At 37.9% G+C, this 144,179-nt stretch overlaps 4 protein-coding genes across 6 annotated transcripts; 2 read left to right on the top strand and 2 right to left on the bottom strand.

Annotated features, from left to right (window-relative positions):
* Nucleotides 1–21,932: 21,932 nt before the first annotated feature.
* On the top strand, nucleotides 21,933–24,908 carry pou3f1 (POU class 3 homeobox 1). The gene has a single exon (XM_014987347.2). It carries the CDS (start codon nucleotides 21,969–21,971, stop codon nucleotides 23,094–23,096), a length of 1,128 nt encoding a protein of 375 aa, XP_014842833.1. The 5' UTR covers nucleotides 21,933–21,968; the 3' UTR covers nucleotides 23,097–24,908.
* Nucleotides 24,909–55,786: 30,878 nt separating this feature from the next.
* On the bottom strand, nucleotides 55,787–58,242 carry utp11 (UTP11 small subunit processome component). The gene is made up of 8 exons (XM_014978347.2): nucleotides 58,029–58,242; nucleotides 57,832–57,893; nucleotides 57,649–57,751; nucleotides 57,436–57,549; nucleotides 56,739–56,832; nucleotides 56,465–56,595; nucleotides 56,148–56,258; nucleotides 55,787–56,064 (listed from the first exon to the last, which is right to left on the bottom strand). Exons 1-8 carry the CDS (start codon nucleotides 58,086–58,088, stop codon nucleotides 55,981–55,983), a joined length of 759 nt encoding a protein of 252 aa, XP_014833833.1. The 5' UTR covers nucleotides 58,089–58,242; the 3' UTR covers nucleotides 55,787–55,980.
* A 9,534-nt stretch (nucleotides 58,243–67,776) lies between these two features.
* On the top strand, nucleotides 67,777–101,847 carry fhl3a (four and a half LIM domains 3a). 3 transcript variants are annotated; one of them, XM_014974462.2, is made up of 6 exons: nucleotides 67,777–68,021; nucleotides 93,990–94,162; nucleotides 95,225–95,405; nucleotides 97,943–98,112; nucleotides 98,231–98,417; nucleotides 99,080–101,847. In XM_014974462.2, the coding sequence occupies exons 2-6, from the start codon at nucleotides 94,007–94,009 to the stop codon at nucleotides 99,229–99,231; spliced, it is 846 nt and encodes a 281-aa protein (XP_014829948.1). In that variant the 5' UTR covers nucleotides 67,777–68,021; nucleotides 93,990–94,006; the 3' UTR covers nucleotides 99,232–101,847. The 3 variants fall into 3 exon arrangements, with proteins under 3 accessions (XP_014829948.1, XP_014829951.1, XP_014829950.1); XM_014974465.2 differs by having other exon boundaries at nucleotides 67,786–68,021; nucleotides 95,225–95,399; XM_014974464.2 differs by lacking the exon at nucleotides 67,777–68,021 and adding an exon at nucleotides 68,038–69,147.
* Nucleotides 101,848–113,608: 11,761 nt separating this feature from the next.
* rspo1 (R-spondin 1) lies at nucleotides 113,609–137,144 on the bottom strand. Its single transcript, XM_088013818.1, has 6 exons — nucleotides 136,644–137,144; nucleotides 131,390–132,075; nucleotides 126,710–126,904; nucleotides 122,901–123,044; nucleotides 121,435–121,659; nucleotides 113,609–115,154 (listed from the first exon to the last, which is right to left on the bottom strand). Exons 2-6 carry the CDS (start codon nucleotides 131,484–131,486, stop codon nucleotides 114,994–114,996), a joined length of 822 nt encoding a protein of 273 aa, XP_087869944.1. The 5' UTR covers nucleotides 131,487–132,075; nucleotides 136,644–137,144; the 3' UTR covers nucleotides 113,609–114,993.
* Between the last annotated feature and the right edge of the window lie 7,035 nt (nucleotides 137,145–144,179).

Raw genomic sequence — 144,179 nt, 5'->3', positions numbered from 1 at the left:
TAAGACAATTTTGAGGTGGCAGATGAAATAAATAGTTGATTTGAGGATGGATAAGTTTTATGGGTGGTGTTCACTGCTGGAAAGGGGGTATGCAAGGATAGGTTGCCATCACAATGGAAAACGGGCCTACAAAGCCAGGAGACAACGGTGGCAAGAGGGGCGAGAGAGTTGGAGGGGCTCAGCTCAAGTGATTAATGGTGAATCTGGGATATAGTGGACCAATGGGAAAACCCATCCTTGTCTCCATTCTCCTTCCTTCTACCCCCTTCCTCCTCCTACCCCATCCTTCTGTCCTCACAACCCCACCTGTGTAACCATTTATAACTGTCTTGGGAGGGGCAGTTCAGACTCACTGATGTGCCCCTTTGTTTCCTTAAAGAAAAAAGCAAGAAATGCATCTACCCAAATTCATTCCTTGAATTACTTTTAGAGAAGGCATAGTTCACATTGATATCTTTAATTAAACAAAGTTACATTATTTTATTTGGATCAACAAACTCTGAAAATATCCCAGATCTTTCTCTTGAACCATTGGTTTGTTATAACAAACCAAGACAATTGAGGCAGTGAGCCAAGGCAAACTCCTGCAACAGATTTTATGTTATTATATAAATTGTTATCCCCTCTCATTGTGACAATTGCAGTTGATTTTGTACATAAGCCCAGGTATTATGCCCTTTTGTAATTTACAGCTCATTTAAAAAATGTAGCTTAATTGTCAACAAGAATGAAAAAATATCAACAAATGACATCAGAAAGGACGTCAACGCTGGAACAAGTCACACACTTCACCACTTCATATCCCCTTGTCTGTTATGATTGTCAGCTTTTTGAGTTTGGGTTTTCTATTTCAAATCTTCCATATGTTTTTGTGTCATTGCAATTTTTTGGTATTGATCTTCATTTGATAGGTGGTGCCTATCTCCATATAACGTTCCTGGCGAGAGGCGGGGTTGCACCAGTACTACTAGTAACAAAACAGTTGATTATGACTATAAACTGTTGTAGTAGTTGACAGTCATATAGTTAAACACAGTCACAGTTGACTATGATTTTGCCACTACTGTGTTTGCAAGTTAGAAGAAAGAACAGTTTGAAGAAATCATTAAAAGTTCAAAATTAATGCCATCTAAACTTCTGTCTAAATCTGTACATAATAAAAAGAAAAAGGACAGTGCTAAGGAGAAGGGAAGTGGGCTAATTGGGTGTCCACACAATTGATAGGAAGTCATTGATTTCAAAGCATGATAACATCCGCACTTCTGTCTATAATTACAAAGGTTAAGACGGCCACTGACTGACATTGGTCATCATGTGAAAAAATCTTTCTGGAAGGAGTAGAGAAGAAATCTTATGTGTCTATCTAAAAATGTGCATGTACAACCGCTACACTTTGCTCACTCTGTCTTTGACTTTGGCATAGAGCTCTGAAATGGCATCAAAGTGGTCCACCAGCTCATCTCAATCCCATCCCTTGGTCCCGTAATCCCCATGTTCCACCTCCAAACCCACGCGCAGCACCTACAATCAAAAAGGAAATTAAATGATTCATTATATCTTCCCTCCTTCTCAACTAAGTAAAAACATAAAAAATAAAAGAAAGGGCTTCAGGAAATCCTTTTACAATGCTTTTACATTCTTCTGTTTCCCTTGATTTGCCCTTTCTAACTGAATAGTACATGATGGCACTTGACGGAGGAGAAGTGGAGGAAGATGACGAAAAAGCAAAAGAGAGAGAGTGAGTGAGAGTGAGGGAGACTAAAATCAAGTGTGACAACATATGAATTTCAAATTTCTGAGGAGACATCAAAGTGCACCATCCGGGTGTCTCCTCGACAAGGACACTTTCTGATTTTTAATTCCATACCCTGATTGTATCGCTGAGGCCCTAACGAAGAACGGAGCAGCAGCGCTGTAGAGTGGCATCAGGCAGTGAGAGATAGACGAGCAAGGGAGAAAGCGGAAGGGGGGGGCAAGGAGAGAGTAAGAGAGATCAGAGGGGGTTAGAAGGAATAGATAGAGATGGAAGAGGAAAGAGAGAAGAAAGGAGAGCCTCATCCAAACACAAGCAGCTGGGCCCTTTGTTGTCGAAGTGATCATAGTTCCTCTTTTATCAGACAGAAAGATGGAGAGAGGAGAAAGGAAAAGAGACACAGAGAGTGAAAGTGATCCACTCCTTTTTCCGCTGGGGTGACAGGGACATGGGTGGAAGGAGGGCAACGTTTTTCACCCTTTGCACAAATCATATCAAGGCTCCTCTTCCAAGGACTCATCGCTATGTGTGCCCTGTGAGAGCAAATACTAAGAAATAAAGCTGGAAGGGCATGTTACCAGTGCACCCTCTTTAACCAGAAACAATTTGCCTGCGTACACCCAGCTGCTCAGTCATGTGCCAGTACAAACTGGTAGACTCTGCTAATCCTCCGTCCTGCTCAGTGCTTTCCCATTTAGACGGCAGATCACCACTGTTGCAGCCTAATTGCCTGGGAGAATCTCAGCAGGAATGTGGCATGCTTCTGGCTTCCACGTTCCTGCCAAAACTCAATGCCAGCACTGCTGAAGCGGGAGCCTTGCCCAATCAGCATCCACGCCAGAGGCCTTATAACCCCAAACGATGCCCCATGATGGGCACTCCCTGCAAAGCCTCACTGGAAACGGATGGGAAACCCCAGGGAAGACGCAGAGAGGTTGCAAAGGTCATGCCGATGGCACATAACTGCTCAAAGGATGATATCAAGTTCTAATATGCAGACACACACCGAAACTCACATTAGGTGCACTTAATTTTTATTTTGACCCCTCTTTTCTTTAATATATGGAAATGATATTGAATATAAATGAGAACACAGTGAATATGTTGGCATCAACCTTTGGTAAAAAGTAACTCAGACAGACAAATGCACACCAGATTTGTCAGGTTTTTATTAGCATAAAATGTCTAAAACCATGTAGGCTGTCATTGTCCTTTTACTGCTACCGACTGTTGCACTGTCAAGTTAAATTCATATAAATATATTGTCGTTTGTAGTTATGAGCTGGAAAATTGTGATAATATTAAAATAGCGTAAACAATTTTGCGCATACTGTATGTTTTGAAAGCGTTGATCTGAGAAAGGAAATTTTGAAAGTCAAATTTTCTCTCTTGAAATGTGCTGTATTCTAGTTTGTGACAGGTTTGGATTCCCAGCAGGCCAGTTTAGCATCAAGTCATGCTGTTGTAATACATGCAGAATCTGTTTGAGGTTTTCTATTGTCTTGATCAAATAAGAAACAGCTTGCCTAAATGCATAATCTGGATGGGAACATATGTTGAGCCAGAATCTGGATGTATAGCTCAGCATTAATGCTGCCTGCACAGATGTGCATGTTAGCCTGCGATGCTCCCTCCTCCCATAATATGACTGCTGCTAACAAGATCATGTATTTCATCGTAGAGGGCTGTGTTTTTTTTTTTTTTTGTTTTTAACAAATGTTTCAAGTGTTGATTTTTTTATTTCAAAGACATAGCGTTTTTAACATGCTTTCTTTATTATCTTGCAACTTCTAGGTGTGAGTTGCATTTGAAACATAATCAATTACGGATTTAATGATGACACTTGACTTAATGTAATGTTTTGATTGTTGATTCTATGTTGCACGACTTTGTGTTTTTGTGTTTGTTATAATGTAAAGCACGTTGAAATGCCTTGTTGCTGAAATGCTCTATACAAATAAAATTTGATTTGATTGATGTAGAGAAAAAGTCTTTGTACTTGTGCAAAAATGTTCTCTACCCATTGTAGTGAGAAAGTGCTGCAGTGTTTCTTCTCAGTGTTCTAGACTGGGGGAAAAATGGACTCTGGTTCTGTTGGAGGTTTATTCATATTAAAAAAGAATTGTTTCTCTCCACTGCTGCTGTGTGCTTGCTTAAGGTATACTACAGTAGAATCAGTCATTAGGTCATATGGTGGCAATTGCCAAAATTTTATCAATATAAAACAGGCACAGCAAATGACTCTGCTAATCTGCCTGCTGTCTAATTTGCTTCATTTCGACAGGAGGCAAATAGATCTGAAATTAACTATATCTTTTTTTTAAAAGAAAAAGATTAAAATGTAATCTGTTCTGACATGCAATTCCACAGCAGACATAAAACTTTTGTTTCAGCCTAATGTAGTAATGTCAGTAATGTTTGGAACATGCTCACTCTAAGTGAGGTGAGATCCAGAGTGATTCTCAGTTTTTTGTAAGTGGTTACAATTGCCAGTTGTTGGCTTAAAAAAGTGACGTTATTACATGTTGATGAAAATCACCAACATGAGACAAAATACAGATAAAGTAGAAGAAGAAGATTCTCGCAGCTATCAGTGTCAATGCTGTACATCTGTACTTAATTTAATTTTTTATCAGTTACATATGCAAAAAGCATATTTCCTCCTGACATATGATATGACTGACCTTCAATATTATAAGTTTGCATTTCACAACACCGAACGCACTAATTGCTTTTATACTCTTACAACACATTTTTAACACTAATATATATTCTTTAAATGTGGCTGTTGGTTGTTTTATTTTTTGCAAAATATGGAAATTGATACGCCAAAATCTGAAGCTATTCATTTCTTTAATGACAATATGATTTTATTACATTTTCAACACTAACATTTTATTAGAAGTGCATTCATGTTGTTGAAAACATCACATAGAGGAATACATGACAAATCTCCAACGTCCAAAATAAATTTTATTGGACACCAAATATTTTTTATGACCTAGGACAGACTTAAAGAGGCAGCAAAACCAGTTTAACCAGAGCAATTAATCACTGTGGCAATCATGTCAGTAGTTTAAGATTTAAGCATAGCCCATCTGGAGTTATGGCCCCTTTCATCCTCACCAGAGAGGAGGCAAAGGTGCCGGCACCCACAGCAACACACCTGGGATTTACAGCAGTTTTACTACTACCTGTCATATTAGACTTGATATTTAAAAAGGATTTGAAATATGTTCTCCAGGTAGGTGTGAGTTTACATGTAAAAATCCTGAAAAAAGTACCTTTTAAATTTTGCTTAGAAATATACTAGACTGAGTACTGAAAACAAAGTTTCTTTCTGAAGTTTGTTAAAGTTTTCAAATCTAGGTTTTTATTGTATAAGTCGAAATGCAGAAATTAAAACTTTTTTTGCTTGTCCAACCATGACACTTTTTTTAACTTCTTCACTTTACAGTGACACATTGCATTGTACAAGTTTTGGAATTTATTAGAAAATATAAAGCAAAGCACTGGGATTCAACAATGGGTTCAGTAAGGAACACAGCAAACATGTGGAAGAGGGTTCTCTGGTTGGATGAAACCAGGATTTAATTTTATCAGGTATGCACAAAAAACATTTTGTGGAAGAAAGCTAGTACTGCACATCAAACCGAGATACCATGGTGCTGAGGGAATACTCTATTTAGCAGGGTCAGCAAAACTGGTCAGTGTTTAGAGGAAATGACTGGAGCTTTATACAAGAAAATATTAGGGAAAAAAAAAAAAACCTATTGAAAGCAGCAAAAACTCTTAAACCCGGACAGAGTTTCTGTCAAGCAGGACAATTACTCTAAACATATAACTGTAGCTATCATGCAGTGGTCCTTTTTCACAGTTATATTGAACTTTATGTTGGTTTAGCATTCAAACTCCCAATAAAATACTCTGACACTGGAGGTTGTAAAGTAACAAAAAGTGAAAAAGTTCAAGGGGCAGGAATACTTTAGAATATTTCTCTATATCGTGCGCTTCTAACAGCTCAGAGAATTGCAGCAGAAGGTCAGGCAAGCCGATGCCATGTGAACCATCTCATCCTAATACACACACTTGCAGGAGCCCCTCCTCAGCCATGGAGTGGGGTGAGCAGTGAAGCAGCTGGGAGACGTGGAGCCACAATGGCCCTTTAGGGCGAGACGGCCCTAATCCATCCCGCGTCCGACAGCGCCGGTGAAAGGAGGCCTGTCAATCATGGCACGGCACCCTCGGGTCTCAGAGATGGGCTTGCTCAGATGTAGGATTTACTGTACCCCCTCTTTTCTGTCTTATTAAAATCTCTTTGCAGACAGACTGTGATACGTGCATGCACGTGGGTACAAACACACCCACAAATGCACACAAACAGCTCAATGCTTCTCGTCTGTCAAAGCTGAATATGTCACGATGATGGTTATCTGCAATTTCATAGTTTGGAGTTATGCATGTTATTTAGAATAAAATATAAACATACAAATGTGAACTGTATTCACAATAAACTCTTTGACATCAAATCTCTACAAATGACACATTCACAACAAAATTTGATTAAATTTTTTTATTTATGTATTTTTTTTTTTTGCTTGATCATTATACAGATAAATCATCCTTTACTTGATTAAATATGTAATGAGAATGTTTTTGATTGATATGAAAAGTTGCACAAAATTATATGCTGATAAGGGAGAAAGTCATGTAGAGGCCAGAAATAGCTCGTGATCATTTTGGGTACATTTCGTTGACGTGTTGTTTCCTCCCTCACAAACACACTAACACAAACTCATAGTCCTAGATGGGAAGGTAACTATAGAGGGGAAAAAATGCAAAAGGCAAATACACATGCACAGATACACACACTCTCACTGACACACACAGAGAAAGAGTAAACACTTATTTAGAGGTGTCAGACACTACATGTAATATCCTCTGGCACAGTGGCTGTTTGGGTGCATGTGTGCGTGTTGCAATGAGCCGTCAGCTGAGCTGAGCTGCATGCTGTCCGTTGCAGTTGGGTGATGGTGATCAAATCTAACAGACAGTGAGGACTGGAGCACACTCGCTGCCTCTGAGACACGGAGGGAGAGAGAGGGAGTGCACCGAGATCGCCTCTGGCCACCATTATCTCTTCAGTGCATGACTGTGTCCATGTGAGTGTGACAGTGTGAAAAATAGTGTTTGTTTACTTGCTGCATGCTTGTGTGTGTGTGTGTGTGTTTGCGTGTTCGCATGTGTGTCAGTGGATGTGACCGAGTGTGTGTTCGTATTTGCTGGTCAGTGTGCTGAAATCCTAATAACTGACTGGGGGATAACTACATGACAAGAAGACACTTCTTCCCATGTAGGCTCCAGAAAGAAAAAAAAAAAAAAAAAAAAAAAAAAAAAAACTTCCTGCCAGGTTTGATGCTGCTTTGCTGCTTAAACTTTGTTTCTTCTTATTCATGTTTTTTGTCATTATTAACATTAAAAAACTTTGAATATATTCTTCTCTTTTGCAAAAGTAAATAAATCAAGACAATAAATCATAAGGACAGTTCATAATTTTTCTAAGGTACAGTCCCGTTAACAGGTGTTAAACAGTTTGCATCACACCTACAGCAGAAGATTCTCCTCGCATCTTCATCTAGTATTAATCCAGAGGATGGCACTAACGGATACTCCTGGAAGACCCAACACAACTAAGTCCTGCTGACCTAAAACTGCTCCATTCTCATGAACATGACCACAGTTTATGTAAAACCTAATTATGAACGTTTAAATCTACGTCATTTTTGAGTTTGGAAGGGTCATGTAAAGAGTTTTTGGTTAAAGTAACTGCCTAGTAGATAAATAAGGCTGCATACTAATAATAAACCACAACAACAGTTCCTCTTATTATACTGCTTTACTTTTTAAATAAAATTTTCCAGCACAGATTTTACCTCTTCCTTTCTGAATGTGTATTTTACTCAAGAAAATCAACACAACAAGCATCACTTTCCACCTCATGCTTTTACTGTTCATGCATTTGTATATACCTATAACACTCCACATCAAAGTAGTGTAAAGAACAGCTAGTGACAGTAACCCTGGAGGCCCAGCCACATGTTGTCAGTCAGCAGTGAGAAAGTTTTGGGGCCTAGGTGAAAATAAGTGGGACAAATTGTGCACTAAGCTCAATGGTCATATTATAATACTCTTAAGTCAATCTGATTATGAATTAATTTCATAACATTGATATCATGTCTCATTTACATTAAATGCACCACCAGGAGCATGTCATGCCAAAAAGCCACCAAGATTACCAACGGCATCGTAATAAGTGAGCTATAGTTTGAAATGAAGCCAATTATGTTGCATTTTCGCTTCAGGGGTCATATAATATCTTCTACTTTGAATAAAGATAGAATGAATTTAAACAACCTGAAACTCACTTTCACTGCTACAAAAACATCTTTCAGTTCTGAAGTTCTAACCCAGAGGGTACAGTTTGGTTGAAATTAGAAACTTTTTCTTAAATTTTAAAATATGTTTCATTTAAAAAAAAAGAAAAAAAAAAGAAAAGTTATGTATTTGTATATTGCTATTATTTCACAAGGTAATTGTGTTTCATAGAAAAAATGGAGACATTTTGAGAATAAAGCACTCCAGTGATGAAAAGGAGACATTTGAACAGCAGTTTTATTTTGAATGATTTCTGTATGATTAATGATGATTTCTAAAATTAAACTACTAAAGGAACAACTTTTGCTCTGGAGGTGTAGATAACCTCTACAAAATTTGTTTCATTTTTTTTTAGTCTGTCTAATTTCGCTTTTACTCAATTTACAACATGTAGATATTTTAGTGTCTAGTGTTTAGTTAACGGCAAATAAAATATTTTTGAGTCTTTTTCTCTGTAACCAAATGGAGAAGAAATTAACTTTTTAACAAAAAGAAGGAAAATAATTTTACGCTAACTACTTATCGTGCAATGCCTGTGATGGGAGGAAAACACTGCCTCAGCACATTGCATTTGTTAATTCTTGCTGCATTTGCAGGGAATTATAACGTGGAGCGCTACAAGTTTGTCATTCATATCTAAAAAGTAAGACCTTCAGTGGACAGATAAAAAGGATAAAACTAATGCTGTGTGTGTAGTTAGTTGATAGCTGGGGCAAAAGGAGAAAAATAGGGAATTTTAACTTGTGAGTTAAATTACAAAGACATACACTTGTAAATCACTTTATTCAGACCGATTTACAATCAAACCCATCAATTTTCAGCTGATTTTTTTCCCGTTTTTTGTTTTTTTGCTATTTCTATTTTGATGTGCTTACCAAGCTTGATATTTATTTTTACTTTTTGAGACATATTTAAGAATATCACATTTATACTTTTTGTCTGGCCAAGAAAGCTATTTGAAAAGAAAAAAAAATCTTTAAAACGGTGATGAGCCTGAGAACAGAAAACAGCCCAGAGCTTTGCTGGCCTGGAGACCCACATCATTTAACATACTGCCAACACCACTCTGCCTCTGCACCCGGAGCACCCCACTCACTCCATCCACACATCAGTCACTGCTCATACTGTGTTTGTGTGTGAGTGAGTATGCGTGTGCGTGTGTGTGTGTGTTTGAGGAAGAAACAGAGATGAATGACCGCCTAATCACTCACACAATGCAGCGAGGCCCCATAATGAAAACCACCGATAAGAAAAATTAACATAAAACCTAAGTAGTACAGGACAAGACAGTGGACATAAATAAAGAAGCCCCATGCACCATAAATCTAAACTATAAACACAAACACTGACAACACACTCATGTAACTGAGAGGCTTCCTCACTCTAGGCTGGGGAAAAAGACCCTGGAGCACATGTGCTCGTATCTGCTTTATCCTCATTTTTACTTTTTGCCTGCTCCCGCAGAGCTGGGTCCTCCGCTCATAGCACGGTGCAGTAAGTTTTAATGGTAAATCAACAAAGGGGCGACATGAAAGAAAGGCTAGCTTTCCAGTTTGCAGGGTGAAGAATTATTCATCAGCACTGTAGTGTTGCACTGCAGGCGAAAATCCTGCAGCAGCGCTCCATTTTAATTGCCAGAAAATGACTGTAAATGATACACAGAGAGAGAAGGAGAAGGGGGCCCAAAAGGAGAGAGAAAGGAAAAAGAGAGCTGGAATCAGAGGTATAAAGAACTGAAAAAAAAAAGAAATCCCCCACTACCAACAGCTGCCCCCCAAAATTGAAGGCCGCGGTGATAAAAAGCTATGTGGCAATCACAGAAGTGGAGTGTCCCCCCACCCTCTCCGGCAGTCTAAAAAAGCGATAGTGAAGGGAGAAAAAGAGGACAGGAGGGCGAGGGGGAGTGCCATCAAAAAAGGAGTGGTGGGATTAGGTCTGAGAGAGAGTTTACTACGCTCTTTTTGTGCGCCGAACCTGCAGGATTAGAGATAACAAATGTTAGCTGAGGAGGAGCACCTGCTGTGAGCTGAGAAGTGGAGGAGGAGAGGGGAGGAGTGGAGAGACGAGCTAACCCGCTAAAACACCAAAATGGGTTTTTGCTGCCCCCCATGCAGAATTAGAGGAAAGAGGGTCAAAGGAAGAAGGGGGGAGAGAGGGAGAAGCAAAGAAGTGGATGGAACGGGTACAAAGTAAATTTGTAATCATCAAACAGATGAAGGAGGGGAGGTATTGTGGAACGGTGGGCACTGAAGATGCTGCTCTGTGGAGCTCAGATCCCACACTGCTCGCAGCAACTCCAACTTTTTCACCTGTAAGGATTTTTATGACTCTGGTTATCAAACTTTATGTAGGAAAAATTAACAGAAACATAATTAATTTCTTACCAACTTCTTGTTTCTCGTTTGTTCCTCTCATTGAGGCCTTACTGCCCTGCTCTTTTTCTCCGCTGTACTTTTTTTTTTTTCTCCTCTCCTCATTGCTTTGGGGAGACGTGGCTAAAATTACAGCTGGGGCCTTGGGACCTCACTGTCTGTTCTCTTCAGTGACCCCAGCCCAGGCAGCACTCAGACTGGTCAATCAACAATTAAAAGCCTGTCTGTAGCCACTAACTCAATTCAGCCACTCAGCTTAGTGGTCTGTTAGAAGCAAGTCTCTCAGACAGAACCGAGACAGCCTTAGAGGCATGGACTACCCTGTTTCTCACACACACACACATACAAAAAGAGTCTTGCTGCTGCGATCACGCCTATGCAACCTTATGTTTGAACCTCTGTAGGGAAGGCATAAAATGAATGCCTTTATTGGGTAAACAGGAGTGGAAACAAATGTGACAACAAGAAGTAGGAGAGATCTACCTTGAGTTCTGGCCTGGATATAAATGCCACAAGCTCTTTCGGTAGTTGATTAGTGCAACAACAAAAAATGTGTTAACTACAATCAAAAGTACTTGACACAAACTAATGCAAGTATGACTGCATTGTCAACTATGAAGCAAAGAATCTGGAAGGCCCATCTGTTTAAATGTAGCAGTTCAAAGATGTAGAGTTTCAAATACGTCGGGCAAAAAGTTGTTGCACAAATAGAAAATGGACCGACTACAGGTCAGTGGATGGGTTTCAAAGGTGCAGCGGTGGAAGCGACATACGCACGGAGGCCTCAGTCCTCAACACAGCCATCACAGGTTTGAGTCCTGGCCCACTGACCTTTGCCCCATGTCTTCTCCATCTCCCATAACCCACTTTTCTGTCAATCTATTGTGAAATAAAGGCCCCTAGAGCCAAAATGGTCTTTAAAAAAAAAATAAAAAATACACCAAATAATTTGTATGTTTATGTTACATTAAGGGTTCTAATCATTTTTCTTAAACTGGCATTGCAAAGATTTAGCTTTTTTGGTAATATTTAAATAATGTAGAGGCTTTGGTGGAAAAAAATGGTTCACCTATGTCAGCTGTTATGGCAAAGGATTTTACATATTCACTCTATATCCTCTATATCTAAACTATTAGATGTAAAGTTCAGGAAATATTCCTCCACAAATCACTGGACACAAAATAAACAAACTCGCCACTCCTTTTCACTCAAACTCAAACAAGTTTTAGCTACTATGGTTATTTATTTGCAGCCTTATGTTTGAACCCCTGGAGAGGATGTTTCGTTTGAGAAGCAGGAGTAGAAGCAGGCACGACAACAGCAGGCAGGAGTGATTTACCTTGAGGTCTGGCATGGACAAAAGGTCACAACCTCTCTTGGTTAGCTGCACCTCAAACTGAGGGTTTAACCCTTCTTAGCCTTCAAAACCGACTTTGACCTTTTCTTGGCGCTGATGTTAAGCAATTTACTGTAGTGGATTGTTGGTCAGTGTGTATGCGTATGTGCGTGTTTGTGTGCGTGTCTTAGTGTGTCTGAGAAATTCAACATTTGACACAGACACACACCCATTAAAGTAAAATGAGCACAAACATATGGGTGCTGGTTCTCACTCTCAGCAGACGCACACTTCACTCACCCCATATGTTTCCTGTTTTGACTGTTTAATCTTTCACACACGGCTTCAAAAAAAAAATAAATAAAAAAAAAAAAAATGAAAATGTAAAATAAAAACAAAAGCCAGAGAATAACTGCAGGGGCTGGTAAATGAAGCATAAAGACCCCGAGTGACCGAGGGGAATTATTTGGCTCCATTAAGCAGGCATTAACATGAATTACTATCTAATTAAAATTAAACAGCTCATTAATAACTTTGCGGTGGGGCCTTAGTGTGGAAGTTCTCCTGAGTGTGTGTGTTTGGAGTGTGTGTGTGTTTGAGAAAGCAAAGCTGTGTTTGAGTAGTGGCCAAGAGAGCAATCGAGTGGAGTAAACCTAAGCGGTCGCCCCAGAGGAAAGTCGGGGCCAAAGAGGGCTACATGTGGAACATGAGTGCACTCAAAAAAGATGTTCCTCTTCAAATAAAGTTAAGTTTAGTCACTGTTTAATTGTGCAGCAGAAAGAACAAGAACTGTTAGGAAAAACTTGCACCACTGTGACTCAGAGGATAAGAACACGAACACGTAAAATCATGACATCAAGCAGATGGAAAACCCGCAGACTACACCTGATAAGATAAGAACGCCAAATTAAATTGAGTGAAGATGAGAACCTACCCAGTTTACATTTGAATATTTGCACACACAGTAACAAACCGGGGCAGTATGTGCAAGATACATTCACTCACTCCTACAGCGTCCGTTTGGGGTTGTGGCCTCCATGCTGGTAAGCAGCTCAGCACTGCGGGGCCTGTCAGGGAGACAAGAAGACAGAAAAAGGTAGTCAGCGTCCTGGACTTTAATGATAAAGGGAGAAGAGAAAAGACACTAAATCCACCTCTTTCCCCTCATTCTTAGCCCTTAAACCTATACGACACCAAGGGGAAAGGCGTCTCGATTGTTTCTGAAGGGAAGGTGACAGCAAAGGGGAATGGCTTTCTAGCCCTTAAATGCTGAGTTTTTCTTAGAAGTACACTTAAAAAATTTAGGAAAAAACACAGGACTTACAGTTACACACACAAAAACAAACATTTTCTGAATTCAGGGGTTTTATCGGCGTAGTGACCACTGTAATGAGTGTACTGGAGTATTGTATATGTTCTCTATCGATGTGGATCATAGTTAATCAGTTTTAAAATACGGAATTTAAGAAAGAAAATTAATAGAAATATTTCTCCTTTTAGCAAATGTAAAACGACTAAAATTTTGTTTGATGCATTCTGATGTATTTCTCCAGTGAAAAACAAATACACTAAATAAATAACATGTTGGCATACATAAGGATATTTGCAGAAGGACTGATCGTGAATATATTTAAAATATCAAAGATCTAAACACATTTTTAAAAACATTACACATGTTTATTTCTTGTTCGGGTAACTTTGGTATTATGTTTTCAAAGTCAGGCTGCATGGGTGGAAAGCCATGTAGGCTGACATCTGCTACAGGACTGATAACTGTTTACATGTGTCCATATTTAGGAATGAACAAAAACTGATCTTGAATTTGCTTTTTGAATAAATGTTAATTGGATATTTTAACCGCTATCAGCTCTCAAGAGCTATAGGTATTTACAGACAGTATCTTATAAGGTATTTATATCCCTTAAACTTTCTCAGTTTTGTCACAACTATAAATTTCCGTTAATGTTATTGTAATTTTCATAAGACAAGACCAACACATAGTCGTGTCGTACTGAGAAATGAACCTCCTCCCTTGTCTGCAATCAGCTTTTCATAATTTGATTTAGATGTGCAATTTACAATTCACATGACAGATTGAACAGTGATCTTTGAGATATTCAAAGTTTGAGATTTATTTTATTATCCAAACTGTGGCTCATAATTCCATATATTTTCTTACACCTGTAGTTCCTTGGTCATTATGAAGCTGTTTGATCACTAATGACATCTTCCAAACATGTGAGGCCTTCACTAACAGCTGTAATTGTACTGAAATTCATATACATGTGGGTTCTATCTATTGTTCGAGTAATTTCTGGTTGGTTGTAAATGATTTTATTCAGTGGTTTCAGTGTAAATGGTAATTAAAACATTTGTGCAAAACATTTTTCAGATTTATCTATCAATAATTTGAACAAAAAACTATGCATTATTATATTTTTGCTCTTCACAATTATGCACTACTTGCATTTATGTGTCACTTAAACTCTCAATGCAGTACAATATATTGTTGTCATTGCATTATGAAAAAGTTCAAGAAGTGAGAACAAGAGGTTGTAAGATGATGAAGTGTATCTGCTATGAAGTGTCTCCAGATAATGCAAGTCAGTTCCACAATGAAATAACTAAATAAATGTATAGTCTACTTTTGTTGATTTATTTTTAAAGTGAGGTTTAATACACATTAAATGTGTAATGCACAACATTTCAAAATATCAAACTTTGATTTTATGTAGAACATTTTAGTTGAGTTGTGGTGAACTTGTTGAGAGTTCCCAAAATAAATTCTGATATGGAACCCACACGGGTATTTGCTGACTCTCTTTGAGTTCATATCGAAATAAAATATACATCATCCAAAACAACTGAACTGGCACCTTTACCTGAACTGATTCTGCTGATCTGGATAAACACATTCTTTATAGTGTGAAATTTGCAAGTTCTGAGCCATAAGTCAGATTTACAAGCTCCAACTTCCTGCACAATGATAGTGGAAACCCATCATCCAAATCCACAAGATCGTCCAGAAGGAAGTACGACAAAGAAATAATGACAGATAGCTCTTGATGATCAAGAATGAATGACAGGGAAGGAAAGAAAGGGAGTTAGAGCCCCAGATGTATGCCGGTGCATGCATCAAGCATATCCCTCCACCTCCTACTCCTCTCCTTCCTTCCCTTGGCCAGGAGCTGTTTACCTCTCTATCAGCAGCGCTCTCTGAAAGCAGGGACCACATCCATATTCACCGGCCTCAAATTCCTCTGCTTATCTCCCCCCCAACCCTTGAAAAACCTCCTCGTGCTCTTCTCTGCACATACATACATACATAAACACGTCTTTATGGAGGCGAGAGGCAAACGCGCCGGGCCAGGAGGGGGTCGGGGATAAGAATCACCTTGAATTCAAATCAGAGGATTGGGGGTCCTCGGTGGGCAGACGAACAGGCAGCAAGGCGCATGGGCTGAAGCTCATACTGGCATGACACAGACAGGTAGACTGAGGCTTTATAGGCTCTGAGTCCAGATGTGTGCGTCTCTGGTAATTCAAAGGATTTGAAATAGGGGCATGTTGTCGTCAGAAGGTGCCTAAAAGTGTGCATCTAAAGTATGGACTTTCAAATTGCATGTCCAAATCTGATTTCTAAATAAGTTCCAGAACAACTAGTGAGAAGGAAATGTTTTCTAATAAATGTGCTCACATCAGTTTGCCAAAGATTGCAAATCTTGAAAAATATGAAATCAACTGGTCAGATCTCAAAGAAAACTGGAGACAGCTATCAACCAAGACAAGTTTGATTAATCCACCTCTTTTTACACCCCATAAGCAAAGAAAATGAAACTTGGAGAATACAATTGTCTGTCTGTGACCATAAGACACTCTTTAGTTTTTTTATTAACTTTGACTTTATCTTTTTCATGCCTCAACAAGCAAGGCATATTTCTTCGGACACCAGAATGAATAAGCAAATTGACCTTAGTGTGCAACAACACTAAAATATTAAAAAAAAAAAAAGAAAAAAAGAAAGAAGTAAAACTCACAGGTTTCCATAAATTTCTCTGACTCTTAGCCTGGTGTCAGGCTAAGCGTCAGACTCCAGGCTGACGCTTAGCCTGTTTTCAATAAGCTGCTTACACCAGCATTCCTACGGAACTGGTTGTGCTTTTTTTTTCTGCAATTCCATCCTGTTTTTCCAAAACAATTTGTATCTGTATGTTACTTCTCATAGTATAGGTCTTACAAAAAATATTCTGTATACAAAATGTAAATCATTTAATAATAAAAATTTTGAGCCAGTTTAGTAGGATATATTTAATTATTTATTGTTTTGGAAAGTTTTTCAAATCTACCTTTTTGAAAATCCACAATATAGAAAAATAACGTCATAATCCAACATGCTGCTGTGAATGTATATTTTTAGTGGCCTTGGCTGGATCTATTTGTAATGACGAAGATTTGTCAAAAGAAGTTATGTTTAAGTTATTGAAGTACATTTTGTAACTAAAGAATAATCCATGTGTGTTATATGCAGGAAGCCATCCTTTTTGTGAAATAAAATCTTTTGATTTATTGACATTAAATTTCCATAGCATTTTAGCAGTGTCACATAGATGTAGTTTTGGTGACATTTTGAGAACTAGCTGACTTCCCACATAGCCTGTGGATACATACTTAAATGTTTGCTAGATACTAGGCCTGTCTTAGTTTGCTTCCTTTCTATTTTGGTATGACTTTTTGCTAACAACATGAATCTATGGGTTCCAGTTTGTGGTTTGTTGACATAACTTACAGATACGTTGTTCTCTTGTTTTTGAAGCAAATTACTTTTTTTCAAGATATTATTTACAGCGTGCCATGGTTCTGTCTCCAAGTCTCTGATGCAGCTGTTGACTGAGGTTCACTTGAGAATGCCGTAATGATAAGGTATCGATGGGATCTGGACTGGCTATTGTTATTGATCACAATCACTGACCTATTGTAAAGTTTTTATGTTATTTAAAAACAATAATTTTAAATAAATTCTAGGTGTTAAAAGGTGAATCCAAAGATCTCCAAAAGCTTTCATCACACAAAAAAACTTTCTGTTTAGGCCACCTCAGAGGTTCCTGACAAATCTAATTGGATTATCTGTTATTCCCAACATGGAGATTCAAATGAAGTGGTCCAAACACTTATGATGGTGGCTGCTTTGAAAAGGAGGAGGGTGGGGGGGAATGGGAGACCACCTGATAAGCTCTGCGAGTACAAGTTGAGGGCTCAAAGAGCGCTCCGGCAGCAGAGACACATGGAGCAGGAGGGGGGAACTCTAGCCCGCTTTCTCTGCGAGCCATGCGTTGTTTTGGGATTGAAGTTGGGAACTCTCTCCTCTACTAATTGCGCACTGGTGGTTTTCATGAATATTCATTCTGGCGTGTTCAGACCCCGCCTAATTAGCCGGGAGATAGAGGAAGAAACTCGCACCTTTTACCACAAGAGAAACACACACCCCCCTTCCTTAGCTGCATTCTCAAGGGGATGCTGGCAGAGTAGCCCAAGTTCATTAGCCAAAAAAGAAAGAGGAAAAAGTTACCTGAAAAGAACAGGACGATTTAGTGTTCAAAATGGATGGCCTACAAGCAGCTTTTTTCTTTTGGCGATTGCATATTTAGTGCCTATTACGCATGTCTGTCAAAAACAGTGAAAACAAAATACAATTATCTGATTGAACGACTTGGTGGATATTATTCCACTGTCTGCAGGAGGTACATCGCATGAATTTTAACATCTAAACACGCTCCTGCTGCTGCCCCAAATGTTCCCCCTGGAAATACGAAAAAGGATTATTGATCTGCAGTGAGGCTGAGTACAAATCAAGGATCCCTTCAGAAAGTTTTGAAAAGGGGTGACCAGATCGGGGGATGGGGGCGGGGGGGCACTTATAATCATGAAGTAGCACACCAAAACTGAAAGTCATACGATAAATTGAGGAGTTTTATTCTGATGTTGCAATGAATCTCTACTACATTCCTAGAACTTGCTGGAGCTCAAGGGGACCAACCAGAGTGCGCCTCTTGGCAGACCCTCAACATACTCTGTTCCCAGGGGGCTATGGTTACCTTTTGTCCTATGGTCTTAGAAAGTCTATCTATATGGTTGTATTTTGGCAGTTTCTGACCAGATGCCTATTTTTCCTTTGAATATCTACTTTAATTCTTTCTTTCTTTTTTTTTAAACGTCTGTTGTATCCAAATGCCAAAAACTAGTTTTATTGATTGGTCTTTCAGCTGTACTGGATTGGAATGAAATGCTTAGACCTGCACAAGACTGTTGTACATATGTTTTCCAAGAATTTTCAATTCCTCCACTGAATGAATCTAATATGAAACCTGGCACTAAAGGGGGCAATTTATTTGAGAAACGTACATCTGTCAGTGGTAAATTTGCTTTTCCTTTTCCTTTCTTTATGCGTAACAGGTTTAAATTTGCTTCTTTGTTTATTATGATTTACTTAAAAAGTGAAAATAATTATGTAAAATCTTGAATTTTTAAAAATAAAATAATCAAAATATGATATCAATAAATAAATAATGTATCTTCTCTAACAAGACGTCTTGCTAGTGCGAGAGATTGTAGCCCCAAAGCCTCCGGCCCCCACCGATCCGACCCCCCTTAGAGACGCCACTGGTCTGAATTAAAAGAGATTTACGCGTCAAAACCGGTTTAAAAGCCGCAATTTCAGAAACTGCATTTTATTTTAAAATTGATTGACACCTTCCAGTGTTATTTTTTATAGTCTATCTGAAAATGTCAGAAAATGCAAAGACAGTTTTAGAAACTCTTCAGACGCTTTTATCGTGTTTTTTTCTCTCTCTGCACATCCCAAAGCAGACGGGAAATGAGAGAGGAACTTCCTGTCTCCTGACAATAACTGCTTTATAATAAGATATAAGTTAAGAGACGATTAAACGCTTTCTAAATTTCCTAAATTACAGAAACTGGAAAATAGTTGCATGCCTAAATGAAATATTGATGCAAAATATATCGAAACTATAATTTGGACATGAAAACGTAACATGCAGTTTGGATTACAAGTCTGAACTCGTTCCGCTTTTCTCATTTTCTGTAACGCATTCCCACATCTGTATCATAGGGAAAACTGGCAAAAAAAGAGTGAAGAATAAATCATAAAATCATGATGTCATATAGATACAAAGAACACTTATTTTTCCTAAAGGAGGTCACTCAACTTCCTCAACACTCATCTCCGCGGTTCACACTCGGATCGCTCTGTAATTTCATCCTTTATTCACTTTTTTTTCCTTTTCAACCCATCATATCGCGCTCATTTGCAGCCGTCTTTTCCCTGAGCGGCCCGTCCCTTCACAGCTGAGTTCTGTGTGATCCCCTTTCATCGGGCGCACCATGGAAACCTTGTGCGTCCTGGCAAAAATGCACCTCAGCGCAACAACAAGGCCGTATTCTTCCCCCTGCAAAAAAGGGCCCAAAGCATCTGGAGCTTTTCTCTTTTCCAGCAGCTCGTCACTGGCATGGCAAAGCACAAGCCTGGGTCTGTGTGACAGAAACCAGCTCTTTTTATAGACTGGAGGAGACAAGAGTGACTGAATGGCAAACGCGTCTTTATTAACTGTGAGCTGCGTGGAGCTGCGGGTCCCTCAGAGCAAGCGACACGCTGGATCTCTCAGGGGGTTTACGCACAGATTCCAAGAAGTTTGCTGTTTGGAATATCTCGAAATATCAATATAATATATTGCTTTCTCATTTAAATAATATTTCCGTACTCTTCTCAAACAACTGATTACATTTTTAAAAGCCTTATTTTATGATTACATCGCAGATAACAGTTTTCCATGAAACCCCCCGTCAATTTTACACATTCAATTAAGCATTTTAATGTGTTTTGCGAGTGTCGCACAGTGATCACTGATTTCTCTCTTTAAAAAAATATTAATTCATACGCCACGAGGTAACAGATTGGATTTACTTATTGATAAATTGCATGACGACGCGTGAAGAGCGTCCCCCACTTATTCCAATAAATATATAAAGGACTCGTGGGCAAAAACCACGCCTTTCCGGAGATGATGACGAGCACCTGTGACCCGGCCAACATTTTGCACACAAACGCACACCCCCTCACACACACTTTCACACATGCACGCTACACTGTTAGCGTAGGAGACAAGGGTACAGCGAGGACGCATCCACAGCAGAAAAAGAGACAACTTACCGTTTAGTCATGAAGCCCCGGATTAAAATGAACACCAGAGCCGAGTAACTCCTGTAAAGAAAAAAAAAAAAAAAAAAAAAGAACAGTCGCATGGGGTTGAGATAAAAACGGGGGGGGGAAAAAAACCCACATTGCTTTTAGGTGAATGATTAAAATGGGACCTTCCCCAAAAAGCAGCTCCTGTTTTAGAAGGAGCGGAACATGCGCCTGATTGCAGAGTTTTGGGCGAATGGAAGGGGAGAGATGTAAGATTTGTTTAAAGCCCCGCATTTCCATTTAAGAACGTGATTGTGTTTGCAAAGATCCCTTTCAATCTTTGCATCCCCACCACCACCACATCCTCCCCCTCCTCTCTCTACCCCTTCAGCGTCTCTGAGGCTGCTTTGCAATTCATAGAATTGGTAATTTGCTATTGGGACAAAACGTGAAGGGAAAAATAATCAGATCAACCGGGTGAGGAAGAGAAGAGTAAGCCAGGAGGAGGAAAAAAAAACAAAACAAGAGATTTATCTCTTTAAGTTGCAATGCTTCAAACGATAAATGATATTTGAAAAACATTACAAGAGTTGAGTAGAACATCTTGTCAGGAATTATGTTGAAATTAAATTAGATTGTCTTGTTATAGATAATGATCACGGGGAAGTAATAATTTCACCTAAATTTAAAAATAAGGTCCTACAATTTGGGGGCACGTGTAGAAAGTTTTAAAGCGGTGGCCGGACGGGAAGGGGATGGAGTAGGGGAGTTGGGGGGGGCACTTATAGTGAGTGGCACACCAAAACTAAAGTCTATAATACAATTTCAAGAGTTTAATTATATTGTTGTCGTATTTTTGGAGAGGTTAGAGTTGCCGTGACATTCAAAACTTGCAGAGACGGAAGGGCAAATAAACATACATTATAAAACCTTATGCTCTATGTTGTTAAATGTACATTGTAACAAATATTTCGCAAATAAGGTTATCAAATTTAATGGGGGCTGGAGCCGAACAATGTGAATACTTCCTGTTTAACATTTCCACCTGCACGCTGCAGAGAGTCAGGGAAAAGAGCCCCAAACAGAGAGCGTGCATCTTGGCCTATCATAACTAAGTGGGTGGTGATGATGAGGTCTTACAACACTGAAAATTACTGGAGACAATACAAATAAATGACAGACGTGGAGGCTTTTGAAACAGAGCAAATGCTCTCAAATTTGTCACACATTTTCTTCTTTCTAAAGCGCTCACAGACGCATCACATCAGCTTATTTGCGCGCCCCTCGTCGTGTGGGAGGCTGCAGAGCTGGAGAGGATCGCGCCTTATAATCTGTTTAAAATGAGGAGCGCTATAATCATCAGTGACCTATTATAAAGGTGCACGTGTGTGTGAGTGTGTGCAGATGTGCATGTGTGTGTGTGATAAAGACAGAGGGGGGGCAACCCTTCAGAAAGATCTCCGTACTCCCCCACGTGGTTATTTGCAAAACAACCGATCTGAACCTGTGGAAACCCAATCAGACCCCGCTGCTGCAGCTCCTGCTCACCTTCTATACCGAGAACATTTAGAAGACACGCAGAGTCTGTGAGCAGGTGCGCACAGAAACTCAAAGAGACATTTCATAAGTAGAACATATGTTTTTTCTCTAACATATGTAACACCGGACCTCCATCCATCGCGCACGCCGTCCTCTGAAAGCGTGCGCCTATTGAGTTTCTCTCCAGTGGGCTTGAGTCGGAGAGGAGCCAATACAAGCCGAGGGGAGGCGTGTCTTCGCTCTTCCCGAAGACCTCCCAGAGCAGGTTGTTGCGTTTTTGGCTCTAAAGCCCGGAGACCTCCGAAGCGCTCGTCAGTTTTCCAAGTTGGAGCCATGGCGACAACAGCTCAGTACATCCCGAGGAATAACTCCTTACCGTCCAACCCGCTCATGCATCCGGATTCGGACAGGATGCACCAAGGGACGACCTATAGAGAAGTGCAAAAAATGATGCACCACGAGTACCTGCAGGGGCTCGCGGCTACCAATACGGGGCATCCGATGAGCCTGACGCACCATCAGTGGCTGCCCACCTCCAACACCGACTGGTCCAGTGGCACCCACATCGGTCAGCAGGAGCACAAAGCCGGCGTTCAGGCGAGCAGGGAGGACTTGACCAGCGGCTTCCACCACAGATCTCACCTGGTGCACCAGCAGACGCAGAGCGCGCACCACGGTTCGTGGGCGCCCGCTACTACGCACCACCTGTCCCCGCTGTCCCCGGCTTCCAACGGCCACCAGTCGCTCGTCTACTCCCAGCCCGGATACACAAACCTCAACGCGATGTTGAGTCCACAGCCGGGCGCCCTGCACCACGGCATGCGGGATCCGCTCCACGACGAGACAGGCAGCCACGATAACCAGATGGAGTCGCCCCAGCAGGCTTTCAGCCACCACCAGGACCACTCGGACGAGGACGCGCCCAGCTCCGACGACCTGGAGCAGTTCGCCAAGCAGTTCAAGCAGCGGCGGATCAAGCTGGGCTTTACGCAGGCGGACGTGGGCTTGGCCTTAGGCACCCTGTACGGAAACGTCTTTTCTCAGACCACTATCTGCAGGTTCGAGGCGCTGCAGCTCAGCTTCAAGAACATGTGCAAACTTAAGCCACTGCTTAACAAGTGGCTGGAGGAGACAGACTCGAACACGGGGAGCCCCACCAATTTGGACAAGATCGCCGCGCAGGGCAGGAAACGAAAGAAGAGGACCTCCATTGAGGTTGGGGTGAAAGGGGCGCTGGAGAACCACTTCTTGAAATGCCCAAAGCCATCCGCTCACGAAATCAGCACTTTAGCTGGCACTCTGCAGCTGGAAAAAGAGGTGGTCCGCGTTTGGTTTTGCAACAGAAGACAAAAAGAGAAAAGAATGACACCGGTGGGGGTCCCGCACCCGAATATGGAGGACGTATATTCCCAGGCAGAGACCCCTCCACTACACCGCACACTACAGAGTCCTGTGCAGTGACTGTTTTCATGAACAATCCGAGCATTTAGAGAGAAAAAAAGGGAAAGGGACAGTGGAGTTTTACAGTATTTAAGTTGAACTTTTGTTCTCCCGAAAGGGAGAGAAAGAGAAAAAAAATAAAACACAAGATCAGTTTTTCCTTTTAGTTTTCGGAGATTAAGTTAATCGGATATAAAAATCAGAAGGGAACATGATAGGGAAACAGAAAAAAAAAATCGCTAAAACTGATTCCATGCGCATTCAAATTGAAGCAAATATCTTTTATTTACCAAAATCAAAGAGAGGAAAAATATATCTAAAGTAAAAGTTGGCTGTACTGAAATGTTAGACTCGATCTCCTCCTCCTGGTGCACCATGAACTCTTGGACATCACTAGAATGAGGTGGTCGTCTGAAAAATGATTAACACTGGAGATAAATGGCTCACACTGAATGAACTTTTTTGTGCTTTTTTTTCAGTCTCAAACTGCTCAACCAGATTTCTGAATATGAGTGCACACTTTCATTATAATATAATTATTTTTCTGTCTTTTTGCAAATACTTTAACTTAAGTGTCTTTACCTGCAAACCGTGTTTTGAATTTTGCTCATCATTTGCTCAACGGAGCAGTTTGTTTTTGTTTATTGTTTGCTGTTTTTCCTGTTTCCTTGATGGTGGATAAGTGTTGGAAAATCGTGAATCAAACATCTGTCAGATACATTTACAGTTAAAGTCCAATGCAACAGAACGTTTAAAGTTCTGAGGGCATGCCTTAAAAATAATAAATAAATAATAATAATAATAAAAAGTTTTCCAACTGATCACGTCGAAATGTGCAAACAGCATCAGACGCTAAAATGTATGTTATGATTTTTTTTTATTCGCATTTTGTTTTTGTTCTTTTTAGAAAATATATTCTTTGCATGGAGCACTTATTTTTTTCCGCTAATATTATTGTTATTATTATTTTATTGTTTGTTTATAAAAGTGTTGTTTCTGTCACCGAAACTGTCTGCTAGTCTGCTAAAACTCAAAACATTTCAAGAAAACATTTGGTCTAACAATAAAACCGAAGAATAACTCAGGTATCTGTAGAATATATCACGCCTGTACATGATTTGCTGTTTGAATCTGATTGCATATCTACCAATTACCTTCGTTCCATAGAAAGACTGTATTATTTTAGATGGCTGTACTGGGAGAAAAAGAAAAAAAAAAAAACGGATTTTTTTTCTTTTAAATCTATTTATTTTGTTCTCTTTCGACTTGTAAGGAAATCTGAAAATCTCATGCGTTGTGTCAGTTCTCAATGTTGGATCAGTAAAAAAATAATGATAATAAAAAATGAAAATAAATAACACAGCAGTGCTTTTCAACACTAATGAGGGATACTTTCTTTTTTTCAAGAAAAAAATAATAATAAAAAGAAACGTTTTAGAGAAAATGTTGCCAGGATTATTTCCGATCTGTAAATATGTCCAATATGTAAACTTGTATTTGTTCTGAGATATTGTTTTTGTTTGTTTTTTCTTTTTCTTTCTTTTTTTTTCTTTCCGGGCAGTTTTGTACACTTACTAATTCCAAGAAGATATTTTAATATGATTTCATTTATGAATCTGACCATTTATATATATAAATATTTATTTCTTAAAAAGTGTTTGGAGCTCTTTTTGTTTGTTTAGCTCTGTCGATGGTTTTGTTGTGGATTTCCTTTTTTTTTTTTTCTTTATGACATTGGTTGTTTGTTGATTGCTAAATGTAGACTGCAAAGTCACATTTATATTTATGTTATAGTAATATTTTATTACTTACATAAAACATATATACAATAAATTGTCTTTTGTCTTCATTTGGATCCAAAACAGTCGCTGTTTTGTTACCGTTTATTGTAGAGCATCAGCAGGCAAACAGGATGAACATGAAGCTGAGGCAGATCAGACTGTGTTTTTTTTCTCTTTTTCTCTTTTTTTTTTCTTTAGGTGCAGTGATTGGTTATGTAACAAAGCATCGTTTGAAAGCAGAAGCTGTGTACATGTGCTGTTTAAGGGATTTGACAACAGTTATTTTACCTCAGGCATTCCCTGCTAACTTCAGTCTGTGACGCTCTTCAAGTCTTTGTGTAAACGCAGAATTAAATTGTGCAATATTAATGCGAAATTATTGTCTTTTTATTGTGGTGCTCTTATGTTGTTATTCTGATTCGTTTAGAAAAGGCCAAGGTAGGCGTTCTTCATTTAGGTTTCTCCCCTCTATAAACTATGAGATGACATGTTTTAGGATTTGAAGGGAAAATTGTGACGACTCTTTGATCTGGCAGAGAAAAATGCCTGGAGGCGCTAAATCAACTAAAGATAAAGAGAGAGAAAAATACACTTAAAGGCCCAAGAGTTGCTAAATGGAAGAAAATGGATTTACAATCTGCAGAATTTTTAGATCTATTACTTAGTAAATCATTTACTTCTATGTTGCAAGAGCGCGATGTTTAAGTCCTAAATTGCTTTCTAATTCAAAATTTTAATTCCATAGTGGATTTGACCAGATGTTGTCATTGTTTTTTCTTCGGGCGATCTTCCCCCCAAACACAGCACCTAATTCTGAATTAAACTGCAGGCCCTTCTTGTTTATTTTTCCTTCCACCACAATTTGGAAAAATTCGTTCAAATACAACACCACGAAAAAACCCGTAAAAATGTGGGAAAACAACGAATAAGCTTGTAAACCACAAGACCTACTTATGTTTTTTTTTTCCCTTTCAAAAAGTTATTGGAGATTTTGCCTCGCGATTCATGTTTTATTATTATTTCGTTGCCAAATTCCAAGCCGAAACCGTGACAAAGAGTTTGCTTGAAGTTTTTCAACAAAGCTTCTTCCACATCCTGGATTTATTTACATGTGAGTTATTTGTCTGTCTATGAAACCGAACTCTGAGTCCGCGAATCTTTTTTTTTTTTTTTTTTTTCGTTCATTTGCTCCAGTACTGTTTGGGTTCAAACCTGGTTTTCTGCGCGTCTTTTGCGCAACTGAAACAACCAGCTGATATTTACTGCGACAACATAAAACGGCAACCTGCATTTTATGTGGCTGTAAAGTGAGTGTCAAAAAGGGATATTTTTTAAGTGACAGATGTAGTCAGTCTGTTGGAGGAAGACACGCTTAGGTGGACATCGATTTGCCAAACAATAACGAGTCAAAAGCACCACCTGCTGGTTAAACTGCGGTTGTTCATCATGGTACCTGGATCTCAGGTTCTCGAAAGATCATATTCCAACCGGAACATCCACACAGATTATTGTGTTTCTGAGTTTCTTTCAGTTACTAATAACGTTAATAAGTAAACTCATTTAGGCAAGGAAGCATAGTTTAATATCAACGTGTTTTTCTGAACAAGCAAACGTATTTAATTTACTCATGACTCCTATTCAATATTTGACTACTGTATTGTCGTGTAATTTTTTTAGACCTTTAATTGTGTTTAATTTTAAATACCATTATTTTAGATAATTAACATTCGCCTCTTTTATATTCTGTATTAACTGTAGTAGTGGAGAATATATTTTTTTAACATTGGAGGAAAAGATAAATGACAAAAAAATAAATAAATAAAAAAAGTTTGGTTTGTCAAACTAAACTTTTAGTTAGCACTTAATGCTTGCACATGATGTCATTGTTGTGCAACAGTGGTAAAACAGTTACTTCAATTAAAATATAAAATCTAGATGAATAAGTAATCAATGAAAAATTCTATAGTGGGTAAAAGCTATCAAAGTACATTTATAATTAAAAAAATCAAAACAGTCTGAAAAACCAAAAGAGACGTGTCTAGATAAAACTTTAAATGGTTCACAGTTATCAGTCAGAATAGCTCCAAAGACACCTCACCACAGGTTGTTACCCAAGTGTTAAAAATAAAATGTGTCCACTTGAGGGTACTGGGAGGTGGATAAGTCAAAATGAAATCAGACAAAGGCAGACAAAGGCTTTAGACCCAGAGTATTTAAAATTTAAAACCCAGTAAATTAACTGTAAAATTAGCCCTAAAAGATACAGGAAGCCAGTGCAGAAATATCAAAATCAGAGTAAGGATGAGACACAGTTCTTAAAATGTCCTTTAATTGAATTGCTGTGGTTGCAGTAGAAGTAATAGAAAATGGTTTACTTAAAAATACCACTATAGGTCCTTTTAATGTTGATTATTACATTACATTAGCATTTCCTCCAAAGCATCTCAAGACTGATGATTGATTTATCTTTTTTGGTCAAACTACAGGATATTTTTTCCTTTCCTTTTTTTATCCATTTCTTGATTGTTTAAAAGATATGATAAAATATGTTGAAAAAGTATTGATGGTTCTTTATCACCAGTAGGCACAACAGTGGAAATCTGTTGTCATCTACAAACCTGGAAGTGTACAGCATTTCTCCTTCTTGCTCACTAATTTGAGCAAGAAGGAATTTCAAACAAGCTTGCATGAAATTTGAAGTATTTTTTTCAGTATTTTTTCAGTTTAAAAAAATTGTCTTAAGCCACCTAAGAACCAATATGAACAAGTAAAAATCCATTGCAAGCCTCTGAATCCAACAGGGTCGACTAAACGGTTAAGCAAAAAGAGTCCACAGTGGACCAGATAAGAGAAGTGGTTGTTGCACACACTAACTGTTATTTTCTCATGATATGCAGTTTTTTTCCCCCTTGCTTTGTGGAGGTACACAAGCTCCATTATACCATTAAATCAATAATACATGAGCAGAACCCATCACAAGACAGCAAAGCTCCCGAAAAATGCAACCCATAAATCACAACCGTCCATCCTCCCCTCTGTTCTCATCCCTGCAGCCTGTTCTCCTGCACTGAAGGGGCCCTCGGCAGCTCTTCGGGAGGAGCTCCAGCTTCAGCAGTGCCCAGACGCATGTGAGCACCAGTGCCTCCTTCATCAGGGAAGTATCGTCGCACACAGAAGAATGTGGATTAGTGATGATTAGCAGGGATTATGGCTGGTTAATGGTGGGAAAATACATTAGGAACCATCGGCTCTGTCAAAGGGGGAGGGGGAATTTTCACTCACACTAGCGGATTTGCATTGATCCACAGCAAATGAATGAGGATTAGCAGCATCAAGCTATCTGCCAACAGATAAATAACATTAAGCGCATTATAAGGCAACGCTTGTTATTAATTACATTACAAACGGCACTACATCGCTGGCAATTATGGAAATAATAGAAACAGCTGAATAACATACTTGGAGGATTCTTGGATTTCTGTTCATCATTGTGTAGAAATGGGTAATGATGCAATAGAGGGCGGTAATAATCAATTCAGAAGAAATATTTCAGCTTTGCAGTTAAATAATTTACCATTGTAATTGTCTGGCACCTTTCTTTCAATTACCTGTGATTTTATACCTGAAAGCGAGCCACATTTATTAGAGTGTACACAGAGTTCAGAATTGACTTTTCGTCTCCAAGACCTCTCTTTTCAAATAACTACAGATGGATTCATCAGATGCTGGTTGTAGTCGAAACAAACTCTCAATCGCACCATTATGGAGCCAACTTTCCAAACAATGAGGCTTTCATAAGCTTGTTTGTTGTTATTGTCTTGTCTCTTAATATGAAAGCTGATAGCAGAAGGCTGCATTTTGTTTAATTTAGAAATACAAATAGTTTTAGAACAATTCTCAGTTTAAAAAAAATCATGATTGATTTTCAATATGTCAAACTTTTAATGTGAACCTGTGTTTTATTCACTGGAACAGTTACATGTTTAAAACGGTTTCATGTCAAAATAGCCTCAATATTTAGTCACAGTAGTTTGTATGGGAAAATTGAAAGACTGATGACACTTTTAGAAGTAACAGCAGTCTTTCTGGCATCTAAAGAATGTGATTTATGAAAAACGATATACCACATTGTAAATGTGGTATAGTTCTCTTGTTATCCCATACCCACTTCCAATTGGTGAGCTACTTTGTTGTGACTTCCTGCAAAAAGCTGTTGTCAGAAACTCAGATGGAACCTCAGAATCCATCAAGAGCAAAACTTAAATACAGGTCAATCTGTGTTTTGTGTTGTCTTTGCAATCCAACAGGTCACCTTCATCTTTTTTCTGTGTAAAGTTCATGCTTATTATAAACTTTAGCTCAGCTTTTAATTCAGCATCTATGTATATGTAGAATCAATTCACAAAAAATATAGTCTTTGGATGTTCATGGGTCTCGGTGAGGTGGAAGTCAACCACCAGCTTCTAAACTGATTAGGAGTTTGTTCTGCTGGCACCAGTCTACAAAGTCTTGTCTGTACTTTGAGTCGTCCTCTCATTTGATGAGGTTGACTATGCAGAGTCATCAGAATACTTCTGTAGAAGGCAGTGTGAGGAGTAGATGGAGAAGTGTGCAGTGTTGACAGTAAAGAGGAAAGGTGTCAGCACAATTCCCTGTGGGCCCCACGTACTGCAGACACGGCCCTGTGTCCTCATAAACTATGGGACGGCCAGTGAGGTACTCCAGCATCCACTGGGACTTGTGGTGTGCACTCCAGACAACTCCAGCTCGTTCCTCAGAAGGCTGGATGGTGCTGAAAACACAGGAGAAATCAAAGATCCTGATCCTCTCAGTGCCTTAAGGGTTCTTGACTGTAAATACAGTTTTTTTTTTTTTTTTCACTTTTGATGTAAAATGATGACTGCTTAAATCGAAAGTTCTGATTGATATTGATAGATTATGACACTGATTTCTAAATAAACATTAAGACAATTTGCATCGCTCCAAAATTGCTACATGTGGTAAGAATTTCTTAAAACTTTCTACCTTCTCTTCATTAATCCTACAGGTAAAAGAACCAGGAGCTTTCTCTCTGCCTCTATTACCACGTCTTCCTCCCACTGAGCTCGACTCTCCTTTTCTTACCATTTATGTAATAAATACTCCTCTCCCACAGTAAGTGGCACCAAAAAGAGCGGACCTGAGATTGGAAAAAAAAAAAAAAGAACGGAATAATGCATTTCTTCATCAAAAATTCCTTCTATTCCTCTACCTCAAGGTTTCCCTCCTCTGAGTCACTTGAAAGGTGGGCAACAATGTGGCCACACAGTGAACACCTAGTTACCATATGAAACACTCCAGCAGTGAAGTGAAGGAGACGGAGAAGGGAGAGGAGAAGTCTTGTGTTATTTATGATACTGGACCGTGTAGCTATATGGGTTCCCCCCTTCATGTTGGCTCAGAGGTATGGCCCCCATATGCAGAGAGTAGTGGTGGGGGTGCAGCTTTAGAAAGCAACTCTCCCCTCCTCACTGTATCTCTTTGCTCCTCACTCAGAGCTTTAAAAGAAGAGAAGTAGCCCGTCTCCTTCTTTCATGGCTTTGAGGGACATTTTATATCGCCTCAGGTGTCTGTCAGTGTGACTAACAGTTCTGAGAGTGGAGAACTAATATCTCAGGAACTTGCCTTCAGGCAGCTGCACATGGATGTTACTGTTGGTGGTCTTACAATGAAAAGAAAGTCATATTTTGAAGACTTTTGGTGCTATGTAATTATTACAAGATCTTTCTGATCAACCTGATTTTTAAACAATGAAAGTGGAAGCTGTAGGATCTCATTTGGACACAATGGGAAACACAAAACACAGAGGGGAAAATCATATTGATACTAAGTATTAATTACAAGGTACTAATGCTTTTATCAGTAATTTCAAATTATTTGGAATGAGGGTGCTGATATGAAATCCCTACCAGATGTCAGTAAGTAGCACAGTCACTCATACAAACAGTCCATAAATTAGTTTTTTTTTTTAAACCTAGCTGACAAAATATGTTTACTTGAAAATTTCAAATAAGTTTGGTGGTACAATATACTTCAAATTAGGTCCACATCATGATGTTTTGACCCTCAAACCTAACTTTTAGGATGGTGTTTTGCTGTCTGATGTGCAGTGCCATTTCTCTTCTAAACATTTTGTGTGCAATGACATTCAAAGAGGTTCATTTTGGTTTTATCTAACTCCCCAAGAGTTTCACTGGCCTGTTCAAATGTTCTACAGCAAGCATTAAATAATCTTCAAAATAGTTTTTTGTTTTCTAGATGTTCATTATTTTGTGGCTGTGTATAACTTTATGTTTTTAAAACTGCACATGTAATGATTTGAAGGACTTAGAGTTCAATATTGTAGTTTTGCTCTGTGTTGGTCTGGGTTCCACTTTGAGCTCTTTGTGCTGTGTGGTTTGTTTTTTATTAAGGTAATCTAGTTTACTCTGTCCACAGTGTGCTATCATTAATCTCCTCCAGTTATACCTGCTTCTGAGTTGCTTTGACTCTTAACTCTTGGTGTTTCGTCATATCTTCTCTCAGATTAACATCGCCACCAGTTGTTTCTCTTTGGGTAAATTAGACTTACATGTTCCTTGTCACACCATTCCGGTATAGATCCCATCTGATTAATTCTCAGATCCTCCTGTTCTGTCTAACACTGGTTTCCTCCAGGTTTTGTTCCCTGCCAGTTCTGTTCAGGATTTAGATGTTTCATGCCATATTTGAGAATCCCTTTTTTGAAGCCATAGGTTTTGACTGCAACAGGTGACATTAACTTGCCCTGAGAGGGTATAGGGCTGTTTTAGCTTTTTGCATTCTGTGTTTTTTTTGTAGTTTCGTTTTTTCATAAATGTAATATTTTTTCTCTATGTCATTCAATTTCTTCATTATGCACCAACTTGATTCGGTGGAAAATGCTCAGTTTTGTGCTTCTTGACAATGGCTGTGAATACTTAGGTAAATGTAATTTTTTGATTTTCTACTTATGATATAAATTTGCAAAAATGTCAAAAACCTTGTTTCACACAATCATATCTGTAGGTAATTTTTAGGAAAGGGACTGATTTAATACAATTTGGAATAAGGCTGTAACATAACAAAATGTGTAAAAAGTGAAGCGCTCTGAACCCATTTCAGATGCACGGTATGTGGTAAAATTCATAACAAAGCCACATTTCAGTATTATCTTTCTTGGACCTTGTGACTGATGTGAAATCATACAGCACAGCTGCAGGGGAGATCTTTCAGACTACTACACAAGGTTGCAAAGTTAATTGTTGTACCAAAAAGGACACGGCAGCCTCATGTAAAAGATTGTCCCTTCTCTTCACCTTCAAATAGGCCTTTTGTCAACTATTGCAAAAGGCGCTGCGATGTCTCTTGACTTCAGTAACAAGGTTTACTGCAGAGAAGAGAAAAAAAGATGCGGCCTCGTCGTAAAGAGACACACACCAGCAAAGAAAAATTAAGGTCAGCTAACCCCAGAGCTCAGAGAGATGTTCAGGGTCTTCCTTCTATCAAATGCATCTGAAAAGAATGAAAAATATACCTATTTAGAAATGCATACCAGTTGAAAAATGTATATATATGTTTTGCATACACGAACCAGCTTGTTGTTTCAAGTAGGGCTTTGGAAAATATAAAAGTGAATTCACATTCCTTACTTTTGTCCTCCGTCCATGTCTCTTTTTTTATGCATGTAAGACTAGACGTTGATGTTCTGAACCTCAGCAAATTGGAGGTAGACAAGAAAAAGATCATAAAAATGATTTCACTGTCCGCGACAGCTGGCTGTGGCCCGTGATGCTCAGTTCAAAGGATGTAGATTGGTGGGTAAATGAGTGCTGCTGCTCAGCCCACACAGTCAACCGAAACAACAACAAAGATAAGAATGATGGGAATAAATAAATAAGGATTTTGGAAGAGAGGGGGGAAAATGAGGCAAGTAGGCGGGGATAGACACAGCGGCGTGATGAAATGAAGGCCTGCCACTGTGCTCAAGGACACCGCATGCCACCATGTAATTAGAAATGTACACAGATGATTTGGATGCAGCGATATGATTAGGCAGATCAGTCCCCAGTCCTGGGCCTAATCAGCTCACTTCTGAGAGTTGCTCCGCTGCTGCTGTTGCTGTGTGTATGTGTGTGTATGTTCAGAAGGGACTTACACACTTATGTTCTCCCTTCACTACAAGTTTAAGGAGGATGTGCCAAAAAAAAAGAAAAAGAAACTCCTCCACAGAGACAGTTTAGGATGCAGATATGAGAATAACACCGAGGGGAAAGAGTGAAAGAAAACATGGATACATTTATTGAAAACCTGTTCTTGGTGATAAATTGCGTAATTTCTATTAAAGGTATTCAGTGTATCCCGTATAACTCATTTACTCTGGCTTAAGACAGTAGGCATAACCTGTGAAGGGGAAGCAAATTATCCATGTTACATGCGGTATTATTCAGTGAGCTTTTCATCTAACACTTCTAAATAAAATCCAGTGCAACAAATTCCACTTGTGAGTAAATTAGCCTTAGTATAAATACATTGGTTCTTCATATGAGCTTTGTAAGAGAATGTCAGATACAGAAGGTCTTTAGCCTCAGCTAATGAGAAAGGAGGCATGGACTTTTTTGACTTTTTAAATGACTGAATCTGATTTTACCATTCACTAATGTTTGGCTGTGTATGTAATGGGCCAGACCGATTGTAAGGGAAGCTATGCTTTGAAGCTTACGGAAAATTGTGAACAACCAGGCACCAGAAATGTGCCCATGCACAAGACACAAGCAAGGAATCACAAGGGGAAACGCAGCTGACAGGAAGGGATGATAGAATAGGTGAAACTCATTACAACATTGAAAGTGTACACATTAAACATGACTGAATTGAGACTGGAAAGGGGCTATATTGGAATGGTTACACACATTCATGACGGGCCCAATCAAAGTCTTGACCTTAATCCCAATGATAATCTGGAGCAAGACTTGGATGTTGTTATTCAATGAGCTCAATATAGATCTTCCAATATTTTCCAATCCTATGTCATATTTTCATTAGTTGTAAATTGAAAATCAGTATAATGAATATAAATAAAGCCTTGAAAAACATCAGTGTGTGTGTAATTAAGATATATAATATGTTTCACTTAGTGAATTAAGTTTCTGAAATAAATCAACTTTTCAATAATATTCCAGCTTATTAGTTGGGTCTCTACATTTAAAACAATCATTTTCCTGCCATCTTGTACTACTTTGCTTTAGTCTGTCACATATAATCCCACTATAACGCAACAGAGATTATGGTGGTAACATGACAAAGTGTCAAAGAGGTCAAGGAGAATATATATGTTTGTAAAGCATTGTTTAACTATTACCCAAGACCCAGAGCTAAAATCAGATGAGCAAAATGAAAAATAAAAATAGCGCTATAATTTTGAACAGGAAACAAAGATGTAGAACATAACAAAAGTAAATGTTTGAGTTTGTTCTTTACAGTCTGATGCTGGGTCAAATTTGGAGTAACTACAGAGTTAACCTTTACAAACAAAAAAACCCCAAACCCCTAACACATATGTGATCCAGAGACAAAGGTGGAGACACACAAAGGAGGTGACGATGCACACAAAGATCCAACTAATGAGCAGAGACCAATTAAAAAGAGCTGCTCTCTCTACCACCCTTTCTCCACCCCGTTCTGCCTGTCCCTCTGTTCCCTCCATCCTTCAGTGGCTTGTTATTGATCACCTTTAACCTCCTCTCTCAGCGGTGTCAAAACTACCATTTAGGCTCATCCCCAGGGCTAATGGAGTGTCGATCACACCCTGCCCCATAAATCATTACAGGGAGGAGGATTTGGGAGGTTTGGTTCGTTTGAACCACAGAGGAAAATTTTGATTTCTACAGGAAAAATTTGGCAGGACCCAGCCTTTCGCCCTGTGGGGTCAGAGGTCATCTGTGGTCCCATGGATTAGCACCCAGGCAACCTTCGCCTCGACCCGGCAAAACTCGATTCCCCCATGGACGCAGAAGTGGTACTCTTTGATTTTTAAATAAGATAAAAGGTCAGTCGTGGTCCTGCCCTGTCTTCACAGCAATCTACTTCTCTCATTGGGATCTATTTTTTACCTTGTTGGCAAAAACCTGAAAGAATGATGAGAAAAGTTTTAGCTGAAGGTAAAGCAATGCATTTTCCTATCACTTCCTAATATTCTCCACCTGGGATGGGGCTTCCCATCACTCTGTTTACTTGCAGCTTCTCTCATGCTAGTCAAATTGGATGAGTGTCCAGAATCAGGAGTTAATAATCAAAGGTCGAAGGCACTTTGTCAGCCTTTGAACCTAGGGCTTGGATTAAAGATCAGGTGTTTTGAGGTTAATAAAAAAAGAGGTGGGGTACAGCACTGTCTACAAGCATTTGCAAACCTTCAAAAAAATTATTAAAAGTATTGAAATAGGATTGTCTATTATTGGAATTAATATTCCTGGTTTGGGTTAGCAGCATCTTGGTGCCTCTCTGTGCCAAACCTCTGATATGTCAATAAAATAAAACAATATTGCCATACTGATATTGTCATGATCCGTGTTTCTGTGTATTTATTTTTAAGGGTTTTCTGTGTTCAGTTTCTGTCCTGTGAGTCTCTGTTGTCTCTGTCTTCCCCGTTGATTGCTTCCCAGGTGTGTCTAGTTACCTGATTACCCTCCCTGTGTATTTAAGTCCACCTGTTGTCTCTGTCTCTTGTCGGGTCCTTGTCAAACATACGTCGTTTGTCTGCCTGCCTGCCTGCCTGCCTGCCATCACAGTAGAACTGTAAAGTCCTGTGTTGGTTTAGCTCTCTTTTTCAGTCCTTCGTTTTTCAGTTGCTACAGGTAATTAGCTGTGTGCTAACTCTCTGTCGTGCTGCCTGTTCTGGACTGTTGAGCTTTATTCATTAAATCTATCATCATCTTTATCACAACCTGGGTCTCTGCGTTTCCCCTCACCACCTCGCAGCCACCACACCTGACAGATATTTTCCACTGTAAACACATGATACCAACTCTGCAACTTTATTAGACGATAGCAGATTTTGGCATCAAACATACACTCCTGATCAAAATCTTAAGACCAGTCAAAAAATTGCAAGAATTTGCATTTTGCACTATTGAATCTTAAGAAGGTTCTAAGTAGAGCTTCACAATGTTAAAGGAAAAAAATCAGTGCAATAGACAAGAACTTTTGAGCAGGGAATTTTCTGAAAACTGTATTTGCACTCAAACATGATTTTTTTCAGCTGATCAAAAGTTTAAGACCATAATCTCTAAAACCCAAAAGCTGTGCAAAAATCTGGATTCCATGTCATTTTCTGTCAAGTCTTTACACTGTCAAGACCTCCTGATGGCAAAAGCAACAAAGCTCACTGACTTTGAACATGGTAGGATTGTGGAGCTGCATAAGCAAGGCCTCTCACAACATGCCATCGCTGCTGAGGTTGGACGCAGTAAGACAGTCATTTTGTATTTTTTAAATGATCCTGAGGGTTATGGAACAAATAAGTCAAGTGGCAGACCCAAAAAAATTTCACCAGCTCTGAGCCACAGGATCCCATTGGCTGTCCGTCAAGACACGAGACGATCCTCTACCCAAATTAAGGCCATTACTGGTGCTGACTGCAGCCCAATAACCATCAGATGGCATCTGCGAAAGAAGGGCTTCAGAAACAAAAATGTCTTCAAAGGCCACGTCTTCTTCAACACCACAAAATTGCCCGTTTGGACTTTGCAAGGGTGCACCAAACTTGGGACATTGAAAGGTGGAATAAAATTGTTTTCTCTGATAAAAAATTTAACCTTGATGGTCCTGATGGCTTCCAACGTTACTGGCATGACAAGGAGATCCCACCTGAGATGTTTTCTACACGGCACAGTGGTGGGGGCGCCATCATGATTTGGGGTGCATTTTCCTTCAATGGAACAATAGGGCTTCAGGTTGTGCAGGGGCGTCAAACAGCAGCTGGCTATGTGGAGATGTTGCAGCGGGCATCCCTCATGACTGAGGGCCCTCGTCTGTGCGGTAATGATTGGGTTTTTCAACAGGACAATGCTGCAGTTCACAATGCCCGCCTGACAAAGGAGTTCTTCCAAGAGAATAACATCACTCTTTTGGACCATCCTGCATGTTCCCCGGATCTAAACCCAATTGAGAACATTTGGGGATGGATGGCAATGGAAGTTTACAAAAATGGACATCAGTTCCAGGCAGTGGATGCCCTTTGTGAAGCCATCTTCAACACTTGGAGCAACGTTCCCACTATCCTCCTGGAAACACTGGCATCAAGCATGCCTAAACGACTGAAGTCATCAACAAGAATGGTGGAGCTACTCATTACTGAGTCCTTTTTTTTTTGACACTTTGATTTCTGTTTTGGGGGGGTTTTCGGGGTTTTTTGAGGTATAGTCTTAAACTTTTGATCAGCTGAAAAAATCATGTTTGAGTGTAAATGCAGTTTTCAATTAATTCCCCGCTCAAAAGTTTTTGTCTTACGCTGATTTCTTCTTTTAACATTGTGAAGCTCTACTTCACAATGTTAAAAGAAGAACCTTCTGAAGATCCAATAGTGCAAAATGTAAATTCTTGCAATTTTTTGACTGGTCTTAAGATTTTGATCAGGAGTGTATTCTGGTCACATCTCCTTAAACATGATTTTGTTTGCTGCCTGAAGGTAAAAATGAAAGGTCTCCATCGATTTTGATATAGGCCCAGTGGTGAGGCCGTGCTGGGGTGTAGATATAGTATGTGTTGTTGTTTGAGGGTTCTGTTTGTGCTTTTCCACTCAAAGCTCTCCTTCTGCCCCAGCCAGCGGGTGTGGGGGCAGAACCCTCCACCATCAAGGGGATTAACTGTAGTGGCACCTCGTTGGTTTGCATGGTCAATGCAATTAAATGGTGCCCCTAGGTCTTTGGTTTGTGACAATATTGCTGATAACTGGAAGAAATTTGAAGGTTTTTCTCTGGTACCATATCTGGTATCATCTCATCTTCATGCAGATGAGATGAAGCAATTTGTCTTGTGTCCAATGAGGGATTTGTAGGTTAACGTTACGAGGATGGTAAATGTTAAAGCAAAATTTGTCATCACAGGACATGTAGGTTTATATGTTCCAGATATTTAAACAGTTCAACGCAAGTCTGGTGGCTTGCTTCAGTCTCCCTCGTACAGCCTGCAGCCTTCAATTAGTGAGTGTTCAAGAAATCATGGTCTTTCACACAAGCCTTTGTTTTTGTCTCTGTCTCCCACTCTCAGTCTCCTCTGTGTTTGAAGTTTGAGAAAAGGCACAACTCACGTTAGTACAGCTCTCTCTGGGGTTTTGGTTGTTCTCTTCACCTCTTTAAGACAGAGTCCACAGAGGCTTTAAACACAGGAGAAAAACACAGGCTGAGTCATGGAGCACAAGTCCTTTCTCAGAAAAGATCTATTTGAACTGTTAGAGTTTCCTATCATCCCAAAGATCTGGTTGTTCCCAAGAAATATTAGGAGTGTTGAGATCAAGGGAACAAAGTGAGGAAAGAATAGAAAGGAAAGTAAGAAACATATATAATAGTGGAAAACAACTTGCAGTGTTTCGCCAAGTATCCATACTTTAGATGTATTCCCCCTTTGTGTGTGTCTGTTTTTATTGATCATTTTCCCTAAGTTTTTCTGCTCAGAAAACTGCATGTTCCAGATTTGTCACACAAATTAGTAGCTTAAGTACCTGAGTTTTATTTCCACCTAATCTGATCCTTCCGTTCTCTGTTGTCCATCACCTGTTATCCTTCCTGTGCTTGTGTTTCGGTCGGTTTGTTTACAGTCAGTTGATCTACAGTTCCTCAAATGGCTCATCCCGATCTTGTACATCTTCTCTCAGTAAATCTTTGCCTGCAACCTTATCTATGACTTTATTGTTGGGGCCTAGTTGGAATTTGGAAGGTCTATAACTGATTGTCTTCAAAGCACAAATAAACTACCATTTCTAACCTTTTTTATTAACATTGTTAAATGTAAACATTTTGTGCCAACTGTGCTTTTCAGTTATGTCAAAGTGCAGCTCCAGGGTCTTTATTGAAGTACTGTTTGTTAATTTTGAATTGTTCTATTGCAGTAAAATTTAGCTAAAACAGTGAAACATTTTGCATTTCTTCAACACAGCCATCCATTGTCTACAAAAACGTGTTCACCCCCAACCGCTAAGCCATTCAGCCCAGCGCTCCAGACACCCAAGTGGTAGGAGGCGTGGAGAGAGGGGCCAGACTGCTAACCATCCATCACATCCTTCTGACCCAGCCCATGGTGTTGAAAAGACCAGTGTTATCACTCACTGCTGACACCGCCATCAATGTTGCCCTTAGAAATGCACATGTGCAAAGACACCAGAGCAGCACATGTACAGCAGCAAGTCCAAAGTATCCTGTCACCTCTACCGCTGCCCTTCATTGAATTCTCATCACCATCCATCTGCCTGTTTCGTTTACAAAAATCTCAGTGTCAACAGTTAGCTTTAACCCAGCCAGATCAAACAGGAACTTGTCTTGTTCTACAATCTCAACGAGTGAACTTGTTACCTCGAGCCCAGCAAAAATGGCAACGCAACGCTCTGTGCTGATCTGAGTTGGAGGCGTCACAATTGCTTCTATTGTCCCGCTGCCTCTCAGCTTTATTACATATGTATGTGTTGATTGCTGCAAGACAACAATGCTGGTGCATGGCATTAAGCAGTAACAATAACAGTGATGCTTGCCGCTCCTACTCAGCATTGGATGTTTATCCAGCAAACCTCTGTGTCGACGCCCAACGCACAAAACTGTGAAATACCAGCCAAAGAGCCAGCTTGGGAATATCATGAATGGGAATTGCATCATTATAAATATTATCATAGCAAAATATGCGTAACTTTACACTTTGTGCTGTTGTAGTTGAAGAAAGATGCAGTCCACAAGCTCTCAGCTGTTCATTTGGCTACTGAGCGTAGACACAAAGTTTTGTCTATAAATTCAGAAACATACATTGTCTGTAGATGTATAAAAAAAAATAATTAAGAAATATGTGAGAAATCTGTCAGCTCAAAGTTCACCTAACCTGCCCACATTACAAAGTCTAAAGATTACACCCAATCCTCCAAAACACTGTGACACACCCAAGGGGGCCTAGCTATGTTCCACACCCACGGTCCCCTCTTGTAGAGAACTCCCCTTTCTTAGATCCCATTCAGACAAAACCACACATAGGCGTATGCAAACAACAGCTATCTCTGATGGCGGTCTGACTCTCTCTGCTGGCATTTAGCAAGAGAGGCTCCCTGCGTGTGCACTTGTAAGAGGCAGTCTGAGCCAGTGCGTTAGAGCATGTTTTGTTTCGTCAAAGCAGTATGCAGCGGAGAACAGTGGCTGAGGTGACAAGACTTGTGGTGCAGATGTCCCAGCAGCGAGTCAAGCCTCATGAATGGCAGTCGTTGTGATGGTGACGGGGAAACGCGTTGGAAGTCGAGCCTACGCACTTCAGTCATTTGAATGGCTGGAATTTAACATGGTCGAAGAGAAAAAAAGCTCATGCGTGCAGATTGGAAACAAAGTGGCCTCTTTATTACTTTTTCTTTGTACTGCTGTCACTGTCACTCCTTCTTCTGTAACTTTGAATCATTCCATCTGTAAAAATGTAGCTGTAATTTTCATCCTGTTTACCCTGTGGGATCATTGTTCCAATTATACAAATTGCAGTATAGTATACTTTTAATGTGCCACAAAAACGTCTACACGGCCAGAAGGATAAATTAATACTTAATTAAACCTTAAATGATGGTGGTAATTGTTTAAAAGACAAAGAGCAGTCAATTGTAACCAAGATGGATAGGAAGTCAAAGTGTAATTGATTTGAAGTGGAAATGTTATGATTGATCTATTGATTAGCTGTCTGGTGCTTCAGCTCATCTTAACAGCCGACATACGACTTTACTCAGGGGACCATGAAATGTTGGGCTGTGAAGCACACAGACACGCCTTTGGTTCATCTATTTACCATGTGACTTTCAGGACTATGAGACAAAGTGAAGACAAGAGGACGATGTCCTATTAAACAGCTGTTCTAGCAGCATAACAGTTGTGTAAGTGGACTAAATGACTAAGTGCAATCCGTTTTGCTTCCTTCAATGGATACATTTTTACCAACTTGCATTCTGTGATCAACTAACTTTGATTGTAGTGTTTTAATCAAGACTGAACCAGGCCATATTTAATTGGATAGTAATGTGACTGTATTTTTATCGCATTGGAATGCATTGGATTGATTTTAACAGCCTCATTAAAGATTCAGCTTTGTTTGATTCACTATGAATGAATTTAATGTTTTTCAGTTGTGATGTTGGGGTAATGTGGAAGAAGAATGTACTGCTCTGGGAGCTAAAAACTGAAAGGATAACATAAATATAACATATTTACATATTTGTACTGTACTGGGAAATGGAAGCAACCCACATTTTATTCCAGTGCTTTTACACACTTGAGCTGCCAATGCACTGACAGCAAGACACTTTCTTGACATTACATGAGAAGGCATTAAGTTTGTCATAAGAAAGGGGAGTCGTACAGCAAAAACTCCTAATCTACAGCTAAAACTACACTCAAATTCAACGGTTCAATCCCTGTTGTTAAATTGTACTGTCAGAGTATCTCTGAGGTAGACAGGCTTTGAAGTTTCATTTTTTTCTTACAAATACAATGTCACACAATTACAAGCAACAACAATAAAATCGTGACTGGTATACTGTAACTAAGTACAGTTGCATTATTTTTCTATAAGCAAGAGACAACAGTGTGGCTAGATATTTCCCTGGAATGCATTTGTTTACAATACTTTCCCAGAGTAAATTATATTTGTTAGTCTGAAAAACAGACCTTGAGGGTGAAAGAACTGTACACCTGTGAAGCAAGGTTGTGCCAAGGCACAGATGTTTGAAAGGACACTAAAAGAACATTTGCACCCTTTAAAATACCAGAGGAACGGTGACCTTTGTCATTTTGAAATGAATTATAGCAGTGTTACAAACAAGCCAAACATCCTTTAAGAGGATAGGAGAAGCTCAATGAAGAACGTGAATTCAGCACTGTACTAACCTGGCCTTTGTATGTTTTGACTATAAATCTTGGCTGAATTAATATCACGGTGACAAAAAAAATATTTTCAAACGTCATGGATTACATAAATATGGAAATTTTTGAAATTGTAAAAAAGAATCCAAATGTAGGCATGTAGACAAATAATGAACATTTTATTAAATACAAGAGGTCCAGAAAACTTAAAGTAAACAGGAAAGAGTGACTGACAGGTTGGCAGACGTGTCTATTAGCTGATATGTAACTGATGTGAGGCGCTGAAAACTGAGAGATGATGACAGAGAAACAAGTTACAAAGCACTTTTAGATAGCAATACATCTAAATGATCCCAAACATTTGGGTTAAAAGTGATATATATTGAGTTTAAAAGTGAAAGATTTCTTAATGTTTTATAACACATTGCGTCTAATTTATTTTAAGCCAAGACTGACGAGCGTAAAACAAGAGAGGAGCGAGCTGGGCTGAAACTCAAGACCGCGCGATTACTTAACATGGTGTCTTCATCATTTGAGCTGTAAGTCAAAATGCTTCAGTGTTCAAACAGTGCATAAATCCAGGATTTTCTTATGTGCATTAGTCATGGTTTTATTGCAGTTTCCATCATATTGATGTTTCAAAAAAAAATAAAAAATACAAATTTAACTCAGCTGCCTCAGTTATTTTGTCAGCAATGCATCAGTAAATCTATCATTTCTGTGTTACAAGCAACTCAGTCACAGGTGCTGCTGTGGTGGCTTTCAAACAAGATAGCATGCTCTCATTGCACTGTTTTAAACAACCGTTTAAGGGCTTTTTTGTTTGCTTATACTAAAGTCTAATTAGTTTGTAATAGTGAAATACATTTCAATTTGATACGTAAAGCATTATGAACTGAACTTCCTTGCAGTTCATGTGTGAAAACAGATCCATATCTGCACTACTTGTTCATTTCTACAGGCCAGATATATTAAAACATTTATTTTAAACTTTTTAAAGGGATAAAAATACACAAAAAGGAATTTACGTTGAAAGGACAGGTTTTCTCACTTGTGGGAACACTCACAACTCAGACAACATAGAAAATGGAGGGGAATGAGTTGCAGATGAATGTTTTTTTTTCTTTTTAACTTCTTCAGGTCAGTCTCAAGCTGGTATCATCAAATTATTTATCTTGCCATTTATATTTGTGCATCTAAAATGGTACATTATCTGGATTTAAACACCACTGCACTGGCATAAGTAAAAGTTCATAAATTTTGCAGTGGCTCTGGTTGATTGTTTGAAATCTTGTTGGGGCTTCTGTGGATGTAATTTATAATGTCCTTATATATTTGACATTGCTAAAGCCTTCAGTCATTGTGAGCATGCTTTTTTGAGCTTAATTTACTCAATGAGTGTCCAGCTCCAGTCTTCAATGGCCAGTGTCCTGCCAGATTTATGTCTGTCTCTTCAATACAGCTGATTCAAATGGTCCAACTACTTATCATGTCAGAATGTTCAGCAGAGGCCTGCTAATGAACCATTGTTTGACTCAGACATGTTGAACCAGGGAAAGAACTAAAACACGCAGCATTGCGGCCCTTGAGGACTGACTTTGGACACCACTGATTTACTCTGTGGTCTTTGCATTGTGTTTATAGTGTCTGATTTTTTTTTTTTTTTTGCAATTTAAGCTTGTCTTCTCTAGTGCTTCTCAGTGGTTGTTGTTGCTGATTGAGTCGGCCCTGGCCTATGCTCACCTGGTTGATCGTTAGCAGATCCTTAATTAGCCCAGAAAGCTGTCTGTCTGTCTGTGAGGCTGTGACTTGACATGAACAGCTCAGCTTTGTGTCTTTTCATGACTACCCTTGGTGAAAAGATTGTTTAGTGTTTCAACAACACCTTGTTTTGTCATCCAACTATTCATATTCTGTTACTGGAGGCAGAGAGAAATAATAGTTTATTTCCCATTTCCCCTGAGATTCAAAGGCTTGTTAGGCTTCTTCATTGCTTAGTGCCAGCAATTTTATGGGTGCTGCTCCTTGAACATTTGTTTGGTTATTGGTGATTTTTTTTTTTCTTGAGAAAGCTACAGACGCCATCAGTTGTTGTCAAAACCTATAACTAAATCCTGGTTAAACCTTTTAAGTTTGGTCAGTTTTATCATCATTTTTTCCACCAGTCAAGCTAAGATTTAACAAAGAAGAATTAATGTTTATTTGCTGATTTATAACCTGATTTAGGAAACTTTGCTCTATTTGGTTTAGGGTATAACTATTTTTATTTTTATTTTTTTTTACATTCATAAAGATGTTATAGATTTTCATTGATATAGCCAAAACTGGTCAGTGGGACTGCAGTTCAGGGGACAGTGCTGAACTTGTTCTTTCCCTGTAACCAAGATTCAAATAAATGTTAACCACTCTTGAAATGTGTGAAAGTGTTTGAGTTTTTGGGTATGTTTGGGTATCCAAAATAGGCCTTTGAATGCCCAGACCTAAATGTTAATCCAATTCAAAAACAAAGATTTCGTGGGAGAATATTATTTTAAAAGTCAGGTCTGTTTAATATGGATCAGTCATATTAGAAAAAAAATAAATAAATAAAATTTAACTGTCAGCTTGACACAATATTTTATGCTGTTTCCTTATGCAATCAGCAGTTCTGTTGTATAATATGATGTGTATAATATGATGTATCAACATCTTCCATTCAAAATACACAAAGCTTTCTTATATGACTGTGACGTGGAGAGCTAGGCTACAGTGAAGTTCTTTATCATGACTGAGGAGCAGATAAATCACATTCACAGAAGAAGAAGAGAGATAGGCAGTAAAATCTGACAAGAGGGACTGAGAAAAGGATTTTTGTTTGAAGCAGGAAGGGGGTATTGTTCACCAGCTGCCAGGGCGTGGGCACCCAGGAACAGATTAGCACCAAGGAAACATTATCTCTCCGGCTAGTTTACGAGACCAAGTCTGCTCCGGCCTGACATAGTTTTACCATCTAGGTATTTTGTTCTGAGTGGCTCTTGTCGTCCATGCGAACAAAGTGAGGACTTGTTAGAAAACCCGGAGGGGCAACTCCATGCTCCACTCCCACCTATTCTCCTCCCCTCTGCCCCCCTGACCAACTGTGAGGCTGCTGGAGTTCAAGCCTGGCCACGTGTTGGTCATTACACTCCCACAATGACCTCGTTGAGCTCAACATTTAGAGTCCCATAAAAAACATTATTGTCCGACTCCTGGGATCATTTGTCCACCACCACAAAGACTGAGCGAAAACCAAAATGTTAACCCCTCCCGGGGTTTTGTGGAGGCGCATTTTTCAGATTCTGCCCCTTCTCATCTCTGTCCAACCGCCCTTTTGAGACCACATTGCACCCACGCTGACGTAGTTCCCCAGTGGTGCCCACAGGGTGCTCCTACAGCAGCACTCTCAGATGTGAAGATGGCTGCATGTTAAAAATTCTTTTGTACCCTTATGTGCATGCAGACAAGCAAACAAACAATAATATCCTTTCTGTGCAGCATACGTCACCCTTTCTGCTTTTTTCTCCACTTTAATTTCATCAACTTTATGTCATAAATGTTCCTGTTTGTCATCTAGCAGACTGTCCTTCAATCTAGCTTCCCCTTTTCACATGCATTACTTTAGACCCATAACAGCTAAAAGTCTCTAATGGTCATTTAGTCTCTAAATATGTCCATCCCACATCAGCAGGGTTCATGTACCTTCTCAGTGAATGGGCAAGGTCGTGCCAGCCTATTAACCATATTAAAAACCAACCCATTATGATAATTGGGTAGGTCTAATGCATGTACAGGTTGCTTAGCGCCCACATATTAACTCTGATAGATGACTCAGTGATTAGCATTGAAAGGTACATTGTACTACAGCGCTGCAGCCTGCCCCTATGCTCCCTGTCCTCTGATCCCTTTTTTCAGTGTAACGACCTCTGCTGTGGACTTTTTTAGTCAGTTGTACAGAACCAAATGTTCGATTCAGGAACTCAGTGACACAACCTTGGATTGAACATGCATTAACTGGAAAGATAATGACTGAGGCGTAGCTTTAAAAATGGGTAATAAGTTTTGTTCAAATGGAGTCAGTCTATACACGAGACGACAATAGTCAAATGTGATGAGAATTAAAAAGATTTACAATTTTATTCTTGTATTGTCTTCCATGTGTTTCTTCCTGCTTCGCAAACAGCATAGTGGGTCTGGTTGTCTATGTTACGATGAAGATCCATTTAAAATTAGATGGTTTTCTGAAAGAAACATTTGATGTATATGTTGCTAAATACAATTAAAGGAATCACAACCCAAATCTTTTGAAGTGAACGAAAGGGACAAATTTTGACAATTGTAAAGAGACAAATGTGAAAGGGAGAGAGAGAAAAGAGGAAAGGCTTGGTATGGAGAGTAAAGAATGACACTCAAAATTAAAGACAAACCCAGTGAAAAATTGTTCTCAATGCTTTTCTCTTATTATGGCTACAATTTATCATAAAACTCTTTGTCATTTTTAGGTGTAAAAGGTGCTACAAAGTTCTACTTACTAATTCAGCTCTCTGGGGCCAGTATTTGTTTTATGGAAGCATTCATGCTCCAACAGACTTGATTCAAATCATTAAATCTCTCCATTTTTTTCCTCAACATGTCTGAAACTTCTGCAGATTCAAACAGTTTCAATAGTTTATTGCAATCAATGTAATGTGCCACCGCAGCACCCACAAAGCAGGGACACTGTGTTTATTTATTACATGTTTTTGAGCTCTTTTCAAATTCAGTCTGATTGTCCTGGTTTGATAGTTTACTTCCAGCTGCCACAAGATTTACAACCAAGTATTTCAAGTATTGTCTATGAAATTACTGTAATGCATGAGCATAGCTAGCAATTTAAATACGAAAATATTAGTCTGTTATGACACATTAAATTATCTCTTTATCAAATCCAACTAATTTGACAGCATTTTTGTCATTAATCTAAACGAGCTTCCCAAATGTATCAGCTCAGTAAACAGGTTCACAGAAACATCAAAGCCAACTTTGTCTGTATAATTTGCTTGCAATATGTTGCCTCCACATTAGAAGTTCTACAATGAAACTCTGCAAATCTGTACTCATCTTGAAACCGGGAGCAATAGTTAACATGTTTTTTTATTTGGAGACTCCATATCCCATTTCATTAACCGTCTACCCAGAACCACCAGCACCCACCTAACTCCAGAGCTCTCGCTCCGGCTCTGTGAGCGGCTCTGAATTGATCTTTCAGGGAAGGGAGCACATTCTCCTTACATTCTCTCTTAGAGGACAAACATCAGTCCCGTCTCACCACCCATCCATATTCATGACTCTTTCTAAATACCTGATAGCGGCTTCGCCACAACAGTTTAGCTGGCAAAGCAGTGCAACGAAACTACCACATGTACACAAACACACAAACCATTTTTTTGTAGATGTGTGCATTCATGTGGAATATGCATATGCTTAAACATATACTGTATTTCCACAGCTGTGTGTATCTGCTCTGTTTGCACATAGACACGATCTGTAGCACATCTCCCAGAGGTTTTACCTGAACTCCTGATAGCATCAGCTTGTTGCAGGGCTATCGCTCTCACTTGTCCTCTTTTTCTCTAGGATTTAATTAAAACGTATGACCACAGAATGAAAGGGGAATCCTTAAGTGCTGTATTTACCTTCCACCTGACAGGGCTCTTGCTTATCTGTACTGTTTCTAAACCAAGAGACAAAAATTTCTGAAAGAAAAAAATCCCTCAACATCTCAAGACAGCTGATTTCCTGTTTGAAACCAGTTTGAAAAAATTATAAATGATTATTTATTTAAAGTCCAAAATTAGCCTCTTTATTAAAACATAGGCACAATGCACGTTATATTCACTGGCATATGACACCAGTAGTAAAAAAATCTCTTGCAGTGATTTTTACCCTCTTACCGTTTCTCTTGCTGTTTCCTTGAACACTTGCCCTTGATATGTTTCGTACATATAAAAAAGTTAGTTAAAGCTGTAGACCTTCAAGAGAAGAATACAAGACAGCTAAGTTGAATTTGTTGAAATTACATCCAAAAGACAACTTTACTGTCCTTCTAAACAACGCATGCAAACAGGTAAGTTGTTAAAGGTGAGTAGTCGACAACACGAAGATGTCTACTCGTATATCATTTAAATTCAGTTGAAGCTGAAAAAATGAGCTAACAAAGCCTGACCTTTAACTTGTTTTTTGATTCAATTTGGACAAAACTGCTAAAACTGACGCATTTTAAAGATTTTTTTCCCTTAGTACTTTGGAGACAGTACTACCTGAGGTAAGCATAAAATACTAGGGTTGCAGATTAGAATAGTGACATCGTACTGCTTGTGGGCTCCTAATCGTATCCCTGCATCTGATGCTGTGGCTGAGACTGAAGAAGACAGTAAGGTAGAAGACAGATGAGATATTTGGGAACGCAGAATGGAGAAAGTAAACAACTATTCAAAAGGCAAATTTCAGAATGGTGCATAAAACATACTTATATTCAAATTTGACAATGCAGGTGAGCACTACCAGCATTTATTGTACTTCTGGCACAACAACAAAAATGAAACAGCACCTTCTAAGGAGTTTCTTTTCATTTACTGATACCTAAGTGTTTACACTCACCCTTATTCTTCTTCTTCAGCTCATTACAAAAATTAGAATTGCTGATGCCAGCATGAAAATACAGTTTGCTTCAGTCTGAGGACTAGGTTTGTTTTGTTTCCAGTACAAATAAACTGAGATTAAAATGTGATTCCTCTGTTGTGTGCCTGTGGGGTAAGGAAGAGAGTCTGTACATCTGAAGCTGAGCTGCTGTTCAGAGTGTATATGAAAGGATGAGATAATGCATGAGCTTGTATGTATGAGTGTGACTCTGTGTGTTCGCAGAAAGCAGGTCTGTTCCTTGTAGGGAGTCCAGTTAAGAGACAGTGCAGAGCTGAACTCCATAGATTCAGAAATGAAATTTTTTCTGCCATGAAGGTCATATAAAACTCTTAGCAAACACAACAGAAGCACACTAAAAAACAGAATACATCTACAGATAAAGTGGCTTGCAAAAGACTTTATGAACCTTGAACCTCTCATATATTTTATTATACCCTTATATACTTTCAATTTAATGAAATTCAATGTGATAGACCAAGACATAGCAGCTCAAAGTTGTGAAGGGGTGTAAGAAGCATATATGGTTTTAAATTTTTTATAAGATAAAAATTTGTGTGGTGTGAATATGCATTCAGCCACCACATGTCAATGTTTTATAGAAATGCCTTTCCTTGCCATTGCATCTGCAATTCTTCTGCAGTAGATAACTAGCATCTTTGCACATCTAATGACTGAAAATTCTCCATTGCAAAATAGCTCAAACTAAGACCGAATGGATCTAAACCGTTCTGATGTAGATCTGGCTGCCAGATTTGGAATAATGCCCTATAAATCTCTATTCCAGTCTTAAGTCATGTGCAGCGTCTCAACAGTTTATCTTCCAGGATTTCCCTGCATTTAGTTTCAAGTACTCTTCCCTTCGACTCTGCTTTTTGGTCTCTGCTAAACTGAACATCCCTGTAAGAGGATACTGCACTCACTATGTTTCACAATAGCGTGTTTCCTACATGATGTGTGTGAATCTAGCAGAAGAACTTCTAATGGATTTCTTTCAACAAGCTGAGGATCTCTGCAGCTCCTCTGGAGCTATAGGTGGACCGGACATATTATGATCGGTTTGAAGTTGTGGCATACTCCTGACTATTTAATATTAACTTAACAGAACAGCTGTACTTATATCAAGACTTTATTCTACTATTTGCTTATTATTTAATTTTTATAGTGCGTTATATAGGGGTACTATATTGTAAGGGACTAAATCCATATGCATGTCATATTTGTCTGTGGTCTATCACAAAAACTATCAAAAAGACTTTGTGGATAAAATAGACTTTTTGAAAAAAAAAATTAGAATACATTTGATTGGCACTGTTATGCTTATTATATAGAAAAGTAGAACAATGAATTAAAAGTAAATAAAATGTGTGGATTTTTTAAAAAATGAAGAAAATAAAAAAAGAGGCAGTGAATCTGGCTTTAGCTTTCCTCATTAGTCATGCAGAGCATCTTGGCTCCTCTCCCACACCTCCCAGCTCATCATCGCCTGGGCCATGGCTGCCAGCGCACCCCCACCTCCATGAGCCATCCCTCCTGCCACATTTTCCCAATCCCTCTCTCCCTTCGCTCCCATCCCCTATAATCACACCCGCAATCACAGTCTCTAATTAGGTTAATTAATTTGTATCAGCCCTTGTAGGGACTTGGCTGATGAGGCAGCCATAATAGCGTCAGCAACTCCTTCCCGCAAAAAAAAAAAAGAAAAGGGGGATGAGGTTGGGGGAGTAGACAAAGATCTGATGCAAGACTATAAACCAGGGGGTCACATTTTTATCCCCCGCCCCCCTACCCCTCACACCCCATCACATTTCTCCCCCTGGCTTTGTTATTCAAACGGGGTGACACTGACACCTAAACAGTGATATATAACCCATCATGTCACAATGTGCCGCTCTGACCACTGGAATGAAAACGTTCCGTGTAATAATAATTGAGTTTGGCTCTTTCCAGTAAAACAGTACTTCTCTGCATTTATCACCGCATTGTTCTGCTTGTTTGTTTACACTTCTTCCATGGTGTTTTCAGGAGCGGATAACCGCAAAGTGTGGGGGAGGGAGGGTTTGGGGGGGGGAAGAAAACAAAACTGTATGATAATGATTCTCTTGCCGGTTTGTCTGCGTAAGTAGTCAGAGATGCCGATCGAAGCATCACATTACAATCAGCGGCCCTCGTCGCCCCTCATCAGGCCACTGACGAACAAACTCTGATTAACACAACCATCTGATTACTGCAATCACCCAGGCTAACCACGCACGAGCGCTGTCCCCCTGCCAGCGCACGCACACATTCATCCCAACACCTCGGTGCTATCTGAGCAGATACAAGGCAGACGCGAAACAGCTCTCATCATGCATTGTCACACAATTCCCATTAGAGAAGTGAAGGTTAGAGAAACACACTGAAAACTTTGAGTTGGGGTGGATTAAGGTGCAGAGAATATTACAAAGGAGTGAAAATGGGGCATGACAAACCCGCAGCTTACTGTATAAACCTGTCCTCTTGTGCGTTTTATTTAAATCCCTGATTTCTTTGAAACTCCATAAATACCGGCCCTCGTGTGAAGGAAATGTTGTGATGCATGTTGACGCATGCATAAATATACATACATGCAATCTGAGGCAGACAATGACACAAGGAGGCTGCACGACAAGGACAGATCCGGTAGTTAAAGCGTAATGAACACGTCCCCAAGGCACGAACCTGGCATTCCCCTGAATGATGGACTGACAGTAATGCCGAGGCAGATGGGTGCGCTCCACGCCCCGTTCAACACTACACACACACACACACACACACACACGCACGCACACACACACACACACACACACACACACACACACACACACACACACCAGTGTGTACACACACCCTCCCCCTGGTGCATCCTGGGCCTCTCTCCTGCAGAGAGATACCCCCTGTAGGTCTGATGGGGAGGAGGGAGCGTAGCAGGGGTCCTGTGTGTATAAATGTGAGTGTGTGCACATCTAGAGGTGGGGTGCACAAGTATGAGGCCCCTGTCATGATTTAGGCTCCCATGCAAATTTAATCAATTCGAGTACCTCTCGCCAGCCAGGGCTCATTAGTGGCAATTTAAAAAGGAGGCTCTGTGATCCCCACCTCTTCGCAAGAACCAGACTTTTAACTCGGGCATCCACATGCAAACCCACACAAACATGCTACAATACATATTGATATCCACACACACACACATAAAAAAGGCATGCACATCAGGGGCACTGTCAAGGCCGCAAAGATTTTCCTTCAGACATCTTCCCTCTGGCATGGAGAAAGACACTGCCTCTTCCTTCCCCCCACTCTTCTGTCCCTACTGTCTTTCCACAACTTCAAAAGCCCCATGACACCCAGCTTTAAGTTAAAGAAGAGAAGGGATTCACAGATAAATACTAGCTCTCATCGTCCCTTTGCAGCCCTCCTAACACTAAAATCCCATGCTGCCTCTCTCGTCTCCCCACCTCTCCTTCTTCAGCTCTCAGTAATTGGGGGATCGATTAGCACTGTCCTTAACCATCCTTAACCTCGGATCAGTATGCAGGGCAACTTGGTGGAGGAGCTGGATGGAGGTGCTGCTCTTGTGATTTTCAGAGGAGCAAGTGCAAGGTAAAAAAAATAGTGTTGGAGAACTACATTTGTATATCATTTATGAGTGAGAAATAGAAGCACAACGCATTATCTGTACATAGCCTATAGACGCAGACCAGTTTGTTGAGGTCAGTATGCGTAAAAAAAAAAAAAACTTTAAAAAAGTTCAGCTTTTATTGCAGAAGCTTCAGTTTACCTTACAGATTTCCCATAGGATTTAGATCTGGTAGTTGAGAAGCAGGTTGATTCGTGTTTTGGATTATTAATTAAAGGCCAAATTCAGACTTGCTTTTATTCTTTTTTTTAATCAGAGTAAACCAATTTTTAGCTTCATATGGCATCATCATTTTTTTTTAAGTTTATGATAACATTCTTACAAGGTTCCCAGACGCACAGCTTCACACATCCTCCTCTGTACCCAACAATGGTCCACCTGAAAAAAACCACAGTTGTGTAGTTTAGCAAACTTTACATGTTATGTTTATACTTAAGACCACAGAAAGTACTTGTTCCTGGCATGTCTCTCAGAAAACTGACAGACAGGTATATAGTCTCTGATAGTTACTGAGACTTTGTGACTTGGTGACCCCAATGTGTCACACAGTAAGCCATGGAATTCATGGCTTACTTTTTTTTTTTGCCTCCCTTATCATTCTGCTCCATGTGCACGGTGGCCAGTGGCTAAAAGAAATGGTCCCTCTGTTTTGTGTCATATTTGCCCCCCAGGGAAACAGAAACTTGCAGATTCTTAAGCAGAAGTGCCTCGAATGTAAATAAAGTTCACACTGAGTTCAACTTATTTTGAAAGGGGGTTTTGCTTGTAACAGGTAATTTCTTGAGTTTTTGGTCGGCAGTGAAAAAAAATTTGTTCAAAAAAGGTTGGATTTTCCTCGTTTTTACACTCTTTGGATGTTTTTTCTTATTACGTGTCTTCACCAAGGAGACAACACATTTATTAGCTTCTGTAAGACATTTTGTTTCATTCACATTGTCACCAGCTTTAGTTCAGATACACTGTTCAGTGCACTCTAGAAAATCTGATAGTTGTCTTTATATTCAAACATTTCCAAACTGCAAGCCGTTTACACTTCTTTTTTTTAACTGTAGCGGCACAAGATTGGGCAAACAAAACTAATCTTGGGCTCTGAAGGATACGAACGATGGATCTAAATTTAAGAACCCGTGGCATTTCAACTGAATAATACAATACTAGAAATTAAAAATTTCTTAAAGTGTGAATTTGGACCATTGTATTCTCTAATATCTACATTTGGTGAACAAAGCCTTTTTTGTTCATTACTTCCTCTTAACCAGGCTACTCTTTCCCTTTTCAAAAGTACCAGGGTCAATGTCATACCCTGCAGCAGTGCCGCTAACACCCTGTCCTCCACTTCCAGTTCCCACTCAAAAAAGTGACTATTCGTTAGCAAACCTCACGGGTCATTAACTTTAGAGATGGCATATGAGATGGAAAAATGGCCTGTGCGAGCAGCCAAATGAGTTATGAGGTCTACGACAATAGAAGGAATGCCTGTTTATATCTTTAAAATCAGAAGGTCACCCTCTGCCCACCCCTGAGCTCTGCCACTGCGCCCCGGCGTAAGAGCCCCTTCGGTGGAGGAGGGAATAAAAGGAGAGCTTGAGAAGAGACAGAGGCCTGTCTGTGCTCAGGTCTCATAGTCAGGGACGGGTCCCGGAACTGCGCATACAGTGTTTTGACCCCTGGGCTCCTCTTAACGACCTACACCCCCTCAGCTTACGGACAGTGAGCCCCGGGGTGCTGGTTCACGCACGCTCTCTCAGCATTGTGACGCAGTATCGGAGGGCAGGCTGAGAATGAATGTGATTCACTAACCGATTCAGGATACATCAGGTCTGAAACGAATGATCGATTGCTGGGACATGGAAGTGAAGCTCTCCAGTGTCTATATAATTAGCTTTAAACATTTAAATAACCACTTGCTCGCAGGTTAAAAGATTTGTTTTCAAGCTTTCAATGATTTCAAAGCTGATGGGTTTAATTAAAAATTTAAACAGCTACATGAAGTGGACTGTGGTTCATGCTGAGCTGTTTGTCCGATGCCCTCTCTCCTTCCTTTCCCTTCAGTGTCTCCCTGTTGAAGGTGATGGATGGGCTCTGTTTATGAAGCTGCTGAAACCACAATGAATAGTCAAATCAGCTTCACTGTGATCTGCTGCTGGGAGCTGGATCTTCAGCGTAGTCTCTAATTTCGGCTGAAGAAGGTGCTGAAGCTCATTCCATACGTGTAACCACAAAAAAAATACAGAAATGAAATGTAGTTAGTGAGTGTGTAGTTGTTTTGCTGTATCTGTAATACCTTGAAAAGGTTTATATATATAAGTACACTTTTGGCAGCAGTTGCATGTTTTTGAGGTATCTCTACCAGTTTTGCACATGGAGACACTGAAAGGTTTACCAGTTTGTCTTTGCAAATTAGCTTATGCTCAGTCTGATTAAATAGAGGGCATCTGTATTGTGCATTTTTTATTTCTTGACAAAATTTTTAATGTGGATTTAGATCTAAACTTTTCCTGGATGTTTGGACAATGTATTGAACAGTGCCTCATCAGATGTTAAAAGCTGGGCATACTGGTTTATATTTTAACTCTACTTTACACTTCTCCCTGACACATCTGTTGTGTTTCTTGGTTTGTGTGATGGTGTTTGCTCTCAAAAGCCACATTTCCACACATACCAATGCAGCTTAACTTGATTTTAGGGTTTTCGGTTAGATACTGGTACCAGCTCCATTTATCTACTTGGCCAGGGTTCCAAGCAAGCTGAATTGAAGTGAAAATACAACTTCAGAAAAGTAAAAATCAGTGACTGGCGCCACTGGTTGAGTTATGAAAGTGACTTAATTTCCAGAATCAAACCAATATTTATAAAACTTTCAACAGCAACTGAGCATATCAAGACCTTAATCAAATGGCAGAATGGGCCATTGAAAAGATGCCATTTTTGTGCCAAGTGGCAGATGAAACTCACCAGTGTAGAATCAGAACATGAGAAACAGAAAAAAAAAACTACACCTGGTAAAGGATTTTTTGCACCGTTTTGTTTCCTAACATGCAAGGTGGTGAGAACACCTAAAATACTTCGGTTAGCTTGTTTGGATTTGAACAATCCAGTCCAGGATTCTGATATTTAGATAAAAATATGTAAAGACAACTAAATGAGTCTACAGGGTTAAAATAAATATTTAAGGTGTTTATAAAATGTAAATCACAAAAGTAACATCCTGGCCTCCTCTCTCTATAATTCCCATAGAAAAATAATATTGTTTTTTAGTCAAAGAACACTAATGCCCCCTAGTGGTAACTTAAAATATAATTCCACCATTTAAGCAGCTCATATGATCAGATTGCATCTTTCAAACTCAGCATAGGGCCGCTTCAGAAATCATCCACTTGTTCTCCAAAACTATGGAAACTCACAAGTTTGTAAGCAAAGCCAGCAGTGACTTATCTCGCTGAATTAATTGAATGAGACAAATTAACTTGCATTTAGATTTTTATTTGAAAAAAAAAAAAATCTAAAATATCTGCATAAATATGAACTAAACAGCAATACTCCAACAGTTTGGTGAAAAAGATTATTTCTCTTCTGGATCAGCTGGGCTCAAAGGTCAGTTCAGTACTTTGTAAGCATCCTATCCAAAAACTAACTTGGTCCTCAGTTGTCCTTTCTTAGCGTTTCCTCTTGGACTCAAACTTGTAAATGGCTGCTCTGTCAGGTGTCTCCTTTTTCACCTTCACTTTCTTGTTTTTATCCTGGAGCCAAAGTAAACAAAATATAGAAGAATAAATATGTTGACAATAAGGATACTGGTGTTCAAGTGTTTAGCACTACTCACATGTAGGTCTTTACGGGACTGGATTTTCTGGCTGATGACAAACATTTTCTTCTCTCTGTCAATCCTCTGAGAGAGGATTTTATACTGATGCTTCCTCTGCTTGGCCAGTTTCTACAGGTGAAGGAAAGAAGAGCGATTTTTACCTCACTGGGCTCAACAAAAAAAAAAAAAAAAATTAACAACCAAAACGCTGAAGATAGTACTCTTTACTGACAAGGAGTTGTCGGTCAATAACACATGTGACTGAATTTTTAGCCAAAAAAAATAAATAAATAAATAAAACAAAAAACTGAGCAATCAACACTGTAAAAACTAACCTTAATAATATTTGGTTTCACAGCTCCTTTGATGCTTTTGGTCTCCAGTGTTTGCAGAGTTGGTCTGTTGTACACTCGATCCACCAGCTTTGGATCAGTACCGAGGTGGCTGGCCAGGTTAAATGTTTCCACTGAGGGCACAAAAATGAAAGTTAAAATTAATCTTGCATAAACAATTCTGCAGAACTGTTTGTTCTACACAACCCAAGTGAGCAGTAATCATTTTCCAAGCAATCACTATTCAAATCTTTATCTATTAAGCCTAGGTACTTACCTTCCTTTTTGGAATCAACAAAAAAAGTGTGCTTGTTCTTCTGTTTGTTCTCTGCATCCAGAAGATGAAGCTCTCCTTTCAGTCTCTCTATTTTCTGAAAAAGAAAAAAACACTATCATCAGGTATATGATGATATATATGAAGATGTGCATGTATTCTATATAATCCTTCAGTAACTTGTCAACTGGACCTTCTGAATTTCAACAAAATTAAAAGGTATTTAGCTTTTACAATACTCATAAGGTGACAGGTGTGCCTGTTTCCTATGCACTTTTTTTCTTCCACTCAACTTTTCAGTAATACACTTGGATCCAGCACAAGCAATGACTTGTGACTTACTCTTCCTGTGGAGTGCATCAAAGACTACCTACATAACTAGTGTAAAGTCAGAGATGTTTGTCATAATTGTGTAGCTCATATCTTGGCTATAACATTTGTGTATTATAAATATATTTATTAGTCTTATGTATTTTTTATTATCTGATGGATTGAATTTATTTAGTAAATGTATGTCATAAATTAATATACTTTATTAATACCAGAAGGGAACTCTCACTATAAACTACATAGAATACCAGTTTTATTATTAATACTTTTACATAATTACAGTACCTTTACAATACTATTTCATTTTCTTGCGGTACAACAGTACTACTCTTTGTGGAAATAAACAAAGACCTGGCACCAGCTGACATACCTTTGCCTCTGCAACCCGTTTCATCTCCACATATCTCATGTCCTGCGTCCTCATCACTTTCTTCTGCTCTTCCGTCACCTCCTCCTCAGTTTTCTTCAGCACATGAACTCCATCCTGTCAGTATGACAGAACGCAGCACATAGCTACCCTGTCAGATCCAGATATCGAGCAATCTGTATAAAATAGTCAAAATTATGATGAACTACTTCTAACCTCCAGTTTAGAGCTGATCATTTTGAAGTAAAACTCATCTGGGTTTTTCTCCAGAGCTTTCTTTCGCAGAGCAGCGAGAGTGTTTTGTTTCTTGTGATAATCGCTATAACAACATCAAACAACACAATGATAAAGAAGTTTTGCATTAGGTTTAACCATAAAAAGGAATAAAACAGAACTTACTCTGCTCGTAGTTTGTAGTCTTTCTTCTTCTCCAACAAACCCATAGTTCTCCTAAAACCAGGCTGGTTGGAAAAATTGAAACCATAAATACGAGTTTATTATTACCAGTAATACGTCTTGAAACGAAAACACAACCACACATTCTTGAATTTGAGTATAAACGCTTGGCTAACCCAAGAGAACGTCTAAATGTTTACCTGAGATCTCTCATGGTGGTTCCTCTGTCGGGACTTCAGCGCTTTTCTAAATGAAGACATCTTTAGTTAGTGTCCACAGACCTAAGACCTCCTAAAAACCGTCAAAAATGGATAAATGTTGTTTCTTTAGCGAACAAACACAGAAAGCTAACTGCTACACCGGCTCTGTTGCTTCCTGTGAGCACGTGGGTTCCTGTCTGTCTCACGGCGTGTTTCTCATTTCCTAACCACAGATTCGCTACTATATAGCAAAACTTTACAAAAGAGAAACTTAACGGATCATGACATTTCAGATAAATGTTATTGTTTTATTTTATTACTTACTTAAATAAAAGACAATACAGAACAATAAATGTATATATATATATATTTTTTTTTTTTTTCCTTTAGTCAAATTGCTGTGGTATTCTTTTGTGGGTACTGCAGATGAGTATAACAACACTAGAGGGAGCTGTTGCATAGAACATTGAAGTTTTAGACGCGGCGCTTTCTAATGCCTGAGTAATTTATAGCAGTGGCAACTGTTATTTGATGTATAGCCTTTAATTTTTGTAGTCACCGTCTTATAATCAAGAGTCACTATTTAAGAGTAAGTATAGTGTTGAAGTATGTGTTACATCCTTTACCTATGTCCATGTTTTAAATTTTCTTGTACACAAGTCTGTTATTTAAATAAGCTCCTAAATCCTAATAGATGTCTGCCCCTTTTCCTGCTGGTCTTGGTAAAGACTTTTCACACTTCAGAAACCAACTGCAAATCACCAGTTGTTTTTCTTTTTTTTTCTTTCTTTTTTGTTTGTTTGCTTTATAATAGATTAGAATGCTGATATTTTATTTTCTATCAACCCATTTTAGAAACTCTTGATTTTTTGTTCCAGATAAGCAAAAAAATCTGGAAATAAGCAACTAAGCTATTATTATGGGCCCCAAAGTCCATGAGGGGCCTCCCATCAATGCTTGAATCTTAACACAGACAATAGATTTAATATTTTCTTTTTTTTTTTTATTATTGAGAATTAAAATACTTTTTAATGTGGTTTAATATTTATATATTTTTTTATAGATAATTGAAAAGATTGACAAATGGTTTAGAAACATTAACTCCAATTAAATTTTTGATTAAGGCCTCAAAGCATTAAACTGTCTATGCCATGTTCTATCCTGTGAAATTGTGTTCTCTGAGTGATTAGTGTAAGTTTTCCTTCACATATGACATTTTGCATTTAGGCTCAAAATATCAGTGTAATCTCATGTCACCGAAGCACCTTCTTCTACTTGCTAATGGGGTACCATGCATGGCCTACTGTAAACCACATACTGAACTTATCATGACTTTCATTTAACACTTTTTTTTTTTTTCTTGCCACTTTTTGTATGAAGGTCGAATGTATAGAGGAGACTCTGCAGATCCTCCTTTTTTAAAGAATTACCATGACTTCACTTTTTGAATGATCTCTTTTAAAAATATGTTTTAGCTTCTATTGAATTGTTTTTATCATAGAAGCATGTATTCATTTTGTGTTCATTTTTGTAAAATTGTTCCTGTAGAGTTAAACTAGAAAGTGGCATGCAAACAAAAACCGTGAGTGTGAGTTAAATCCAACTACCGTCTTTTACTTCACACTGCAGGGATAGTATGCTAGATTCGACACTTACAGCTCTCTTGGAGCAACTGGATCTCCAAGTTTCATAATAATATATCTTTGTGATAGAAAACATATTTACATCATTACTTAATGATGTAAACCATTAAGTAAAGTTCTTCATGTATCTATTTATTTATCTTTAAGTATTCAGAGTTACAAAAGCTGCACAACACAGATCAACTCCAAATCATAATGGGATGAATCATTTTCAGTTGTAAAGACCACAAGCCAGGCAAAATATATGTATTGGCTGCCCTTTGTGGACACTAAATTATTTTAGTAATTATGATAAGGATTAGCTTTTGCCAGAATGAACAGTTGACATTAATTTGGTAACAAGTATGTATTTTTCCAACATTAGTTTAGTTCCTCAGGGTTTACAAACTCTGTTTGATTTATGGAGCGACTCAACAGACTTAAAAGAGATTAACTCAAGCAGGAAACAAACTGTACAACTTTCCCATTTGAACTTAAAGCATATTATGAATTTGAACCACACAGGAACTGTACAATCAGGACTTTGCTCTTGAGACAGATACATATGGAGTCTCTTTGTTGTTTTTCCATTAAGTGATTCCTGCAGGAACTCAGAAGATTAGGGGGTCACTGCTCTACCCCAGGGAGAAACCACTGTCCACTTCCTGAGATGATATAGTCTGCTGCAACGAAAGACAAAGACAAAGCCACAGTGGCACCAGTCCCCTAATCTTACACAGATTTCAAGCTCTCTGTGGATGTGAGAAAAAGCCAGTGAGACAGGGAAATATTCCACACAACAACCCTCTAGGAAGGGTCACTATCCCCTGCTGACCACAAGGAATTTGTTTTATATGTGTGAGATTTGCCTGGCATGCAGAATGTTTTGTGGGTGAGCAGAACTGTGAATGGGATCAGTGTTTCCACATTATGTCACAGGCTTGTTTATCAGTCTGATGGCCAATGACCCCGTTTTCTTGTGAAGGTTTCAGCCCAAGGCCTGTCTGATCCACTCAACCACTAGCATGTTTCAACCAGGCAAATACAGACGGCAGGCAAAACATCTTGCGCTCTGACTTACTGGGCTCCGTGCTGTTTAATTCATGTGAGTATTTATCATTACAAGTGAAATGCCTGGTGAGCCACAGCAGGGGTAAATACTACTTTGGAAATCAGAGGCTCGTAAGAAGCTGATGCAGGAGCAGGAGCACAAGAGCTTGTGGGTTTGTTCAGGGTCAGCAGTGGAGGAATGCCCTTGTGGAGCAGATGCAGAACCATTTGGTTTGCTAATATGACCCTGTAAAAATAACACTGCTGACATATTGTAAGACTTCTGTGCTCAGGCTTAGCTCAGAACTTTGGTATGTCTCCCCACTCTATGGTTGGTCCTCATCGAGAGTGAGCTGCCAAGCAAGCCAAGTCAAAAAAATGCATGACACAAAAGTTCCCCCCGTATGGTTGTTTAGACGCATCTCATTTTATTGGTTTCGGTGAAACGTAATACAGTAAATCCTCTGTTCTTTCACATTCATCTTCTTAATTATAACACAAAGTCCAATTTTAAAGTGCATATTTTCACCTAAAAAGTTACCACTTACAAAGTGCCTTGAAGATCTTGTTTTTTCACCTAGACTTTACTTTCCTTTTTTTTAATGGCACCAACATGTAGCACATGTGGTAACTACTTACATTTAGCTAGTCTTACTTAACTAATATTTTTTTTTACTGTACTTTTTACTTTAACTTTTTTAATTTGTACAAAATCTCCATTATCCTAATGTTTTTTTCTGTCTGCTGGGTGGGCTAGATAATTTGGAGGTCAAATGAATATGCAACAAACCATATATATTGTCGCTAGGAGTACTTGTTCTGTTCTCATGGAAAAATGTATATTTTTGCACAAAAAAAAAAAAAAAAAAAAAAAAAATATATATATATATATATATATATATATATATATATATATATATATATATATATATATATATATATATATATATATATATATATACCTGCCCCAAGTATGAGCCTTAACTTTTGAACTAAAATACTTATTACTAAATTTAAATATATCTAAAATGAATTGTTGCCCTGGTGTACAGAATCTGGAGAACATTACCAAACGCTAAATAGTAGGTGTTTGATGAATAAATAGGTGATACTTTCGTTTTATCCAGAAAGGACACTTCTCCTACTCCTTCAAATAGCTTTGAGTTATTTGACAAAAGTAACTCAAAGTAACTCCATATGAGCCGTTTTGATGCATCAGTGTCCACAATCTAATAATGTAAATGTCATAGTGCTACACTAACGGAGACTATTTGATTTGCAGTTCTAAACATTCTTTTGTTGTTCTCTTCTGTTTGATCCCAGTGCAACTTAAGGACACTAGTGGGATAGTTTTTAGCATAGCGTGCTGAGCACAAATTCTTAAAAACAAAACTATCAACTAGAGACAATCAGAGTCTTTCATAAAGTTATATTTACCATACACAGTCTATTTAGTGTGGCATGAGGCTAAGAGTTAACATCAGACATACCTTCAAACTTTGTACTAAACATCTAAATAGCAGTCTTATTAGATAGGAGATACACCTCTTTGTTCATCTAAACTAGAGCTGTGTTGATGTTTTAATGTAGAACAGGGAAGCAGCTCAAAAAGGTAATGAAATCCTGTGTACTCCTTCACAGGGGGGGTCGTCATCCAGAGTGACAGATTAGGTCTTCTCATTTCATAGCTTCATACAAAGAGTGTTATTTCATTTTACTCATTTTAAGAATTAGTTGGATAACTTAGTTTGCAAGTGACAAATAAAATATAAACATTTTGATCAGGATGTCAGATCAGATCAGGTATCAGTCATTTATGACAGAGTCCGAGTCGTATTCTTCATTCGAGTTATTAAAATCCAAATGGTTTAAAATCATATGGAGGCTGAGTAGGTAAGACAGGAAGTTGCTGCAGCCTCTCTCCTAATCCTTTTTCTTTACACCCTTGTCGCTTAGTGGGGTTGGGAGGGTTGCTGGTGCCTATCTCCAGCTATCGTTCTGGGCGAGAGGTGGGGCAACACAGAGACAAACAACCATGCATACACACACTCACACCTAGGGGCAATTTGGAGAGGCCAATTAACCTGACATGTTTTTGAACTGTGGGAGGAAAATGGAGTAGCTGGAGAAAACCCACACATGCACAGGGAGAACATGCACCTCCATGCAGAAAGACCGGGGCTGGGAATCAAACCCAGAACCGTCTTGTTGCAAGGCAACATCTCTACCAACTGCGCCACTGTGCAGCCCCTCTCTCCTAATGTCAAAGCCATTGTAAATGGCGAAAAGGGTCAGATTCAAGGCAGAAAATTAAGATTGAATTACAATTACGTTTTGCAAGAATGGCTACAATAATTGGTTGTGACTGTTATAAAAACAAAAATGGCTGAAGTTTACTGGGAAAACTGTACAAACTTAAGACCAACAACTTGGATGGGAAGTGAGTTTAGTGAGGGACTTTTTATGCTGCGATTGAGATTCCAAGTCAGGATTGTATCTGGATATCCCTAACCTGATTTCTTTTTTCCATTTTCTGTCTTAACCCTCTATGGCATACCGTTGCTCTCAGGCAACAAACCACATTTCTGTAGCTCACGTTGCTCCTTTATTTTATTTTTTGGGGGGAATGATTTAAAATACCTCCAGACATATTTTTGTTCAAATAAAAGAGGTATTGAGGTTCATGTGACCTTTTATTTAGAAGAGGAACAGTCCTTTTTATGAATGCTACACCTTGCCTCCTACTTGTAAGTTATACATCACTTTTCTTCATGTTTAAATTTGGGTCACTCTAACTAAAAATATTTTTATATCTGTGAGTATGTAAAGAAGCATTATAGATCATTTCAAGACAATTTTTTGTATAATTTATATGCTTAAACTGTGTTTTTTTGTTTGTTGCCTCAGGGCAACATTGCACAGTTAGGGCCCTTTTGCTCAGACAATATTATTCTAATGTGATGATATTCAATTGATTACAAAATAATTATCAGAGCCAATTTTTTTTACTTTATTATTGACTAACAGCAACAGGAGATGGATGCAAGATCGTTTCATGGACAAAATGTGCATGGTTCATAAACTGGGGTGATTCCCAATGAAGACATGAGGATCCACTGTACAGCCATTATTTCATTGTTTGTTTATCCTCAAAACTGACTTCAGTCCCAAAGAGTGATAAGCTGGTCATCAATGAACTAATGTACTTATTCCAAGGCAGGCAAAGACTGAAGCAATACCTGCCAAACCCAAAAATATGGGTCTGGAGGGAACTTTGCATGACTGGAGTAGATGGTGTTTCTTACAACCTACACAGGGCGAGCCGTACCACCACCAAATCTACCAGATATGGGAGCTGATGGAAATGTTGTCCTTTGCTTGGCTCAAATTCTAACAAAAAATCAGAAATACAAACTCTTATAAAAAAGAACCTGCAGCCCTAAGTCCTGTCACTGATGTGAATTTGGTCGCTACAACCCATAGATAATCAGATAAACAGATGGTGATTCCCAGGTACACCAATAATCAAGTGCCAAAAATGTGATACACACTTTTTTTCACATCAGCAAGCAATTCCTTCCTGATGTTTAACATATAATGGGGAAAAAGACTGATTTCCACATCCTTAGTGATTCTAACTCTGCCAAATATACACATGTACAAACACACAAATGCTCGTTTTAGTAATTTGTGCAAATGTACCATTCATTAATGAAAGTTAGTTGTTTATTTGGTGAGTTGGAACCATGTCTGATTTATTTTTGTCAAAAAAAGTTTTTTATGAATATAGTTTTTGTTTGATTTGTATTTCATTTCTCATAATCACTGTAGAAAACTTGGCGTTTTAGACCCCTTGTAGCTCAATGTTGCCCTGAGGCAACAAACCCAAATCCGGTTCCGGGAGGTGTCAGGGTCCAATTTTATGATTGATATGTAATTAGGGACCAACAAGCTCCCAAAGAATGCAGGAAAATATTTTTTCCCCCAAAAAACAAAAAGTCATGCATAGTCACTTTCCACCACAACGTTTTGCAACATATGCAAAACCTTGGAATAAGTGCAACAGCAGGTATCAGGGGAGAGGTAGAATGAGCATTTGAACATTTGTAGCTCTGTGGTATAGCAAAATTTAAGTGCAATTAATATATATTGTTTTAGAGTGCACTAAAAATCAGCATCTTTTGCCTAAAAACCTTTGCCTTTTGTGCGTGGGTTTCTCCATCATAGTTTGTTACTTCCCTGCTTGTCATAAAAACGGTGTCATCTGATTCCAAGCTATAACCACATAACCACATACTGCAACATTTAGCAGTATAAAGTTTAGCCTTGTGCTCAGGGGCATGATTCTCATTAGAGCTAATTTTACTCAGGTGTCCTACAACTGCAAATGTTTAGGAGAATTTAATGTTTACATTATGGCACTAAATTAAATCTCACTGTAACCCTTTTAGCTTGCTGTTCAAAACGCAAAACAAAGAGGCATTTTAAATCAGCCACCCTTGACCTTTTTTCAAAGAGAGACGCAATGTGCAAGTTGTCCTACCCAATCTACCTCAATGAATTGACAGGCATGTGTATCCTTTAATTTGTAGCATACAGCCTGACAGGGCCACGCCTTGGAGTGTAAAAGTAGAATTTATAATTAAGGGGTTGTGGGGAGTTGAGGGGTCAGCGCGGTGCAGATCACATTCCCCCAGTTGTCACAGGACCATGAAAAACACAAGTCACAAGCCTTGGCCGATATGTATTTATTCAGCAATTTCACATCTACAAGAATAGAATAGAATAGAATAGAAATAACCTTTAACAGAGAGAAAATGCAGGTGTAACAGCAGCATATAACAGTGTAACAGTGTTACAAAAGTGTTACAAATATATAAAAAAAACAAGATTAACAATGACAACAACAACAATACTAATAACAATAATAATAATAATATACTGTACAAGATTATAACATAAAGATATTGTTGTGTAGAAATGTATTCACCATCAAAGGGATGTGTAACTGAGTAGGATAGCTTTTTTGAAGATACATGTTTGCTAAACTTTAAAAAGATGTAACAGACTATTTACAATACATTATATGCGTACAGATAAAAAAGATATGAAATAATGACAGAAATTCTACTTGAAATGAGCAAGCAGAAAACAGTGCAACTAATTTTCTTCTAGATCAAAGTCTTTCTCTCCTTGAGTTGCTGCAGGTAAGAATGAAAACCAAAATACGTCGCATTGAGCCTTCTAGGCTTCATCTTCATATTTAAAGTGATTACACACGTAATAACAAAATGACCATTCACATAAGGTGGCACCTCTATCTGTCTTAATACATAACTGAGTAACTAATGACTAAGCTAATCATAGGCGAGAGCCCTTTCCTGAGTAACATACACAGCCTTCTGCATTGGGGCAAATGTCTCTCCCACTTGTTGAGTCATGAACAAGATGAAACATCAGGCCTGCACACATTGTAAAAGAGGGAAGTGAAATTCAATAACTGGGCTGGTCTTTACTGAATCTGCTCTAGTCATATTAGGACATAGACAAATCAGCAAAGGTCACAGAGTGCAAGAGATGTTATGGTTTGGCCAGTGCTCAGTCTGTCCACAAGTATTTATTTGGATGTAATGTTTCCCCAGAATGGTTAAGGGTGCCTGGAGAAAGTTCGGAAAGGGGTGATCAGATGGGGGCCATCAGTGGACTTTGGGAGACATATCCTGCCATCATATGTAGAGGGATTAGAGGTGGAGTCAAGACAAAGCTATTCAAGAGTATCATGGTAAAAAGTTTAAATGAACAACCAACTAACCAGCCATCCAAACCAAACAAACAAACAAAACAGTAACTAAATAAAAGTGAAACTCAATGGAGCATGAACTCATCTGTCCAAAATTAATATATTTAAAAGTATTCTAAAATATCTAAATAATAAAGATAAATACACACAAGAGGTTTGGTAAAACCAGAAGACCAAATATCAGCTCCATGAACATATAAATGTGAGGGAAATATCACATGTCGCAATACATTTTTGGGGGATGGTAAAAACCTATTAAGATACATTATGTTTGATTAATAAGTTGATAAAACTTTTGTGCCTTTATGATTGCCATCTCCAGATGGTTAAGCACCCTATGACAAAAGGTTTAAGTATTTCAACCTTTTTTTTTTAATATGATATTTTCTTCAATAGCCTGTACAGTCAGTGGATCTCAATCCAACAGAGCTCCTTTAGGATGAAGTACAATGATTGGATTTGTCAGCTTCACATACATTATGTGAATCACTCAACTGAGCAATACTGTCAACTGATCATGTTTCTAACACCTTGTTGAATAAATTCAATTAGGCAGTGGAGCCCAAAATTATTCCTACCTCTGGTAGATTTAGGTTCGAATTAATCTCTTAGCTTCTTAACATATGTCATCTTACTGGAAGCAACATTAATGTTTTCAAGTGGCCGAGCCAGAGTGGCGGCTTAAATCTCAGAGGTGTAAAGGTTAGGGTGATGGCAACAGGGCCTTCTAAGACTTGGAGTCCATTGCCAAAGATAAATTGTCAAAAATTCCAGATGAAGCGTGTAACAAGCTGGTCAACAATTTAAGAAAAAGGGTTTTATTGCTGAAATACCATCCATCCATATAGAGAGGTCGCCAGGGGTGCTGGTGCCTGTCTCCAGCGGTCACTGAAATACCAATAAAGATAACATCATTTTTTTCCATGCCTATAAAGAAGGGTCTAAATAAATATTGACATGCCATTTAAAAAAAAAAAGTCAATAAATACATTTTTATTCTTTCAAACTGATCCCTTTTTTAACCAAGTTTTATATTTTGAGATGAGTCATTTCCTGTTAGGATCAAGCCTCTCAGTCAACTGAAAATATTTTTAGCCACTACTTCCTATATACAAGAATGTTGCCCGTTCGCTAAAAAAGAAAGTGAGATACTTTTAACACGGACTTAGACTCTGAACGACACAAAGGGCCCTGAAGCAATCCACTCTCCTGCCTCTCTGTCTGTTCTTGTTTGAAGTCGCAGAGACTGGCAGGGGAGGGAGGAATGTATTTTGGGAGGCGGGATCTTGTGACTCACAAGCAACTTCCTCAGTAGTAGGACAAAAGTAGCCGGCAAGCCGCATCCATCTTCGCCACAGAGGTTTGACTGCAGTTAGAAGAAGCGCAGAAAGTTTTCCAGCTGGAGGAGTGAAGCTCCTGACCCGTCAGAGGAGCGAACTGATCTGAGATCAGACCCTGACAGCAGCAGACTTACCGCAGACACGTTGGGAAGGCGAGTCCAGACTTCACACATTGCTCCTGGTAAGACTTCAATCAGCTTTTTCCTCCCCGTTTCTTTCTTAGTTTTATCCATCCATGAGTTTGCTAGTTTCCCTTTGGAAATTGTCCTTAAGCCATATCCAACCTACTTCCGATTGAGTTTTTTTTTTTTTTTTTAATGGAAAAAGTTGCAATCATAGTGACCACAGTTGATGTGTAACAAAAGGTGTTAGAATGAATCAATGAAATATAGTACCAAGCTGTAATTTTTCATCCATAATTGCTGTCTGTGCTTAAGGTAACTGCAAAAAACCCCTCTTAGAGCATAAATGATTAAAACTCTGTAAATAGAATCAACAGTTTCCATAGCTTTGTTATCTCAGAGAGATTGCATAGATAGAATTGTTTGAACAGGTGGTAGACATGTCAGTGTTATTTGTTTGATAATTGTGACCGTGGTACCTTTGGATATAAATAATTCATTGCTTTCATTTAGAAAGTTTAATCCTTAGTGTTTTTCTGAACATATTGATGTTGGCCATGTTTATTCCTTTTTAATTGCACACCGATAAAAAAAAAAAGACTGAAAGTTCAAACAAATAAGGATTTAAGCTGCAGAAAATATTTCTAAACCTACTGTCTCCTCACCTTTCACCTCTGGTTATATCCCTCTACATTTCCACTAAATTAAGAGTAGCAATAACTTTGCCTTGTTGGAGAAACTATTGACTTGCATTATCAAATGACGTGTCTATGGGGGAATTATGGAGCAACTGTTGAAGCTCCCATCTGAATGGTGTGTGAAAACTTCAGAGAGCAACGTCCCTCAGGCTCAACGTGTCTGCTCTCTGGCAGGAGGAAGTGGAGTATGGCAATGTGAGTCTGCGAAGGGTGTGTCTGTGCTGCAGCGTCTGTGGAGCTGTGTTGGCAGTACATCAGTACTGTGTAGCTCATAGTGTTGTCATCATCATGACGACTGTTTTTGCGCAGTTGTTGCTTCTTGGAGGCGTGTAGTTGGCATGGTGGGATAGCAAAGTGTTGGGGCTTGTCAATGGTGGAACAATGTCAGGATGGAGAAGCTGCTTTATTTACCAGTTTGCACAGAAGGCCTCTGTGTTTTGTGCTGGATTTATTGGAAGAACATTAATGAACTTGTGATGAACGAAAGGTAGCGCATTTAAGACTCTACGTTGACTCTGTAGAACATTTAGTGGCAAAGTCTTAAAAACTTAAAGCTAGATTGGATATTTTACAGCTGAGGCTCTGTGAAGTTACTATTTGTAGCAGTTTCCCTATCTGCTGTAGACCGGTGTCATATTGAAGTGAGATTGTAGAAAAGTCAAGGATACCAATAAGTTAAGGGTCACAGCTAATCAGACAGACCCCTATTTTTGGCGACTTTAGCAGGAAATAACATGTTACAATATTACATTAGTAGATATTAAATGTGTAGACTTTCATAGGAGGTTGTTTGTAAGGTTTTTTGTTGTCTTTTTCTTAGTTGAGGATCATCCACGTTACTACCTGTATGTGACATTGTTTGGTAATGCCTGTTGTAACTTGATCAGCTGAGATTTGCCAGTCTGCTCAATGTCTGCCAAGAATAGAGTCAAATTTGTATTTTATTGCTGACTGCCATTTGTTGTAGTTAGGTTTGGAAAGTATTCTTGCTGCCTCTTAATCAGCTGATCAGACAACTTGATGTAATTACTTGAAAGTAATTTTGCATTGTAACAGTTTGGTAAAGAAGATCCTATACAATTTGTCTGACTAGATTTTCTAGTGCCTCTACTGCTCTGAGAATATCTTCATTATTCAACAAACTCACAGCAATATGACATCTCTCTGCTGCAAGTAAGGAGACAATTACTGATAATTATCCTACATAAATTAACTTTAAAAAGTCTGAACTCATCCTTTAAGTGTTAAGAAAGTGTAGTCTTTTTCTGGGTCATTAAAATCCATTGGTATTGCTAATTGTGATGTTAACTTAAAAAGTAAGTCCAAGGGTAATGCCTGGTTTTAATGTTTGTCAAATTGCTAACTGTGTTTTGCTAAATCTCTGCTTTGTGTAAAATGGTCAAGTTCACATTTGTTCACAGTCTATTTTAGAACTTGAATTAGAAAACATCAATGGTATTAAGAGTCATTATAAACTGTACAAAGGCCCTATGGTCCAGTCCGAGTAGTTAGCCATCTTTTTCCTCAATAAACTCATTTAATTCATTGTTTCTCATGCTGGTGGTATATAGTGTCCTTTCTGTTCTTGAGGTCAGCCTATCAAACACCAAAAGCAAAACTCCTTTTAGCCTCTTTATTGTTTTGCTGCAAAATTTACACCCTACAGGAATTTGGTCTCTGAGGAACCCCACTGTGCTCTCATGGCTGGCAGGTTATTTTTACACAACATTTTTGTCAAAGTAACAAGCTTAAATAATGCTCTACTAGCACAAAAAAGCCAGCCATTCTGTCCCATTTAGCATCTGGGAAGTTTGCCTTGACAGAACCCACGGGCTGTATAATGTATTTGTTTGCCTTTTTTCCTCTTCCTCTCCCTCTCCGTCTCACTGACCGTGGTTACATTCTTCAGAGGGCTCAGTGTTTTCCAAAGGTTAGCCCCCGCATGGTGATTGGACCCCTGCCAGTTCCGAACTGCAGTGGGACTGCGGCTTAAACGACCTGGACTGGTAGTGGCTGGTTTTTATGTGTTGGCACCGTTTGAAAACAGGCCAACGATAATGACGGAGGAATCAGCGGTCAAGTGTTTGCAGGTGCTTTGGGAACAGAGTTTAGATTTGTGTTGGACTTGCTCCCTTTTGACACTGTGAAGCTGACCGTTCCTAAGTGGTGTTACTGAGGGCACTGGGTACAGTTGTTCTTTGGCTAATTGCTCAGTGCCGCTTAATCCCAAAGATTTTGAAAGGTTTTCGACTCATAATGGGGCGGCTCTTGAATTTGATTGTTACACAGCTAGTGCAGGCATGTGTCATCAAATACACAAGACGGGAGTCTCCCTGATCAGCATTTACCATCATCACTGTCAGTGTTCAACACTTTATTTCTGTAAATCAACAGAGCATTTGAATGAAATTCAAACTTAGCACCTTTGACAGATCAGTAAAATCATTACAATACACAGGCATAAGTTTCTGTTGTAGCTTGTTATGGTAAGCCAGTTCCCTCCTCTGTAGGATGTGGGGGCACGTGGCTGGATGGAATAGCATGTCTACATTCCCTGAAAGGGGGGAAGTGACCTCAGATTTCCTGTGTGGAGATCGCCAGGTGCAGCAGTGTCGTGGGGGTCCGGAGACTTCCTCCATGGATGCTTCTGTTGGTAAACGTCTGAAACTTGATCCCTTAAGTCAGGGCCCCTGTGGGAGGTGTTGGGCCCCCCCCTCTTCACAGTCCAGTCATCTCGCCTCACTTGCTAATCCGTCTCCTCCACAGTGCTCAGTCAGTGCCAGATTTCAGAGAAAAAGAGAACATAAACTTGATATAGTCTGCTAAATAGTGTGAATAGGAACCGACTCCCCTGCTAATGGGGGTAATTACATTTCTCTAGGGATACAATTACAGGTCCATACCTAGCACTTACCTGCTACACTCAAAGGAAATTCTGTTTTTGAGGAAATACCAAATTGTGAGGCCGAATTTCAGATGCCTTGTAACTACATGGTTTAATGCAGACTAATTACATGCCATGAAAGAACGGGGCTGGTATACCTCACTTGACCCCTCAGTACGTGCTATTTATTATATTTCATACACCATGAAGTGACGGAACATGTCCCTTCTGAAACATTGGTCATGTAACAGATGTTGTCTGGGTGCAGAAATGCTGTAGATTCACAGCTGCATCATCGCATTTTGCCTTGTGTCGAGGAAACGTGAGTCAGGCATGACTGTTCTTCTGCACCCTTGCCTAAAGGGAGGAGGGCAGGGCTGTGCAACAGAAGGCCATGGCGTGCACACACATTAACAAGACCTGACTAAAGGAATGTTATGCAAACTTGCAGCAGTTAACAGTCTCCTTCATCCTAACCTGGCTTGTTTTGTTTATTGGAACGAGATCCCAGAAGAACCTGTCTGGATGTACGTAAAACTCAGTTCACCTCTGCCTCGGGTAAACAAAATGTGTGCTGAAAGTGTGGAAATCGCTTTAGGATTGTGTTGATGTCATGACTTACTCAGTATTCTGGCACCAGTATAAGATTTTATCCTGGGAAAATAGTTTGCTTCTACAGAGGGCATAGATGGTGGATGTTTTTTTTTTTTTTCTTTTTTGGAAAACACAGAAAGAAACAAGTCGCCACTGTTTCATGCAACTTATCCTGCAGTTTGTATTCCGGATCATAAACCTAATGGTTACACTGTGATGTCCAAAATGGAGGTACCTAAGAAGTGAATTTTTAATGACACAAGGTAAATAATATTCCACTCTGATTTTTTTTTTCTTCTAGGAATGATGAGAAAGTTAAAAATGACAAGCCCTGCATTTTATGATGTAATGCCACTTTTTTACGTGGGATAAAATAAAAAATCTTTTCTTGAATCATGTTTCTATTAGAGGAGTCTCTGCTGCCTTGGCCTGTAATTATCAAAGCTTCTGTCCAAAGTATGCCACTATTAAATTGCTGTATGCTTTACTTTTTGCCAGCTTAGTACAGAATTTAGTACTGAACTGGGAGTAGACTTGGGGCTGTTATCAGTATCAAAGTTGTAGTTTTAGTTATGAAACTTTAAAACAGTGGTGGAATAGAAGCTAAAAGATTGACTCATCACTCTTATTCACAGTCCTAAACTGAAGCTGGCAAACAAACCACAAGATGTCTGTTAAGCAACCCAATGCATTAACCAGCTGAGGTCATCTTATTCTTGTGGTAATCTATAATGGGTCAAGTGGTTTTGTGAACTTTTAAGATATTACTAAATATGATTTAAAAACTTTCACCACAATTTCTACTGTCTCTTGAATTTCAAGAAAAGGCTGATGGAATGTTAATGTATGGAGTTGGGTTCAAAGTTTCCAACACACTTGGACACTTTAGTTTCTATGGGAAAAAAAAAAAAACTTTAGCCAAAGAAGTATTATTTCTTATTTTGAAGTTCTTATTGTGCTATGACCTGCAGTTCTCACTTTCCTGTGTCTCAGCTAAGCTGTTCATACCTCAGCCTCATCCAGCCTATGGCTCATACTGTAACATGGAGGTAGCATCTGGCTCATCAGGTCATTTTTGTGCTTTCTCTCTTTGGATCATGTCAAACTGGGTAGTGAGATAAAAAGGTTATTGTAGAAAGTCACTGAGTGATGCCAGAGTTGTGGAGAAAAACAAAATTTGGTGCTGAAAAGTATGATGGTGAAAAATATTTATTGCAGCTGAAAAATGACAAATTAATCAAATTTAGTGGGCATAAAATTATTGTGGTTGTACGTTTCTCTTACTTTCCCTTCCATGTCAAAGTGAGCATTCAGCTTGATTAGGAGCAGTCAACATTTGAGTGGAAGATGTCACAATCTGATCATCCAACTAGATGATTTATATATATATATGCTCTATATACCCAAAAAGAAAATCTATTCTATTTTTTTTCCTGCATCATAATTTAAACCAGATAGCTCATATTTCTTTTGTACAGTTTTTTTTTTTCTTTTATTTCATCCTATTAGTAATTCTTTTTGATTTTATGGGAAGTCATCGTAAGCATTTTATTTCATTGTTGAAATTATGTTAACCTGCATATGACAAATAAACCAATCTGAATCTGAAATGTAAAAAATAAAATCATTACAGATAAATAATCTGCTGGTCAGAGATATTTGCACATTCAAGGTCCCAAATCTGAAGCCTTCCAATCATACACAATGTGAGTTGAAGATTAACATTTGGAACATGAGATTTCACTGTAACACGTGATTTGGTATTTAGAGTTTTTAGGACAACACTTTAAGATTAACATTAATTTCTTAAACTTTGCCGAATGTTATCAAGATGTAGTAAGAGGTTTCTTGGAGAATCTAAAAGTCCAGGCAAATATATTTCAAAGTGCTTGAAATAGGCTATATTTGAGGTTTTCCTGTTCACCACACAAGCTCATCATACCATGATATTCTTAGCTTCAAATAACATTTTATGCATGCAAAGCTCTCGGCCACATAAATCTGACTAAGTGTATTTGTTTCTGTAAAAGCAACACTTTCGTCATCTTTCCCACTGAGTGTCCTTCTAGGTTGACTAAATTAAGCAATACATTCAAAGCATCAGCCATGCAGTTCTCAAGCAAGCAGTTGCACACCCAGCATGAAGTGATTCAACAGTGCCCGAAGCTCAAAATGTCATCTTTCAGTACACTTTAGCTCTTCTGAATAGGCTGATAATGAGTTTTTTTTTATATCTTTATCCTCAACCTTGCAGAACTTTGCTCTTTTTTGCATTAGATAATTAAAGATTGGCATTCATGTCCATGTACTGTTTGTTCCCTCATATATCCCCACCTGGATCTCACGTCTTTGTGATTGCTCGGTTTTATATGCCTTGTAACGTCAGTTTTCCACAACTGCACAGGCATTGACATGCTTCCAAAGCATTTAATAGAGACAGATCCTACACTTGCAAAAAAAAAAAAAAGAATAAATGAACTCAGACCATGACATTACAGCAGAAGAAGTATTGTTAAGGATTTTGGTGTTTAGCCTGTTTACACTATTATCTCAATGCGCATGAATGCGTTGCCTGTTGCACAAGTATCTTCCAGGAAGGAAACACAAGGATGTGAGAATGTGTTATTTGTTCAGATTAGAAGTGCATTAGCCTTTCTGTGATAAGTGCAGCGGTGTTTATTTGCAGTGCAGCTGCTGGAAAGAGTATTCCCCTCATTCAAAGTAAACACTGTAAAAATGCCTGCTGTGCATGATGAAACTAGCAAGTTATCAAAAATGTGACTTCTTACCCAGAATGCATTACACTATCTCTCTCCATCATCTGCCTTTTTATGTCTTTTCACTCACTAGTATTTACAAGCATACACATTTTGCAAGCTGTGGGCTCTCACTTTTGTCTCTTCGACTCTGAGAGAGAAACAATAGTCTCCACAGCCGAGGCAGGTTTAGACATGTCACGGTTGCTAGATACACTGAGGTGAGGATTTATGCCTCTTACTTAATTGAACTGTATATGACAGTTGGGTGCTTTTCAAAACACACAGAGGAGACTGCACTTGGCACTGCTTAGAAACGTTGGCACTCATTTTTAAAGCTGTCAAAGGTTCAGTGTGAAGAAGTATGAAGTTGACAGGATCTGTCTTGTCCTTTTTTTGCCTCTGCCTTCTCTCACCTTGGATGCTGACCCACCCTCATATTGTGCTTTAGAGGAGCCATAAATGGCATAAAGTGTCTGTCCTGTGTCTATAAAAGGACATCAGCTCCGGCATGTACACGTTAGGTGCGACGGGATAGTTACAGAGAGTTTATTCTGTTGTTGTTGCGAGAGACTGAGAGAGCATCTAATGACTTCTCAAATATGTAAATAATGGCTGTTTGGGAGGTGAATACAGAGACATAACTGATAAATTCACATCAATTACATTTTCTTTATATGTTTGATTTATCTGCTGAAATCCAACTTTCCAACATCAACATGTTGAAGCATCTTGTAACTTTCTTAATTTATCAGCACCTGTGCTATATTCCTGTTACGAAAGAGTCCACAAAAGTAAAGCAGTTTTTGTATTTTTTGTCTAATCATGCCGAGCTAGCACATTTCCACAACATGGCAGCACATTATATAGTCAACAGTTGTAAAAACCAATAATAGAGATTACACTTTGTCAAGTGTCATCATCAAAATCATCAATATACATCAAAAATGTTGGTCAATGTTCCATCTATTAGTGTTCTAAAGCAACTCTAGAGAGGTGGATTTTTAGTCTTGATTTAAAAGAACTGAGCGTTTCAGCTGTTTGTTCCAGATTTGAGATGCATAGAGGCTGAATAGGGAAAAGCTATCATCAGTATCTTCCTGATTTCCTTCATTAGTAGACAGACCATAACATGTTCTAAATGTTAATCAGGTGTGGATTGCACCTCATTCACTTAACCATACTGCATAGGTTATATTGTTTGAGCATTAAGTGTTCTGTATTTCTACTAATATTGTATTCATGGTTTTGGGCAGTTAGCAAAACCACCTACAGAAAAGGAGGCTCGGTTTCATCAGCAACTTCAAATTATAACGCATTTCTGTCATAAAAAATGGACTGACTTGATATAATAATAACAGTTATAATAATTGTTTTACTAAGTAAGAAGAACAATAACACCAGTAGTCACGCTGCAACACACAGTATAATATTATGTTTAAAACTGTACAGTTTTATATATTTATATTAATTATATAATATAATTATAATTATATTTTATATATTTATATAATACTCTATTTGTATTAGTAAAATTGACTTGTTTTAAGTACAAATACACTAATTTTAAGATATTTGTAAGTTATCTTGGTTAGATATTTTTTCTTGTTTTAGAAAATCTTGACAAGATAAATTTTCTTGTTCTATTGGCAGATAATTTTTCTTATTTTAAGAAAATTAGACCCTATTTTTGTACTTTTTTTTCTTGTTTTTGAAAGGGGACTTTTTGCAGTGTGGACACCTGCTTTGTTCACCAGCTTTTGTGTCATTTTTGTTTTTATGATCTTATTACTTATGAAGCTGTATGCATATGAGCCAGACCTGGTTTTCATTCATTTCTTAGTCAGGAACAGATGTAGACTCCATTTAGACATTTGCACCAATTAGATAGTTTGTTGCACAACTAAACAGACATGACAGTGGAAAAAATTGCAAGGAGAGCAAAAGGCTAACAAACCTGGTGGCTAATAAGAAAAACCGAGAAAAAAGAAATCCGGATGAGAACACCTGAATAGAAAACAAAGCAGGACAAGCACTATCAGTTCTCCGAGCTAAAAAGTAACAATATCTTTGGAGTATTAAAAAGTGAGAAGTGTCACACCATGTTTTTCTGCAAAGCGTGAACTTATTTTGGTTTGCTCAACCTTATGTGGAGATTATCAGATGGGAGGCAAAGATACACAGATGGACCGGGGTCTGTTAGTTGTTTTCTTAAAGAGAACTTGGAAACTTGAAATAGTTCAGGAGCCAATAATTATGCACCTGAAAAAAACAGAACAATTTAAAAATCTGTTTCTTTTTAAAATCACTTTAGTTATGTCTCCAAACAATTTGAAAACAGGCATACTTATACTGAAGATATGGAAAGAATACCTAACCAGGATTGTGACAGAAACTTGCTGATGGCAGAAGAAACTGTTTGGTCTAGGTGCTGAAGCTTGCTAAGGAGCATTTCACCAGTTGTTAGCACAGTGTATGCATATTAATATTTTAGGAGCCTGTATATGTAATAGTGACTGTGGAGAATTGAGAAAAATTTCAAATAATTCAAAAAGTTATGTCATTCCGTCCTGACGAAAACAACAGTAGATGTGCATCATCAGATATCTTTCCAGCATTCATGCCTTTAGCCAATAATGTAGATCACAACGGATGTGCTCATTGTTATTGTATCAGTGTATTTGTAAGAAAAGCTATACACTCCTTTTTTTTTTGACTGCACATATCTTGATGTATTTTTCAAGAACACATAGAGTTGTGCATTTTCCTGTCCAATGAATGCCTCCAAAAATGCCAGATTCCGTTTACGTCGGTCTTCTCATACATCTGACAGACATCTCCTAGTTGTTTCTTCTCTACTTGTCCTTAGGTCCACCATACGTTTGCAATTCTGTCTGCTACTTTAATGGGCCTAAACACTCTGCTTCAAAAAGAGCAACATTCACTGTTGGCAATGGAAATTAGATCAATGGGTAAAATGTAGGCCAGACGGTGAGCAAAGCACTGCAGAGGGCCAATGGCACAAGCACCATGACTTCACTCTTGAAGTATTTGGCCCCCCTTAACCCCCTTCCTCATCCCATTGCTTGCTTTCTCAACCCTGGTGAGAGGAAACTGTTTAAGGTTTAATGACTGCTGAAAAAGAATGAAGTAAATATGTTGCAGTATAAGATCTGATACATGACTGCTGGGCACATCATGCCTTGAATTTATTGGTAATAGACCACATATGTGATTTGTTTTCGCAAGATTTCCACCCTTGGATCCTTCCAGTCCAGAAATTGTAGAAATACTTAAATATCTTATTAATTTACTCAAATGTGGATTATATTTAAACTTGACCTAAATGACAAAGAGTCTGTGGAGCCACAACAAGAGCCTTGTGATTTCTGCATGCTACTCTTTTTGTTTACGTCTGTTTTGGGTTCTTTGCTTTCCTTATAACCATGGAAGCCAGAATTCCCCCTGGATAGGAAAAGGAGCAGGATAAAAGTGAAATAAGGTTGGTAAAGATTTGTTGTTGATAGATTGGAAGATGTTGACCGGTGTGCACTGCGAAGAAGCAGGGTAATTCAGCCATGCTATCAGTATTTACCAAAGCACCTGTTTCTTTGTCTCTCCATTTAACATAAGCAGACGGGACTTTGCATTTTATCACTTGTAATGAATTAGGTGGGGGAAGATGAATGGTGTTTTGCATGAGTGCATGATAAAGAGATCCTAGTGTGTGACACTAAGATAAGGGTCTGAAGGATTACAGCTCTCTTTGTGCAAAGTCAAGAAAGTAACTGCAGCAATTCTGAACTTGAATGCCTTCTTAAGACTCAGCTGCTAAGATCTGCTGTTAATGTTAATAAAAATGTTTTTGTTTCTTTCATAGCAATGACCATTTTTAAAGCGGCATATAACGATGTCACCTCACTTTTCATTGTAGGGCTATGTTGGATTTAACATGAAATTCTTCTTAATGTTCATGAACAATAAAACCTCCCTTCATAAGCGTTCATTCATGGCCCAGTTGATTGATACAAAACCTCAAAACACAACAGATTTTGTTTTGCTGAAGGTTCTATAGAACAACAGAAAAGACTGAGGCAGATGTGATCAAATGTTGTCAGCAGTCTGCACTCATGGCAGCATGATTTATGGATAACTCTAAAGTGAGCTCAGTGCAACCTCAAAGTCTTCATCTACACACGTCTGTGCCAGGACATTCCAGCTTTCGGCTAAGTGACAGAGAATAAACCTTTTTTGCTCATTAATCTTTACCATTGTACCAATCAGCTGGAGGTTTTGGTAATCATTAGTGTGCATTTGCTTTCCATCACACAAAAATTGTGTTGCTTCAACATCCAGTGTGGGTGTCACTCATTTATCAATAACATATCTGAAGGAAATCAGGGAATCAGATTTTTTTTTTTTTAGTAAGATAAAATACTGTTCCCCATTTCTGTCTCCCTTTTACCCAGACTTACATTTGTACTACAAATTTGGGGCATACCAAACTTTTTGTGATGTATTCAGAGGTTACAAGGTTTGTACTATCTACCCCTTCAATAGGAAATAATCCAGCAGCACACCTCAAACACAGAGATATACTTGGCTGGTGGAAAAAAAAAAAAAAAAAAAAAAAACTCATCCAGACCCCAACCTTAAAACTGGGTCGTCATTTCCAAATCCACCATGTTACGTGAGATAGACTGACATATTTGCTGTATTCCACTCAGCTCTCCTGTTACCTGCTAAAGTCTTGCTCTGCATTGACACAAATGGATAACTTCTTGCATCTCTGTGCCTCCTGTTGATTTCACGTTAAACCCATCAATTATCATGAACGTAGCTGTATGTGAGTCCTCTTCACATATTGACAGGGTCTACACTGTCACATGTAGACACTGATTGGGAATACAAACCCAATCAATACAAACCGATTGGTAAATCGGTTTGTATTGGGAAAACAATACAAGCCGATTGTGTTTGTATTGTGAAATACAAACTTTTTGAGTTTTTGACTGACCCACCGAATGCCTCTAAAGCATTAGAGGTCCTAGTCACTAATGACTAATCAAAAATCATTGGTCAAGAATTATCAGTCTAAGAAAGGTGGATTCCAGCCACCACCTGCTTCTTTTTTTCCTGAATCTCTCACCCATAATCATATTGTGACTGAATTAAAAGGGGTGAGTGCATCACGATACAACTTAACCTAAGTATGTCTTTCTCTTCATGAGGTGTTGAAGACAAAAAGATGTTTGATACACCAGTACTAAATACCAACTCTTGAGACTAAATTCATTATCCACATGCCATGTTCTGATCTTAACACTTTAACAAAAAAATAATAATTTTCCTATATCCATCAGCTTGTTTAAATTTATCAGTATATTTTATGCAACCAGTAAAGCCAGGGATCATGGCTATGAAAAGTAATTACCCTCCACAGGAAGTCCCCACAAAAAGACTCAAAGTCTGCATGTGTGTTTGCAGCTGCTCAGTGTATGTTCTTTCCATGTCCGTGTCACTGCGGCACTCAGTTTGATTGCTGTGAGTTTTTTCTTTGATCCCTCTATAGCAACCTTCATTTTTGTTTTCATGAGTGTGAATTCATGCATCCCCTTGGTGGTGTTTGGCAACTCGCAGAGCCTGCAGGTGTGTTCGTGTCTCCCTGTCTCAGTCCTTGTGCAGGACAGTGTCTGTGTGTTTAGACATAATAAGGCTGTTTTTCATTGTAACTGTGTGCTAGTATGTATATGTGCGGCCGTCTTTTTGAGAAGTTCCAGACAGCTCTGTTTGGGGTAACAGGAAGAAGCACAGTGTGAACTCATAGTGTCTTGGACATTGCTATCAGCCCTGTGCAGTTGGACCAGGTCATTGCCCAAAGGAAAATAAAGTTGCTTTTTTTTTTTTTTTAGCAAAATACCAGTGTAAAGGAAGAAGACACAATGTTTTTATGACAGGAAATGGCTCTGAAGGATATTTTTGAGGTCAACCCTCAATTACATGAGGTCTTCAATTTTTATTTTAATTAGTTTTTAAAAAATCAATGTCTTGCAGTATTGTCGCTGAAATGTATGTTCTTTAACTTATTAAAAACAATCAGTTTACAATGTATTAAAATCCTTTTTTTTCTAATATGTATTCCTACAACATAAATGGTTGTATTTCTCATTTCTATCATGCTCTCAATAAAACCTCAGGGTTATGACCTAAGTTAAGACCATGCAGCATAAAGTGTGACTGAATGTCACTGCCAAAGTTTTATGGTCCTCAGCAATGTAGCCACTGTTTACTTGTATCCATAGCGACAAGTCAGAGAAAGGAAAGTTTGACTACTAAACTGGAAATGACTTATGAATTGGTCATCCCAGTTCTCCCCAAATTTTTACAGTGTTATGTTTATTCAGCCAGTTCCTCTTGATTTATGGTCTGTGGTGGACAAAGCTGAATCCTGTGACTTAGAAAGATATTGATAGACAGAATTGAACCATACACATCATGTGATTTAATGCCATTATCTGAAGTTAAATCAGACCAGAGTTCTCTTATTAGAATTAACCAGATTATTTCTATTTGCTAAATGCCAGAAAACTTGAAGACATTTTTTTTAGATTTTTTTTTTTTTTTTAGAAGCTCACTTATCAGTCAGTATCAGGGATAATTGTTTCCCAGACTATATGTATTGGGTCAAACCTTTTGTGTTTCTTTCCGTAAGTGTCTTTGTAGTAGTTTTATGGAGTTCTGGTCCATTCCTTCTGACAGAGCTTGTGTAACACAGTCCGATTTGTTAGATAGGCTGTCTTTTCAGATTTACCCACAACTTCTCCTTGGGAATGAGATGAGGACTTTGTGATAGTTACACCAAAACATTGACTTTGTTGTCCTTAAGCCACTTTGGAACCACATTGTCTGCATGCTTGGTGTCAACGTCCATTTGGAAGATCCATCATCAGACCAGGACATATCTACAAAAATGAAGTTCTTTGTACCTGTGTGCATTTTCAAACGGCAATCTGGCGTTTTATGTTTCTTTTGAAGTAAAGAGAGTTAGATTGTGAATGATGACAGTATCTTATCAGCTTCAGCCTGCATCTTCACAAGATCTTTGGCTTTTGTTCTGGGGTCAACATGAACATTTTGGACCAAAACCTGTTCATCTTTGACTTACAGAACCTGTCTCCTGCCTGAGTGGTATGATTGTTGGACATTCCCATCATGTCTGTACTTGCATGTGATTGTTTGAACAGATGAATTCAGCACCTTCAAGCATCTGGAAATTGTTCCCAAGAATGAGGCAGACTTGTGCAGTTGCACAATTATCTTCCTGATATCTTGGCTGATTTCTTTTGACTTTCCAATTGTGTTAAACAAGAAAGCAGTGTGTCCCAGCTGTGCCCTTAAAATCAGGCACAGGTATACCTCCAATTAACTCAAAAATAATTGATACTGACCAAATGTATGTAAACTTAAAATTTTTTAGAAAGCTACAAAAATTGTCTAAAAAATATTCTCGCTGGGATCTGTGGCATTTAGCAAATAGAAATAGTTTTGGTAATTCTAACTAACCTAAAAAAATAAAAGTTTAGTTTAATTTAGACAGACGGTGAGGAAAAATGTGTATGTCTTTTTAGTCATTGTATCTAAATATCTGGGTTTAAGTATTGTTAAAAATGTGGATTTTTAACAATACTTGCAGTGTAACAATATTAAGAACAATATTACAGAAGTTATATAGTACAGTTACATCTACCTGAAAAATAGATTGTTTCATAATACTCTTAATATTCATGTCAGGGGATGATGGGATGTTTGTTTACACTGAAAATATAAGATTTTTGATTTAGGCTTGATCCCTGTGGTCTGGTACCATGTCTGCCGCCACGAGTTATAAGTCTGATTGTGCTATAAATGATTGCTTGCAGCTTTTGCAGCTCTTTCATTGCTGACTTTGCAGTCTGTGAAACTTTTCACTGCTTTCTTAATGCCCTGCCAGGTTGTGCTGATTCAGCAACATTGAGAAAATATCTAGGAAGCATAAGGAGCAATTATCTATCCATAAGTATATAAAATAAGTGATGATGATCTCTCACTGGACTCTAAAGAAGGATCCAACTATGATATCAAGTAGTATTGTACCAACTATTACATGACTGTCAATTATAAATGGTTGTGTTTTCAGGTGGATAATGTATATTTCCAAAAAGCTAAACACACAGAAAATATAAATTTTTCTTACCTAAAAATTATTTTTAATTGAGGCTTTGGAAAAATAGATTGTTTTATTTTTTTCCTTTAAAAAGTACACAAAACAGCATGCTGTTGGCTGATGTGTTTAAAAAGTACTTGACCTGCTGATTACTGATCAGAATTGCTTAATGGCTGATTCCCATCTCTGTCAAATTGAACGGATCATTACTTTAAGAATGGTATAAACACCGTAATGCGAAAATAAAAGTAGCTTTTATGGCAAATGTTATCATCCTCTCATAAGCCATTAACAGCAAGGTCAAAGCATTCTCCAACTCTTATGTCTTCAGATTCTTGTGGTCTTAAAAACCCACATCAGTTCGTCAAAGGCACGTGCCTCAAATCCAAGAATGTGTAAATAGAGGGAGTTTTCCAAATGGCCCCTAATTTTTTTTTTTTTTTTTTGTGGGATCAGACAGTTTAGAGAACTCAGCTTTATAAGTTGGAACAATTGACCTAATGATATATTCGCTGAGTTTGCCTGCCAGTAAAGCCAAGGCAGTTAGAAAGAAGAAAAATATATTTTCCTGTTTTGTCACTGAAGGTATTGCATCAGAATTAGGGGTGGTCTTATGAGCACAACATCCTCTCTGGGGGTTACAAACTAGTTACTAAATCAGCCAGCATGCCAGTAGAAGTATTCTGACCTCACTTAGCATACTTTCCTCTCGACTCTCAGCTGAGACTGTCTCTTGTGTGGGCCTTTCTTAAAATGTTCATTCAGGTTTACTGTTTTGTTTTAAAAGAATACTCTTGAGTAAAATACAGCATGGTGTAAAAAGGGAAATGGTGCTCTGGTTAAAAGGGATGGCTTCAAATTTCAAAAGGATTCCCTCACCTTTGGAAGAAAAGGTTAGGATGGCAAGGAGGATATGAAGATAAAATGAAAGTGACAAAAGTCACTTAAATGTAATGGGTTAATTTGAATGACTGATTTGGATTAGTCAAAGAGAACTGACAACTAATCTCAGAATGACAAATAGTTTTTGAGCTTATTGTTTTCTGACATTTGTCCTGTGAAGATTATCTTTTTGCCAGTTTCTTCCTGTCATTTGAACATTTTTTGGGAAATTCCAGCACAGAAAAAGGAGGAAAAAAAGGACACTCTTCCGTGGATTTTGAAAGCAGTGACACTCCACTGGCACACAGGAGTTAACTGCATAGTTTCGTCAATGCAAACCAGATGTCAAGCACTAATGTATGGCAGTATTTTTTTTTTCCAAAAGGAAGACAAATGTAGGCTAAAAATGTCCTCCAGTCATGATGATATAGAAATAAATACAGTCATTTCAGTTTCAAACTTCCTCTGAGGGTGGTTGGGTCAGTACTGCATGGTTTGCAGTAATTGCAATGTTATTGTTTGGCAGAGTATTGTGGAACAAGCTTTTGGAAAGAAAAAGATGACATGAGCCGTCAGTCACATTTTCTAGTTGAACTACAGTGCTCTGAAAAAGTATTTACCCCATTGCAACTTTCCTCTGTTTTTTCTTTTTCTCCACATCAAAATAACTTAATGCTATACCAACATATGTTGAGTAATTGCAAAAAGCAGTTTCCACATGATTACTTCATTTAAGGGAAGAAAAAGCTACCCATACCACCTTGGCTGTATGTAAAAAGCAATTGCTCCTTTAACCTAATAACTGGTTATCCCTTCCTGGCAATGAGTCTTTTACTTCACTGGAGGAATTCTGGTCCAGTCTGTCTGACCGTATTGTTTTAATTTAGTAAAGACAATGTTTTATGGAGCATGAGCTTTAAAGTTGTCCCACAGCATCGCAATTGCATTTAAGTCGGGGTTTTAATTTGGCCACTTCAAAACTTCTGTTTGTAGTCTTTTGAGCCATTAAGACATGAATTTACTGGTATGCTTCAAGTTAGTTTTCCCTGCTGCATAAGCGAACTGCACTTGAACTAAAGGCCACAAACTGAGACTGGACATTTTCTGTCAAGATTGTATAGCAGAGAGCAGAGTTCATGGTTCCATTGATTGTTGCAAGTCGTCGAGGACCCAAGTGGCTTAGATGGACAAGTCTTTGGCACACTATTGGAACAAATTTGATTGTGCCTCTCCTGAGATGGTTCACCCTTGTTCCAAGCCTTGGAGACTGATTCTCCAATGTTCTTGACTTTTTTATATATACATTGTGTTAATTTTTAAGGTCCTTATCCTGCTTCATGTGGTCAGACAAGTTATTTTCAAGTCGTTTCCTAATACTATTGGTCAGGTAGTTGTTAATTTATGAATATATTTTCATGCAGAACTAGGTTTGTTTAGGTAACTTTTTTCTCTTATTAAAGGATTGTATTTACTCTGCTTATTTTGTCCAATATTGAAATTGGTTAGTTAGATGATCTGAAACATTTAATAGTGTCACAAAAGCCAAGCAAGAAATTTGCAAGGGGATGAATATGTTTTCACAGCAGTGCATGCAGGAGTGAACATTGGACATGCTGTTATTTTCTTTAGCAGTTCCTTGAGTCTGATCTTGCCAAACAGCTGTCGCAGTATGACAAATTTGTGTTTTAACTTTAGCTAAATAAATGTCAGCACTTTATCTACCAGACCTTTGTTTATCTTTTGCAGATCTAGTCCATTTGATAAATGAGGTTATAAGATTTTACACCATAAATAGCTCTTCTCTAACCCCGTGGTGGGCACTGTATACACTACAGGCTAATATCAAGCCATATCTCCACAGTAGCATAGTTATTAAATGTTGCCAAAGAGGGAATAAATTACAAAGAGCAAAGTGACATTTTCTGCTACAGGTTGTAATTTTCTTCCCTTTTGTTTATGATGCTGGCTTTGACTTGAACCTTTTGTCACCTCCCACTCAACACCAGGCGGTGTTTAAGAGCTCAGGGACAATAACAGGTTTGTGTTACAGTGTCTGGTCCTGCAGCACGTACCTTGTCGTCAAGTCTGACCCAGCTCACGCTGTGGAGCAGTCTCAGGTGTGCCTGGATTAACCTCAGTCTGCTTATTCTCTGTCACTAATATTCTTACAAACCTTTATCATCTGGGTACTGTGCCGTTGGCAGACAACATTCGTAGTTAATCCCAAAATTTACCAGCCCTATTTTAACAGTGGCTCAGTTCCAAACTCACAGTATAAACTCAGAGGACTGTAGATTGCTTATAAGTTAGCACTCCTGTTAAAAATGTGTATCAACATAAATAACTCTCTTAATGCAGAAAGATCTCTCAAATCTATCTAGGTTCTAAAAAAATAACTTTTAATGTCAGTACATTAATTTATTCTGGGGAGGAAAAAGAAACAAAATCACTTGATTTGTGAGTGCCTAAGAAATTCTAATTAGTTCTTCATATTTTCTTGTTTTAATAAGATATAATGCTGACATGACAGAAAGAATGAACATTCCATTGTAGTCTACTGAACCTGAAATTGTGTGCTTTGGTCAAATCAGACTGAGATGTATTTTGCGACAATAACTTCCAAGTAAACAAACGACATTCAGGTTGATTCAGTTTTGTATCCTTTGTATTTCCAGAACCAGGCATCAGAAGTGTGTTTAAACAAGACTGCCTATTTATAAAATGAGTCTGTATGTAGATCCCCTTCAAGAACAATTTCCTCTCTTCCTGTGATAAGATTCATTGCTTCAGTGTGTCCTTTTGATTATTTCTCTACATTTATCTGATCTAGTGAAAGCCAAAACACAAAACATTGAAGTAATTTGGTAATTAGTCAAAAAAACAAACACACACACACACACACACATACACACACACACACATTCTCTGAGTCCAGCTCTGTTTTGCGTTACTGTGTTTTGCGTTAATGTTTTTATGTTATTTTTTATTTATTTATTTATTTTTTTTTATAAACCAATTAGACAACAATTAGTTGTTGTGGTTAGTTTTGGACTCAATTAGTTTTGTCGTGACTCTTAAGTATGTAATGTGCTGAAAAACATAAAATGAATCCCTCTGATGCTGTGTTGTAATTTTCTTTTTCTGAACCATTTGGGAGTATTTCAGCCGTTGTGTTTAGTCAGCAAAATAAAATTCTTTCAAGGTCATGAGGTGGAAAATCCATTTGACCACATCTCTATCAAGGGGCTTTCATGTGTCGCAGGCTTTAGTTTACCTCATTTTGAAGCAAGGGATTGATGTTTTATCTGATTAAAGCTGTCCAGAAAACTGAATGGATACAATGTGATGATGTCCCAAAGATGTTTTTTCTCTAAAGGGTAGCATTATGTAAAATCTAATTTTTTGAGCTTCAAAAATATAAAATGAAAAAATACAAGTTATTTCCTCGTCAAAAACATACCTAGAGTGTTGCTTCTATTCTTTCATGCAGAATCCATGAATTTTCCCACTCAGCTCCTTCAGACTAGCAGCAGCAGCAGTTAAGCCTGTTGGAAATGGGTGCCTGCTGAGCTTACTGTACACATTACTTCTCAGTCCAATACTTCTAAAACTGGTTGTAAACAGCAAAATGGAATGCCATTGTTGTGATGATGTGCTGAAGGGGGAGTATTGGGAAGAATTGGAGTTTCTTAAAGAGAGAGTCCAAATTTAGTGTGTCAAATTGTGAATCAATTTTTTCTTATGTTTGATATATGCAGTATTTCTATAACAATTGATGGCAACAGTTACTTGATTGTTCTATGAAATGGTGCTATGTGCCTGGAAAATACATAATACTACCCTTTTGAGATAAAAGTTTTCATAAGATATTGATCCTGACCCAAAAGTTGAATTTTCACCTTGACAGTCACCTTTTCTGGATTAATTTGGACCTTTAAAATAAAACCACTTGAGTATTGAAGTGTTTAAGTTCAAATGAGTTCAAATACTCCACACACTTCTTCCAGTGGTGTCTGAATCGATTTGTTGCCAAAAGATCCGTCCAGACAAAAGCGATCAAGTGCCCCTTTTTAGCTGCTACTTTGGAAGTACATTAAATGTTACTGAGCACAGTAAAATCCACACATGCTGAAGTATCCACTTTAACTAAATAGTCCCTCAGTCATAATAGGCCTGTAAAACGCAAACTTAACAATTTCAGCAGTTAACCTTGTGCTTATCCACTCTGGTTGGCTTTATAAAACACCAAACTACTTTATTACAAACTTTTGTGCTGAACTTGGCTATTTGAAATCACATATCAGACAGAGACGTCTGGATCAGTGGGCAGATGAATGGCTCAATGCCAATGTCTACAGGTTCGATATTTCAAGAGAGAGATCACTCCCAACTCAGAGTAAAATCATTACCAGTCAGCTTTATATAGAACGGAAAATTCTACTTTTCAATACTGTAACTACATATTAGACAAACCTTAAAATAAATCCAGATGCTTGAAAAAAAACATCCATCATCAGGATGTTTCATAATAAAAAGGTCATTTATAATAAACCACTTAGTTTCCCAAATGTCATATATAAATAATGAATGTGAATTCCTGTCATTGAATAAATTAATCTTCATGACAGGCTGAATTGAAATGTAGAAAAAGTTTGAAAGTGATATTTATGGTGACCTCCTTGCAGGATGTTTGTATAATTGAGTTAATTGTGAATGACGTCATCATGGGACGAGAAGCAACTCATCACCGCAGGAGTATTTCTGTTTCCATCAGGATGGTTAGGCAGAGCTGTTGTCCACACGTGACTTATCAGATCAGCTACTACCACACTGAGACATAAGCTGGCTGAGGTAGGATGAGCTCTCTCTGTGACTATGCTCATATGGATGGATGTCAAGCTTTATCTAGCCTTATTTTCCACTAGTGGATGGAAGAAAAGTGGGAAGGTGGGAGACTATCTTCTATCAGGCTCCTAAGGCTTTTCATTTAGAATTAGGCAGCTAGTAAGCAAAGTTTGAGCTGGGGATTTCTGGCCTGTGGGAAAGAAGTGAACTTGGTGCATGCTAACTCTCCAGTAGCCGTCCATGACTGTTTCTCAGGAACAGCTTTGATGTTGGTTTGGATGCATCAGTCTGTTCTGTGGTGTCTCACAGTTGTCCCTGAATATGACCTTCTTCTGCCAATCAGGGAGTATTGTGATGCCTAGCAGAATGCAGCCTTCACATTCTTGCCTTATCTCATATCCACATGTGTAACAACAAGCTAAGAATCCAGCTGGCTGTTTTGTAAGTGATATTTGTGCAAGTTCACATATGCCTAAATAGGCAACATTTTTTTATTTATTTATTTTTTTCCTTTGTGCTTAGGCCAAAATGTTTGCATTTATAAAAATGTGTTTCAAATAATTTAGTTGCTTGTCAAATGCTGCATTATTGGGAAATTGTGTTTTTCTTTAATTAAAAAAAAAAAAAACCCAGGAAACTTGGAAGCATAAGTACCTTGTGTTACATTGATTTAAATCTGGCATAATGCCTGCAGATATCAATGCAATGACAAAATATATAATTTGAAATTTAACACCAAAGTATTCGTGGAACATGTTACACTTCTTCAATTACCAATATTTTGATGTACAAAACCCATTGTTATGAGTGTGATATGTTTCAGTAAAGCATAAAATAATGCAGCTGAAGTTTACATTACTGGCTGCAATCTCTTCTCCATCTTTTAATGGTGGCTCCATTCTGCCTGATAGGCTAAAAATTGTTTGTTTTCATTGTTTGTTTGTTTTTTGTTTGTTTTATAATTTTCTGATATACTTTTTTTCATTGTTGTATTGCTCAGCACTACGTAAAACACCTTTTTAACGATGCCAACAAAAAGGCAAGATGTGAAATAGTTTAACCCTTGTGCATGCGAGGACTGAGGCAAACAGAGGACTGTGGCAAATGATACAAGTTTTATGTGTGTGGGGTCGGTTGGACCCCATTTCTAGACACAAGGGTTAAGAGTAATTTAATCCTGAACAGAAACACCTTACCAGATACATTTGTGTTTATTTTTCATGCTTCTACATTTTTGTCCCACCGCCATTTAAATACAATAACTGCAGTTCTCTATGAGAATATGAAAAAGTTACGTTAGTTGTCGTCTGTTATAGTAACAGCTGAGACTGGTAGTAACCATATTGCATGTTACGTTGATTCTGTAACGTCTTGAATCTTTATGTCTGAATAGTTATTTATTTGCAATACTTAATTTGCTTTGTGATGCCATTTCAGGAAAAAGTAGGAATTTTTCCTAAAAAGGTAAAAAATATATTTGAGGCCCCTTAAAGGTACTAAGATCATGTGCAATACTAACACAGACTGACTGTAATAATGCATACCATTGTATAATCTTGGGAAGGTTGAAAAATACCAAAAATAGCTCAGGACAATAAATGCGACTCTTTGTTCCGTGTTGGTACAATAATGATTTCCTTGAAAAAGCCCACAAGTTTCCCAGGGGCCTACAATCAGTCATAGCTCTGGTATTTTGGAGGATTATTAGTAAAGTTCTGAGTCTGTGAGCACTGGAAATAAAGGAGATGGACCTCTGCTGGGAAGCAACCAGAGTAGAGGCTGTAAACAGAGCTGTGAGAAACACAGGCTCACGTCTGGAACCTCTTCTCTCTTCTCTTTCGGGTCAGCAACATGTGCATGCACTCACGTCTTTGTCCGTCACCCCTGGGGTCAGTGGGTTGACGTCATGCCCCTCTCTGTGAGACCGTGTCATCAGAAGTTCATTACAGGCCTTACTTTGGCTTGTCAAACACTGATACTGGAAGCAAATCTGCAGACGAAAGATGAGAAGATCTGCCAGGAAAAACAAGCATTTGCTCTTCTTTATGAGGTAGTATGTGTTTTTTAGGCTTTCTAGTCTTTTTTTCCACAGTTGTTCAGTCTTAACTGGTGTACCAAATCACTAGATCTCCCTCAGATTTTTTATTTTTTTTTCTGAGAACACAAAGTATGAGGGGAAACTGTAGTATTTTGTCCTATAGGTATTTGCCCCTTGCTGATTTAAAGCGTTTTTACATATTTTTGTGACCCTTAAATGTTTTTGATCGTCAAGCAAATTTTTAAATCAGACAAGGACAATACAATACAAACAGCTTTGGAGTGACTATTAGACTTTTTTTGGGGGGGGATAAAAGTCTTTCACATTAGTCTGGCCTTATGCAATGAACGTCTTCCTAACCCTACAAAGTAGTTGTACCACCAATTGCAGTGGTGAAAAGAAGTTGTTTACATTACTCTTGAAATCCCCAGACAAGTTTTGACCCTACAGAGCACCCGTCCCTCACACGGCTCCACCAGACTAGCGGCAGCAGCAACAAGTAAACGTGATGGAAATGCATGTCTGTTGAGCTCTGAAGAACATTTGGCATCAATGGATGTCAGGAAAGAAGCATTGTTGTGATAACAAGATGAAGGGAGAGTTGGACAAGGTTGGAGGTTCTTAAAGAGTCACAAGCCAATTTCAAGGAATCGGATATGGCTATGATGCAAAATCAAGTCAAGTTTGATATGTGCAACATTTTCATAACAACTGAAAGTGATCATGTTTGATTGCGCTACAAAATGCAACTCTGTGCCAATACATGATAACCCTTCATTACCAAAATACAGCAGAAAAGACATTATTCATTATTTACAAGCAAAGTTTTTTTTTTCATTAACAAATCTTTCAGTTCTGAAGCATTCCCACAGGATGACAAACCACCAAACTGTTTGGCTGTCAGTACTGTGTTTTCTTTTACTGAAATGCTGTCTTATGTTGGATATGATGTAACAGACAGAAGTCAGAACATGATTTGTTCATGTTATGAAACATCTTCCTTTTAACTGGTTTCGTAGTTCTACAGGTGGCAGTCAGACAGTAATCAGACATGGGTGCTGCTTGTCCAATTAAACTATAAACGTGTGCTTAATTACAGTTAATTCAGGATTTAAGAAGGAGCAGGGCAGTATTATATTTTCATATAGAACAAGTTATTTTGAGTAGGTATGAATTCAATTACCTTTTGAAAACTGTTTTACTCTGGTAATTTTTGTCAGAATCAGAATGCTTTTATTGTTATTGTACGGAAGCACAACTAAACAGTTTCAGTACAGCCTATCCAAATCTGTCTAATAGTAAATTTAGTTTTATGATCTGATAGGTGTGGCCAAAAAGCAAACACAGAATACATCTGTATGATGAACAATTATTCTTCACCGTACCGTATATCAAGTAGCATGTGCTAGGATGTAAAATTGTCTCTACTTAGCAGTTTCTGAACTCACACTGGCAGCATTTCTGGCATGCAGATACGTAAATTATACATGCACATTTAGAGGGTAATAAATATCTTAGCAGAACAATTTGCTTTGAAAATTAGTGTTGCTTTTGTGTCGTCGTGAGTCATGCCTCGTCTCGTTCGCTCACCCGGCAGGCGCAGACAGCACATTCTGTACCTTTTTTACCTGGCACTGCTGATTACAACATGATCCGAGTTCTCCTTTTTAGGCATATACCTTGTTGATCTAATCTCTTCGCAATCTTGATGTGAGCTTATGGTTGCAACATTGCTGGAATTTAGAAATGGATGGACTTGTGAAATTCAGCGGATGTTGAACACATGCAGACAAGTTCATTGCCTTAATGTTACATTTCACAGACCAACCACAGCTGCTCTCTCAGATATTTAGCCATAACCTCCAGATGGATATTGTAACATGAGTGATTAGATATTTGTGATGTATTTAGCCAAGTCTCTGAGTACACTTAGAGATGTTGCTGTAGTAATGTGAGCTACGGTGCTATAAACACTGGGCTGCAGGGCTGTCGTGAGTTTAGACTTCATAATTAATGTTTTAAGGTCACTGAAAGGGGTGAAAGTGCCTTGGGGAAAGATGTGTCATTCTACAGCAAAAAGCCTGTCAGAGGGCTTCATGTAACGGCTGAGAGCAGGTAAACTCTGTTGGATCGTGACTTTCTCACCCCGACTCATTAGGAGCCTTTGTCTTGCAGAAGGCTCATACAGAAACTTGATTCTCTGTTTGATGATGGATTGTGTGTAATTTTTCTCATTTTGTTCTTTTTCCTTTTCTCCTATGTCACTGTGTGTTTTTGTGTGGGAGTGTGTTTACATGCCCCCTTGGTGTGCTTTTGTGTGTGTATTACCCTTGAGTGTGTAAGATGGGCAGCACGGGTCTGGTTTGAAGTTTGATTGATTGTTATATCAGTGTTGATTATTATTCCTGGGTGGTGGGAATGGATATCCAGCCGTGTGCTCTGCCAGAGGACCGGATCACTTATCACCGGGCTGCCCTCCAGCCATGTCGTAACGCTTAGGCAACCTGATATTGTTGCTGTAATACTCTCATAATGTTATTCTGTGACTTTGTTGTGTGCTCCGTCATGGTCAGGGGGCCAACAAGGATGGTGGATCATGCACCCCCTAAATCTATGGGAATTATGAAGTTTTACCTTTATTCTGAAAAGGAGCTATTCGTTCAGGGATCTTGGTATTTATATTAGGGCTATAACTAATCAAGTACTCTACTGAATCAAGTAGTCAGGTTTATGTGTGCTTCCCTGCAGGCATTAGATACGTAAAACCACATGAAGTATCGAGCAAGAGATTCTGACCTAACGATATCATTCAACACCTAATTTACAAAGACACACAGACAGTCGAACACATTAATACTTGATCTTTCTGTAGTTTTAGCAGCAGATATTTATTCTTTATTTTCATTAGGTTCCATTTTTGGTCATGGTTTCATCTAAGCTGAGAACAGCCGAATATTTTTGCTATAGCATCTGCTGATGCTGTGACTCTTCCTCCATTACTTCCACATTTTCTCATCCTCATCTCTGCATCTTTCTGATTTATTTACTTTTTTCTTTCATCTGTTTTTTTTGTTGTTGTTGTTTTTTAAAACACTGTTGTCCTGACCTTCCTCTCTCTGGGTTGCAGGTTTTCAGAAAACTACAATGGCTGACCGATTCGACTGCGATAACTGCAAAGAATCCCTGTACGGCCGCAAGTACATCCAATCTGATGACAACCCATACTGCATCCCCTGTTACGACAGTCTGTTTTCAAACACCTGTGATGAATGCAAAGAGCTAATTGGCCATGATGCAAGGGTAAGGCTTCCATGCTGGCATGACCAGATGTGTATATAGCAGTGCTACATTGTACATGAAAAAAATTGCACATGAAAAAGGATGTATGAAAAACCTCATGTAAATTTCTTTGCTGTGTCCTTTACATGGCTTCAAAAAACTGCAAACAGGAGTTCTTATGTACTTCTACTAACAGTTGCTTTCTTCTTGCCACTCTTTGTTGAGTGGTTGACTCGTCTCCTACCTGAGCTATTGATCACTACAGCTTCTCCAGAGTTGACATGGTCCTCTTGAATACTACTGTGATAAGTACTTTCCTTGCCCAGCCTGTCAGTTTGGGTTCAGATTCAGCTGTAGCTTAATCCCTTCATTTTCAGATTATGGTCTGAACAGTGCTCTAAGCTGTCCAGAGTGTTTGGGAAATTGTTTTTTTTAACTTAGCTGCTTTAACCTTCTTTACAACTTTCTCCCGTGACCTGCTTGTTGTGTTTGTTGGTTTTCATGGTACTGTTTGTGCACTAATGTTCTCTAATAAATCTCTGAGACTCTCATAGAACAGCTGCACTTGAACTGAGTTTCAGTTGCAGAAAGGTACTAAGTAGGAGACTTCTGAAGGCATTTGCTTGACTGGATGTTATTTAGGAGCAAAGAGTTGCTGAAGACAAATTTTCTTACCATGACTTTTACATTTCTATTTGTTTTTGTAAACCCTCTTCCCAGCTTTGTGGCAATTAGTGTTGGTCTGTTGCATAAAATCCCAATAAAAAAAACATTAAATCTTGTGGTCGTAACCTAACAAAATATGAAAAAAGCTCCAAGGATTTCAGTTCATTTGTAAGGCACTGTAGGTTCGCCTTGTTTCGCTTGGCACTCTGCGCAGAAATCTGGCTGTCACTTTAAAACTCCTCTCTGCTCCTGTTGTAAATATGGGTCCATGTTTACTTTATGTCTTCCTGTCATTCCCTTATTTGGCCCGTTTGATTCCCAAGTTACTGACGGGGAGACTTCATATCTGTGGAGTTTTTACAGCTGTAAAAAATGACTTCCACTCTCTTCATTGTCTCTTTCCCTTTCCGCTTCTAGGAGCTCTTCTACGAGGACAGACATTATCATGAGCATTGTTTCCGTTGTTTCCGCTGTGACCGCTCGCTGGCAGATGAGCCCTTCACCAGCCAGGATGACGCGCTGCTCTGCAACGACTGCTACTGTAACGAGTTCTCCTCCAAATGTGTCGCCTGTGACAAGATCGTCATGCCAGGTGAAGGTGAAAATAGATATAGCAATTGTTTTTTTTTTTTTTGTTTTGTTTTTTTTCCCGCAAATCTGATTAAATTGTTTGGTCTTTTTTTTTTAAACAAGAAAAAGCCATAAATCCATTAAAAAAAAAAGATTTGGGAACTTATGGAAATATTTGTTTTACAATGCATACTTTTATTTTCCCTCATGTACAAAGCCTCATTGTTCCTCCTCTTAAATACCATGTAGTATGCAAACTCGAATGATAGTAGGCAAATGATTTCGGAAAATACAAGAGAGGTATCTAGCTGGGTTCAGCGATGAATGAAAGTAGTTGCATATTAGATGAAACAGAGAGGTGAGAGGAAGAAAATTCAGAAAAAAGGAACAGGAAAAAAAATAATAAACAAGCAGGTGCCAAGGATGAATGTAACCGTTTGTCTCTCTGGATCACTTGTTGTCTATAAACTGAATCCTTGGGTATGGAAGCCTACAAGCAGAACTAATGACAACAGGAGATAAAGAAGTCAGTTATGCAGCACATTGCAGAGCCCAGAACCATTCCACTGCTGTTTATTTAGAAAAGCTCAAGTGGCTCAAATTCAGAGAGACTGCTGATAAAATTTTGTAGAAATTTTATGTCAAACATAGACTCTTCCAGCAATCTTAGGAAAAGTTTGCAGGAAAAGACAGATACCGCAGAAAACAGTCAAACCTTTAGTCATGCTCCTACTGATGTCATTTCACAGAACTGTGATGTTTGCCCTGCTTTTTGGCCATTATTTTGTGCATGCTCTGTTTTTTATGTCTGCACTAGATTTGTGGCATAGATTTCACTGAATACATGAAAACAAAAACACACCCATTAAGTCATGCAACCACAATGAAAAAAAAAAAATCACATCAAGAAAATAATTTCCTAATAAAGCGCTCCAGGGCCTGACCAGATCAAGATCATGTGTCTGAATCAGAGGGTAAACATATTCAGGATTGTATTCCCAAATTAATAAGTGATGTTGATGAATTTGATGACAGTGGATCAGTGCATTCTTTTTCCTGATTTACTCAGAGGGAAACAGACATTGTTAAAATGTGATGTTTTCTTCGGGCCTAAACCCAAAGATAGAAGTAAGGCTGCTGATCGTTAGACATATTTTATATAGCAGCTGTTTATTGAGGTTCAGCAGTTACCTTTATTGTCTTCTTTGTTTCATGGTATTAGATACATCTTATTTAGTAAACATGGGGGTAAAAGAATAACTCTTTGGTTAAAAAAAGAGGTTACTTACTTCTTGTTTAAGACTATCAAGGTGCTGTAGTGTGAACGACCCAAGTTTCTGCTGTGGTATCATTGTTTTATAAGGTGTCAACTTTTAGATTAATTAGATATTTTCTTTCAAAATATGCTGAAAACATGAACACAGAATATTGATTTATGACTTGTTCTGTTTTACTTCAGCAAAACAAAATGAATTCTTGCAGCATTCAGATGTTGTGTGCAGAATCGTTGGTCGCAAACTCATTCAGCATTACCTGTCGCAGCAGGTAATGCTGGAACCCCTTAGCTATCACAACTACATGTTTACTACATGAACTTTTTTTTTTTACTATTGTATTTAAAGTGATTTAACTTCTCCGAGTCACTTCATAATTTGCTCCCCACTGTTAATGTTCTCAAGTTGATATCCAGCCAGGACCCAAAATGTACAACAAGCAGATTCACACCTCCAGCTGACACGAAAGCATAAATGAACTCACAGGGAAGTTGTGAAATCGTCTTTAGCAGAAGCTTTTAACAAGATTATTTGACTGAGCTGCCTAAATGCTCCCATTGTCAGTGATATTCTATTTATCCTGGAGTCAAATCCTCTGACAAATACAGAGACTGTGTTTCCGTCCCTGATCACTACCATCTAAAAACGTATCTCAAGTTTGGAATGTGAAACTATTTACTGCACAGGTTTTTGTGTGTTATTTTTCAAATTAATAAATATGTTTAAATACATAACAATCTAGGAGTATGTCATTTTCTTCTTTTGCACCTCTGAGGAACACTCTGCGGTTGTTGTGAAACTAGATTTTAGACTTTCACGCTGGTCCTTGTTTTTAGCTGCGCACAACAAACAGCTCTATTATCCACCTTGAGCCACAGTGAGTCCTGCATGAGTTTATAATCTGGAAAGACTTTTCCAGGTTATTTTCATGTTTTTGATTAGGGAGCAGTGCGGCACAGAAAGTCTGAAGCACTGAAACGTAAGCAATCTGTGGAAATGTCGGCCCCACATAAACCACTGGATCACAGCATAATAAACTCAACATCCAGGGGATTTACAGGAAGATCAATTGGCTTGCGTCACAGAGGGAAAAACTATTACTTTTTTTTTGTTTAAAGCTTGCTGCCACTTTCTTGCCCTAGAAAAGAACCATGAGTCTGTGGTATTCGTATTCAATCAGAGTATGAAATACAAGGGTTTTTATATGCTGCTGTGCAATCAAGTATCTTATTTCCCATTTTAAGTGAACACCCTGTCATATTTCATTCCTGTCGGTCTCCTTTTTTTGCAGGTACAAGAAAATTGGAGTATGCTGGCTCCACGTGGCACGAGGGCTGCTTCATTTGTCACAGCTGCGAACAGCCGATTGGCTCCAAGTCCTTCATTCCTGACAAGGACGACCACTACTGTGTGCCCTGCTATGAGGAAAAGTTCGCTCCCCGCTGCACGCGCTGTAAAAAGGTCTGTAAATCTGTCAAATATCTACAGTATAACATGGTTTCCATTATATAAGGCAGAGGAAAAACTTTTAAGCTGCAGAAACCCATGTGAGAAATGATCCCACATTTGTTCTGTTAAGGCCCTGGCTAAAGGTGGTGTGACCTATCGGGATGAGCCGTGGCATAAGGAGTGTTTTGTGTGCACAAACTGTAAGACGCAGCTGGCGGGTCAACACTTCACCTCCAGAGATGACAGCCCCTACTGCCTGAAGTGCTTTGGCAGCTTGTATGCCAAGAAGTGTGAGGCCTGCAGCAAACCAATTACAGGCAAGATGAAAGTACTTCACTTCATCCACTTATGTACATTTGTGAAAGTCAAAAACAGTCCCTTAATAATTAAGAAAGCTTTATCAGTTGGTGTGCTGTAGGTTAGAAGAACTTTTTTTGCATGAACTGGGAAAATCTCAGAGATAAACCTTGATTGAGCTTTATGGGGAAAACGTAGGCATTTTTTTTAGTGGCACAAACTGAAAATAAAGTTGCACAAATAGGAATAAAAATAACAGCAACAAAGCCTTGACACAGGACAACTACTTGAATTATTTCCAAAGGTCAGGGCTAAAAGTTTCTACTACTGCAATTGCAGTGAAAGTTTGTTCTTCAAGAAAGTTTGATCTTGACTCAAAGATACTAAGGATAACTTCCCCCCGCTTTTTATCTGCTTATTTAGTTGAAAAGTAAAAAGATTCGATGTTTATATTTTGATTCCAGATAGCACAACAATTTTTCCTCATCTTTCATTAGGGCTTAACATATACTGTGAAGCAGTTGTTCAAATAACATAAAAATTAGAACCCATTCTAGATCTTTTCAAACAGAAAAATGCTTATTTGGCCCAAACTTCACTACGACCAAGTCTGCCTTTGTGCAACTAAACTCATTTAAAAGATCAGTCAGCAATCTCTTAAACCCCAGACTTCTTGTTCTAGGATTTGGAGGAGGGAAGTACATCTCATTTGAAGATCGTCAGTGGCATCAGCCGTGCTTCACCTGCTCCCAGTGCTCCATCTCACTCGTGGGCGCTGGCTTTTTCCCTGATGGCGACAAGATCCTGTGCCGTGACTGCAACAGCAACCTATAAAGCACTTACTTGACCTGATCTCACCATTCCTTTTGTTCTTCAGCAGCTTTTTTAAACAACCCAGATGTACCATGGAGGGTAGCAGGCTAAAAATATTCTGCCTCAGGTCATTTTAACATAAAGACTTTAGTTTCTCAAAAGCCTTGTCGCGTAAGAGGAGCTACGTATGTTAGTGTGCAAAATCGTGATGTTGCAATGTTGTTTGCGTACTTCAGCGAAAGTTAAAGATTGAGTGCCTTATTACCAACATTATTTCTATGTTATTTAGTGTTTAAGTGAAAATCTGCAAATGCTTGCCACTTTGCCAAAAATGTCTTAATTAATATTACTTCAGGGCTCTAAAGAAAAGACAAAGAACACTGATATAGTATAAAAATGGCTGCGGTCTATATTTCAGTTGTATGGTGGAGTTACTATTCTAATGCTCTTATAACTGCAGGTCCATACATTTTGAATGTTGCTTTTTATCACCTTTCTCTTATTGCTTTATTATCTTATGCCTTACCTTATGCATTTTGAACAGGTTACTGTATACAGTGACACAGAAGGAGGTGTGACACTTTTTGTAAAAAGTGGCCAAATATTGGACATACTTTTCCTTAAATTTAAAGTGAAAACATGTAGAAGATTTCTTGGTGTAGGTAGCTTTTGGTTTTCAGGACGTTTCATTTGCACTTTGGAAAAGATGTGCTTTTTTTGCTTTCATTATTTACTGTTATGTGCACATAATTACACAGTTGAAACACATGGCAGAAGCAACAGATCTCTTTTTGCCATGTGTCTGCCTATCTTATTTTACATAAATGTTCAGTTCTGCCTTCTTTTTTTAATATTTTAATGTGTATTTTTATTATCTGTTCACAAAGAGTCAGTATGTTTAACTTTGAAAGAAAATGCAAAACTGTTTTGCATTGCAAAAGTATGCATGCCTTCATTTGCCACTGTTTCATTACTTAATTTGTTGGGTTTGTTATTGTTAGCTACAGTCATGTATGTCAAAAATTACTGTGTTGCATCAAACTATTTGCACTCTTAGCAATTTCTTCTGTTTTTTGTGTTTTGTCACACATTTTAAGTCATTAAGCCAAATTCTTATTTTGGAAAAAGATAGAAAAGGCAGTTTTGACATCATAATTTTATTTATTGAGGTAGAAACTCCATATACCTGGTACACTGTGAAAAGTGGACACTTAACAACTGGCTTTGTAACTCCTGGTAGCAGCAACTGTCACCATGCATTTGCATTAAGAGGCAGTGAGTGTTTCAAGGAATTTTGTCCAACGGTTCTTTGCAGAATTGTTTTATTTCAGCAACATTTGATGGTTTTCCAGCATAAACTTATTTTTTAAGTTAATTCCACAGCATCTCAATTCAATTGAGGGTTTTGACTTGGCCACTCCAAACCTTTCTTATTGCTTTGTTTGTTTTTTGAGCCGTTCAGAGGTGGGCATACTGGGTGGTACAGATTACCATTCTGCTGCATAACCAAAGAGTGCTTTTAAAGTCACAACTTGACAAACTGATGTCCAGACAATTCATGGTTGCATCACTTATTGCTGGTCATCCAGGTCATGAAGCAACAAAGCAGCCTCACCATCACTTTACCACCATGTATGACTGCTTGCGTACTGTTCTTTTTCTTAGACGCTGTTATTTTTATGAAAGATGTAACAGGATGCACATCCTCCAAAGAGTTCTATTTTTGCCTCGCCAATCCACAGAATATTTTCCTAAATGTTTTGGGAAAGAAGATGTTGTTTTTGCGGATGAGATCTGAAAGATCACCAGTGATTTTCACCTTGAAACTTTCCTATTGATACAATTTTCTTAGTGTTAAATAATGAACAAGGAAATTAACTTGGGTAATTGAAGCCACTAACTTTGTATGTTGGCTAGGCTCTTCTGTGATCTTCTGGATGAGTCACCGATGGGCATTTAGAGTAATTCTGGCCATCCAGCCACTTTTCAGAACAATTTCCACCTTTCCATGTTTTATCCATTTATGGATCGTGGGAAGATGGACATCAATGCCTTTGTTTACATTTTGCATTTTGAGCTTTTTTTAATCCTACTTTATGTTGTCGGAGATATTTTATTTATGTGTTTTTATTCTTCATACAGGTCAGGCAGCAATTAAGGCTGGGTGTGGCTAGTGAAATCTAACTTGGCCTTTCCAAAAGTTTTGTTAGTCATAGTAGATTTATAATTACTGAAGGGGGGCTGCTAATCATTTTTAACATAGTTGTGGGTTGGTATGCATAGCTTCTATCCCTTCTAAATGAAATCATTTGGATTTTTTTAATCATTAGTCTGGTAATCTTTCTCTGGCATTAAAATTTGTTTGATGGTTTAAAACTTTCAAGTGTGACAACAACAACAAAAAAAAAACAACAAGAAATCAGTAATGAGGCAAATACACAGCAGCACAGTTATAATATTTGATTATTTCAGCTTTGATGCTGGTGAGTCAGAGTTGTTCCAATACATGTTTGAAGATGAAAAATATGCCATCAAAATGATAATCTTTTTAATTTACTGTAAATCAGTTTGTGATTGTTGTGGATAAATTGTTGCTTCTATTTTTAAAGATCAATTAAATAAAGTGACACTGACTGATTTGTGTTTACAGCTTTCTTATATTTTTAGATGTTGTGGTTATGCTGAAGATCTATTGCTAGACTAAGCCAGCATGGCTTTCTGGTGACTTGTGTTTAAGGCCTAAGCCAAAGAAAACCCCTTTGGAGTGATCAAAATGTCTTTCTAGGAAAGAAAGTGTGTGTGAGTCCAGCTTACGAGAGAGGGGGTTTGAAATTGTGTGTGTGTGTGTGAGAGAAGGTGTTAGAGAAAGCATGCATGTTTAGCAGGAAGTAAAAAGCGAGTGTATTCACACACTTAAGATAATCGTATGTGCAAGTACAAAATACATAACACAAAGAAGCGCATGTGTGTCGTTTTGCCCCTGACTGGACATGAATGCACTCCTGTTTATGCTGAGTCGACTGTTTTCCTGCCTTGATGGAGTGCACATACACCAGATCCACTCTCCTGTCGGCTGTTGGCGAAATGTCCTCCTCCCTGCCTCTGTTTCAGATTTTTTCACCAAAAAAGGAGATGGAAAAGTCATAGCTGCGTGGGGGAGGGCAATGGTGGAGCACAGAGAGAGAAATGAGTGTGGGAGAAAGAGAGGAGAGAGACGGAGAGGGAGGATGTTCACATCTGGAGTTACTCCATGGCACTTTCATCTGGAGGGGGGTCAGCTAACACGCGGCCCCCTCTGGATTTACTAGAAGAAGGGACAAGAGGGGAAATGATGGGCTAACATGAAGGGTCAGAGGCTGAAAATGAACTGTGTCAGACAGGACACACACTCTAAAAGCAACACAATCATGGCGGTGGTTATACAGATCATATGATCGGTCTTAAATGAGGATCTCCTTTTCCATTTTCTCGTTTTTCCATGCTAAATATGTCCAAGACAAAAAATATATATATATCTGATCTTTTTATTGCTAGATTTTCTGTAAGTTGGTCAAATGGTTCAAAGATTCTGTTTTATTCAGCTTCACCAGCTGTTAATCACCACTGTTAATCTAAAATGAATCTATATGGCTCTTATTTAGGATGCGAACATAAAAAGGGAAAACAATGTCTCATAATCAGGTTTATCTATTAAAGCTACCAATGATTAGGTTAGAGTCCTTGTCAAACGGCGTTTTGACTAAAGTACAAAGGGTTGGAGTCCCAGTTGACGGCGTCTCAACTAAAGTTCTACAGCTTTTTATTTCTCTTTCTCACTGTTTACATTTTCATTATGTTTTTCTTTAAATCTCTTTCTCACATGCTGTTTTTATTTTAATTATGTAAAGCACTTTGAAATGCCTTGCTGCTGAAACGTGCTATACAAATAAAATTTGATTGATTAATTGATTGATTGAAAGATCTAATAATCTTAAATTTGTTTAAGATGTTATCACTGAGTAAAATTGTATTAGTGTATTAATAAACAATCCATGTTATACATTCATCAGTATATCAATCAATCAAAAGAAGTGAATTATTTTGTCTTTTCCAGGACTTTCTAACAATTTCAGTCAAATCCAACAGGAAGTGATGTCAGTGTGTCTATATTTAAAAAAAAGGAGTTTAATTTCTTTACCAGTGCTATGATTAGGGGTTAGCAATGGGAAAATGCAGCCTCAATTTTACTGCCAAATATTGTGATACTATTATTTTCAGTTAACTCACATTTTGCGTTCAAATCCCTGTCCGTGTAGTCTTACTGACTTTTGGAATTTTCTCGCCATGCATCTGTAGATTTGAGTACTCCTCCCACAGTCGCAAAACATGACTCTTGGGTCTATAGTTGTCTTCAGGTATGAGTGTGTGCATTCATTGTGGTTTGTCGTGTCTGTGATCTTCCACACATTAAACTTTCACTGATGATTGTAATTGTCACAGCTGCTGCTGAACTGTGACCACTCGCACCTGATCATCACCACCCTGATCTCCAGCTGTTGCCATATAAGAACAGATCTTCCTCCTACACAGCATCAGATTGTTGTGGAAACCCTTAGTGGTAACACCTACAGGTCTGCTGTACATACTAGAGGGATTTGCCTGGTTATTAACCTGTCTGTCTTCCCCCTTCTGTCCTGTTGCCCTTCCTGTCCCCAATCCTGACCTACTCCACCGGATTTGGACCTCTTGGCTTTTGGCCCTCCGTCTGTCTGACCCAGAGATCTGGAACTGCCTGACCTGGATTTGGATTCCCTGGTTCTGACCCTGGCCTATCTCACTGTGAAAAAGCAGAGCCCTCAATAAACACCAGTTCTGAATTCACTGCTCAGTCCCTGCGTCCATCAGTGCCTGAACCATGTTAGTAACTCAATATATTGCAAAACTCTAACAATAATTTATTCCTAGTTAGAGATACTCAACCATCATAATATTTATGAAACTGACCGTAAGTTATTAACACAACCAATCTGTAAATCAACTGTTAATGAAATTTGTAGACAGTATGTTAAAAGGGATTTCCTATTAGAAGTAACTAATAAATCAAACTAACTTACTGCACTTGTAATGACGAGTAAAAAGCAGAGTGTCTAAAGTAATAAGGGAACATTTAGAAGTTTCATTAGCTGAGACTTTAATGGTTATCAGATTGCATCAGACCTTTATAAAACCCTCCATGAAAAGATTTCTGCTCTCATATCAGTTTAGTTCAATGCTTGTCTACTTCTCCTCCCTGCAACAGCATGCATATGATACAAACCCAATATAGTGTGTTATTCAGTTTTTCTGTCTCTCCCTTTTTACTTCAGGCAGTTTTACTCCCATCGTCTCACCCTCCAATAATTTGCACTCACCTGCTGTTTATTGGTTGATGGTTGCCACAGTATTTAATGGGCCCAGCTGGTTTGGTTAAATGCCAGAACATCGTTGCTCTGCTCTGCTGCCGTTCCTCATCGTTCAGCTTTATTGTTCAGGCTTATTTTTGCCACAGTTTTTTTTTTTTTTCACAGTTTCCTTGTTTTGTTTCAGATTTTTTTGAACACGTGAAGGTTTCTAACGTTTGATAATTTCAAATCATAAAACTATATATAGATATTTTAAATTATAAAAAAAATAAAGTAACATTCTTAACTAAGTTTGCTCCTCTAAAAGGAGTTCAAGGTTTTCAGACTGACTTTAGGGCTCATTGTCTTTTCAGTCCCTTAAGAGCACTAATGTCTTACATAATTAGATTAATCTAAACCTCAAACACTTAATGTTTGGATGTTTTAATGACTTTTAATGTTTTGATTAAACTGGAGTTAGTGTTACGGCATCATGTTCAACACACTAAAGTTTAATAAGCTTATCTATCATACATAGACGTGTCTAAATCGAATGAGATTTATGTTATCTGTCCTGAATGGCAGGGAGCCCAGTGGCGCTGATATGATTCTGCAGTCGCATGACATACTTTCTTCATTAAGATATTGAATAAAAGTAATTGTTTCCATTAATAGATGGAGCTTATTATGAAGTGTTTGGTTTCATTCACAAACTATTTCCCCAGGTGGACAACATTCCCAAGCACTCAAACCTCTTTTTACCATGTGAAGAGAAAATATTGTGGAAATTAATTTTATTTCTGACCTTTTGAAATGAAAGATAAACTAATCGCTTCCCTCCTATGCAGAAGGACTATGATAATACATGCAGCTCATTAGAAGATTTTGTGGACAAAATATTTATAATAGTTTTAGGCAAGTGAGGAATACTCCCTTTTTTTTTTTTACTTCATGAAGAAGGTTTCTCAAATCAGTAGCCGCGTTATCAAATCTGTAATTCGCACAGCTCAGGAGTCTTCAAATCCAGGCTTTGAGGGTCGGTGTCCTGAAAGTTTGAGATGTGTTCCTGATCCAGCACACCTGAATCAAATTGCAATGACCTCCTCTGCATGCAGTCATGTTCTCCAGACTCCTGCTATTGACCTCATTATTTGACTCAGGTGTGTTGAAGAAGAGAAACGTCTAAAGGTTGCATGACACCGGATTTTAAGAACTCTAGTATAGATTATATCGGTCCGCACTTGATTGGTTCAGAGTGTTGTATTTCTGTTTGTTCAATTCTAAGGAGATCTTAATGGTATTTCAGGTAGGGATACACAATATATTGGCACCTACATTGGTATTGGATAATATTAGTCTTTTTTTTTTTTTACATATTAGTATCGGTCCAATAAATAAAACTGGGCCAATATGAACAACCAATATTTATTTTTTTTTATTTTGTTGCCGTCTGTTTCTAGTTGGTTCTATTCTCCCAAAAGTAAAATGTTCATATCTGTGTATTCCTACTTTCAGTTTTTAATTAATTTTTTTTTTTTTGTAAACAGATTGATGGTTTCACTCGATTGAAATTTAACTTTATTAGGTCAGACTAGACTGCATCAATCTCTCCTTTAGCCACTAATTTGATCAAATAATGTGGTTGACAGGGAGGGTCAAAGCAATTTAGAATTAACCCACTAAATCACAAGTTTGACATATAGCTATTATTTGAGGAATTTTACATAAAAAAATGAAGGATTTTTGAAAAGAGACTGCCACGTGTCAAACAATAAAACACAAAGTCAGGTTTGTGCATCCTTACTTCCTCTTTCTTTTCTTTGCTGGCCTGTGTATTTTTCAACTTTGTGTTCGGCGTCCACTTAACAAAGTGCTCCGGTCCACCACAGCCACGTCTGTTGCTTAAAACCTCAGTAGACATTGGCTTACCCAAAATGTCAGCGATATTATACTCTTCATGGCAATTTAGCATTTTCATTGTCTTGCTAACTGCATGTTTGCAGCCTGAGGCATTGCATGATGGGGAGAACACAATGTTTAAATCATGGGCAGCTTAGATAATGATATATATATATATATATATATATATATATATATATATATATATATATATATATATATATATATAGAATGTGTATTAGAACACGCCATCAGAGGAATTGACACTCTTATGAGTTCATCAGCAATTTCAAAAACTCCATCTATATGCAGGGCTGACGTGGTTCTGGCGACTTTGGCAGGGTTTGAAGTTGGCCTCTGTGGTTTAGGCCTGGCTTTTGTCCTTTTCATTCACTCCCAGCACAGGTCAAGGAGTTGCGCTTGTGGCAAGGTCTTCAAACTGTTGTAATGCGTGCTCTCAGCAAGAAAACAAATCCTTGTTTTTCCAGAGCTCAGGGTTGGATGTGTGTGCTGCTCAGATCAGATCCAAGTTTCTGTCATTGGTGGCTGTCGGGTCTCTGCATGTTTTTACTGTCATAAATTGTATAGAAATGTGAAAATTACGTGCAAAAGTAGTACATAATTCTTGATTTAATTTTAAACTTTACTTGGAAGATGGAAGTGTGACTGTGAGAAGTATTTCTTCAGCTTTTCTTATCCCTCAGTTGTTAGGTTCTGTTCCTCTCATCTTTAGTCCGACCCCGGAATGTTTTCAGATGAATGTGATTATGTGAGTTAAGTCCCTTCACAACTTCTCCTTAATTTTCTAAAAAAAAAAAAAGAAAGAAAAAATATTATAATCTGGACACTTTTTTAAAAAATGTATCCCTCACTTTTCTACTTTCTTCCTTTTTTAAAAGCACATTTTACACAATATGCTGTCACTGTCTGGTACAGGGAATGGTAGCACAGCCGAAAAGCCAAAATAAAACTCCTGAAAGACTAAGCAAGAGAAAGCCTGTAGAACTACTAATGAAGACAATAAAATGACCTCCTTTGAAACAAACCTTTGAAGAGCCTTATATCTGTGACTCTTTTCATAGCTAATCATGTTATGTTTAAATGCAAATAGAAAAATAAAGGTATTGGAATCTGTTACCTCATGGTAACTGGTTATGCAGTAAATGTCACATTTACACTCCACTTCTGTTCACTTGCATTTTACTCCCACACTCCAAATCGCACATTAGCTGCAAAATGTGTCAGCACACACAGTCTGTTTGTATTGGTGCCATTAACTCTCTCCATGCACATTTTGCACGTTTGTGGAGCTGTATGCGGTTTTGGAACCAAAACGCTATATTGATGTGGAATCAAAGGAAAACTAAAACTAACTGTTTCATGGTTTAAAGCCAGATGACAAAATGGTGAAAGATGAATCAAATCAGCCAAAACTGTTGACAGAAAAGCTTCTGCTTCAGTCGAAATAACATTTGTCCACAATCAGATAAATATCTCAGCATTTGCAGGGTTTACAACATAGAGGTGAACTGAGGGTAAAAAATAAAATTGAAATTTGATGATGCCATCTTTTTTTTTATTTCAAGATGGCTTTCCATTTATATTCCCATGGAGTTGCTCACTCCTGGCAGTTGGTCTGCTTGGTTAGAGCAGTTGCTTTGGAGATAAAATGTTTGGTATGCAAAAAGTTTGAAGAATGGTTGCTGATGATCAGCTGTATTTCAGTGTCTGATGGGTTTAGCTGAAAGACAGACAGAGAGCTTCAAAATTATTGTGAAGTGGTAATCTGGTTCATATGACAAAAAGAAAACCTTTTTCTGTATGTGCTAGCAGAACTGCAGATGGATATGAGATGTTAAATGTATTTTTAGCTATACATAATTACAAATAATATTTTGGAAAAAGTAAAGGCTAAGGCAACACATAAAGATTTTAAATGAGCTGTTTCTTAAAGTTGTGAGAATTTTTCAGGTTTGTGTAAGGTAAGATTTCATGTCCTTAAAATGTTTGGTCAGTAAAACTGCAAGTGCTTAATGACATTATTGGTAAAACAAATCTTGTGACAAACTGATAAGGAATGTGTCACGAAAGTTAGAAAGTAGAAAATGAAAGTCACACATCAATGATAACAGCCAAGCCACCAGAGGAAAGCAAATGTCTCGTTACACTGAGGGGAAGAAAAAAAAAAACATCCTTGTTAAGCATTTACATTTTGATCACTTAAAATATTATAGGAAGAAAAATAATAATGTATTTATAGATTTTTTTCACCATGATTCTACTTAAATACAGACTGACATTTCATGTTAAATCTAATCTTTTTGCCCAGTGTTCCTTCAAATGTAAATAATAATAATAAAAAAATTAAATAAATAAAACATTTGTAATTTGTTTTAGAAATACAAGGTTTTGTTAAGATTTTGGAATGCCTGATTTGGGATGTTGCAAGGTGATTAGATCATTTGTGTCCCAATAGAGCCCTCTGGTGGACATTTCTTTTATTGCAATAATTTTCAAAACTGATCAAAACTAATGTTGAAAAATTAAAAGGTGCGTGGCTTGTTTCAGTTCCAGTCAATTCAATTCTGTCCTTGTTTTTTTTTTTTTTGTTTTTTTTTTTTTTTTGGGTGGGGGCAGGGAGGTTCTTTACCAGGGTCCCAAAAAATGGATGTCAGGTCAGTCACTCCCTCTACTTGCCCTTGAGAGTGTATATCATGTGACTGGTTGTGTCTCATTTATTATGCATGCCCGAAAGAGTGGCTAGCTGTCTAGGAAGAATCCCAACTACTTTTCCTTTGACTGCTTGAAATTAGTAACAACCTTACACAACCTAATTATGAAAAATGAGACCGTTGGTTGGATGAAGTTTCAAAAATAATTTCTCAGCATGAAATATTTACTCCTTTTACTCATCAAGCATAATATTTTCTAAGAAAATATTATTTTTCCTGTTTTGCTGTGATTCTTGTTACTTTAACATTATATTAGGATTAATTTTGTGGCTCTGGTTTGGTCTCAGATGGTGTTCTATAGTTAATTCTTCCTAGTACATCTGTTCTGTATTTAAATATGTTTCTGTTTAGATGTGAGTGGTAATACTATGTTTTTTCCCTCATTGTTCCTATTTTAGTTTAAAGTCTGTCTAGAAACTTTTCCCCCCTGTATTTTATGCTGTATATCTTTCCATGTCTTTTCAATATACCGGACTGCCTCATTTAATAACCCACCTGATTCCTATACTGCAATCACTCCTCCCTTTATTCACTGTTCTTTTCAGCTCTTAGTGGGTCCTTACACCAGCTGGTGTTGTCTTCAGTCCTCACTGCAACTGGACCTTTAGCAAATCCCTGACTCATAATAATTGCATCTTTTTTTTCTTTTTTCTGTTTTTTTTTTTCTCGGTTATCATTCAACTAAAACATGTTTTTGGTCTTTCTTTCTCCTAGAGTTCAAAAAAGTGATCCAACATTGTACTAAACATCTGTTATCACCCATGTTTTTTTTTTTAACAAAAGTTTTGCAATCATCCAAAGCTAGATCTATTTGGATGCATTAGAGGCAGATATTTGTTTCACTCAAAGTAGCCAAATATTTCATCAGTAACATTTATGCTTCACCATAGCAGAGATTACTATGTTTACGCCATAAAGTCATGTTTTCTATCCAATATACACAAACATTTGGATATTCTTCATCTGTCGGAGACTTTTCTCTTGTGATGCTGATATATCCAAAAGGGGGCAGTGTAAATCAAGCTTTGTGGCTTTCTAAAAATGTTAGATTTAAGTCGCAAAAGGGTCTTGACTCCATTTCCAGATTAATTTAGAAGACCAGAAATATGTGGCTGATAAAAAGTCACATATTTGTGACTCATCAAACAGCTGTAATGTCACAGCTTTTGTTTCAATTTGATGAACTTTTTGGTTAATTATAAAATAAGGAGTTTACCTTGTGTTTGGGAAGAAGAGGTTTGTGGAATTATATAGAGATCCATCACATTACAACTCTTTGCAAAAACTTAGAACTACATCCTTTGTCTAATATTAACCGTCTTAAAGGCAATTCCTCCAGGGATTTGGCTAATTAAAGACATTGTTACTTATTCAGCTGTTACTCAAAAAAAAAAACAAAAAAACATCTTGTTTATGTGGCTAAAACTTAATTTGGTATAAGGTGGAGCTAATATGCTGGCACACATAAAATAGGAAAAAAAGGCCTGATGTGACATTGTGAAAAAGACTAATGGACCTGAAATGTGCTTCTTAAAAGAAACAATGGCCTTGGCTTTAAATAACAAAAATGTAACGAAATTCATAAAGAACACTCTAACGTCACTTTTTTGGTTACGCAGGCAGCATTTTTCAACACTCATTGACACAGCCACCTACAGTTTGGAAATATCTGCGGTGCGCACAGGTTTCAACCAGTTAACCTCACCCCCAGTTGAGCTATCACACATGCCGTGATCCATTTCTTGTATTATTCCAGACTCCATTTGGGTTTTGGAAATGTAATAAATTGTGTTCCACCCTCTACACACTCTGGGTAACTGCTGTCAGGATTGCATGTTCCCTACTGACAATGTTGGACCATGATTTTCTGTCTTTTTCCTTGAAATCTCTATGACTGCACCGCGTTAGCAATGACAAACCTCCAGCAATGTTGATGGAGGTTCAGTATCTCTAGATAAAGGGCATGTACTTCGGGACAAATTGCGACTGCTGATTGGTCAGTTACTGAAAGAAACCCTTAGAATAGTTGACAGGTGGCATCATGTCAGCTGCTTTGTCTAGAGGAGAGAGAGGCATAAACACAATAAGACTGAGCAAGGTGTATTGAGGGGGGGTGGGGGGGGGGTAGCTCAGTCAATGCCCCCCTCCAGAATTGTGTCACTGGTAAACAGACCAAATGTCTGATCAATTTCTGTGTGTAAGAAAATGTAATTAGAATTTGTATTTTTATGGAAAGAAGAAACAGAACAAAAAGTTATTGTCAGCAAAGGCTTCAAAAACTGTATAATCTGAGAGTAGGACAAAGTGTCAGAGTATGGAAAGGTGGTCAGCATGTTCCCTTTCACAGCCTGAACTTTTAGCATCATAACTTTAAATATAGCTTATGATAACTTAAGCCACTTTATCTATAAGCTTTATCACAAAGGAAGGTGTAAAGCTGCGATTTTAAAGTAGACAGTTTGTCTTCCTCAAGGACTAAAACTATGAGCTGTTTAAAGGACACAAAGCAGATAGATGAAAGCATTTTACCTTTATTCTTTTTTTAGGAACCACCAGTAAGTGAGAAGTGCTCCGTTGGGAACATATTGATCGATCAGACTAATGATGTATGGTAAAGCTTGATTATTAACATGCAGGGAGGAAAATTTAAAAGTATACTGTGGATTTGTCAGGGAGCCAATGAAATGAATCTAAAATTAGCGAAATCTTTTCTTATCAAAGCTCTTGCAGCAGCATTTAGGATAGGTTCAAGGTTTTTAAGAAACATTTTAGGATTCTTCATAATAAACAATAGTCCAGCTTTGGAGTAACAAATATTTGAAGTAGACATTACTCTGGGCTTAGTCTACAATTATTTTTCTATAACTGGAAAACATTATGATTGTGTCACTTATAAAAACGCAGATTGCCTCTCTTGGCCTGCCCCCAAGTTTTGAATCCCTGGTTTAGATCAAATGTTGCTGTTTAAACACTAAGTTGTGTGTTAAACTTTGTGGTTGAAATGGGACAAAATATAGTAGAGTTACTTCCATATTCACTTTCTAAGATTTTAGATTTGGACAGAACATGGAGATCCCTAAAAGAAAAGATCTTTCAACACAGTTGTTAGAGGTAAATAAGGACAAGAACTTGTTGACCTAAGATGGCCATAAAACTTTTTCTATGGACAAACCAGGACTTGGAGAGAATTTGACAAAATCCTTCTGCATCTGCGGCCTTGGTAAATCAATGGCATCCAGATATTCCAAGGATTTACCAAAACGTTTTGCTTGGAAAACTGTGGAGTGGTGAACAAGAGACCAGAAACTACAGAGAGTGCGAGTGGGAGGTGAGAGAGAGCTCCGTCCAGTGCAGCCAAGGCAAAAATTTATGGTCAGGAAGAGCGATGAATGTGTAATTTACGGTGTATGCTTTGCCATTTTCCCTGCCTTCCCTTTGGGTAATGAGAAACGGCTGTTTTGTTGCGGGCCCAATACGTGGTACACCCCCTCCCATCTGGCCATGACACACCATTAGTTTTTATTTCTGTCTCTGCTTTTACGACCCCCTGCCCAGGCGCCAGCATTTGGCCGGTGATCCCGAGCATCCTATCACACCATCTGAGCTCTTCCACCTCCCAAGATGAATGTTTGTACCCAAACTTTACCAAGACAAGGCTTTTTTTTGTTTGTATTATGCTGATGAGACAGAAGGTCCAGGAGGATTTTAGTTGCATTCTTTGCTGATTTGATAAAATTCTGATTAACACTTCAGCTTAAAAATATCTGAATTATAAAATCTTTACGCATTTGTCATTTGTTTTCAGTCTGTGAAATTAAAAGAAATGTATTGTTTGATACTGTGGAACTAATCCACTTTTAAATTAGGTTTTGACAATCTTGTGCATTAGTTATCAGGGAACTTAAAAACGAAGTCTTGTGTCTTAAGGTAATTTAAAAAAGAATAAAACTTTGCAGGGCAGAAACAAAAAACAGCAAGACAAAGAGTTAAACCAGCCGTAGTTTTGTCAAATGATCCGTCATTAAAATGTAAAAGCAAAATCAAAATGGAAATCCACTCAGAGGTGCACAGATTAATCGGTCCTGATTTCCGTAATTTTGGCAGCTCAACTGATGTGAAACTGATCTTGTCCTCCAATCTTTTAACCTCCTCAAGGGTCTCAAAATCAGCCACGTTTCTATTTTGATCTCCCATGAGAGACGGTTGACTGACAGACTCAAAGCATCTTTGCAATCTGTTCAAATTGAATTGATTGACAGTTCATTGCCTTCCTCTGAATGTTCAAATGTTTTAAAAACAATGAACGTATTAAGAAAAACTCCTCTATCAGCTATGGCTTGTACTCAAGGAACTTGCTATTTCTAAAAAGAATAATCACAAGGCAAATGCACAAATTACAAGCATATCTAGTGTACGACTGATGCATCACCAGCGTCATCTGTATTTTATTCAGGCTTTCACAGAAAAAAAGCTATACATAATGATACTAATACTGGTAAACACATCTTGACATATTACATATCTCAATCCATAGTATCAAAGAATGAATAAAGTACCATGTAGCATCTTCAGATATTTACTGAAAGACCAAAAGCATTCCGTGTATGCGATGTAGTCAGTTTTCGAAAACGTAAAATGCTGTGATTGTTCTGAAATATGAGCAGTAGGAAAACATTACAGTTGTGCAAAATCATCAGACCATGTTACATTCTGGTTATTGACAGGGCTTATTTGACGGCTAGTGTAATGGCAAGTGTGGTTCTTATATATTAATGTGCGTCTATATGTCCTTCCATTTATTTTCCAGACTTAGTTCCTTCAGTCTATGAGACGAGTAATAAGACAAACTGTATGTGCAAACGTTGACTACTCATGTTCACACAGCAAAGATCCGTCGAACACTTAAATCCGTGCAGATATGCATATAAACTACGCAAACACGAATACTTCAGGTAGATTTAAATGCACACAAATGCACTTGTACACAAATGCTACTTAGTATCATGCAAATATTAATTCTTGTGCAGATATTCTTTTATTCAGATAAAATATTTCACTTAAAACAATCAGAAAGCAATGATATTGTATTTTTGCTTAGAAGCCACAGAAGGTTATGGATATGAAGGATATGATTGGTTATTCTTGGTTTTGAACCAGATGCCTTCAAATGTGCTCACCAATGACTTTTGATCCTCAGCAGCCATGATTCATTTCCAGTGACTTTGTTTTGTTTCAACTCCCTACAGAAAATAACGGTGCTGTTCATTGTCTCCACATCATGCGCTGTGACGTTTGAGGAACTCCATCAGACACCTCTCCAAAAATACAAAAACAAACGAAATACAGATTGTGATTACAATCAGGCTGGAAATTATACACTTTGTCTGCCTAAACAGACTTTAGAAAATCTTCATGAAGTATCAACCTTCCTGCTTAATGCTGCACTTTGAAAAGAAAGACCTGTCCAAGAGTTTTAGTACAATCAGTTTATGACACAGACCAAACCAAACCACAATTTGCAATGTGGCTTCGCTATCCAACTGTGATTTCAAATGGAAACCAGCAAGGCTGTCCGAATAACACAAGATCCGCAGGATTTTTATTTTTTTTTTCCAAAAGCTTCAGAAAACCTTTTTGTTGAAGCAGTCCTCCAGTTCTCATTGCATCTTCTACAATGCAGCATAGCAGCAGTAACTTTTTCCCTCTGCACTCATGTCTTTGTGTTTTCTGGTGCTGCTGGGCAAGGCACCGTCTCAGTTTTTCTCCTGTCCTCACCCAGCAGGCTTCAGAGTTTAGGTGACGGCGCTGGTTGTGACGGTGGAAGCCGTGGTGGTCCTGCTCTGGCCTTTTCTCCGCTTCCCCCCTCCACCTCCTCCTTTGCCTTCTCGTCCTCTCCCACGTGCATTTTCTCTCCTGTTTGTGTCATCTTGTCTGTTGCTCTTATTCTTTTTGTCTGAAATGACAATATACAGACAAAATGATTGATCACTCTGCTTTCCAACAGGAATCTTAAAAGGCAATTATCATCACCTTGTGTTTTGTGGAGAAACTGCTGTCAAAAGAGCAACATGAATTGCTGAATGAATCTAATAACTAATAACGGATGCATCAATATGGCCGCTTGATCTTGAACGTCTAGATAAGCCTATTAAAATGTCAGGATTTTGTAAAAAAAAAAAAAAAAAAGACCAACATAATTTCAAATCTATTTTAAACCTTAATATGACATCCTGCACAATTTAAATGAAAAAAAAGGAAAAAAATACAACAAAATGGGTGCAGAAGTGTACAAACCCTTCAACCAATGCTTTGTTGAGGCACCTTTTGATTCAGTTTCAGCTTTGAAGAATTTTCATTTGGTCAACATCCTACATCTTGACTTTGCAACAATTGGTTAATATGTCTCATCAAAGGTTGCAGGATCCATTAGTAAAGTTACATTTTGAGAATATATCTTGTCCACAGCTTCTTCGATCCTAAGCGCACACCTGAGAGTTCAAAACTGACTAGTATTTAGAACTGTTCTGAGTTCCCTCACTTTTAAGAGAAAAAGATACACCCATAGCATAATCCTGTCTCTATGGCAAATAGGGCTTTTTTGCTGATATGGAGGGGAGAAGTCTTCAAGTAGTTTGGTTTCATAAGCCCATGATAGATTCTTCCACAAGACCTTGGAAGATTTTAGACATGACAAAAACCTTTAAAAAGTGCTTATGTCTTTCAGCCCTCTTCAGTTTAGACATTTAGATAAAATGTGAGACCAATATCACACGAAGAACACAGGACTACTCAGAAATTGCCACTCTTTTAGGGTTGGAGACTCCCTAACCGATATCTGTCTGTGCCTCTTGATTTACCTTTTTGTATAATTAGATAATTTAAATTCTTTATCATCTTCTGTCCATCTATAGCTTTAGTTAAATGGTGCAAGAAAGCCTTCAAGGAGAGCTGAAAGTTTAGTCAGATGCACTGGTGTTTACATCAGTGTTTACTACCGAAGGCTGACTGCTGGACTTGAATCAAAAGGTGATTCAACAGAGTTAACATTCACATTTATGCCACCAGGTTATTGCAGATTGTTTTTTTTAATTTCTCAGTCTGACAGACCTTTTAGTTCTTCAGTTGGGTAATATAATGTATTGCACTTTAAAGACGGAAACATTCTGTAATTGTTTGTCCCAGGTTTGGTCAATTTGGAGATGAATTTTCATTAACAATTAAGAAAAATATCCAAATGACAGAATGCAGCACCACAAAAAAGTTGCAAATGTATGTAATAGATGTGCAAGGCCAATATAGGTCACTCTATTACAGCATCCATAGACTGATACTTGAAATCTGTACCTATATATTTAGGAAAATTTTCCTCAATCAGTTAATATAGTACATATTGGCAGTGGCAGTTTTAGTTTATTTTGGGTTTCCTAGAGCGTAACACCTGCGGAGGTCAAAAAAGTATAAGTTTTGGGGGAATTTTGGGACACCAGCTGCATGACATAAGAACTTATTGTGACTTATTGTGTCATATGAACTGTCAAGAACAGTTTGAAAGGACTTGCCAGAGGAAAATAGTTTTTGTAAGCCAGAAATGAAATAGCTCTAAATGAATATGCGGAGGAAATACTAAAGATTATGATCCAACTCAATACCACAACAATTACGTTTGCTTCTATGTTTTAATGGTCTGGATGAATTACTCACATTCTCAGGAAATAAACACCAGCAACATTTCTGGAATAATGTTTGGAATGGGAGCTACTGTAGAATCAGTTGCTAAAGCAACACTTACTACAGTAATTATCTGCCTAAATCTTAGAAAAGACATGATATGCTTTGTTGGATTGTTCAATTACTGTAAATGTTTAAGTCCTCCCTCAGAAGCGGTCTCTCCTTCATTTTTAGATTAGTGCAATTGAATCTTGTGAAAAAATATATATATATTAGATGGCTCCAAATATTGTATCATTTCTAACCAGGGACCTGTTTATTTGTAATTAAAATAAGAACCTATTTCTTAGATTAACAGCTTATTTGCAGCAGCGACCATCTCCACAACTGAGCTCCACTACTGTACAATCTCACTCCTGCAGGAAGATAGCCAACTCTGAATGCTGTATATTTGCCGACAGTCACAGAAAATTAAAACTATCATCTCTTTAACATCAACAAGCCAGAACTTTTATAGCAACGGATCAACATTAGCAGTGAACTCAAAGCCCAGCTGTCCTGTAGCACATGGGACCGATCTGGCAGTGGTCTCTTGGTCTGTTTAATTTAAATTTCAACAGCTACTCACTCCTCTGTCCCACTTGACACACTCTCAAACCGTGCACGCCCTACTCTCTGCTTTAGCTCTTGTACACACCTGTCACAGATTTTAAGGGCATAATCACAGCCTAAATAACAGACTTCCCACACTGTAGTTAATTTTCAGACACCATCAGTTCAGAAGTGGGATGAGCTGACCATTTTAAAGGTTTACAAGAGCACTATGGATAGTGAAGTAGCAATTTTCTGTTTTACAAATCACTTAAAATCACTTAATGAGACAAATGTCAAGGGCCTAGCGAAGGCCAGTGACAACTTCAATAGTAGCTACAAAGTGGAAAACAGACATTAACGTCTAACAGTCACTGAATCAAATTTGATTGTTCCTGAGTCCTGAGTGCTAACAAACACCACAAAATCTACAAGCACATCTAAAAAATTTTAATAAAAAAATGAAAATATATGTATATACATGCTCATTATTTTTTGTCACTTGTTTCACAAAGTGAAACTCCTATGTGTTTTTGGTTCATTGCACACAGTGGGAAAATATCACTGAATGCATATATTGTGACATTGACTTTCTGAAATGAGGGACAAAAAATATTAACTTTTTTAGCATTTAATAGCAAATCAATAGTTTTTTTGTTCTCAAATGCTAAATTGGAGACTTCAGTTATTTACTTTGAACCATTAATAATAAAAAAATAATCTTGTGAAATGATGCATATGCTTCTATTTCCAGGTGTATAAAAATTAGCTTTGGTATATTCTCTGCCTTGTAAAGGAGATATGTCATCATTCTATTTGGCTGGGTTTTATTTACAGATGTTTCTGTCCCATATTTTTGTAGATTTTCAATGAACCAGAAAAAATCTGATTCTCTGAATCAGAGAAAATCTACATAAAATATGTAAAATATGTAAATAAAATATGTAAAATACATTCTTTATTTTTTTTTATATGTACGATTTTGTAAAGTAAACAAATGCTTATATGTGAAAAAAAATTGAATAAAATATTATAAAATGTTTATTTACAACAGTAAAAAAAAGTAATTATTTATATCTCTTACACAGAAAACAGAATCAGCTTAATGGCAAAGTGAGCATTCAAATATTGGTCACAAAATCTAACCTGTATTTCTGCCACTGACCCAGAAAAACATCGTTGTTGGCATATTTACAACTAAAACCTAGAAGAATCTGAGCCATGCTAATTTTCTGGCTACAATTGATTTGTTAAAAATAAACACAGCTAATCACTCATTTGGTGAACTGACTGACATTTAGCAAGATTCCATAAAGAATGTGAATCATTAGTGTCTTTAATTTCATTAATGTTGCATCCATAAACTGAGCTTTTGTGCTCACTATTTTAACAAGCCCTTAAAACTAAGCATGAACAGCTGAAATTAAACATGATGAGCAAGAGCGGAGCATGTTTGAAGAGTCCTCGAAAATATTTCAAAAACACTAGCAGACGCACTCACTGTGTAAGGACTTAATTAGGTCTCTAACAAATCGCTGATGGAGCCGAGAGACGGGGGACTCCATCAGTTTATGACAGCTCTGATTGCACCTTCTCTCCATCCAAGCTAAACAGTTTTGCTTGACAAATGCAATAACACATGCAGCAAATCCTTTCGCGTGAGACTTTTTTTTTCTTCGTTGAGCTTCAGGAAACAGTGGGGTGGGGGACGGAAATCACAGCCAAATCAACACAAAGCGTGAGATCTGCAGGCCACTAAATCACTAATGTTATACAAGATCTGCCCCCTGTGTTTTATATAGCCCGCCTGCCAGCCAGCTCCCACAGATGAATCCACAGCTGCGCTCTTTTACCCACATGAACTTGTTCATTGGAGTCACAGTGCCATCACCCATGAATTATCCAGCCGATAAAAATCATTCCCGTGCATTTTAGCAGAAGTTTAGCAAGATGAGGCTAAGGGGAAAAAACGGCTTCTAAACTTTAACAGTTGGTTGTTACGTAATCCGTAAGGCTTCTAGGATTTTATATGCATCATAAGAAACCTCTTCTATCATTCTTATTTTCTTAATTATAAAATAGCTTTGCATAAAGCTTAGAAAGAGTTTGCAATTTTTCACCGCTAAGTATTCTTTCGAACTCAAAGCCGAAGGTTTTTCCTAGAAGAGGTGGCAAGAGTGAATTTGCTTCTTGTGTTTGATACCTCGTAGTCAAAAGTCAGTGAATAGCCAGCTCTTCGATGAACAACTACAATCCTTCATCCGAGCAGATCTGTACGGGACACTGTCAGATCATGTTCTGTTGTTTAGATCCAGAACCCGAGAGGAACTTTCCAAGTTTAGAGAATGGTAACATAATATGCAAGCCCTCCCCATGTTTACTCACATACAGTGTATCGGGGCAGGCCATCTGTTACATGTTGAAACATCTGTACTGCTGCCAGCACTGTGCAAATGTTGTTAGCCAACGTTGCTGCTGTGGCCGAAATCCCCTAAGCGTGCCACCGTCCAATAAAGACTTTAAATACTCCCTATTTAAAGTTCCGTTTGCCCTTGTAACTAACTTTACTGTTCTAGCCCTTGTGAAAATTGGTGCATTATGTAAAAGAAACTGACATGTGGGGGCATTTAGAGAGAAGGTGATTTGCTAATAACTTCAAATTAATGTTAATCCTATTGCAATTGAAGAGATCTAATCCAATGAAATTAAATAAGTAGGTGCAGCAGCTACTAAAGTGCAGCAAACAAGTATTTGACTTTTTCTGTTTTTGCTTTTAGTGTCACACTTTCTTCTTTTTCAAATCTTCAAAAAAGATTTAAAAAAAAAAACATTTTGACAGGAGAAACCCCGAGGAATGCAAAAACTGTTCCACAAATGAGCTCAACATTTTTCCGAAAGCTGCTTTCAAATTCAGTGGACCGACTACTGATACGATCAATATGTAACTTACATAGCACCTCAGTGAGACCATGAAGTGACTTAAACTCTCAAAAAGCAACTCTTCATATCCTAATCTAAAGAAATGTAAGAACAAACGAGAAACAAGAACATTCATCAGTAATTCATAAGAATTGCAGGGCTTTTTTTCTGGCTCTGAGACTATAGTGAGACACACGAGTAGTAGTGAATCCTAGGAATGACTGGCCTACTATTTCTCCTAAAATCACATTAAATGTTTGTAGTCCAACAGAAAGAACAACACTGGGCACATTTGAAACCCTTGGCAAAACCCACTACTGTTCAAAAAGAACACAAAGATCTTCTCACATTTTCTCAAGAAATAAAACAAACCCATCTTGACCACCTTTAGGGAAATATTCAGTAGACTTATAAGACACTATGTGTCATCAAAATGTGACCTTAAGATCCAACATACGTGGCAGCAGGTGGGACGATCTGAAGAACATAAGTCTTTCAGTGGGAATTCATTAATGGCCTAGTCAAGTCTGAACCTAAATCCAGGTGTGATAGCTGCTTCTCATACAAACAAACTGCATTTTCTTGAACTTTATATGCAGAGTTGTTATTTGATGGCCTCAGCAGTTAAAGTATACTAAACTGTGAGAATGACTGTTAACCTGCTGGAGAGCAAGCGGTTGTGTGCAGCCATGAAAGCCTCTCGCTTCAGTGGTCTTCAGAAACAAACAGCCCTTTCTCTAGTTTTTCAGATCCCCGTCCAGCTCAGCAGTGCGTAATGTCCACCCTTCATCTGCTCAACTGGTGGATTGAGTTTATTGTTTATACGTGCTAAGCTCAGGAGATTCTGTAACCTTCTTTGTCTTCTGCCAAACCAAGCCCGACCAACATGCTGCGAGTCAAAAATACACTTTGTGAATGTGCAAACCTTTTAAAAAAGTGAGTAATGTTCCTTAATAAATGCTTTTATTAAGGAACATTTTGACTTTCATTTGCTCATATGTTCAAGGGGAAAAAAATCTCATTTGTGAATCAGCTTTTTTAATTGTGTCTTTTACCTCTAGGACAAGGCGTCTTGGTCACAACACACTTCCTCCTTTCTGTCTCTGGAGCACAGGTCTGTGAGGGCACATAAGCAGGGGAGGTGTCCACACTGTGAATCTGGGGAAGGGGTGAACGAACCCGGGTTTGTGAGCCCTTCTTAAATCCACATGTCTTGTTCTTCTTCATGCAGGAACTCCATTGGCTCCACTCTCCTAGTTCACACTCTGAAGCATGATGACCTGGGACAAAAATATGTATATATATATATATATATATATATATACATATATATTTATATATGTTCAAAAAACTTAGGAGCTGAGTGAAGGGTTCAAATCTTCAGCATCTCACATTCGCTTCATATTTTCTGTGCTTTTCACACCTCAGTAGGTTTGACTTAGGATAATGAGCTTAGGGAGTCTGCACATCTGAAAACAATTTGTGATTTGTGGATGGATTTATAGCAGGGGAGCAACAGGTTTGGGTAGTTGCTAAGAAACTGAAAACGTGTTGTCTTTAAGCAGACTCTGCATGTGACAATTATGGATAGGAGCAGAGCCAGTTAAACTTAGTAATAACTTGCCTTGCAAAAGTATTCATGTCTCTGGAGCATTTTAACATTTTGCCAAGTTATAAGAACAGACTTCAAAGTATTTTAAGGACATCTAGAAAGTATTCACAATGTTCGACATTTTCTCTTTCCTCAAAATTCTCCACACAAATACCCCACTATGAGTATATGGAAAAAGGTTTCGTGGATTTACTGAAAATTGAAAACCAGAAAATCACAATAAGTGTTCACAACCTTCGCCATAAAGATCACAATTTAACTGTTTCCACTGAAATCCTGAATAAAGAGCTGTTAGAGGCTGTACAACAGTTGAGGCGGAGGTTTGCCTTCTTGGGGAACATACAGCAAAAACTACAACACATTGGTTTGTTCAGAACCAGAATGTAACTGAGAATCTGTGGCACGTATTAAAAATTCCAATTCACAGACTCTTATCGTCTAATCTGACTAAACTTGAAAAGAAGAAAAATCAAAACTACAGTTTCTGGTTGTAAAAAGCTGGAAGAGAGGTACCTAAAAGGCCTGCAGGTGTAACTGCAGTGAATGTGGCTCTACAGAGTATTTATTTTAGGTAGGCTGAATAGAAATGCATTACACACTTTTCAGAGAATTCTTTGTAAAATAAAAAAATAAAAAAACAATTTAACAATTACATAAAAATCTTATTAAAATACTTTGATGTTTGTAGTTGTAATGTGTCGAATGTGAAAAGGTTCAAAGTGCATGACTACTTTTACAATGCCAAAAAAGTTTGGCATTTGAAGTATTTCGGCCGTAAGTGCTTCTGGCACTAAAAAGGAAATTAGAGTGTGGATATTGTCTCAAACAATGGCTAAACGAGAAATAAGTAAGATGAAATGGCAACGTTGTTTTGTAAGTTTTATGCAAAAATTGTAAATGTTCACTCACCATCACAATCCATGGTGTTATTGGCGGTGTGCTTGCCTGGAGGGCAGCTGACATAACATCGGCCACTGTGTGAATACAAGCCCTCCTTACATTTTGTGCAAAAGTTGCGACTGAAGCATGCTTCACAATTGTCAATTTTACACTCTGAAAACATACAAAGAAAGAGAATTTCAAAGCAATCAGTTTCAGGATGTTTTCAGTTCCAAACACAGATAATGAAATATTCAGTCTAAACATTTCAAACTTTAAGACAAAATACAAAAAAAATCCTTGATTTTTTTAGTTTCTCAAAGAGTTTTATTAGTACTCGTAAAATGCACAGGATTTTATTGTTTCAGAGTAGCTAGAGTTGCCTTTTCAAAACACATCCAATACAGGGCTGATTTCTTTCTTTCTTCTTTTTTTTTAACTAGTTTAAATAAACGCTGCCAGAATCTGTTATAGCAGATTTCACAACAGGTGATTTCTCAATATCTCAGACTTGAAAACCGTTCCAACCGTACGTGACCACAAGTACCTCAAATCTGACCCTTAACACACTTCACTCTCTTGTGTAGCTATATTAAAAATACTCCTGCTGGCCTCTCAGTTAGTCTTTAAAAATGGAAATATCTTTATGATCCCAAAGCGTTATGCTAAAAGAAGCATTGTCCAGACTCCAGAAAATATGTGTCAAAGTATTTATCATCTACAGATTTCTTCTGTTTTTATCCAATTTGGGTCATACATACATATGTTTTGTCAAGCATACATACGTAAATACAACTGTGATTAAGTTATGTGAATTTCATGTACTTTACCCAACACAGTCAGATCTAATGGTAAATTGTAATTGTGTCATTTTTAAATGATGAATGAACTGTGGTTTAATCTTTTTTTTTAAATTCAATTTCACTTGACACCTCCATACACTCAGGCCTTACTGTCTGACTTGTTGAATCTAGAAATCATTTAAATCGCACCTGTCTGAAAAAACGAAGTTGGTTAAAAGATTTCAAAAAGTAATACAGTGTTTATGATTTAATAAAATATTCCTTGGGTGTGTGTCCCACTACATCTGGCTACAACTGATGGCATTTCAGACAAGGAAGATCATATCAACAGCCAAAGACGGTGGTGGCAGTATGGTGGTCATTGTGGTGGTCATTGTGCCTTTAACATATTGGGAAGGATAGGTCCCAATATAGAAAAAAAAATCCTCTTTTATGTCATTTACTAACTTATCAATGCTACTCTTAAAATAAATGTGAGTAGATACATTAATGAAAAGAAAGTAAAATAAGATATTACGAAGTACTTTATAAAGTTCCATTATGAACTTTCTAAAACACTGATAAAAATGTATTTTTTAAAACAGGCTACATTTTCTGCAGCTGCTGTGATGCCAAAACCAGAAATGATCCATCAGTGAGATCTTAATGCTATTCCTTTTTGCTTCCAATTACTATTGTCAAGCCTTGACAGCTAAATTTGACATAAACAATCTTTTTAGCATGATAATTTAAGATTAATGTTGCTAATATTACATTTAAAGATGACATGTAAAAAGCCAGATGATTGGATAATAACCCCAGTTTACCACTAAGTGCCTCTGAAAAGAATGTAAAGGATAAATTTAACCATTTGAGCAACAAAATTGAAACAAAACAACAAAAAGAATGTGTTTTATGGAGTTTTGTTTTGTCTGCAAACCATTATGACATTACATTAACTTATTTATCAAATATAATCTAACTTGATGTGTAAAATATAGTCTATTATTCATATGGAGGCAAAATCCGCCGACATAAAAGCAGCTCAAAGTAGCATTTATCTCATTCTTTTATGATTTAACATGCATAATTAGGAAACCAGCTTCACTTTTGGTTTTCCTCATAATCCAAACCAGCCACTGTATGTGACTGCATATTATTCAAAGCATTGCTATAGTGAGAACACAGCAAACATCCTGGCCTGACTAAAATCCTGCAGATCAGAGCCAACTGAAAAACAAACAAATACTGCAAAACAAACTCTTAAAAGTCTTTTCATTGGGATTTTTAGTCCAATCCACACATTTGTGAGAGTAAACATCAGACAAAGCTCCTGGCACCCTTCACCTAAAAGCACAGGAGCCAATGCCGTGAGAGGCAAAAAAAAAAGAAGTTTATCAAGTAGTGAGAGTGCAGCTGGCCTTTTAACCACCCTGTAAATGAGCAGAGGAGTATTTAAATCCTTACATTCCTGCAGCTTTGCACATTTATAGCTGTAATATGTATTTATGCCAGTATTTTCAACTGGAAAAGCAGCAATATAAAAGCAATTTCACAATCAATTGTTTAACTATGCTCACTATGTATTGCCTTTGTGTAATAGGTTAAAACAGAACATCTTCCTCATTCACAAATATTTGTCATTGCAAACGTGATTAATTCTTAAAAATTGCAGCACCCTCCAGAGTATGTTTGAAAAGTCTAGATGCTTAGACTTATTTTTTTTGGATTACATTTTTTAACTTCAATTAGTAATTGGTGAGTTTAAGCACATTGCTTTTTCTCCATTCCTTATAAAGGGACAACAGCCTTAATATAAATTACTACTTTATTGCAGCAACATAAAAACTCACTAAAAGGGTTAGGGAAACCCAATTTTAAATTTAACTACTATTATTCACAGGGAAAATGACTATTTACCAGAAATAGTGTTGCCACACGTGTTGGTCTTTTTATGATTCCTAAAATGTTTTTGTGATTACAGTATATGTGAAATTCTATATATTTTTTCTTCAGCTTGATCTAACCTAAAGAACAGAGTCTATTTATCTTTGAATTTTCAAAATGAAGAAAAAATAAAATAAATTGCACATTACCACAGTCAGAACAATAGTTAAACTGGAACTATGACAAACAAGGTTGGATGAGGTCACTCCACCCAGAGAGGGTTAAGGAGTTTGAAAAAAAAAAATCTTTACAGTTTAATGTTAGCAAAGTGCTGCAAAGTGGGTCTATATAACAGCCTTTATAAGCTATCTACATCCCAAATGGATGTTTGGGAGGCATGCCAGAGGAAAGCCCTTTCTGTCCGTCACACTCATGTGGAGTCTGCTAAACTTTCTATTGAACCATATCATTTGGTCAGGTAAGACTAATGTTTTCAGCAACAAACTCTCCAGGTGGACTTACAGTAAGAAAAAAATATGAAAATGTGTAAAAAAAAAAAGCACTTTATGCTGTGGGCTTCTTTCCAAAAGTAAAACTGGATGAGGGTTCAGGTTTATCTTGCTGCAATGTACAGTAAAGATGGTAGTTATGGAGAAAAGACGTCTGCTACATCTTTCGTCTTATAGTAAGAACTAATTTATTTTATTTCCGTTGAACATATCTTTGTCTAGGTGGTGCTTATATGTGAAGTGTGTAATATAAATCAAAATGGCAACCTAAAACTAAAGAAATAGAAAATCAAAATAAGCATTTATCTTCTATGTCTGCCTAAGCTATTCAAAATAAATGAACATAGTTTCTATGAAGACATCTGCAGATGCAACAAGAGACGCACCTTAGCCAAAACTTGGGCAGAATTCTTGTATAAACCACTAAAATCCCCACATAAGCAGGATATGACAAGTCAATAGTAAGCACATGTCTTCCACAGGTCTAATTTGAGAATTATCGAGAGATGAGCATGCTGAAACCTTCATGACTGTGCAGGACTGTATAGGAATGTCAACACATTTACTTTGCCCACTCATATCCTGTTTAGGGTCATCTGGCTCTTTTCGGGAGAGTTTTTTTTTTTTTTCCATGTTTTCTAGTGTTGAAAGTATTACTCACGTGTGCATCGGTTGTTGCCTTCTGGATTCCGCATGCCAAAGTATCCCACAGGACACGAGGGGAGGCACACTCCTATCTGACGGATGTCATTGCGCTCCAGGAAGATGAAGAGCTTTGGGTTGCATTTAATGCAGCCATTGTACTCAGAGCATCGGTCACAGCCTTTGGGGCAGGATGGTGGTCCCTCAGTGCTAACTGTGGAAACATGAGAATAAACAAAGAGGAAGGAACAGGCATAAAGAGCTTACAGACAGTAAAAAATATGGCATTTGTCCACATTGGGTTGATGAGACCAGGGAGCTTCTGTGTTTCTGTTTTTGACTCCACCGATTGTTATCACAATGCCAGCATTATTACTGTCCACAGGATTGAAGTTGGGTATTTTTCTCTGTTTATTTAGGTCAAAAAACATCAAAAAATGGAAAATAAAAAAAAAACAAGTGAGGTCTCTGTTGAAATTTTAAACAACTGGATCTGAATTTATCCAATTACTAACGTTTGGCCATGATGCACATGATGACTATGATGCACCAGCACCTGGAAGCTATGAAGGCTTGATGGAAATTTTCTGTGCTGTAAACAAAGATCCCCAGCTACAAAGAGAAAAGTGCCGAGCCGAACGGCATTTTTGTCGGCAATAAAATGCCTTAAACATTCCTCTTGCTCCGACTTTTATTGCTCAATATTTGAAAGCGTGGCCAACACATTTGGAGTAAACGAATGACTTCTTTCACTTCCTCCGCCGTCATTGCCAAACTACAACCATTAGTAGACTACAGTTCTAAAGCAGAACAGAAAATCAACATCATCATCCACATCTCCTCTTTCTATTCAGTAATTGACTAGGATGAAATGCATCTTGAGAAATCCAGCTCAATGGGACAAATTCCAGACAGAGAACTGAAGAATTGAGTGTTGTTGCATAGGAAGGTCATGGTAGTTTATATTGTTGCCAAAGTTTCCTTGATTCCTTGCAGTGTTCCCACATGCAGCTCAGTTGTTTTGCTGCAGCTTTAAAGGGGATTACTTAAGTAATCCCCTTTAAAGGAATATGTTAAGACAAATTTGAAATTTAAAAAAAGCAAACAAAATAAAAGCTATGCAAATGGGAATATTCAAAAAATGCTGATTAGTAGCCTCAGGCTGACTGTGATTTTATCAGATGTATGTGCACATAAATGCAGGGTTTTTTTTTTTGCTAGCTTAATTGAAAACAAATTAAAAGCTGTTGTTTTATGATCTACACACTATATCTAAAGTAAATTTGACTGATTTCTCAGATAAGTCAGGATTGTAACTTTGAAGAGGGGTCCAGAATCTAAATAAACATTGACTAAATATCTAAGCATATTTGTTTAAGTTGCTACTATTTGTTTATTTCAAGGCTGGATTGATGGCAAGCGCAAAGCGAGTTTACTGTGGAAAGCGAACCAAAATTGTGACGACCAGTCAACTAAGTAAAATCTAGAGTTTGTCAACAAACATTTCTGATTGATGGGTAAATGGTTTAGAGAAGAAAAAAAAAACAGCAAGTGTAAACATACTAATTTGACATACGCCCAAACTTGCAAGAAAACAAACCCTATTTAAAGACGCAACACACAATTTCTTCATCCCATGCTTCATCATGAATCATATCCCTCAATCCAAAACAACAAAAAACAAAAAATAGAAGACAACGTACACAGAAGCAGTAACCTAAATCATTTCTAGGAAATGTGTGGTTATAGTGCATATCCTTTACAAGCAGTGGTCTTGGGTAAAAAAAAAAAAAAAAACACTCATCTGAGTTGATTTACTGTGCTGTTCTCTATCAGCTCAATGTTCATTCCTACAGCAATCAATCTGCCGCGCTGCCTCCTAGAGATAAAGAGGGAAGTCCAAACCAGCTAAAAGGTTTCTTCCAGGAACAGATTTCTCCATGGCTGAAGAATGGTAAGCAGCAGTGAGCAGTAAAAGTTCTAGTTAGTCTCTGTTACAAATTGTGTTATCAGTAACAACTGTCTTTCTGGTGGGACATCATGGAAAATAAGCCATTCTAGATATCAAGGAAGACAATTGTGTAGCTCCACAAGTCTGGTTCATTCTTAGGGTACAACTTTCAGATGCCTGAAGGAGTGAAATTAATTCGACTAGACAATTATATGCAAGTAAAAACATCAAGGGGACATCCAACCATGATAGTTGAGGAAAGAGGAGGCTTCTGCGTCCGAGAGACGGTCATGGTTTGGTGTTAAATTTGTCTACAAACACCACAACAAAAGCAGTAGAAGTGAATTGGTAAGAGTCATTATTCACAACAAAACTGATACAAGACTACACACAGGACACTCCTTGTGTGTAGTCCTGTACTGACATGGTATGAAAGGCCACTCAGCATGGAAGAAGTCACTACCCTGAAAGGAACATTTTTTGACGTTTTGAGAATAATGGGGAGGCTCTCTCAGGATGGCAGCATCATCTCTTCACCTCACAAAATAGATTACATTGTGAGAATTAGCAATGTGCATTACATACGGGACAAGGTAGAAACGACAGAAGTTTGGCCTATGATGGAGCTTTGTATTCTACCAGCTAACCGCAGTAATACTTATTGATGATGTAATCGGCTGGCATCAAAACAGAGCAAGTTGGAAGCAGCAATGGAGGAGCTCGCTAAAAGGCAGGGGCAAAAACGTCAATTTTCTGGACCTGGTTCGAGTTTAAATTAAACTCGGTTTAATCTAAAAGGCTTAGTATGTTAACAATATGTGATGTACATTAATCACATTACCTATTTTGACCTAAAAGCCTCTCTCCTGTGGAGGATTATGTAGTTTGTAGCAGCGTGACCTTGTGCTTGTAACACAGTCACAAACATGAGTGGAAAAGAAGAGCGAGGAGCATCAGTCTGGTGTGCTCAGCGTTTGGATAAAACCAAGATATTGTGTAGCCTACTTATTGCAATGGTGAATTATCCTTCCACTGAAGCACAACCAAGCTTGGAAATAGTCAACGTTTCCAAATTACATTTGAAAGAAAATGGCTTCTTCAGCCGTCCTGAATATAAAAACATGGAAAACTGAGTTGCTTGGTTTGATACAATAAAATATTTTCTTTTAACATTTTAAAACTTACAATAGAAATAAAAAAAAAATGCACTAACTGAGTGGAATATATGCTGTTTTTTTTTTGCTTTTTTTTCATTTTATCAGTTTTATACCAAATACATATTGTGACATTTATCATTAGTGCCACCCATCACAATTGATATCAGAATTTTATTCCATATCACACATCCCTAGTGGGAATATGAGGAAATACTGACGAAACATCTCAATTCCTGAGGCATGGGTTTCATTTGTCTCTGTCAAATGAAAAGTGACACAAATCATGCCATCAGTTCAGTTACAAATTGACTTAAAGACAACAAAGAATGTTTTAGAGAGTTCATAAAGAAAGTTTGTATGTTAGATCAAGGTGGCCTACAAATCTAACTTTGTTACACCAGTTATGTCCACAGGATTCAGTCAAACTTCCAGCAAACTATTACAAGACTGTTGAAGAATAAAAATGAGTCATATAGTTTCAAAGGTAAAATTTGAATTTAAAGATTATAAAGCGCATTCTCTTCCCAATTAAATGTTAGACGGTGAGGGAAAATAAATTAAACGCCCCGAGAAAAACCTGGTTTCAACCATAGTTCACATGTGAGATGGAATGCTTTAAGCAGTTTTTTGTCAAGAGATTTTCCTGATAATGTTCTTTTTGTATTAGTTTGATCCTTGAATTCAACTAGGGCTAAACCATTTTAAAAGCAAGATTTCTCTTCTGCTGTTTTCACACGAGAGGGTAAGATTGACAGAAGCCAAATCTGGTCACTTTGAAGATAAGATATCTTAAGATGAGACGTATAAATTGAAAACATTGCCCATATTTTGAGAGGGAAACCTTGAGCTGGCTGCGCCACTCTGGAGGGAACCTCCTGAGTATTATTAGTTGCTCCATATCTTCTGTTTTCATCACATTGCCACAAGATTAATTCTGACTCTCCCTCCCAGTTTGCGTGCTTATATTAGCACCACATCTGTTGCTGGGGCCGGTCTTGGTATTATATGTATTCTGGCTTTGAGGAGTCGGGCGAGCTTGGCATCCACTGAAAGCCCCTTGTGTGTAAAGGAAGAATTATTTCAAAGCTGACAGAAACACCAGCGCAGAGAGATATGCTGCAAGTCGATCCGGGCGCCCCGTCTTTGTAGTTGCGTGAGGTCAGAAAAATGCTTACAATAATACTGGCTGCCTGGTCCAAGAGAGAGCTTAGAGCTGTCAGGTACTCACTCTGTTATGTGCCCACACAGCCAGACACAAAATGAGCAATGGCTTTGAGAGGGAATCCATCAAAAAAACCTTCTGTAAACAACTTTAATACCCATAAAAGTTTTACATAAACTGAGAGGGGCATAATCTTAAAAGAGCCAGAAAGATGATCCATTCCAGGGGAAACTCTGAACCCAACATAACCCGCCTTGGAAAAACAAATAAGAGTCGAGGAAAAATAAACAAAATGTTATCGTTACTTTGCTCGTTAAATGTTTATAAGATGTCCACCGCAGTAAGTCAGACCACAGAAATGAAAAGGAGCATTGGTGCAGTGGAAGGAGACGGAAACCAAATAAAACAAGCCAAAGCGTTACAACTTACCCCGTCTCTGCCTTCTCGCCTTGGAGAGCTTGAGAACGTCACTGTGACCCATGGAGCTGAGAATGATCATTGCCAGCGCCACCAGTCCCAGCTGCATAGTCCCTGCTGCCTTCCAGGCTGTGCAAGGCCCCCCCCTTGCAACCAGATGGATCAGGTAAGGGGGGGGTTCCCCCTTCCTCTTTGGGGCAGGTGGATCCCTCTGCTGCAGGTACTGATGGACCCTCTTCTCAACACACAGAGCTGCTCTCCTTCCTCTCCTTCTGTTTGCCTCTCCCTCCCCCGGTCTCTCTCTGAATCTTTCACTCTACTGCCTGATATATCCACAAGTCGGAGATGTAAAGTGTGACGCTGCAATTACACGTCCGGGCAAGTACGAGGCAAAACAAGTCATCATGTCAGAGGTGGCGTAAACAGACGGAGGCGGCGGGAAGTGAGAAGGGTTAGAGCAGGGGATGAGGAGGAGGCGTGGTGGAGTGCTTGTGGGTCAACCCATGAAGTTTATGAGGAGCTTTAAAAAAGCTTAAAGCCTCCTGCTGGAGCCAGATTTGCTGTCGTTTAAGTATGCGTGCTGCTTTGGAGATGGAGGCAAATAATGGTGTGCAAGCTGACAAAAGACGGATACAGGTTTTTCTTCCGATGTCTGGTTGTGCTTTCGTTTGAGCCGGTGCCTAATGAGCAAAAAAGGACTAGAGAAGAAAGAAAGAAAAAATTAGAATGGATTTTATGTGGAAAATGCAGACACAGCAAATCACAGAAAGAATACTGACATATTTTAACGTTTTTGAAAACTTTTTTTTGTATCTTCTGGGATTGCTAAAGATATTGCCTTTTCACAATGTCTTGCAAAGTTATCATATCCCTTGAACTTTTTCCACATTTTGTCACACAATAGCAAACTTCATCAAGTATAATTCTTTCTTTTTTTTGGCGAATCAAGTCAAAGTAATTAATTAATGTAGGGTGAAAAAAAAAGTTATGCATGGTTTTGATTTTAGATTTCTTTTTCCCCCAGAAAACTGCTTCAGTTTTGCAAAGAGTCACAGAGAGAATGCAACAAACAAATGGAAGAAGATGTTCCGACTGGATGGGACCAAAATATAAACTTTTGGCCTAGATTCAAAATAACCTGTCACGTTAACCAAAGTCTCTAACACATCATAGAGAAACCTGTAGGAAACAGGAAGGTTGTTCAGACTAAATAGAGAGCAGGCCTAGAAGAAAACTTTTTGATGTTGTAAAAGACTTTAGAGAAATTTATTTTCCGAATATTTAAAACTAAATCTACAGCTTAGAGCATAGAATGGCCCAGTTAAAGTTCAAATCTAAATCATCTGAGCCTTAAGCGCTTTTGAAAAAAATAATCAAAAACAACTAGTGCTAAATACAAATGCCACAATTTTTCACACTTTTATTGATAAAATCTTTAAAAAGCATGTACACTGTTCCTTCCACCTCATTATTAAGCAATATTTTTGCTTAGGTCTGTTACATAAAATCCCAGTTAAATGCATGAAAGGTTCTGAATATGACATGACAAAATATGAAAAATGTTCAAAAGTTTGGATTACTTTTGCAAATCACAAGAATATATGAAAACCCTTGAAGCTGCCAGCAAGAACAGCTAAAGTGCGCTCATTAGCACATTTTTTTCTTTTTAATCCACAACAAAGGGGTCTTGTAAATGACAAACTGTATTATTTTCAGAGATTTATTGGCTACTTATTGGATGATGTAAATCTTACCTAAAATATTTAATAGAAACTCTCAAGAAGTTAATGCTGCAGGCAAGAAAATATCCCTTAGCGTTCCTCCTTATAAAATACAAAAGTGCTTTGAACCCCATTACTGTTTTTGCAAGGCTAAGCGAGGCAACAAATACAGTTTTCCACATCTTTGTCAATCAAAACAACAAACTTAAAAGTATTCTCTATAGACATAATATACCAAAGTAGTGCATAACTGTTAAGTGAAAGAGAAATCTTTTAATAAATATCTAGAGTGTGTTGTGCATTTGTACTCAGTCTTCCTTGCACTAAGAAATTCAATGTTATCAGTTGCCTTTAGAAGTTGCCTAATTGCTAAACAGAGTTCACCCGTTAAATTTCATGTCAGTATAGATTAGGTATGAATATATAAATTCAGTTGTTCTGTAGAGGCGTAATAGGTTTTGCCAGAGAAAATCTGGGAAGAAACAGCATTGAGAAGATCAAGGAACACAACAAACAAGCCAGAAACAAACTTAAAGAGAAGTTTAAGTCAGAACAACATCCCACGATTTGAACACGTCACCTGATGCTGTTCAATCCATCATCTGAAAGACGAGAGATTATAGCAACTGCAAATGTCCCAAAATAGGAATATCCATCTAAAGTCATTGCTGCGCAATGACAGAATGAATCACAGACAAAAGGCCTGCAGTAACTCCAGAAGAGCTGCAGGGATCCTGAACTCAGATGTGACAGTCTAGGGCGAAAATAGCTTTTAGATGTGCACCCCACAAATCTGGCTTTTTGGGAAAAGTAGTTAGCAAAGAGCTGATGTTGAAAGAAACCCATAAAAGTCTCCTCAAATAAGCCAGACACCATGTCTGAGTCACACGGAAGAAGGTGCACACAATACTCTAGCAAAGTATTGTGTGTGCATCTTTATATTTTCTGATACCGATACATGAGAGTTGTTTTAATCTCCTGTGATGTAAATGTTAGCAAATGGCCACAAATGAGGCAATATTTATGTTCAGTCCTAAAAATATATAAATATTTTTGACTCATTTTTGCAGAGGAAAAAAAAGGTTTATATCATTTTCTTCTGACTCAGTTAACTAGTGACACTAAATCCTAAACAGATGCAACAAAGATGTGCAATTTGGCTCCAGACAGCGTTCAGAGTGGTGTGGTTCTTACTCATAAACTTTAAGATGACTGGCTAAATGAAACAATCCATCATGCAACAGGGAAACCGAATCCCACAAATGCTTTGCGTTCACAACACCTTAAGCTGCATTTGGCCCCGGATCAATAACCCAGGCGTGTTTATCTTCAGGAAATTCACTGTCATCTCTTGGAGGCGCAACACAAACCTCAGAACCTCAAAAGGTTTTTGTCATATTTGGTGCTGAGATCTTTTTTTAAGATAGTGTCATGTGCCGCCTGTATTTACAGCTCCCGTGTGAAGAGGACACACAGAACATGTTCGTATCTGAGCAATGGGCGGTCCTCCCTCGCAGCTCAATAAAGAAAAATAGGACCATATTTGGCCGCTGAGCTGCTTGTGGCTCTGAATCACGCTGAGGACAATACCATTTGGTGCGTCTAAACATTCCAGCAGGCAATATTGCATTTCTAGCTCATGTATAAATCAAAAATATTTTTTTTGAATTCCAAGCATTCCTAGGGCCAAAAATGTCATGAGAATACACATTACTATTACTGTTATTTGAATTATATAATTTAAGTATGTACATACATATGCATACTTCAGTGGAAGGCAAAGGTAGGCAAATTGTATCATTGTTAATCATCAAAAATAAAATTATTCATATTCAAAGTTTGTTTATGCACATTTTTTCCCCCAGCAAGAATATTACCAATGCACAATTTTCATTGCCGCCATTTTGATTCTTGTGCAAATTATGATTCAAGTAGCCGGAAACTCAGCATTTGGATGAGTCAGAGTGAAATTTTCCAGAACTCACTCACTCAAACTATGGGCCAGAAATGATTTTATAATCCTGAACTTTGACACTTCCGATATTACTCAAATGGCCGAAATCATTTCTGAGCACAGTGATCCAAAGTATATTTATCATTTGCTATAAAATACGATTTCTTTTAGTGTTTCATCACAAACATTTGTTTCCCAAGGCAAAAGTGGTATTCTGTAAGCTGTTAAAAGTTATCTCTACCTTTGCTCCTTCATCCATTAAACTTTGTCTTACCTCTCCCAGAGTCCAGTCAGCTCATTAAAAAATCAGGAGATTAAATTGCCTCCTTTGTAAGCCCTAAGTTTGATGTATCAATTATTCAGACGCCGAAAAGGAGCTGCCACTCTGGGAATTTATTGAACCCGGAGAAGGTGCTACAACTCTGAGCGCAGAGTTGCAAATGTCTGTGGATGAACTTTGTGCCTGTAATTCAACCTACTGTCATATCGGAGTGCTGAACAAATCTTCTATCCATACTTCATGTGTCAGATTACTTCTGAAACACGATAGTATAAAAGGAAAAATCACGGGAAACAAAATAGAAAAAATGTTAGATTTTTTTAAGATTTCAAATAAAAGCTTCTAAATTACCTTAAAAGATATTTTTTTTTTTTTCTGAGAGGTAATTATCTCAGAAGTAGTACTTTTTTTACAGCAAGCTTTTCACAAACTTCATGAAAAATAAAAAAAAAAACAGAACATTGGTTGTTTTTGACGAAGAAACCTGTAAAATCTACACCTTTGTATAATTCTTTATTGCATTTCTTTTTTTTTTTTTATCCAAATCACTATAAGCAGTCCAGACCATTTGCAGTGTGGACAGCTACATATTGTGTTACTCCAGGAGTATCTGCAGAAGCTGTAATTGCGCTTGTCACGAGAGGTCAAATTTGGAGCAACTAACATAACTTATCAGACCAGGCAGCCAAGTGAAAGAATCCCTGCCATGTTCTCTGAGTCAAACCCCCACATAACTCCTGAGGCGTGCAGAGCTCCAGCAGCCTTCGGGTTGATCCTGCACAGCTCAGATCATCGCAGGTCAGCTTTCCCCTCTAGACGCTTGCACAACATGCCAGATTACAATAAAGTGCATTAGACAGCTCTTTGAATATAGATTGAAAAACAACAACACGGATTTCATCTCTTCTGCTGGACACTGGTAGTTTTGTTAAAAACTCTGAAATTTCTTATCCATAAACCTCTACATAAATGTTGATTTGGTTTACCTTGAAAGAACAAAAACAAATCTACACAAACCGCATTTTCATCCATTCATACCCAGTGTGCTGGAAAAAGTAGTATTACACCAATTTATAGATATGTTTAAATTATGGCAGGAAAGAAAACTAATATTAAAAAGAATGACGCACTGGAACTCAAACCTATTACTTCTGCAACTAAAAATATCTCCAACTAAATCGTTAATTGACAACGCAAAACTAATAATAATAATAATAATAATAATAATAATAATAATTCGGTAAATTTTGTTACTTTGCTTTTCATGTTTAGAGCTAAATATATCCAATAACATAAAAGCCATAGACTCACCTGATTATGTTGTGTCTGAAGCTGATCCCTCTTCTAAGTTAAAATCCTTCACTTCTTCAGTCACAAAGAGATCCTTATTTACCGGAAACTCACTCGCAGTTTTTTTCTCCTCTTGACTTTTAAACAATTATACTAATACTCGATGCACACGACAATAAAATATTAAATCTATATTAGTATTATTATTTTAAAGGCACAAAAGCTACGCAGGCGCGCACAGTCCGCTGTAACAGGTCAGTCTGACTTTTGCTCCTTTCTCTCAGTCGCGACGCGCCGCTTTGTCCGGACTCTCCTGCGAGGTGCGCTTTTTAAACGCGCTTTGGGGCTCCAACTGCGTCCAACTCCTGCGAGTGGTTCCAAAGCTGTAGTATTAACATATAAACTGCAGTCCCTGCCAGAGGGCACTGCAAGGTCCGCCCCTTACATTCTCACAATGGGAGGATAAAGAACCTGCGCTTATAGACATGCTGTTAAATAGCAAATAAATATCTGTTCCCACGTACTATTGCACGTTGGCACAGCTGGAAGCTATGAGCCTCTAGCAATTTGCAAGGGGGTTTATCTTCATTCATTTATTTTTAATTGCTAGATTGTTCATTATTTGAGGTGCATCAATCTAAAAAAATATAAATCACGAAAAATAAACGTGATGTCCACATGAGCCAACTATTTTTATGATTATTTTGCTTGTTCCCTGTTTTTCCAGCTGCACTGAAAATAGACATTCTTATGCCACTGAAAGACACTGATATGATTAAAATTACAGGATGGAGGCACAGAAAAAAAAAGCCTCTGGTCCCATGGAGTACTTTTACATGGGAAAGAAAAACAAGAATTTAGACATCATGTTTTATATTGCTCTGCCAAATGGCTTTATCTGTGTTTGAAAAAGAAAAATCGACAGACAGGTCACTTAATAACTCTGTCAATAACTCCATTAAAGAAAGAAACACTACTAAACAGAATAACTAAGCCAGGAGACTTCCTAGGGGAACAATTGAACATTGTTAGGAAAATACACTCAGTACAGATTATTGACAACATCAATTAAACTTTCATTGACTGTAATTAGAAAAAAAAGAAAACTTAACACAAAAGCACTGAGCCATTGGTAAATGTACACAGTAGACATAATGATGTGTCCAAGAAAGAGACACTGCTAAACAAAGAATCACTGGGCCAGGAGTATCTGTGGTGGAAAGAAAATAAAACTGAAAGAAAAATATCGGCTTTCTCATAAATGAGAGAAAAAAAAGTCAGAACAACAGCTTTCGTCAGTTTGCACAAAAAAACTGATGGAAGACAGCAGAACTTTCTCCATTGCCTTTTTCTCCTACAGGAGTCTATAAGCAACATTTTTTGGAAATTCACCACATTAATGTTGCGTTTTTAGGAAGGAGACATTTATCAGCTGAATTTCAACAAGATAGGCTACTGGATAAACACACATATTTATTCTTCTGAAAGGCATAGTGTGAGAACGGGCTTAGAGTGCCTTCTCTCTGTTTTTTCAACCAACGCAATGATAATCAGAGCTGTGATCTTGAAAGCAGGCATAATCCTGTCTCTATGACGTCTAGTGATGCACTTGGATTCTTATGACGTAAGGAGAAGACGGGTGAATGGTCAAATTTAAACAAACCCATTCATTTCTTTAAACACTTCTCTAGTAAATACTTTCTGACTCAGGTGTCAGACATTCGTAGAATGTGCTGCAGCCAAATCCTCTGTGGAATCAGTAAGGGTGAAAGAAGCATTCCAACTGTCTTTAGTTTTGAGTGTGAATGACAATAAACACTCCTTAAACATCCTGCTATCATTTATTCTGCAGTCCTTTTTAAATCATCCTGACTGCTCATTATGTCATGAGTACGTCCACTGACTGCCAAGAGATGGTCCAGGGGAGCCCTAAAACAGAGCCAGACAGTCATTTTGTATCAGCTGTAAAATGCTTATGCATGCAAATATTGCAAGGTCAACTTTATTAAGGTCATAATTCTTCTCACGGTCTAAAAGCCAAGGGTAGTTACGGACCATGTACCTTCTGGGTAGACTGCAAAGCAGCCAGTTTCAAGAGAGCCAAGGGGTTTAAATGATGACTAATGATAGGTTTATGACCACTACACCATGACTCCACAGAACAGGGAGAACTTTGGAAAATATTAGAAAGATGGTGGTTACATCAATCAAATATAAACAAACATAGTTTTATTGTCCCAAAAATTATGAACCAGAGGAATATTATTTTAAAACCAATTATATTTATTGAATAGAGTGGTTTACAATACACACCAGACAGTTTTGAAAAGAGAGAGAGAGACAGAGAGAGAGAGAGAGAGAGAAAGATTTGGATTTAATTTGCTTGAAGGATGCAAATCTCACATGGGATTGTTTCTAAGTCAAACTCCAAAACATTCGGAGGTCCGGGAAGCCTTAATTTTTGGGTGGATGTGATGCGAAAAGAGTCTAATTTGTTTCTACTGGTTGCGTTGAAAGGCTGTGTTTGGACCATCATACATCAGGGTGTTTTGTTTTGTAAATGAAAAACTGAGATGCACCACGCTGCAGATGTAAAGGATAAAAGAAAAAATCTTGAGCTAATAGTAGAAGCAACGAAAGTGTGTCAGGACTGCTTTGTCTCTTTGAGTTTTCAGTCCACAGCTAGGTCAGTTAAGGAATCATGATTTGTAATTGTTTGCTTCAATGCGCTAAACACCAACTAAACAAGAGGAAGCAGGTGTGCAGGATAAATTTGTTTGCACTGATCATCAAGAATCTTTCTTGTGCAGACTTTTTGCAAACAGTGAAAATCAACTGTTGTGCATGCAATGAAAGAAGAGGAGGACAGAGCTTTTTCACTGTAGATAATTTTCACATTATGCAGCTGGTAAACATTTAACTTGTGCAAGAAGTAGTGGTGAGTGTACAACGTGGTGTTTAGTGAACACTGATGTCACTGCAGACATAACAAGTTTACTTTTTTTCTCATAAGACTAAACAATGAAGTGATTTGACAGTGACTTGGATAGATCTGACTAAATTAATCATGGAACCCTTAGAGACAGATGCTTTCCAACATCGCAATGGAACATTTAGACTGCCACTCAGATTTTGATGATCTTACATCATGGGCAAGGATATCATAAGCCCTTATTTAACTTGGGTTGCACAAATTTTAATAGCATAACTTTCTCTAATCTACACAGGATCAAAAATATACTTGTAGGCTCAACCACATAAAAAATTCTAACTAAAATGTAAATAAATGTCCCTTAGTAAGGTGAGGAAAACTTTTTGTAACGGTTATCATGGCCATACATACTGAGGTCAGGGCTATACTTGAAGATTATTGTTAGCTTCAAATTAGATTAGCGGATCTACTGGGGTGGCAGTTGCCACCCCAAACAAGAGCCTTGCTACCCCTGTTGCTACCCCAGCTAGCGACAATGAATTTGATAAATAGTTATGGCAAATCGGAGATTAAGCGCATGAAACTCTTTTTTCCGACAACATTGAATGCAACACAATGTAACCTTACACCCACTGCTTAGTAGCTGGAAGTGCAAGAGAAGGACAGACTGCCAGCAGCATTGATGGATATATACAGGGGAGGATCTAGAAAAATATTTATTTATTTTTCTAAATAAGAAAAATATTTATTTATTTTTCTTATTTATTATTTTTCTTATTTATTTTCTAAATTTAGACAAGAAGTAATGTGGGTCAGTCCACTTTCTATAAGTGTAGGGGCCTGGTGAAGGACCAGCAGGCATTTGGGCTTGGGGTCCATGGTTTTTACCAGACCAAGAGTGGTAGCATGAGAACAAATGAAAGTTTGATCTCTGTAATTATTTGGTGAAAGAGGAAAATAAATCACCAAGAACAATCAATAAGTTTGGACATTGAACCTTCTTTTGCCTGTGTCTAGAAACATGGCCCCAGTGCCTCAGTAGTGGCTTGGTGGAACTTTTATTGGATGTTTGGCTTGGCAAACAATCAGAAGTGGTTCTGTCTAGTTTGGTTCCTCGCCTGTTTATCAGCTTTATTGTACCTTTATTACGGCGCACTGTAGGCGCTGCAATTCCTAAAAACAAGCGACAAAAGCTGAGTTAATCCCCTGTGTTCACAAAATATGGAGATATTTATAACAGTCGTCAAACTACGGCTCCTACAGCATATTTAAAATAAAACGATTGACCAATAGAAATAGAAATTCGCCCCTTCTTGCATCTTGACAGAACTAACAGAAACTAAACTGTTTATAGATTTGTATCATGGAGAATTTATCAAACATCAGTTTTCTAATCTTTATTTTAAGTCATATTTAATAGATATATCTAACACCAAATGATGGCGCTACTAATATTTTCGTGACAGATTTCTCCTTGTCCTGTATTGGGATAAAATGGTTTTCTGGACACAGTGAATCACATAGCAACCAATAGGTGCTGTCCAGTCCAGTAATACATATCAATTAGCACGAGTATGAAGACGTAAAAAGAATTAACTATACTACATTAAGAAATTGTATTTAAGCCTCGGTGCTACATGAAGCTCATTTTGAAACAATGCAAGTTAAAAACAATATTTCGTGTGTGTGTATATATATACATATATATATATATATATATATATATATATATATATATATATATATATATATATATATATATATATATATATATATATATATATATATATATATATATATATATATATATATATATATATATATATATATATATATTTTTTTTTTTTTTTTTTTTTTTTTTTATACTGCCACCCCATAAATATTTTTCTAGATCCGCCCCTGATTTGAAGCTAACAATGTATTTTGGATCATTCTTCTGCTAGGACATTAAATTTTGTTTTAAGTCTTTTGCTGTTGATTTGAAGTTAAATCTTCTGCAGAAAGGAATTGGTTTGTCCATGTGGGCAACTGAAAGTTTTAGCTCTGCTTGACTGTGTTGATGTTGACCTATCAACTATCAACATTTTCATGCAAAACTTTCTTCACAGAACAATGACTGGTGCTCCAGCCACTACTGATTCCTGTATAGTACTCAATAATTCTTTATCAATTAAGTTAAATAAAATGTTCAGAGGACAATAATATAAAACAGAAGTGACAATCAAGTTTAATTGAATTGCTCATGTGCGATGGCTGCTTTTGGTTTTCTAAATCTTAAAATCAGACAGACATCACCTGTCTGGTCATTTCTTTAGCACAAAGGAAATATGTGAACATATTCTTATTTAGTCTCAGTATTGATTTCCTTTCAAGAAAATAAAACTTTATTGTGAACTAAATTAGATGACCACATTACTGCAGTTGTGAAATCCAAATTTCTACAACTAAATGTTCTACCAAGGTAAAGTAATAACTTCCTTGGAAGAGACCTAGAAAAACATGTTTTTATGACCTTCCGCCTGAACCATTTTAATCTCATTGCATCATTTCCAAACTTTTCATAAAGCTGCTGCTTGTCTTTTTCTTGATGTTAAAATTTTTATCCATTCCAAGTTTGAATACATTTTCTTTGAAAAATATTAAATTCTTTTATAAACATCCAAACACAAATTACACAAAGTAGATTTTCTTAAGGTTTCCAAAATCTGAATGAAACCATAAAAGAAACTGAGCCCTTTGCAGCAATTGTTTTAATTCTTTGAAATAGTTTTAACCAAGATGTTAAAATGTCTGCTTGAGAGTCATCTTTTTTTCGTGGTTTAAATTAGAGTAGCATAGTGAACTAGCTGCAGTTTATGCATCATGATCTCTTTCTATTTTGATTTATTCTGTGATCCTGTTTGTTTGGCTAAACTGTAATTCACTTTGGTCCACTTTAGTTAAACAGCAGAAAGATGTCATAATCCTGGGATTGCTGTCTCCCTCCTTGTGTATATTCACCTCCCACTCTGTGCTGCTAAACTGTATATTGGCAGGGCTGCTCCTTCTGCCTTCTTTTCACTTATTTCTCCTCATCAGTTCATTAAGTCACAGCTGAAAAGGACCTGCACACTTCTCATACTTGGCCATCATTGAGGTGGTAGCCTAAGTTTTTGCTGCTTACGTCATCTTTGCGGCTCGTGCTTCTTTTTTTTTTAACTCAGCCTTTCTTGGATTAAACTTCCCTCTGAGTCAGTTCTCTGCTTCAACTGTGACTGTCATTGTTGACTTGTGCTTTTGATGTGAAGAAATATTTGGTTTTAGCAATAAAAGTTGCTGTGCAATTGCTGGTACCCCTGGTTTTGTGCACTCCCCTTTTGTCTCCTACAACTTTTCAGTTTCAGCACACACAGAGCTTGATCTTTAAACACTCTTCTTCGTACAATCTCCCTAGATTGCCCAAAGTCCTGTGTCCTCTCTTATGCTCTCATCTCTTCAACTCACCCCAAATGATTTATTTGGATTTAGTACAGTAAGATGGCAAAAGTTGATTTTCAGCCTAGTGAGAAATTTTCATGTTGGTTTTGGAATGTTTTTCTCTGAAAGACCCAGTGACGATGCCATGCTACCTAACAAACTTTAGGGAGTCTCTGGAAGAAAAGCAGACTAGTACATTCATTCATTAATTTTCCATATTTTCATTTCCTGCGTAACACCTGATCAACCTGAGTGTTTGACGCAGAAAATCTGCGTCAAACACTCTCAATCTCATCTCACTAAAGCAAATAGTTTCACCTTCAGACCCAGTGGAGATAAGATAGAAATTATGCCATCCAAAGAAAAACTACCTTTATTTTAAAGTCCTTTGCACATTTTCTTCTTTGTTGTAAATAACAGATGCCACTTACTTATTTGCAATTCTATTTTTGAACATTTTATTCCAGCAAATTGCAGACATAATATTCCAACCATTTATAATGTGCTTCTATAAAGCAGTTTCAGTATATATTCTCATTTAGGGCACATCTGTAAATTAATCATACCTTGCGTGGAAGAAACATATGATGATATATCTTGAGTATTACATGCATGCAAAGTCATTTAGTTCAATTTTTTTATTACATATCTGAAGATGTAGATACTCATTATGCAGCCTTTTAAAATAGAAATACTCAGAAACAGATTCTTTAGTTGATGGTTTTAAGAGAACAGAGACGGAAACATTTTGCAGCAGATGCCAGCAATTCCTTCCATCCAATCTAGTATTTATCCAAGATTGCTTTAGCGTTTATGGGAAAGTGATAGATGAAATTAATGAATGTCCTTTGACTATTTTTGGATTTGGAATATTGGAGCCTTCATCATTCCTTTAGAGACAAAGTGTTTATACAATACATCTTTAAAATTATTACTGTCTCAGTCATATTTCTAAACCATATAAATATCAGCATTTAGCTTTTCTGAAGTTCACTTTTTGTGTATCTTCACAGCCGTGGCTTTAACAACGTTTCACATTTCTAACCTCAGTCCTAACGGTAATGTTACATCTGTAACAAAGGTATGTTTACTGGATAAAGGGACGTTTTCATTTTTGAACCTGCAATACATTTATAGTCATCTGAGCAGATGTAAACATCGTGCACGCA

Source organism: Poecilia mexicana, unplaced genomic scaffold (assembly GCF_051168715.1).
Source record: "Poecilia mexicana isolate PSO_F unplaced genomic scaffold, ASM5116871v1 scaffold_16, whole genome shotgun sequence".
Lineage (NCBI taxonomy): Eukaryota > Metazoa > Chordata > Actinopteri > Cyprinodontiformes > Poeciliidae > Poecilia > Poecilia mexicana.
This window is presented reverse-complemented; position numbering and strand designations above follow the sequence as displayed.

Excerpts from the sequence above, each read along its gene's own strand:
- utp11 (XM_014978347.2), bottom strand. The coding sequence starts at position 58,088 with ATGTCTTCATTTAGAAAAGCGCTGAAGTCCCGACAGAGGAACCACCAT. Across the intron at positions 57,550-57,648 it reads TGATCAGCTCTAAACTGGAG|GATGGAGTTCATGTGCTGAA; the intron begins GTTAGAAGTAGT and ends TCATACTGACAG. Across the intron at positions 56,833-57,435 it reads AACGGGTTGCAGAGGCAAAG|AAAATAGAGAGACTGAAAGG; the intron begins GTATGTCAGCTG and ends TTTCTTTTTCAG.
- fhl3a (XM_014974462.2), top strand. The coding sequence starts at position 94,007 with ATGGCTGACCGATTCGACTGCGATAACTGCAAAGAATCCCTGTACGGC. Across the intron at positions 95,406-97,942 it reads GATCGTCATGCCAGGTGAAG|GTACAAGAAAATTGGAGTAT; the intron begins GTGAAAATAGAT and ends CTTTTTTTGCAG. Across the intron at positions 98,418-99,079 it reads CTGCAGCAAACCAATTACAG|GATTTGGAGGAGGGAAGTAC; the intron begins GCAAGATGAAAG and ends TTCTTGTTCTAG.
- rspo1 (XM_088013818.1), bottom strand. The coding sequence starts at position 131,486 with ATGCAGCTGGGACTGGTGGCGCTGGCAATGATCATTCTCAGCTCCATG. Across the intron at positions 126,905-131,389 it reads GGCGAGAAGGCAGAGACGGG|TTAGCACTGAGGGACCACCA; the intron begins GTAAGTTGTAAC and ends ATGTTTCCACAG. Across the intron at positions 123,045-126,709 it reads AGGCAACAACCGATGCACAC|AGTGTAAAATTGACAATTGT; the intron begins GTGAGTAATACT and ends GTATGTTTTCAG.
- pou3f1 (XM_014987347.2), top strand. The coding sequence starts at position 21,969 with ATGGCGACAACAGCTCAGTACATCCCGAGGAATAACTCCTTACCGTCC.